This window comes from Sesamum indicum, linkage group LG11 (assembly GCF_000512975.1).
Source record: "Sesamum indicum cultivar Zhongzhi No. 13 linkage group LG11, S_indicum_v1.0, whole genome shotgun sequence".
Classification (NCBI taxonomy): domain Eukaryota; kingdom Viridiplantae; phylum Streptophyta; class Magnoliopsida; order Lamiales; family Pedaliaceae; genus Sesamum; species Sesamum indicum.
The window spans coordinates 12,936,317-13,065,088 of NC_026155.1; the positions used below are offsets into that span (position 1 = coordinate 12,936,317).

The window sequence follows — 128,772 nt, forward strand, 5'->3', positions numbered from 1 at the left end:
AGCGGTGCAAGGGGCTTCAGTCAACCTCAATCCCCATCCCCCTTAACTGAGTTTATCACAAACTCAAAAAATAACTGAAATTAAATATGAATACTCTATACCTAAGTAGATAGAGAGCTTGAGTTCAGAGAAGCCCCACTGAGTTCACATTCTTGTTCAAGTTAAGAAATAATTTTCACTGAGTTAGGTGTCTGGTCACACACAAACTGCAACTGGGATTGCTGACGCTGACATTTCCACTGCTCGCTCTATCGGACTCATCAGGTGCTTCCCATCACCCAAGAAAGGGACGCCTCCACCATCAAAACTTCAGCAAAATGTCATCCCTTTTTCCTTCTTAATTGGCCTTTGTCCTTGTTTTATCTCTCAAGTTTGTATATAATTTGAAGCTAATGCACTGATGTCCCCAATTGCAATCATGAGAGCTCCATCTTTCTACTTTATAGCATGGAAATAGCTGTGATTAGTGCCCCTTAAACTTATATTTACTTAAGCCTAAATAATTAGTTCTCTAATATGTTCAATCATATAAAACTCGAAGTAAATTAAATAAGCTAAAGACCGTCGGACCTGCAATACTTTTTTATAATTATCTAAAATTCTATAGACCTATTATCAACTATTCAAAGAGAAAATATTAAATTATGAGACTCAAATAATTTTAATTTTATTTTTATTTTTTGGTAAAGAGTATATGATCAAATGTGGACAAATGGCCATTTATAATGTTATGAAAAAAAAAAAGGAGGAACAGAGGTGACCTAGTTAGACAAGATGGGCCCATCAGACCCAACTCCACATTGCAACAAAGGCCCACCAAAAGCAAGCCCGATGGAACCCAACCCATTATTCCTCTCAAACTATTAACACATCACCCCGTCTTTTCTTTTTTATTACAGGAACGCCATTTTACTAGAGTCACGGTCACCGTCACAGGAACAAACGCTGTCGTTCGCGCAAAAACGGGAATCGTAGTCGCAGAGCACACAAGAAAAAGAAAAGAATAACGTTGTCCTCTGCTAACCGTTCACCTCCACTTTCTCTTTCTATACATACAATACACAACACACACACACACGCGGGTATCTATTCATATTATATATATATATATATTCTGGCAATATATATATATATATATCGAGAGAGAGAGTTAAGGTGGTGATGGGCATAAGAGCTTTTCAACTTCCTGCCTTTGCAGTTCTTTCTCTCTCTTATTGATTACACATTGTCACTGTTATAGTTGTTGAGCAGCTACAAGATAGAGAAAGTGCTACAAGGAAAAAGACTACAATTGTTTTTAAAATTCAATTTTTTTTTGTGTGTGTGTGTATATATATTCTAGAGAGAGAGAGAGAGTATTTTGTTTTGTAGAAAGAGAGCAAGATATTTGGATGGGGACTTCAGGGCAGGGGCAGAGCAACTACGATCTCTCGTTCAAGATCTTGCTCATCGGAGATTCCGCTGTCGGCAAGAGCAGCCTGCTCGTCAGTTTCATTTCTAACGTAGTTGACGATCTCTCCCCAACGATAGGTACTACTTCTCTGCTTTGTGTCTTTAAGCTGTGAATTGATAGATGGTGTTTGATTCTTAAGCCTGAGCAAAGTTTTGAAATTTGTTCAAGTTGTGATCTTGGGCTTCGAGTTTATTAGTTGGTAGATTTACGAAATGTGTTGGTGGAAGTTACTCTAATTTCCAGCAATCGTGTATGGATTTTGATCCTAGATTTGATTGTTTTTGTGTTTTGCTGCTAGTACAATTTGAGTTTCGGTGGTATGTAGTTGTCATGGAGCTGATTTCTTCCATTCTACTTTGAGTACAAACAGGAATTCAGGTCATTTGTTCTTTTGCTTGTTGTAGATAGTTTGGTCTTGAGGCTATTTTGTTGCGTGCACATTGTGTCTGCTGCTGTTGACATTTTGCTGTGGATTCAAATACTCAAATGTTTGGATCATGCGCTCATATGGCAAGACTTATTCATTTTTTCTTTTTTTATGTGATGCTGATTTATTCTGCTTATTGTATTTCTTTCTATCTTGATTAGGATGTTGAGTAACTATGTCATGTGAGTAATTGCTACTGCTGTTATGTGGTGTTGCGTTTTCTTGAGTTGTTCGTTTCATTTTTGTCCAAGCTTTGACTAAAGTACAACTTACGTCTCAACTCAAGGCAATTACAACTGAAAAGAAATGCTGAAGCTAATCAAATGAAAACTACACATACTGTTGTCTAGGTAGGACATTTGGAATTATGCGCCTGTCAAATAAATGTAGTGAAAGCTATATGACCTTCTAGTTATGCTTTTCTGCTTATGGCCGTTTAAATTACAAAATGTCGCTGACGGGATTATTGGTTTTTTTTTTTAATTAACTCCTGATTTTCTTAGTTAATAGAGCTAATTCAAAGTTAGTGCTTGTTCACCTGTATGGTATATCTTGGAGTTTGAAAAATAAAATTGCAAAAATATACATCTGAAATGAATAATTTTTCCTTGTTTTTATCTTTGTTCTTTCGTTCAATTTCTAGGTGTGGATTTTAAGATCAAGTTTCTCGCAGTTGGTGGGAAGAGATTGAAGCTGACAATTTGGGACACAGGTAAGAACTTTTCGATAATTTTGACTTAATCCGTCGAAGAGGAAACCAGATTGATTTTTTTTATTTTCTTCCTCCCGTTGATATTGATGCCTCCGTTGTTTTTCTTCTTAACAGTGAATTTTGTATGTCTTTTGCAGCTGGACAAGAGAGGTTCAGGACGTTAACCAGCTCATACTATAGAGGTGCACAGGGGATCATTCTTGGTAAGGCATGCATAAGCCAAAATCACTATCTTATCTTGTCATGGTGTAACTGACTGCTCCCTTTATCTTAAATGCTATAAATATATTTGTTATTAACCCTCCTAGAAGATCATTTAGGGTTTCTGATACTGTTGTATCAATGTGAAATAACTGGTGTGTTGCCAAAAAATTCATTTTCCTTGGTACGGAAATTACGGAAGAGACACCTATTTTCCAGAAATTATTGTGATATCTAATGGCAATGGACGCAGTAAATGATTGGTCACTGTTTATACCTAAACACACGAGTTTCATTTTTTGCGAAATTTGAAAATACAATTAGTATATCAAATTCTGGCAATGTCCTGCTATTTCACTTCCTCATTTCATCTGCACGCCCTATTATAACCATTAAAACACTGTAATTGATTATTTGGAGAACTCATTCTGGAAATTGGCACTACTGGAGCAGTGGTGCTATAATTGGAGCATGCAGAAATCTGATTGAGAACAAACAGAGCTCTAACAGAGGTGAAATGAAAAGAGATGAATAGATTAAAAAACAATTGATTACATCTGCACCTATGTTACTATCCTCTATCATTTTGTAGTCTTGTGGACATTGTTATGGTTAGGATTCGTAGTTATAATGTTCTAGTTTTTAACATCTCATGGTGTTCACTGGTCAACTTTCTGTATGGCTTGTAGTTTATGATGTAACAAGGAGAAATTCATTTACAAACTTATCTGATGTATGGGCAAAAGAACTGGAACTGTACTCCACTAATCAGGATTGCATCAAGATGCTCGTTGGAAACAAAGTCGATAGAGTTAGTCCCCTCTTCTCTTGCTTCCTCTTGATCTCCTATCCCATTTCCGTTTCCTTTGATGCTTGCAAAAATTACTCTAAGGCAGCCTGCTGTTGTTACTCGTTCATATCATATCATATGCTGTTTCATCTCTTTGATGTAGCTGGTGTTCATGACTCTGCATTACTTAGCTGTCCAGGGAAATAGACCATAAATAGGAGAATAAAATAACAATCAGGATGTCATTTATCAGACAATAACTGTATTATATACTTCGGTTGGTTGAGTTTATTACTGATTCCCTGTTCAGATGGAGCGCATTCGTGGCACATGTCATTTGGTTTTTTCACTGATTATTAGTTCAGTTGGACTGTTTTCTGCTTAAAACTTTTTGTATTGTGCAGTTTTGTCGTGCTTTTTTCTTGAGATATCAACTATACTGCCATTTCAGGAATCTGAACGAGTTGTCAGTAGGGAAGAGGGGCTGGCCCTGGCAAAAGAGCTTGGATGTCTATTTTATGAATGTAGTGCTAAAACTCGAGAAAATGTGGAGCAATGTTTTGAAGAGCTCGCGCTGAAGGTAGATAAATGCATTAATATCGGTTTTCTATAAAGAATTCAGCTACATCATTGAGTATTTGACAGATATAGTGAAAGACGGTTTTAAAGATGGAGTCCTGTCTTTGGTGAGTGATGTTTATCATGTGATTCGAGCTTGGACAATGAAATATTTTACTTGTTTCATCTTGAGTCTCAAGATGCTTGTTTCAATGTAGTTGCTCGAACTAAGCCCCTGTTTCCTTGAGTCTAAGACGATTCGATCCATTCTCTTGTTATTAACTGAGGTTTCCCTTTTCCTTAGATTATGGAGGTGCCAAGACTACTTGAAGAAGGATCGACAGTTGTTAAGAGGAACATCTTAAAACAGAAGCAAGAACACCAGACCCCTCCCAGCGGTGGTTGTTGCTCGTAGAAAACTGCAGTAGAAGCTCAATGGCAATTGTCAAACAGCGAATCACATGCTCCTCTGATGGCGAATTCTCCTTTAACGTTTCATGTTCAATATGTGTAAATGATGATTTCTTTTGTTTTCTCAATGCTGCTGTCGTGCTGGAGCCGCTCTAGGTGCATGCGTTGCTTTGCTACTGTTATCATTAGTAGCTCGTGTAAAGTTGTTGGCCGGTTTGGTGTTCTGATCTCCATAATTTGCTGAGAATCCACCTAATTTGATGGAAAACAGCACGCTTTATCTGATCTAATATTGGCTTTTACAATGTATTCTCTGCTTCTTGCATCCTCGAAAACCTTAATTCCATCTTTCTATGTCAGTGGTTGAAGTGCCATAATATTTATCTGGAGCTGCGTCTAACTGTGGATGCTGGGATTTTGGTAAAAGCATACTGGGGAATTTCCTTTTGCCCATTGTTGGGTGGGAAAAAAAAATATAAAGAAATCTGAAGGAATTCTTTCTACAAGCATGGTGATGCAGCATAATTTTATGATTTATTTCATTTTGTCCCCAATACGTGATGTAAAGTTTTAACTCGAACTAACATCGAAATTGATTTATTTCCTGTTAGTTTATAGAAGATTGTTTATTTTGTTCCAATTAGAAGAGTGACTAATTCAGCAGCTACATAAAAATTCTATGCATTTAATTTGAATACTGTTTTTTGTTTAATTCAGGATCCCTTAACTATAAATATAGGTCAATCAAAATGCCCTGAAATATATATATGTATTGTTTCCATAAGTAATTTTCTTTATTAATTAATTCATTTAATCATTTTTATTCATATTTTTAAATTTAATTCATTTTATCAATTAATGGGGTATTAAGTTTTATCCTTCTTTTTAATTTAATAAAAAAAAATACAATAAGAATTTAAATAATGTATACGTGTTGAGAGTATTTAGTGGATTGCTTGCGTAAACAGTAAGTACTTGGAAGCTGTAGTGAGTGGGGGCCAGCATCTAGATTCCTAGAACCCACCCACCATAGTTTAGATTTAGACAAGGGGCGTATGTTATTTCGGCCCAGAAATTTACATCTTTGCCCTGATTCAGTAGTTCATCAGCTGCTAGACCACTGGACCAATCAGTACTTAACGGTTGAATAGGTGGAGTGTAGGGTGTTGATCAACAAAATAAAATCAAATGATATTTCGGAGTTCCATTGTCATAATTAGGACATAAATAAATCATTTTTAAACATGAATGCAGCACAAATCCGTCTCAAGTACTCTCCAAGTTTCATAAAAGAGCCAGCAATTTGAATCTTCTATTACAGTTCCGTGTTTGGTGTTATATTTTATAATTAACCATTGCCAAAAAAAGAAATACTAAAAAGTAGAGTTTGGTTGAGACTTAAGACATAATAAAAGGTGTAACATGTATATATATATATGAGAGGTTGTATATCTTTTTTCTGACATGTTGTGAAAGCTAAATGAATGCATGAGAGTTTGGTGCAAAATGAAGACATGCAGATCCAGAGGAGCACTGTCTGAAATCCTACTCTCACCTATATACTGTCATCCAACACACCACACAGGTACCTATTATTACATCAACCACAAATTTACTCAACCCCAACCCCAACCAGCAGCATCCATGAATTCTTAAATACTGCCACTTTATACACCAACCATCAAACATCATAACCATATATATATATATGTCTGGAGGGAGAGGGAGAGAGAGAGAGAGAGCAGGAAGCATGTGCATCTTTCCTTCCTTTTACTTGTGACCACTGCCAAGAACTTGCCAAAGAAATTAGATACACTTAGTTTTACAACCAAAAGAGAGAGGGGGGGTGGGGGGTGATTATAGGCCACGAAACATGGATTGTGTTATTTGTATGGGGTGGGGGTGGGGTTAAACAATTAATGTAAGTATATATATATATATATATATATATATGTGTAACTAACAATCATGTGGAGATGTCATGAAAATACGTACCAATTATATATATAAATAAACATCCATTCTCATTCCCTTTCATTCTACGTGAATGTAATCAATCACATGCTCTCCCAGCCAGCTTTCTCCCACCACTCAAATCGCTACTACCCACCCCAATATACACCATATGTATACATGGTTTCTGATATGATGTAATTATAATATATGTATACATTAATCATATTCAATTAATTATCTTAATATAATCATAAATTATGAAGACCAAATTTTCTAACAAGTCTCGTAAATATTGTGAAAGCTGCGACACCACTTTTTTGATTGAACGCTTGGAATCATTCAATTTTAAATTGAACCCAACAATACGTACGTACTTACCCCAAAAACATCCAATTAACGCCTAATTATATATTCTTCATTAATTAGGAAGGGAAGCATTAATTACGTACTACATCTCTGTCTCATTCCGTTACCCACAGATCAAGTTTAGATTTGATATATACCATGATTAGTTCTCAACAATTAATAAATATATAATATTATATATTCCTTTAATATATATATATATATATATTTATAAAGACATGCATATTCAGCCTTATTTATAATAATAATATTATTAAAATAATAAATGCAAGTCTACCTCAATATATATATAGATTTGCAATTTTACAGTGAGTCCACGTTTACATATATACAGACTGAATAAATTTGGAGTACGTAAGTAAAGGCTCGCGGTCGCATATATATAGTTTCAGTTTGGTGGGCATACTGTGACTTAATAATTAGGTAAAATTGCAGTTTTAGTTATGTAATTTTAGGTTATTAGTATTTTTTATTTTGTAATTTATTTTATTTATATATTTAGTTTTAAATATTTTATATTTGGTCCTTTTTGACAAATTAATTAGTTTTGTACTAATAATTTTGATCATAATCACCCATAATTATAAAATTAAAAATAAGATCTATCACAGTATGAAGGAGATCAAAATTGTCAACACATGATTAAATTTGTCAAAAAAGACCAAATGTGAGATGTTGAGACTAAATTCATTGTGTAAATAAAGTAAGTTAGAGCACTAAAAATGCTAACGAGACCAAGAATATAACTTTGCCTAATAATTAGGTTAAGGAAAGAGATGGTTAACTGGATTTGGGTAGCATATATATAAGTATGGATGTACATTAATTAATTATATATTACGATTGGTTTTCTGTTGCTAATTTACTTAATCAAGCTCATCAATCACATTAAAATTTTCCCAAATTTAATATAAGGCCAAGGACTATATATTACAATTGCAAGTGGTGGGTTCCAACTTAGTGAATCTATAAGGGTATTATATACGTATGTTCTTATAATAATTTCTATTTTTATTTTTATCTTGCACAGTTGAAATATATAGTTATTAGTATTTATATTTGAATGTGGACTATTTTTTTATTAACTAGTTCAACCAATAGTTTACTTTTTATGTATAACTGTTTAGAATTAATTTATTTTATTAATTTTAATCAATTATTTATTTTATTTTTTTCTTTCTACTTTTAATTAAATAAATATAATAAAATTTTTAAATTTGATAAGTGTTGTGTATGCTTCAATTACGAAGTATATATCCATTAATTTCATTTTCATGTTGATGGGAGGCACTAATTATAACCTTTCTTGTGATGGATGAACCAAATTAAAGTAATTATGAATGAACAATCACCTGGAAACACTAATCACTATGATTATATAAAATTAGAAAAGCTCAATATAATTAAAACAAATATAAGCAAATGATCAATTAATCTGGATCATGGGTTCTTTAAATAATTAAATTAAGCATTTGGTGGTACAAAAGAATTATATCTCAGCTGTTTAGTTGAGCTTATGATCAATATGAAAAAAATAATTAGGAACTCAAAATTTTCTTGTTGAGTTCTTCTTGAAAACAAATTAGTTCTAATAATGGCAATCAACCAAAGGAGAGGCGGAAAAGACTATAACTTGTTCTTTTGTTGCTGCAAAAGGAAACTTGGATTCCGCCGCCGCCGGGTGATCAATATCTTCTGGGGCAGGAAGATTAAGATCTAAAGATAATAGATTCCTCGGCCTCTTCATCACTTCTTGGGACTCGCCGTGGCTGCTAGCCGGGATGGGCCTGTGCCGCCGCATGTGGCCGCCCAAGGCCTGCCCGGAACCGAACTCAGCTCCGCATATGGAGCATTCGTGAACCCGAGACTTGTTTGGGGGGCTGCCTAATACACGCTTTGAGATTTGAAGTGAAACAAGTGTCCCATCATCAGGCCGGGGGCCGTCTGGTTGAAGATCTTCTTGGTTCTCTCTCAAGGGCTTTTTCTCCTCTAGGGTTACTGCTGGCTTATTGGGTTTCTTGTGACTTGCACGGTGGCCACCCAGCGCTTGGAATGAAGGGAAACTTTTGTTACACGTCTTGCACTGGTAAACCTCCGCCAGCGGGTGAGATAACTTTTCGCCTTGCCCTTTGGCCAAGAGAATCAAACAGTGGGCCATGTCTTCTTCCTCCTCATCCGTGGTCTGTCTGAGCTGATCACAGCCTGAATTAGAAGGCGAGGGGATTAGAGCAGGGTCAGAAGTCCCGTGGGTTATAACACCGGCACTGAGTTGGGGGACGGTGGATGAGGTAGTGGTGGCGGGCATGGTTAATACAAGCGGCGGGGAGTCTGGACGCGGCCTCTTGCTGCGCTTTCCCTTGATCAGAGTTATTTCTTCTGGATGATCAGCTTGCATAGTGTTGGATTAATGTTGCTTGTTTACTTTATTTTGCATTTGTTTCAAGTAAAAAGAAATAGTATGAGAAAAGGGAATGGAAAGAGATGGGGCTGCCGAAATAATGAAAAAGAGTTTAGGGTCTCTCAATATATATATGTACACAGAGAGAGAGAGAGAGAAGTGAATGAGTTGAGGGAGGCGTTAAAGTAATGGAGTGTGGAAAGACAACCCGTGAAAATGTTCACTTATGCTCTTCTTTTCTTGTACTCCCTACCAACTTGGTAACTTTACATCTACATATATGTACTAATTAATGTATAGGAAACTGTACAATTCACCCTATAATATGTGAATTAAATGATTAAATAAACTTTATGAAAAAAAAATTCTCATTTTTGAATTTAGTCAGTATATATAACAAATATTCCTTAATTACATAAACATGATACAGATTATAATAAAAAGAATATAGGAATGTGAAATTAAAAACAGCAGTAGGTATGTAAAAAAAAGGAGTGAGATAGAGTTGGATTTGAAGCAAAGGAAGTGATTGATTGAACTACTTTATGGGCGGTTGTGGAGAGTTAGAGTGCAAGGCTGGCAGTGACAGTGGCACAAGAATTGCGCTGCCCACCCTCCTCATTCTTAAATTTCCAAAACTTGTTTCAACTGTAGCTGTAGTAGTGTTAAGTGGATTAGACCCCAAATGGCGCCGGCTGCGGCTGTACGTACTGTATGATTAATGAGTTTAATTAGCCAATGATTAGAGTTGGTAAAGTAAGGAATAATGGCACGTTCCCTCTCTCACTTCCAACAATATTATAATATCCTCAATTATTATTTTCATAATTAAACCCAAAACCACTCATTAATTATATCTTTGATAAATTAATTCCAGTGAGAGCTCCCCTCCAACTCATCAATTTTCTTAAACTATCACACCTTTTCTCATTATATTATAATATTTTTTTTTTTAAAAAATAATATTTGAAACTAATTTATTCCACGGTTCAATAGAATATTTTAGTTATTTAGTTTTTTCTCTTTTCTGTTTCTTTGACTTAAGAAATTACATCATTAATTATATAATAATTTTTATTATTAACTAATTACACTCTTTTATAATTAATTGACATTTTAGTAAATCGTATTATCGAGTGAACCTATTATTAATTACTACATATAATAATGGGGTGAAAAAAATAAAATAGCATTCATGGATCCATCATCAAAGCACGACATGTAAAAGATAATATAGGGATACAATAAAAAAAAGCCAAAAATTAATTACAAAAGCACGACTTAGAAACACATTTGGATTTTGGGCGATGATGATTATATGTATATATACATATTCTTGGCGTATGTTAGGAGTATACGTAGAATCTACGAGTATGCGGGGGGCACGTAACTGTGTCTTCTACTCGTTCTCACCCTAGCTATGCATTACATACATATTAGGTCATGTAGTACGTAAAGCATTTATCATTTTATTCTTTCCTTTCTCTAGAAATAAAAAAACAAAAGAATTAAGAAGAAGGTGATGATATATGCTGAGAACGTTGTAGGATTTGTTTATTATATTAGGGTTAATTATACTTAAATTCCCTTTAAAAATATAAAATTATATTTTTGTTTTAAAAAAATTTTGAAATTACACTTGCATTTCCTTCGAAAATTCACTGTTTACACCTGACCCTTTTTCATTACGGTTTAGACAAAAAATGCTAGTGTCATCAAAATAATTATATAAAATTTTAAACTTATCCATCATTTAATATTTTGTGTAATAATTTTGTACTTATAAGAAAAAAATATTTAATAATATTAACCACATTCCATATATAGGTATAAGTACAAGATCATACATGAGAATGTTAAATAAATAATAAAATTAAATTTTTATATAATTTTTTTTGCTAACATCAGTATTTTTCATACATACCATAATGGATGGGGCCAGGGATAACGAAGAATTTTCGAAAGAGGTGTAAGTGTAATTCAAAAATTTTTTAGGAGAAAATGTAATTTCGCATTTTTAAAAAAGGTATACGTACAATTAATTTTTATATGTAACAATAAATTATTTATGAGTTTGCCAGTAAATATATTAGAAAAAGAAATACAAAATGCAAATTAAGATTTATATATGTGATTTTAAAAAAAAATCTCCTATCGTTCATCTAACGCCCGTTTACAGTTGCTCAAAATAAATATTTTTATTTTTTTATGTAATACATAATTAATAACTATGTACCTGTCAATAATTTATAAATTACGATCGACAACATGCATCAGTAGAATCCTATTTTTAGGTAGTTAAATATCTAACAAGAGGTCGTGAGTTCCAATCCTACGCATATAGGTGTTTGTCTATTTTTATAGTAGTATGTGAATGTTGTCTTTTTGTTTCATCTGAAGTCATTGACTAATTTAGAAATATTATTATACTGCATATTGAATGTTGTAATAGTCTATTGATTCTTTTAAAAATATGGCTGTATTTTTTAAAATATATATATATAGTTGTATATGATTAATTTATAATATAGTAATCTGAATGCAGCTGGGTGTGGAAGTATGGAACAAAATTAGGAAGAACATGAAGCAAGCAGGCAAGCATGTCGTCGGTTGAGTATTTTCAATCTTACGTTAGTTTTATAACAATAATATTGTATTCCTTCATCATGTTACTTGTAAACTGCAGCATGCGAGTGCTGGCTTAGAATGGCCGAGAGTCGTGTCTTTAATGCATAACAACCGTTATACACGCGGACATATATGTATGATTTTGAGGTATTTTGAATGTAGGCTTTTATTTTGAAACTGCTAGAAAAGATAGTTCTAAATCAAAAATTAGAAGCGAGGATTAATGATTAAGTACAAGGTTCGTTGCTCCTTGCACTGTACTGCCATCCAACTGGGCCCTGTATATGTTGTAAAGGCCCTCATCTGAATTAAGAATGGGCCAATTGGGAAGCCCAGTTTCATGAACAGACTATGCCTTCTCAAAACCACACTAATCTCGCTTACATTAATAGAATCATGATTTGATATTATAATGTTGAGGAGGTAGGTATTATCCATAATTAACTTAGATGATAATGGAATCTAAAAGCAAGGATAGAGAATCAGACAGCTCAATTTGTGATGAGATATTAAAGGGTTTTGATATGGTTGGGTAGCTGTCTGATGATCCACGACAAATACATATGACTAGATATTCTACGCCTATTTTTCGGACACATATTCTAATTATACGTGTCTATGTATATATCCGTGTATGTATTTTAGAGAAATAATTAAATAAGACACATACAATATATTGAAAATTTTATTAAGTACATCAATAATTTTATAACAAAACATACATAAAAACCACACACTACTACATAAATAGACACATCACAAATATATGTGTAATTTGAACTCAAAACCTTTATCAAACGAAGAGTTTTATGACCTTAACTTTATCACTGAAACATAATACCATTGGCAGAACTCATAATATATATATATTGACGGGAATTATGAGATGTTATTCACAATAATACTCAAGTCAAATTGTAAAGTAATAACATTTTATATTATGGTAATCAAATATTTTTTATTTTTGAGTTAATTATACTTAGACCCCTTTTAAAATGTGAAATTATATTTTTTTTTTCTCAATAAAATTTAAAATTTCCTTTACACCCCTTTTGAAAATTCACCATTTACACCCAACCCCTTCTGTTATATATGGTTTAGATGAAAAAGATTGATGTTAGCAAAAAAAAAATTACATAAAATTTTAATTTTATTCCTTATTAACATCCGTACGTAATAATTTTTTTTATTTTATCCCTTGTTTTACCCTTGTAAATATATAATTATTATATAGAAGTATCATAAGAGATAAAATTAAAAAAATTATATATATATATATATTTTATTAACATCAATATTTTCGTTTAAACCATAATAAAAGGGACATGTGTAAACGACAGTGTTTTTAGAGGGGGTGTAACTATGTAACTATAATTTTAATTTTTTAAAAAATATATGTGTATATATATATATACATATTTTTATATTTTTGACAAGAAGAGGAAAATGAGGAGAAATTTGACAACTATATTGATAGAAATCAATAATAATTTATTTTGTGAATATATATTTTGTTTATTAAATCAGAATATGGTAATATGAAAGTATATAGTTTGAAGTTTGAAGGAAGAGAAGCGATGGAGAATTTCTTTTTTGTGAAAGCAACTAGAACGTGCCTAAACGCAGCTAGGCTGGGCCCCCTTTCGTGTTTGTCCTTTGTGTCCACGCGTACATCAATTTCACCGTATATTTATTGATATTTATAATTATCTAAAATCTACTTAATTCATTTATAAAACCCACCCTATATTAATTAATAATTACGATTTATTTAAAATACCATGTAAACATTAAGATGAGACAAGGCAGAATTTGTGTCTAGACATGGGACATTGGTCAAAATTGTCAGCTTAGGGTAAGTAAATTGTGATAGTGGTAACAAAGATCGATCGTGATTGAAAAATTGTAATGCAGTTTTGATTTTTTGAGAGTGATATTTTGGATACTTTCTCATCTTCACTGTATTTTTAGATTCTTTGAATTTTGATTATGAATAGTGAAGAATGAGGTGCGGTTGTTGAATGATGGAATTTCTTTATGAAAGTGGGAATTTGTACAGGAAATTTCTAGAGGAAAAGGGAAAAAGAAGTGTGAAGAGGAGTGATGAATAATTGGAGATACGTGTGCATGAGACTAAATCCTGTTAAGATAGAGATGAAAATGACAATATATATAGGAATTAGGGAGATGAATTTGTTGGATTTATAATAGTAAAAATTGGACGGAGAAAATGGAATTTGTTGACATTTTCTTACAAAGAATATGGTCCGTCCGATGGTTTTCAGTTGGAGTTGGAGGGTATATGTTTATGGGGTAGCATCACATGGTATACATGTAGAGTACGGAAACAGAGTGCTGTCGAGTGGGACCCACTCCTTGTCAGCAAATCTTGAGACTTTATCCATTTGTTTGTCCAATACGCTGTTCCGACACTTCTAAAATCCACCTACGTAACCTCTCTCATCCTTTACTTTCTCCAAAATATCCCCTTCCCCCAATTAACTCTCTCTCTCTCGTTTTGTTTTCACTTCAAAAATCATATCCTAAGAATAATGTGTTAAAAATTACTCCTTTATCTATATAGTAAAAAATAATGGACTTAGAGACTCGTTTCACGAGTTTATAAACTCTTCAAATTAATATTTTATAAAATATTTTTTAATTTTTAGAATATCGATATAAAATTTAGTAAGTTATTTTTTTAAAAAGAAAATAAAATATTACGATCTTATGATATCACGAAATAAGAAGTTTTTAATACTTTTAAGGTATTTAACTCATTTAAACAGTCTCGCACGATGATTAGGGGTGCTAGGATGCCAATTTTGATTGTTTTAAACTTATTTTTAAATTAAATTATCATTGATGATTTTATAAAATAATTTTTTAAATTGACACTTTTAAAATCAAAATGAAAGAATGAAACGAGGGTTTGTCCCTAGCAAGAGAGAAACCAATAATATGCACTATAAACCACCAACACTCGCCACAACTTTAGATAGATCAAAATATAAGATCGTATATATTAATCCAACAAGAAAATACTTAATCTAACAAAGGCTAATGATTGATTTTAGAAAAAATCGAGATAAAAAACAAAAGAACAAAAAAAAAGAAAGCGATAAGAGAGAAAAGAAAGAAGAAAAGGGGGAGAGAAAAAAAAAGGAGAGAAAATAAACGAAAAGTTGAGGGAATCACTAAATGGGCTTAAATCTTGAATGGTAAGTGCAAATTTAAATTTTACAAAAATAAACTTTGTAACCCGCATCTTTGATAACATATGGAGATTAATTATTATAATATAATTTAAAAAATTAATTATATATTTAACAATACAATGTGGTTTTTTGACAATCTTTTTAAGTTTTAAATTAAAATTAAATCAATAGTGCGGTGCGATTTTACTCTAAATTTAAAATTACAATTTAAAAAATAAATCATAAAAACTAATTTAATTCGATCTTATTTGGGCGATCTGGGTGGTTTTAAAATTTTTTGATCACTCGTAATGATGATCCCAGATCCAACAATTCCCTCTACTGTTAATCATCAAATTGGGAAACACAATTTATGAAAAAAAATATATTTTGATTACATAAATAGTATCCATACTTAATTAAAATATAAGAAACAAGACGGAAACATGTGTACAAATTTTACAAAAATGAAGCTCTCCTAAAAATTTCCACCTTATTGTTATTATTAATTTATATCAATGTAAAGTTGAAATTAATTATATATTGTTTTAGGGAATGAAATATTTAAATGAGATTTTAGTATATTGAGAAGATGAAGGAGTAAGACGACGTTATCCCGTAAGGATCTCCTCTCTCTCTCTCTCTCTCTCTCTCTCTCTCTCTCTCTTCCTAAGTTTTCATATCTAGCAATGGATAATGAACATGGTGAAGGATGACATGTTACCTCATCATGATGCATTTAAATATACCACCATATTACACAGAGGAAAATGGCAGATGCGTCTGCTGGAAAGATGTAAAAAATGAAAGAACATGAAAATCTGGGGGACCCTTGTCTGAATTTCGGGAACATTTCCATTGTTTTCTGCAAAATGCTCTGTTTTGCGATTTAATTGAAGGGCTAATGCCTAATGTGCTTAATTACGGCGCAAGATTTTAACGTATCTGCATCGGTGCACATATGAGGGTCTGATTATTAGATTTTCTTGACATTTATTTTTCTTATATCTGTATCTGTTTTGCTGCTTCCCTTCTGCATAAATGGTTGTGTGCGTGTGAGTGTGTGTTTTTAATTTTTGTTTTGGTTTGTGTTTTGTGAATTTTCAGGAGGAATTCCGGGGCCAAATCTTTATATTTTTGTGCTATAAGTTATTTTTATAAGACAAAATGGAGAACGGTTTGAAGCAACAGAGGATTTCTCATCTGCCTTCAAAAGATGAATGCACGATGGAGATGGGCTCTGATCAGACATACGGGTCTCTCTCTCTCTCTCTCTCTCCAATAATCAAACCGGTTGTTCTTTCATGCTTATGTTTTTCTTTATTTACTTTTAGACTTAAATTTTGTATGTGGTAATAAACTTCAGGTGCTCGCATTATCGGAGGAGATGTAAGATCATAGCGCCCTGTTGCAATGAGATATTTGATTGCAGGCACTGCCACAATGATGCAAAGGTGCATATCTTTTTTCACTATATATATATATATATATATATATATTTGTTCATGTTTCAGCGTACTAGAAACTGTTATTATGAGATTCACCACAGAGCCTAATTCTATTTCATCTAACTCATAATTAAGCAGAATTCAATAGAAGTGGATCCACTCGATCGCCATGATATTCCACGTCACGAATTAAAAAGGGTTAGTTTTATTACATTGTCTGTTATCTCCTTGTTCCTTTGTCCTCTATGACTTTATTTAATTCTTCTACTGTCTGGAAATGACAAGGAATTTTATTGAATCTTCTTCCCATGATGAAGTGGAAATCTGGACACTAATGAACTGTTTGCCTTGAACAGTTTGACAATGTTAAGCTTAGCTTTCAACTTTGTTGTCTATACGTAAAATGATGTTCAAACAAGTGGATAAGTTTCGGGATTCTTCTCGCCGACACGGCTTCTTATGCAGAGACATAGATACTTTTTCATTTGGAAAGATCAAGATTTTCTATGCATCTTCTTGACTTTATTACATGCTCGTGCTTTTCGGACCTTTCACATGAATTTGCATCTTCATTTTCCGGCAATATATGTTCAACGCCGAATTTAATTACCTAATTTTGCTTTCTTTGTGTCTTCAGGTCATCTGCTCATTGTGTAAGACAGAACAAGATGTGAGTTCTTTTTTAACACTTTAAACGTACAGATTCCTTTTGTAAAACTTGCTACAGTTTTATCGATGATCGACTTAATATTCGATGTCTTTGTAGGTTCAACAAATGTGCATAAACTGTGGGGTTTGTCTTGGAAAGTACTATTGCTCGAAATGCAAATTCTTCGACGATGATGTAAGCTTTGATTAGTTTCACAGACAACTCTATAACCACTTGATTTGCTATTACAATATATGCTTATACAACACGAACCTTATTCTTTTTAAGGTTTCCAAGAATCAATATCACTGCGAAAAATGTGGAATATGCAGGTAACAATTATTGCTCTTCTTAAGCCATACATGCCATGAGTAACTAGAAACTTGGTTCTTGCAGCTTGATTTATGACTGATATGTTAAAACCTGGATATTATCAAATTCCAGCCCCACATTATCCTACATACTTCTTTTTGGGCCACACAGTCCTTTACCTCCTTTCTTTACCTTTACTCTTTTACGCAGCTTTGAATCTAACTTTTCTTTGTTCCCTTTGTACTTGTTTTCACTTTTGTTGTAATAGAACTGGCGGCAGAGACAACTTTTTTCACTGTGATAAATGTGGTAAGTTGCACTGCATCCACGAATGAAGGTCATTGGATACTAATTAAAGATGGAAAATTAAGCATTGTGTGGTTTCTGTATCAGAATGCTGCTACTCAAATTTATTGAAGGATTCACATATATGTATAGAGAGAGCGATGCATCACAATTGCCCTGTTTGCTTTGAGGTAAATATGAGTTGGCCATAATAAACATACACAACCGTCTTTTGGACAGGAGCGCTAGTTTTAACGTCTTATTTTTTCGCCTGCTGCAGTATCTTTTTGATACGCCAAGAGATACAACTGTTCTGCCATGCGGGCATACTATACATCTTAACTGTGTTAAGGAGATGGAACGTCACTTCCAGTAAGATTTTCCTCATCCTTACCTTAACTTCATTGCCCTTTTCTTACAAAAACCTGTCTATCAGATGTATAGTTGGCATATTCAACTAATACTTAAGACACGCATGCAGGTATTCTTGCCCAGTTTGCTCAAAATCTTACTGTGATATGACCCGTATCTGGGAAAGGCTCGACCAGGAGGTGCATATGTGCTCTAGTTATAACTCTACCACCGACATTCATATACTGAGCAGCTGCATATTAACTACTTATCTTCTTATTTTGTCCAAATTCCAGGTTGCTTCAATACCTATGCCTCAAATGTATCAAAATAAAATGGTAAGAAAACGATAAGTTAGTCCATCGATGCTGTCTTTTGCTGAAATACAAGACACTTGATGTTGGCTTGATTTAACAGGTCTGGATTCTCTGCAACGACTGTGGAGAGACATCCGAGGTTAATTATCATATCTTGGCTCACAAATGTCTAAATTGCAAGTCGTATAATACAAGGCAGACAAGAGGAGGAGGCGGCCACACATCATGCTCGACCAGAATACTGGAGATGGTTAGGTGATCAGTATGTCTGGCTGATCTGAATCAGACGAAAACTACTAATATGAAATTGGTCGGGTGGATTGGAGTCGTCACGGATGACTTGAATCCATACATCCAATTCTTCCATTATTCTTTTCTGATTGCTTTACGTCGCCTAGCTAGTCTGAAAAACTTATGTAACTTCATCCTTAGATCATCTACTCTTCAAATTAATCTTCTCATTATCCTGAGAAAACACAAGCATGTTTGTGCTTTCTGGGACATGGATCCTATCACAATGTACTTTTGACTTCCATGTTCTTGAATCCAGGTATTCATTCTGGCCTTCGTTTGCTTTCATTTATGGTTGTCCCAGACACAACCAAAAAGTATCATAAATAATATTGTCCTGATTAAAATACACTCTGTATTATAAAATACAAAATCAAACATATTAAAATAAAATTCAAATCAAACATCATTAAAATCTTTAACAGCAACTTCCTGATTCTTTTGTCTATCTTTTTTTATAAAAGAAACTTTTACTTCACTGTAGTAAGGTCATATCCTTTTATTGGTCTCTATCTGTAAACGACTTTACCCGCGTACAGCAGTGTTCAAAGATTGAAAAGTAAACTTTATTTAACACTTAATTTGTGATTAATTACTAAATAATTAATTAAACTCAACTTGTTAAGTATAATAAATCAAATTAAGCATCTTTTTTTTTCCATTCAATAATGTGTCGAACTCGACTGGATTACTTAAAAATAATGCGTGTAAAAAATGGAGTATTCATGTTATCTTCTTGTTTAGTATAATTAAAGATATTCAGCAATTGACTAGTATAATAATCAAATCAAATATAAATATAATTTCAACACCCAATTAAAAAGTTTATGAACAAGGCTAATATCATAAGTCTCATTATTAGCAATTTTGTGAAGTGGTAATCAAATTAATTAACTCTAAGAAAGTGAGTGTCCTCTAATAAATTGGACGAAATCCTCCTCGATTTTATCTTCAAATGCAGTAAATTATATTTGGATTGATAAATTTTAATTTTGAAGGAAGTATTTGAAAAAGGGATTCAAATAATTTAAAATATAATTTATATTTAAGATGATCCAAATAAATTTAAAAAAATTATTATTAAAAAATTAAAATCCATCCATCTAAATAAACTCTAATTTTGTGTTAGAGTGTCTTCCCACATCCCACATCGTCAGGGAACATTCTTTTTTTCTTTTTCTTTCTGGTGCTACAGTATCAGGATGAGGATTGAGGTTCCAAGAGTCTTTAATGTTTGTCAGACGATCACGGGTTACAAAAATCGCTTCATAATTCAATTGGTGACTCTGGCCCGTATAGGGATATGCGGCGACTGTTGAGTGGCTGCAGTGGCCTGGCGTTGTGCTCCGCGTACTGTCACATTATTGGGGAAAAAACAAATAATAAATATTTATATATTCACCAAAAAATTGGTTTTTTATAAAAATTAAAAAAATTGATAACTGTAGTTTATTTAATTAATAATTACTAATTAGGCACTAACTGCAGTGAATTATGAAAATAAAATACTGTTATAAATTTTTACAAGTACTCACATCGTGAACAACTTTTCTCAGCAATTTTACTTGCTCCATCGAAACAGTCTTCACCTAAAATAGTTTAAAAAGAATTAGTCACGAAGAAACAATATTGCTCCGTGGGGCGACTATATTATAAAATTTATTTTATTTATTATATAATTAATAGTTTTTTTTAATTAAATTATATATTAATTAATCAGACTCGATTTGAATTACAACTTTAATAATGAGAAATAAGGAAGTACCTTTTTGTTGATGGTCCAAATAACCCCTTCGGTACAAGGAGGAACAGTAAGTGATCCCATGTATCTGTAATACCTTCTGCTGCATATTTGAACTTCTTTTGGATCAACCGGTCCCAAACTTCTCTGGTCGTCCTTCTTACGTGCCATCGACGTTATATTTGTCGTCAGCTGTCAATAGTCCAAACAATTTTGTCAAAGAAAATATTAACAAAAGGACTAACAAAATAATTAACATGATTTATTATTACAATTTGCTAAATTGCAGAATTGAGAATTATAGTTTTGTGTTCATTAATTACCTTGGAGAGAAATGGATCGGGTTGGCCAGTCTTGTAGAACACTCCAATCACAGCTATCTTATTTTCGACCACCGGGTCTGTGGCTTTGTGCACCAAGTGCAGCTCCAGGGCATATCTGTACATTACAACATATAATTTTTATTACATTATCACAATTCTTGCACAAGCCAAAACAAACACAAACGAAGTAAGACTGTCAAAAAATGTAGCTATGCCTTTTGCCGTTGTAAGTGTGCTCGGAAGGAGAGTGCCAATGTGCGTAACGGAGACAGTATTCGGTCCCATTAATGGATAATGAACCAGCATCATCTAACCACTGAATCTGCATGCGTGGTCATCACCAAACTTTCATTAATTACTCCGAAACATCTTGATTAATCTAATTATCTTACAAGAATGTACGTAATTTTATATATATATATATATAAACACATGCAGTAATGTTTATGAGTTTGATTCGACCATATAGTGATTTAATGATTCTTACTTGTATGTCGTGACCTCTGTTCTTGAGAAGTGCATGCGCAGGTTTGTAATTGGGGGTCTGGGGGTGGGAGATAATCCTCACCATTCTGTCTCCGGAGATATCGATTGGGGATTGCATAATCCCGGTGTTGCATCCACCCCATTCTTCCTTGATCTTCCCCCAATTTATTGGACCCTTTGCACTATTTTGATCGTAATTGAACTCGCTTTCATCATCTGATTCAAACAGAAAGAGATCAAGAAAGAACAAATTAAGATGTAATGACCAATGAAATCATATCGTGCAGGTTATTTGGATTAACATACCTACTTCTTGAGCATTGATTGGTTTTGTCCCAAACAAGACAAAGAAGGCAACGAAGATTGGGGCAAGAATGTAGGTACACTTGCTTTTGCTCATCGTTTCCTCCTTTTGTCTTTGGTTGGGAGGGAAGGGAGTGGTAATGGTAATGGATTCTTGATTTCATTACATTGTTGTCTTTATGGTCTATATATAAGGTGCATAGATGGCAAGTTTAAGTTAAATTCTTATTGATAAAGCCTTTTGAGCTTGTTTTGATAACTTCATATTACAAAATATTTTAAATTTGTTCGTTCTCATTTTAATTGTTTTTGTGAAATATTAATAAATTTTCAATTCTCTTAATATGAAATTATTTAAAAATGATTTTTACAAAATATTTAATCAAAATTCATTAATTCTATATCCATCATAACGCAACATAAGAAAGTTGTTCTAGACGAAGGAATACGGAAAAGTATGTTAATAAAACATATATTTCCTACCAAAAAAATTTTAGAATTATATTTACACTCCCTTTTCATTATCTATACTTGACCCTCTTTCGTTAAAATTTAAACAAAAAATGCTGATGTTAACAAAAAAATTACATAAATTTCTAATTTTACCCCCATGCAATATTTTCATGTAATAAATTTGTACTTATAAGGAGAATATTTAATGATGTTAACCTCACTCCATATATATATATATTATATTTATTTTTTCACAAGTACAAAAATATACATGAAAATGTTAACTGAAACTTAGAATTGAAAATTTTATGTAATATTTAACGTCAGTATTTTCCGTACGAACCTTAATGGAAGTGGGTCAAATGTAAACGGAAAATTTTTGAAAATATAATTTCAAAACTATTTTGTTTTTTTTTTTTAAAAAGTATAATTTTTACATTTTCATAAAAAAAATTAACTGTAACTAACACTAATAGAAAATGAAATTGACTTTCATTGTGGAGTGATCGTTTGTTCCTGGTTTCCAGGTACGCACACATTGTACGTACCTAGTGCAAACCTTCCTACAAAATGAGGCCTGCTTACGAGGCTAAGGTTTATTGTAAGAGGGAAAATCACATTTTTCGTTTCATATATTAAATTTATTTTTAATATAGCACCATTTATTAGATTTTTTTTTTTAGTCTCATTTATTTTAAAAAATTCTCAATATTAATCTCAAGTCACTTTTTTTTTTTTTTCCAATTTTTAACAAAAAAGTTATGTGAATTGGATGGAAAAGTGACTTGTCACTAATATTGAAATTTTTTTAATACGTATGGGACTAAATATAAGAAAAGTCTAATAAATGGGATTAAATTAAAAATAAACCTATTATATAGGATAAAAACATGATTTTTTCCATTATAAGACTACAAGTCAACTTTAGTTTTCACCTCATATCTTCAAACATGCAGAAAACAAGGCCGATAAATAAATTAATTAACGATGTATTGTTTAGATGAAGAATCAGATAGGATTAATTGGTCAAACATGGGTTGCTCTGCTGATTTCGGAAATCAAATAATGAGAACAATATATGTGGAGTGTGGTTCTTTTAAAACACAACAATATAGACTAGGATAAATGTAATATTACTATACTATAATTTATTAACTCCATCTTTTAAGGCCACATTTGAATGAAGGCCTCAAATATTAATTTGTGATTATTTAAAAAATAACTACTTAGTAATTCGTTTACTTATTTCTTTAGAACAATATGACTAATTATAAAAAATGTGTGGTTATTAGATAAGGACAAGTTTGATGGTTATTTAGATTAGATACTGGTATGCCCTAAAATAAGACAAAACAAAATGATATTTGTTTTATCCCTCTCCCATCCTCCATCTGCTGAAGTGGTTTCTGGGTTGTGTTATTTATGATCTACGACGAAGGATGCCGTTTTACGTGGACGATTGTGATATTTTGGCTTCGAAACGGCACAAAATTATAAGTTCACCAATAGGATTCATGCCTTTTTATCGGGTCGGGACCTGATACGCATGGAGGACTCGCATTGGGCCAATCAGACCCCCGGCTTCTCTATATAAATACTCCCAATCAGTGCATTAATGATACATCGTCTTTACCAATTTTTACTTTCAGGTCGCTCCAGCTCGCTAAGCGACCAACTTTCACGACCTCAAAACCAAACACTGACTTAAGCATCGGAGGGTTTTAGTTGGGGACCATTCCAGCAAGCCTAACGATCTGCTTCTTTTCTCATGGCCCAATCACTAATTTGAAAGAGGTAGCGATCTCGAACCACTCGGAGGACCAGCTCGCCCGACCAAGGAGGTCGTGTGGATTTCGACCTGAATCAGATTGTGCCTTCATTCCTTTTTATAATTAATTAATATCTAGACCAAAAGAAGAAAAAAAAATCTCATTTGCAACATAGATATAAGTATATAAGTGCAGCGTAAGCATGACTAGCGAGCAACTTCAAGTGGGGGATCCACTTACAAGGGGCGAGGAGAGGTGGCGTCTTTCAGTTTGAGATAGCAGATATTCATATCTGTTCTTTTACACACTTTGAAAAAAATATCTCATTACCCTCTAAAACAAATGATTTTGTGCTACCTAGCTGCTTAATATTCTTGTGATTACGTGGAAAGCCCACGTTCAGATTTTTCTAACATCTCCACCCACCCATAGTTCCATTATTACATCTCTAATTACTACACACACACAAACACATAAATATATATATATATACTCACATTATATAGTTACTTTGGTAAAAAGTGTATCATGCTACTCATCAAAATACTTACAACACTACTTCTACTGCTGGAGGCAGAAATCTGTTTTGCTATGATCAGTACTCGGAAAGTGGTGAACACCAAAACATGGGAGGAGAGAATCGAGAGCACTGCCTCCGGGGGTGCCCACTTCTATGTAAAGAATCACCACAGGATTCCGAGGGATTCGTGGGATAACAGCCAGAACCAAGACGAGGCGCCGGCCGCTGCAGACGCCCCCGCTGATAACCATGCTTAATTTGGATGCCTGCTGCTTTATATATGATGATGACTCAGCACTTGTCTTTTCTCCTTTTCAGTTATGATTTTTTGTTCAGCCTTTTTGTGGAAAATCAAGTTTTAAAGGGTGTCTAATTAGCAGATAGGACGAATGATAGGTATACAGACTTGAGATAGCTAGGCATAAAAGCTGATATCAGAGGGCCAGAGCAACTGGTGGTAGCTGCCTAATTACTATATCTTGTTATTCCCTCTTCTTTGTAATTTACCACTTCTTATATATGTAATTTAATGTTGTGTTCTGTGTTTTACATGTATAATTATTTATTTAAACTCCAATATTATCAAAAAAAAAATTTATGTTATTTGTCAAAGAATAATTGATAATTTATGAAAATATGCATTATTTTTGTTAAACTAAAATAATTTATGTTAAGTTTAACTATCTTTTATTATTTCTAAATATAAAATCATAATCTCTCCTCTGAATTCAGTTTTGCTATTTCTATTAGATTATTTATGATAATTTAGTGTATCAAATTTTATTTTAAATTTATAAATATATAATATTTTTTTTTGTATTTGATCTTTAGTAGTTTATTTTTATATTTATTTTATTATATTATATATCCTATTAAACTATTAATGTCAAAGAAAAATAATAAAATTAAAAAATATATAAATTATTAAGTATATTAATATTATTTTTAAAATATTAATAACTATTTATGCTGTTACTGATCCAACCACTCTGAATCCAACAATTAAACCAATGACCTATAATCTATTTAATTTTTAAATTCAATAACAATGTGAATTAACATGTGCCTAGGTGCCCCTTGGAAATACCTGCAGGACTGTTGTCTGTTAAAGTGAGTGTAGTGGCCCATTACTGCGCTAAGCCCACTTCTTATAACTGAGGCCCAGTTGTTACATCCTTAATGCGACGTTATGAAGTCGTGTAATCACATTCACAAAGTCGTTAATTTCATATTCGAATTTTTGAACCTCAAAGTCAATTATCCAACCTGTATGTAAAAGTTCACTCCCATCATGTAAATTTGTCGCGTCTGTTTCCCCACAAAATGCACAACCCTTCACCCAAACCCAAAACTTCATTATTAAAAAGGAACTAATTCAATTATCCACCAACTCGTTAGCTTCTAATTTAAAAGTGCTTGTTTTAATAGTTTTAAAAGCATAAGTTAATATTTCAAACACCACAAAATTAATTATCTTTTTACACCCAAAAATTGAAGAGATATATATATATATATATTTAATTCGTGTAAACAGTACCTTAAACTAACATTTATGAGTTACGAGCAACTGCTGGACAAACCCTAGCTAGCTACGAGGCTGAACACTCTAAACCAAGGAAATTATTACAATTTGCTTTGTCATAAAAAAAAAAAAAAGCACGAACCCCACAAGCATGAGGACCTACTCATGCAAGAGAGTCAAAAATGTGGTTGGATGGAAGCCATGTTCTGCCTCAACTGATGAGGCTCCCACCCTATTTTTTAAGTCCATTTTATTGGAAAAAGCAGATATTCTAGTGAAAATTATCCAACCTTTAATCGAGGAACGTTGAAAAACGTAGGAAGAAAAGCGGTATTGATACAAGCATGCAGGGGCATGGATGCATCCCAATTCAAACATAAACGGACCACATTCCACAAGGCCTAAAGTTGAAAAAGCTGCTCCGGACGCCTCAATAGTCAATACATACTGTCAACAAAAACTGAGATGTCATGGGGAGGCTCAGGTGATATGTAGCTAGTAGAGATATAGCTGCCTCATCAAAATTCTAACTCGAATTGAGTTTCATCGAATTTGAACTAATTATATAGTCAGTATAATATACTTATCATGTGATTAATGTACAATTCAAAAAAAATAATTAATTACATAACAAGTGTATTATAGTTGTTGTGCGATTGGCTTGTTCAAACCTAATCTCGATAAGAATTTATCCTCACTATAAACTCACCAATTTTAATTTTCAAACTGGTAATTATGTCCTATGTTGATGGCTGAATATGAAAGTTTGAAAATAATGTAGTGGAGTGACAAGATTACACCTACCATTAATCTTTTTATTATTATTATTATATATATATCTGTGTATAAACTCGAATAGAAGAAACGTTGTATTGAACTTTTATTTTTATGTATTAATTTTTTTTTTTTGGGCCTGAAGACGTTGAAACCAGTCAAGGAAATTCAGAGATGCTCTGGACGATGCTCTATTTATTTATTTATTTATATTTTTCCGTTTACACGACTTATTCTTTTTTGGTCCCAGTAGAAAATGTAGTTAAAGCTTGTGTTCTGGGCCCAATTGTTATGCAGTTAAAGGCGTAAAGAAGTAGAGGAACAAAAGTATGCCACTAATACTTTACGTAGAGGAAAAGAATATGCATATAATATGCACACATTTCAAGGATCTAATTTCAATTTTCTTGTGTTGGTTATACGAATTTGGGAAAAATGAAGGGCCACATTTCATTTTTAGCATATCTGCAGGGGGCTTAAAATAAAAGTTGGGATTACATTGACGCAAGACTAATGCCATATTGATCCCAAAAAGGTTAGAAAATGTGTGCATAAAAAAAGGTATTTGTAGTTTTACGGAATTCTTGATTACAGATGTAAAAGTTATTACCAGATATTGACTCACACATAGTGGCGTTGTTAAGGTAGTTTTGGTGTAAAAATCAAAAGGGAATATGTGTGGCACGACAACAAACTTAAATTGCAAATGCTCTGACTAGGTAGGGTAAATGTTGAAAGCTCCCAATTGGGAGACTGAACATGACCAAAATCCTGGATTGAGAGCAGCTTTCTAAGCACGACTGAGATAATTACGGAGTTAAAAAGAGGGTATAGCAGATGTTTGTGATAGCCATTATATAGAACAACATCATGAAAAGCCGAAAATAGGTTCTGAATCCTCCTAAAAGCAAAAACACAGGATTCTATTCTATTGCCCCATTATATTTATTATTCATACAGTATGAGTATAATATACTTTTTTATTGATGTAGGCCAGAAATCTGGGCCCTAAATTTTGGATAATCTGTGGGGCCCTTGTACATTTTCATTTAATTTCCAATCACACTGATGGAAAAATGGTCAAACCAAATGAAAAAGGCAGCAGCAGCAGCAGCCCAAGTGCTATTCTTGATTGCAAATTAGAACAAATGACCCAAAATTTGATTTGAATTATTGTTATTATTTGGTAATGTTTTTGTTGTAATTCAAAATTGCCTTTAATTTACTTTCTCCTTTTACCCTAACAATGAACCCCAGGAGATTCTGTTACAATGGTTATAAATTATGACTTTGTGATATCAACACACACTGCTGCTGTGAGTGTGAGACGAGTAGAAAGAATAAGCAAAAGTTACAGCCACTCTCTCAGTCTCCACTGACTTCGCTCTAGAGCCCCTCAAAGTGTTGAAATCCTTGAAAATCTAACTTTCACTTCTTATCTTCTCTTTTCTCACTAATGCGCTTAGCCTGAACACAAATGCACCATTCTTGCACCTGATATTGCAGGAGTAGGAGTAGCACATTCTTGAATGGAAATGGTGTGCAGCAGCGGCATTGTGTTTCTGTTGCTTGTGGGCTCATTTTCTCATCTGGGCTGGGCAATGCTCAACCTCACTCTCCCACTCCCCGGTCAGCACCCTAGCCCTGAAGCTGTTGCTCATGAAGTTCACAGGCAAGACAACATAACATGCCTTCTTCTGCTTTTGGTTTTTCCCTCTTCTCTTTGTGTTCTGTTTCAAAGTTTTTGATTTTATGTCTTAAATCTTGAAGGATGCTGTTGCATTTTGAGGTCATGGTAGTATATATATATAGAAATGTATATTGTACATTTGCCTTCAAGATTCAGGGTTTTTCTGTAACTTAAAATTTTCAATTGGTGGAGATAACGGAGGGTTTGCATTGTGGCGTTCTTCATGCCCCTGTTTTTTATGGAACATTGCTTTCTTGCATTTAATGTCTGGTTAACAAGTTAAAACCGACATTTTTCTTTCCATTTTTGTCTCAGATGAGGTGTTTACACGTCCTAACTCCTAACAGGACTCATGTTTTGTCATTTTTCCGTATCTCAAACAATATACTTCACTGGATAGCTTTCATTTTGGAGCGTATCTTGTAAGGCAGTACAATTCGTTCTTGTTAATGCTGAGAACAGTGTTCCACTAATTGTGTTTACCCTTCAATCATGTCTGAGATTTCTTCTTTTTCCTTTTTGTGTGTGTGTGTGTGTGAGAGAGAGAGAGAGAGAGTCATTTCTGATTGCATTAATTTAGCCCTGTGGAGTCATAGCTTTCATGTCTGCTTTTACTCTCTAAGCGTAAGGGTGGCCCTCCAACATCATTTCAGTTCTCTGTTGCCCGCCATAGCATCCTATGCGTATTTCCTTTCGTAAATACATAAACCCAAGTATTTCTACACGTATATTTTCACTTTCATACACAAAACCTGAACAAACACCCTTCCTGACAGAACTCTTTACACATATCCAGCATTTTGATATTCTCAATTTTCCACACATCCAATGCAGAAAAGTGAATGCATCAATTTCAAGAAGAGAAATGCTATCTTACACCACCAACGACCAGTCCAACTGCCTCACTGGCAATCCAATCGACGACTGCTGGCGGTGCGACCCCAACTGGCACCTGAACCGCCAGCGGTTAGCCGACTGCGCCATTGGATTCGGCCAATACGCCCTTGGTGGCAAGGGTGGCCGCTACTACGTCGTAACAGACTCCTCGGACCATGACCCCGTCAACCCTAAACCCGGCACGCTCCGCTATGCAGTCATCCAAACCGAGCCTCTGTGGATCGTGTTTGCCTCCAACATGCTCATTCAGCTCTCCGAGGAGCTAATTTTCAACTCCTATAAGACCCTTGATGGCCGAGGCGCCAACGTGCACATCATCGGGGGCGGCTGCGTAACCTTACAATACATAACCAATGTCATAATCCACAACATCCACATACACCATTGCTACCAAGCTGGGGAGACTAATATACGGTCGAGCCCCACGCACTACGGTTGGCGCACGAAATCAGATGGAGATGGGATCTCAATCTTTGGAGCTAGGGACATTTGGATTGATCATTGTTCGTTGTCGCATTGTAAGGACGGATTGATCGATGTTGTGATGGGCTCAACAGGGATCACAATTTCAAACAACCTTTTTTCGCATCACAACGAGGTGATGCTGTTGGGCCACAGCGACGACTACTTGCCAGACTCGGGGATGCAAGTGACTATAGCTTTTAACCATTTTGGCAAGAAACTTATACAAAGAATGCCAAGGTGTAGAAGAGGGTACATACATGTGGTTAATAACGACTTCACGAGGTGGGAAATGTACGCGATTGGAGGTAGTGGGAATCCGACCATTAACAGCCAGGGAAATCGTTACATCGCCCCATATGATCGCAATGCTAAGGAGGTAATGAAAGCTTGTTTTCCACGCAATACATACATAATTAAGAAACGATGTACATTGATGAAGTTGTTTACAGGTAACAAAAAGAGTGGACACGTCGGAGGATGAATGGAGGGGCTGGAACTGGAGGAGTGAGGGGGATATAATGGTAAATGGAGCGTTCTTCGTGGCATCTGGACAGGGAGTTGAAGTGAAATACGAGAAGGCCTACAGCGTGGAGCCGAAATCTGCAGCCTACATTGACCAAATCACCCTCAACGCTGGTGTTCTTGGCAACAGGTCTTTTTTTACTTTCCTCCTGTTGCTTTTACTTTGTTATCTTTTTCTCCTTTTCCCTCTTTGCTTCAAGTCTTGGACAAAAGAGTAAACATTTCTCACCTGGGCCTAGTGTTGGGCCAGTTCAGAAAGGCTCAGATTTGGACCATTTCTTTGTTTGCTTCCAGGCAACTACTGTACTAATTTGTTTGTAACTCAATTCTGTCGTGGAAGCAGGGGCAACAATTTGGGGAAGTGGACAGCCGGAAACAATGATTCTGGAGCTTATTTGGATGCAAATTCAGGCATATTCGAGGACTACGATGAATATTCAGGGAGCCAGAGGCCTTACACTGATAGTTCCACTCTCACAACTTTTGTAACACTCCTGTTAATCGTTTTGTTTCTAAGTATGAAATGAAGGGAGGAAGTCAGAAAATGTGGTTTGCTTCCTGGAATTTACTTCCCAGTTTACATCAGGAACTTTGATGTCATTGGATTTTCATTAATCTCAGGAAATTTTCTCAGTCCTAGCCCAGAAACTAAACATGAGCATAACTAAGGCTGCCTGATCCAGAAACAAACCTGTCTGCATATGTATGATGTAATTGATCATTCTTTTTAAATTGTACATCAATCATATTAGAACCAGAATTTTTCATTCTGAAAGATATAATCCCTGACGGGTAATTTTTTATCCACTTTCTGTAAGGCAAATTAAGGTAGATTTGGGAGGTACATTTCCAAGAAAGAAAAGAATACTAAGGAGGGTTGATATTTCTTTCAAGTCATGAAACATGGTTTGGACTAGTTCAATTGGTAAAGACTGTTGTCTCCCACCTCATTGCTGTTCGCCAAAAGATGAACATTATCTTGTACTCGGTGAGTACGCATGATCAACAACTTGACATCTGAGGTTAACAAAAGAGCCTAATACAATATTAACTAGTATCACCACTGACTAGTGTCATCCTAATGTGCAATCTAAGCAACATCATCCCACTTCACACGCCTGAATTCCGACCCAAATACCTATTTCCTAGCTAATTATCTACAACTTCTGTCTTTACAAACTGAGATTGCTACCCGTTGAACATTTATCGATGAGGGGAATTCCTTTTCTGATGTTTTAAGTAGCATTTTTGAAAGTCTGTCACTGATTATATACATATAGTAATCGAAATTTTCATTTTCGTAGCAAAATAATATTGCGAGTCAGTAACGCATTACACATCACAAAACAATGTTATTTTCATCATTTGTTAGTAACGTTTTTTGTTTTACACTTCAAACACAATAAATGTGCTATTAATTATCATTACTGATAAACTAAGCACTATAATTCTGTCGTTTATTTATTGATAATGATAACATAATGTTGATCATTATTATTATTAAGTTGGTGAAAGTAATTAGTTGCGATTATGACATCAGAATTATTATCATTTAATATATCTCATTTTTACACAATAATATTTTAACATTTCTCACTAATATTTTATTTATTTTGCGGTGAAAATAGGACAAATATTAGAGAGGGATTGAAATTGGTAAAGTGGTGTAGATGTAATCATGGATGGACATAGTTTAGGGCCGTGTGATAGGGTGCAGAAGTGAAATATGAGAAATGCAGCACATCAGTTCAATCATGGAACTACAATCATCTCACAATGCAAAGTCATGGTGTAATAATATGTCAAAGACTATGTCCATCATCTCAATCAATTCCCAAATCTTGCATTCTATTATACCAACAGTTTCCAGGGTGCAAGTCTCGGTGTGCTTAAGGTTACATCATTATCAATGCAAACTGAAAGGTAACTTCATTAATCTCAGACAACTGAAGCTGCAGACCATCTGCTTGTAATGTTTATGTGCATTAATATACTTTCAACCCAGAAAACTGTCTTCTTTTTAGCTCTTGTACAACAATTAACTACTGAAAGCTCATTCCCCATCCCACAAAGAAAATTCCCATGTACTGTTAGTACTGTAGTCACCATTGATCCATTCTGGAGTGTAAAACTCGTCATAGTATTCTTCTTTAGGTTCCATTTTACGTATATGATCAGGAGGCCAGTTCGACATCCATTCTGTCAATCTCGTCTCATAAGGTGAACGTGTCAAACTTAAAACCTCGAGTGCATCAGATGAATCACCAGACAGTCCGAAAATTTCATCCTTAAACAAGAAGCATGCATGGTCGGTTGAACATGGACTTGCCGTGCCACATTCTGATGTCAGTGAAGTATCACCAGATGTATTATTCATGTTTCTATTCAAACATCCTGTGCATGAAAAGGATTCCTAGTTAACAAGAGTTGTGAAATCGTGTAATACATTGCTTTATAGTGTGTGGAGAAATTGGAAGAAAATTTTACAACTTACCTTTCTCCAGAACTAGATGTTTTCTCTTCAAGTAACTTCTCCAGTAGTTCTTAATCTCATTGTCTGTTCTTCCAGGCAGTCTCCGGGCAATCCTCGACCACCTAAAAAACAAAATAATCTATTCAAATTCAACCAGATATAATTTATTTGTGTGAAGACGGGCAGGTAAATCCAGTACTTATTGCCCCATTTCTCGTGCAGTTCGATGATAACGCGCTCTTCTTCAGCAGAAATGTTGCCATGCTTGAGATTGGGACGTAGATAATTCATCCACCGCAGCCTGCAACTCTTCCCACTCCTCTTCAAACCTGCATAATGAAAGAAGTTTCTTTTATCTTTTTCCCAACTACACCAACTTACAGCTTAATAAAAGCTACTTCAGATTATTATTACAGTAAATACCTGATGCTTTTGCTAATGCATCCCATCTTCTTTCCCCCAAAACAGCTACAGCAGAAGCTAGCTGTTCATCCTCCTCTTCGAGCCAAGGCCCTTTACGCAGCTCGACTTCCTGCATGACTATCCGATGATAATAGTTTATTTGTAGTATTACCAAAAGCGTGAAGCTACCCGAACTTTTTATACTAGCAAAAGATGCCAAACAAGGAAATAGAATGAAAAAGGCAACTGACCAAAACATCTTACATTAGCACAGTAGGTGGAATACACTACAGTATGGGAACTCCACCATTGGCTTACATTATTCCATGATCATAAGCCTTCAAATTAGGTCATGTGAAGATGAACTTTTTGATTAAACAATCCACAAGCAATATTTTTCTATGAATCTATTGCCTCTTTTTAGTCATCTGATACTTTTCTTATCGGTACGTATCACAAGTTTACATATATAGTTTTTGTCCGATCTTGATTATATTAACATCAATAGTGCAGTTATAATATCCATCTAACCTGATATAAAGGTAAGGATGGTGCTCTAATCGGTAGCACGGTTATCAAGACGTATGATCAATCTTTCTTTAATCTTCTGCCAGAATAGTTTTGTCAAAGGGCACTTAACCTTTATCATCATTGTTATTATATTTTTATACTTGGATAAGTATAGAAGTACAATGAACTGATCACCATAATGCAATATGAATATCATGTTTTTTTTTTAACCAAAATTTTTTGGAAATATACTATTAATCGATATCCTTCAAACGTGCATCGGATAATCCCATCAAGTAGCTTCATAGAATTAGGTTTCTACGCACTGTCAAGGGTTTAAATCCTAGTGGCCAGAAACCAGTCTGGTTTTCTAACACCAAGCCACATTTGGGACCTCACATGATGCTTTGGTCATATCTGTTCAATTTGAACCAAAAACACCAAACCATTTATCAATGATCTAAAGCTAAACAGTCCCAAGATTTATGTTGAAAGGTTTCTCCGAGCCTCAGAGGCTTACGGGGAGAAAGAGTGAAAATTTGGATAGAAATCTGAGTCTGGTGCCTCATGGTTATACTTCTTTGTCTAAAGCCGATATGCTTTCTCGTTCTTACAACCTAATGTAGAGAATCAGATTAGGAATAATTCATGTGAACTTTGCAGAAACTCAGTAGCTGCTGTAGTTTAAACACGAGCAATTAGGACACCTGGTTTGAAGTCTAGATGCAAATATAGTACTTTTAAGAGTTCATCTAGAAAAATTTCCATATTGACAGCAAGTAAACTAGTCCTCAACTAGTAAGTCTCGGAAAAGGGAAGACATGTTTGGATATATAACAGAACTTAAGAACAAAAGAACAATGAAGAAAACAGAAATATGACCAAAAGAGAAAGTGAATATCGACTTCAAGGATTAAAATATATCCTCTTAGTGTAATTGCCGTTTGAATTAACTCTTCAATGTACATACTTCCAGATTGTTAAAGCGCAACTTTGGACAGGAAAAATAGAACACATTCAGATGACTAAAACAGAATGTCGTCGCAGTCCATTTCCCAGGAGTCCTCTGCATGTCCTACTGCAGCTCTAGCAGCAGACTTGCGCATTCCAAATATATCGACTAGCGATCAATAAACGATTTGTTCATAAGATCTACAGCTGAATCCATGAACTGCCACCACAAGAACAAGCAACCATACTAGTTAGCAGACGCGACAAATTTCAGATAAAGAGTTATTTACATGGGTACTACATATGTGTCCATCAGTTCAAGAACAGAAGTTTGCATTGCCTCAAAATAAGGAAAATATGGCAGAGGAACTTGACATCAACTAGAGTGGCTTGATCACTCCAAGCAGTCACACATAAGACAAGTTCCCAAAATATGGAACTTAGTCACTTACTCTTCCAATTGATTTCAGTTCCCGCCCAACAGGTTCCATAAACTTCAAGTCCATTTCAATGGGCCATATCTGCACAAAGGATCAGCAAAAGGAGATTTATATATCCTGCCATACACGACCAAAGCAAGATCAAACAATTATCTGGAGTTTGACAAAACATTAATCGACCTAAGAGCTATGAAACTTTGGAGACAAAACTACAAATTTTCAAGAAAAAGGACGAATAGGAAGTAAGTTTGAGGCAAAAATTATAAAAACCTCGTGATATTCTCGTCATATTCAAATTAAATGCAGGAATAAGGGATAGGAGGGAGAAAGTATAACTTAATTCAGACTGCTGGATTCTAGAAAATAGAATCCTGCCTCAGGGATAATCATCCGAAAAAAAAGTAATTCCTGAATAAGAATACTAAGCGTAAAACCACAAACTAATCCCAAATATCTTGGAAAGAAGAAGAGAAAGGTGAAGGAAGCATGGGGCAACAACATAAGAACACACCAATTTACATGCGTCAAGAAAACTGAAAGCCCCTCTTGCACGTGGAATCGTGTTTTCTAACTGATTCAGAAGCTCGTGTCTTTTATCAGATAGAAATCTTCAGGTCAAGATCAAAAAGCACATACCTTGTGCATAAAGAGCACAAGCCATCATCAAATTGCATAAAATTCCAAATTCCTAATTTAGTATCAGTGAGTAGAATTGCTTATTCCAGATGCCTTCCAGGTGATCTTCCCACTACATGAGCAGCTCTGAGGTTCTTAGGGCAACTAAAGCTAGGATTCAAACTGTTTGAAACTTTTTGGGAGTATGGACAAGAGGTCAAATAGCAAGTATGATGGTAGTTCAAATATTTTCTTAATCTACTTATTAACACAGTATCAGGCAGATAAGTGGCTCCTAATCTTGTATTAGTAAGTGCAAACTTCTTGTTCTTAGAACTAGAACATGAGGCATAGACATATCACTACTGTATCATCCATGGATATTGTTTATCTTGACGGGGATCCCTATGTAATTTATACTGGCTGACTAAGAAGCAACCCACATTCACAACCAAATTGTTTCACAAGGTGAACATGTTGAACTTAATGGAAGATTTTCACTCACATTCACGCATAAAACCAGCCATCACTAAAAGATCACAGCAAAACATTATCATTCCATCACCAATCAAGAAGCACAACAAGATAAATATAGGTATAGATGGAAACAAAATACTAAAGTCCCTGAATTAACCAGTTAGTGAGGTAACTGGCTTCTGTTTGCCCTGCTGCAGTTGAATGAGTTTCAATTCCATAATTAAATTTACTTATTTATGCAAAATTAAGAAAAAAGAGATTTAGTTCGTTTTCCAAATAAAAGAGTACATCCTGAAAAATATCCAAAATAATGAGAAACAAAAGAAAAATGCCCTAAACTGAACAATTAAAAGCAGAGGGCGACAAAAGGAACCTTAAGACCAAGTAATTTGATGGGGGCAGTTTGTCCAGGCACAAGGCAGTCTGGCCCAGCAGCTTCAACCACAGCCTCTTTACCTAGCCCACTCCCAATTGGATCTTCATGCTGAAAAATTACCATCCAAAATGCACAAGAAGTTCACTCCCAGAAAAACAGCACATTCAGTCAAACTACCATAACTTCAAAATCGTCGAGGAGAGCAAGATGACTAAGAGATTTTAGTTGCATATTTAGTAATCAGTACTGCAACTCGCATGAACATTATTCTTAACACCCTTCCCACCTCCAATCCCCGGCCTTAAAACACATCAATGCGACCCTCAACTAGGAAAGGTTCTGTCTTTATATTGAAAGAGGAACACTTTAGAAAAATCCATCACCAGAAGACCATAAATTAGAATATCGCGTCAAGAAAACGAAAACCCACATATATAAGAGAGAAATACAAACGTAATCATCAATTATATGGCTGCCGACCTTCATAACGGAGAAGGCGTAATTGGAATAAGGGGTCTGAGGGACGCGAAGAACGGGAGAGTGATGAATTTTCGGAATTGGTTTCGCAGCAGAGGATGCTCTCCAAGGGACATCTTGTGGCAGAGCAGCTCCTCCTTTTCTCGACATTTGCTGTACTATTTTATTACTAATCGACAATTGCTGTAAGATTTTGCACTATCCGTTTAATAACAGCGAACAAAATTAATGCGGGAATGGGACTTTATTTCTTGAGAGTATAAAGTCACGAAGGAGAACAGCTGATGAGTTTTATTCGTTCTTTGCGAAGATAAGAATTTGGATTTTTTGCTGGAGGAGTAGGAGACGACCAGTAGGATTTATGGGAGGATGACGGACTGAAGCGAGTCGATGTCGCACATTGTAGATTGCGTTCAAAATAGCGATTTTGGTTTTAACCTCACACACACGGCTGGTTTTAGGAGTGCTTACTTTGCGATTTCGCTTTTTTAAATTTATTTTAAATTAAATTACCATTGACGTTTTATAAAATGCTTTTTTAAATTATCGCTTTTAAAATCAAAATTAAAAATGCAGTTTTGTGCGGTTTCGAGTGGTTGGGGATGATTTTACGATTTTAATACTTATAACAAAATAAGATGTTAAGACTAATAAAAAAATAAAAAATGAAATAAGTGTTTTATGTAACAACAAAAAAAAATCAATATTATGCACCATCTACCACCAACACTCTTTACAACTTTAAGTAAATCAAAATATAGGATCATATATATTAATTCAATAAGAAAACACTTAATCGAACAAAGACTAATGATCGATTTTTGAAAATAAAGATAAAACGCTAAAAGACAGAACAAAGAAAACAGTAAGAGAAAAAAGAGAGAAGACGAAAAAGGGGAGAAAAAAACATAGAAGAAAAAATGAACGAAAAATTAAGACAATCATCAAATGGGCTTACATCTATATATATTGTATAAAGTCCAAATATAAATTTTACAGAAAATGAACTTTGTAATGTGGATCTTTGATAACAATTGAATTTTGAGATTATGTAATTCGAATATGAAATTCTTTTAAAAAATTAATTATATTTCTTTGAATTATTATATATATAATTTAAAAAATTAATTATACATTTAGTGGTGCGATACAATTTTTAGCGACTTTTGTAAGTTCTAAATTAAAATCAATCCAATAATACGGTGCGATTTTACTCTAAATTTATAATTATAATTTAAAAAATAAATCATGAAAAGCGATTTGATTTGATTTGTTTCATACAATTTTGAACGATTTTTAAATTTTTTTTGCAACCCCAGCTGGTTTACCAAAACTTCAACGACAATAGAAGGCCAATTGAGCTTTACTTGATACGAAGATGGGCTTCTTCCAACTTCACGAGCGATTGTGGGTTTGAAGTCTTCCCAAAATACTCTCTTTTTATATTTATCTCCATTTTCTTGTTTGGAGCATGTCGAGGACTTCGAAAATTTAAGTTTGTAAACAATGAGTTCTTTTGATAGTAATTTACCAAGTCAAGTGCAACATGATAATTTTTAAGATAACATATGTTTGCACGGGTGATCTTCAACATGACAAAAAAAATATATTTTTAAATCAATTTAGGATTGACAGCTAAATCGAGTTAGCTTGCGAATCTCGATTTGAAGTTTGAGTTGACTCCATTCAAACTTGAGCTTCTAACACGCTCGAGCTAGAAATATTTTATTTAGCAGCTTGCGAGTTTTTTTTTTTTCTCTTTTAATTAATATATATATATATATAAATACATTTTAAGATTTTTATATATTTAACTACGTATTCAATATTAATCAACTTCGTATTTAAAATTCATTATATATTACAATTATGGTATCTTTTATTTATATTATCTAATCTCTATATAAAAATATCACATAGATTTATTTAGACAAAAACAGAGTAGCGAACTTGAGCTCAAGTTCAAGTTCAACTCGAGCTTGAACTTGAGTTAGAAGCATAAAATCTCATCAAGCTCAAGCTCGAGCCAACAAAAAATGGTCGAGTTCGATCCGTTTACACCCCTAAACCAAGTCAAGGGCCTGTAGATGAGTTAGATTGAAATATGTGAATCGACTTACTTCCCATAAAACAGTTTAATCTACTCCACATATATGTGCCAATATATTAAATATTAGTGTGCACATAGTCTATTGTTTTATGCGAGATTTATGATATATCCATTATTTTTCAACAAGAACTATTTTCTACAGCGATTTCATACTCAAATTAGATATACTTCCATGATTACTTTAACAAAGGAGCCATTTATCATCTGCATCAGAAACACAAGGGCCCTTTCACTCCGGTTTTTCACCTTGCTGAAACATCCTGCTCCCTGAACTTCTTGTATATATCCCCCTTATAAAACTTTCTTGTTCTGATCACCAAGATGGAAGAGACGAAGCATCCGATCAGCGTAGTTGCCGTGATTATCAGAAACGCCAGCTTATAGCACTGCACGCCAACGCAAGACAGGTCTTCTCCTTCCTTCCGGTTGAGAGCTTTTGCAGCCATTTGTTTCATGGCCTCTCTGTCATATAAATGCCCTGTTATTCTAACATTGAAAATGTAAGCCCCAAGTGGGCTGGCTCCTCCGCCTAAACTGTATAGTGTGGAGTAGTACTTTAAACCGAATATTTCGGAAATGATCGTGAAAATTAACGGCCATTGAGCTCCGAAGCAAAACCCCGTAATCACTGAAGCGACATACAGAGAATTCGGGATGCCAAATGCAATCAGAAGATGGCCGGTGCATGAGAAAAGAAGCACCAAAGTGAGCATGAGAGGACGGGGGAATTTATACTTTGCCAAGAAAATTTCAGAAGCAAAGCCTGCGGCCACTTTGCCGAGATAGTTCCATATGCTCACAAGAGATACAAATGTGGTGATGCTTTTCGGTGGATAGCCTAAGGCCTTGCCGATTTGGCCTAAATTGTCTATAGCAGTTAAAGTTCCCCCACCTTCGACTGTTATCGCAGTGAACAATATGATCATGTCAATGCTGAAAAGGGCCTGTAGTATGTTGTAGTCCTGGCCTCTTTCCGGCGGTTTGAACACATCCCTCCACCACGGAACGGACTTCTCTTGATCTTTTGGCGGCTGAGCCACCATTTGCGGCGGCCGTTCTGGCCCTGGTGCTTCTACTGGCGGCGGATTTTTAGTGGTTACTTTCAAGCGAGAGGTATCATTTGATTCATTTCCCGTTACTTTCTTGCTCTTCCAAATCTTGAACTCTTCTCTAAAAACAATAGCCAGTGGGGCAAAGAGCAGAATCAGGACAATGCTGGTGCTCCCCTCGTACTGTGCTCTGCTAAAAACAAGCTCATTTTGCAAGATAATTAGGATCATGAGGAAACCCGCCAGACCAAGAGATGTATAGAGAAGATCGTAGAAGATTTGAAGTTCATTTTCTTGCCGAATACCTTTCATCAGCCGAACCGTTCTTAGGAAAACGCACGACACGGCAGCCGGAAGCCAGCTGATAAGCAAAATCAAATCCTTGGAATTATGCCCATAGAAGGCATGAAAAAGCTGCGAGATAATCGCACCACTCAAGCCGGTAAACCCCTTAAGCAGACCGATGACAATCCCTCTACTCTCCGGGAAGTTCTTAACACAAGTCACCAGCGCACCAGTGTTTGAAAAAGTCTGAGAGTTTGCGCCAATACATATGTACAAGCACATCTGCCACACAAGGGGTTTAGCTATGCGTCCCGTGACAGCGAGCCATATCATGAAGTAGCCGGAGAAGTTCATGGCGACGCCGATGGCGAGCACCACCCAGGGCGGCATCAATTCGTTGATGATGCCGGACATGACTCCAATGTTGCTGCCGAGGTCCTTGAAGAACCCAATCAGGTTTAAGGTTGTCTGGTCGTAGCCGAGAGAAGTCTTGATGTCGTTGGAGTAGACGCCGAAGATGTAGGTCGCGCCGGACATTGACATAATTAGGAGGCAAGCGAAGACCATGAACCACCGACTTGTCAGCACTTTCAGGCCGAGGCTTAGAGCGGCACCGCCGCTTCGGCTGTGCTCCGCCGTGATCATAGTTTCTAATCTTCTTGGTATATATATTCCGGGAGAGGATTCGCAGTGAGCAGTAGTGTTATAGTAGTACTAGTTTACTGCAATGCTGATGGAAAAAATAAATTTTAACCAAATTAAATCACAAAATAAATATGATATTTTTATATTCAATTAATTATTTAACCAATCACACACAATAAACATATTAGATTTACCACAAAATTGGATATTTGGACGTGGTAGGAGGCATTTTTGGTATTTATCTCTTGTAGATTATAAAAGTAATTTTGTGTTGAAGGTAGGCAAAATAAAATTACGCCACTTTTCCTAATTTTAGCATTGAATTATTGCATTTTACTCGCTTGACAATCTTAGTATATTTAAATTAAATCTATGTGAAATGAAATCAGTAGGAAATTTTTCAATAATAAATATATATGGAAGCATTAAAAATTTCTTAACCCCAAAAGGGAATTTTGCATCTATTTTATACATATATACCAATTTAACACTTTAATTTCTTAATATATATTTTGGAGCTAAACATTCTTATAAAAAAAGATATATTTTTTAATTTATAAAAAAAGATGTGAATATTTGTAAAGCATCTTCCCTTTTACCACTATTTAATCAATTATTTTGGTGATCTATTCTCTATCTACTCGATTATATATATTCTATTATTATGTAATTTTGAAGGTAGACTTGACAAAATTTAAATAATTTTGACTAAATTCAAAATTTTGGAGTTTTTTTTATTAGATTAAAAGAAATTTATTGATTTAACCTACCAAATTTTATTCAGGTAACTTACTTTTATAACATTTCCTTAAATAGTTAGAAATCAGCTTAATTTATAAGGCTATAATTGAAAGTTTGAATTCTTTCATTCATACTAAATATAGATCCAATTTCTTGTCATTAGTATTTAATTTTCGGCCTTTACTTTTTTAATAATTTTTGTTGTTTATGTCAATCGAAGTTTTTTTAATTGATATTCAACAAATTTAAAATTACCATCACAGAATAAATTGTTTTCAATTCTTTTTCGTATGTTTAATGATATTAACTTGAAAAATAACAAAAAAATAGATAACAAAATATCCCCTTCAATTTTCTCAAAAATATATATATGTGTATATATATATATCCCCTTCAATTCATTTCTTTTTTGTTAAGTGAAAATTCGAGTTCTCTTCTATCACACGTCTATATATATTATCATACATAGTCACACTGTATTTGATCATAATTAGATTTATTTTGACTAATTAAAGAAAATAATCATTGGTCAACTAAATTTAATTTGAATTTTAAAAAATATTATCATATATTAGTAAGATAAGAGTTACAATTAGCATAATATAGCCACTTAATTAGTGGAAGAGAGATTAAACAGGGTCCATATATAGCAAGAGTCCTATGCAGTATATATTAGTGTTTCACCATAATTAATCAAATTTGAAAAAATATAATTAATTGAATTTATTACATATATTAATATTATCTAATTTGAATTAAAATTCATAATTTTGAATATGATCATCTTGATTTGAGCTCAATAAATATTTTCAAATTGAATTAATTTCTTTAATATTTACTCATGGAAGCATTAGTTGTTGTCGAGATGAAAAAAAATTTGATAAGTGAATTGTTTTATATATTACTAGTCGTTGTGGCACATCGTTCCTGTGTGTATATAATAATCAAGTCATCTTACAGTATAGAATTAGTTTTGAAGTTATTTGTACTTTTAACTTACTGTTTTATCTCAAAAAATTAATCACATAATTCTTAATTAAAAAAAAAAAGTTTGGTAGTGGTATGCACGAAAATATCTATATACTTTTTATAAATTATTTTTATGCATGGCACGAGACACACGTTAGTTGATACAAAAATGATGGCATGGTCATCATGAATTTATACATACTTAACTTTAAATTAATTTGAAATTGGATCAATACAATCTAAGTAAAACAGGTGTAAATATTGGGTCATTTTTTATATTATAAGTCTGAAATAGCTTTGCCCAAAAAAACAAAAACAAAAAGTATAAACAAAAACAAAAAAAATATAGCCATAAATGAGTGATCGTGTTATATAGTGATGCCTACAGAAAGGTTTCTGATAAAGTACATGTGCTTCAAAAATTGCATTAATCCAATAATAATATTCAAGTTTTATTACAAAATACTTGCAATACATAATTAATAAAGCAAAGACAAAGATCAGCAGAGCAAGAAAGCAACAGAGTGTATTGTTCACGACATCATTAACAACGAGAATGAACAGAAGAGCATCACAACGTCAGACCTGACTGAGGAACGAAGGGAGGAGGAGCTGCTCATAATAGTGGCATGGAAATCCATGTCTATAACTTGGTTGGTTTATAGGAGTACTTAGGTCCTTTCTGAATAGTAGCAAACCGAAACTGATTGTTTGAATCCCAAGTTACGTACGAAAAGTATTGCAATATTTGCAGCCCTACAAAAGTCCTTTCTCTTGAAAGAGAAGAACAAATTTAGGCAAGATATAATTATGTAAGTATCAAAGACTAGTACGTACATGGACATGATCTTTGATACTTTGCTTTCAGCCCTTGTGTGGGCTTTGAATACTGGGATGATTCACACTTGGATCTTAATTAACTTGGCTTCAATTTCAATAGCATGATGAGAACATGGATGTCCAAATTTGTTCGTCCAACTGTTGAACAAAATCTTGTATTGTATATCAACGGACGAATCTTGTAACATCTCATAATATTCCCTCATCCATGTCATTCCATTTCATATGGGCCAAACCGCAGAATCTTAAAGCATTTACAATAAGCCATTTACAGTTTTGGACCATTAATCTCACAATTGACACATAGACAAACTGACATTTTCTTGCAAGGGAGTGGAGGATTGGATGTTTAAGACTTAGCTTGTGAACAGTAAAGAGCTTCCATCACATTTCAATATCACGTATAAATGTAACTGGGACAGAATGTCTTGCAGCGGGTGTGATTGGGCGGTGAGTGGTGGGGTTCGGAGTTGAAACAAGAAACAAGAAATAAAGATTGGTGGTCCTATGGAAGTTCCGTAGCCTATTATAAATGCAATCAGTGGTGAGTCCATTTCCTATCCACATGCATTCTTGTGGGGTCTAAAGATGAAACAAACATGTGTATAACTTGAATGTGTGGATCGTTGAATATTCCAGGTTTCAAGTTTTATCTTGTTTTCAGCTATTCCATGGACATTGTTCTCAGTAAGGGAATGTGTAAATATGCCAATGTTGTAAGAACAACAACTAAAACGTCGCCCATGCAAGCCAAGGATTTTCTTTACTTTATATATATATCACAAGATGCAACTTACACCAGATTAACATAGAATAATAGATTTGGGTGTGTGTTTTATTCAATCTAAGTTATAGAACTATTGTCTACAGCTAACTTATACTTAAATTAGATATAATTCCAAGATTACTTGATCGAAGGAGCAAATGAACTTCTGCATCAGAAACAAAGGACCCTGTCACTCCGGTTTTTCACCTTGCTGAAGTATTTTGCTCTCTGAACTTCTTGTATATATCCCCCTTATAGAACTTCCTTGTTCTGATTACCAAGATGGAAGAGACAAAGAATCCGACCAGCGTGGTTGCCGTGATTATCAGAAATGCCAGCTTGTAGCACTGCGCACCAACGCACGACAGGTCTTCTCCTTCTTTGCGAACGAGGCCTTTCGCAGCCAATTGCTTCATGGCCTCTCTGTCATATAAATGCCCTGTTATTCTGACATTGAGAATGTAAGCTCCAAGTGGACTGGCTCCTCCGCCTAAAGTGTATAGTGTGGAGTAGTACTTTAGACCAAATAATTCTGAAATGATTGCGAAAATTAACGGCCATTGAGCTCCGAAGCAGAATCCCATAATAACCGAAGCAGCATACAGAGAATTTGGGACGCCAAATGCAATCAGAAGATGACCGGTGCATGAGACAAGAAGCACCAAAGTGAGCATGAGAGGACGGGGGAATTTATACTTTGCCAAGAAAATTTCGGAAGCAAAGCCTGCGGCCACTCTGCCGAGATAGTTCCATATGCTCACAAGAGACACAAATGTGGTGATGCTTTTCGATGGATAGCCTAAGGCCTTGCCGATTTGGCCTAAATTGTCGATAGCAGTTAAAGTTCCCCCAACGCCGAATGTTATGGCAGTGAACAATATGATCATGTCAATGCTGAAAAGGGCCTGCAATATGTTGTAGTCCTGGCCTCTTTCCGGCGGTTTGAACACATCCCTCCACCATGGGACGGACGTTTCTTGATCTTTTGGCGGCTGAGCCACCATTTGCTGCGGCGGATTTTCAGTGGTTACTTTCAAGGGAGAGGGATCATTTGATTCATTTCCTGCTACTTGCTTGCTCTTCCAAATCTTGAGCTCTTCTCTAAAAACAATAGCCAGTGGGGCAAAGAGCAGAATGAGGACAACACTGGCGCTCCCTGCGTACTCTGCTCTACTAAAAACAAGCTCATTTTGCAAGATAATTAGGATCATGAGGAAACCCGCCAGACCAAGAGATGCGTAGAGAAGATCGTAGAAGATTTGAAGTTCATTTTCTTGCCGAACAACTTTCATCAGCCGAACCGTTCTCAGAAAGACGCACGACACGGCAGCCGGAAGCCAACTGATGAGCAAAATCAAAGCCTTGGAATTATGCCCATAAAAGGCATGAAAGAGCTGCGTGATAATCGCGCCGCTCAAGCCGGTAAACCCCTTAAGCAGACCGATGACAATCCCTCTACTCTCCGGGAAATTCTTAACACAAGTAACCAACGCACCAGTGTTTGAGAATGTCTGAGAGTTTGCGCCAATACATATGTACAAACACATCTCCCACACACGGGGTTTAGCTATGCGTCCGGTGACAGCAAGCCATATCATGAAGTAGCCGGAGAAGTTCATGGCGACGCCGATGGCGAGCACCACCCAGGGCGGCGTGACTTCGTTGATGACGCCCGACATGACTCCAATGTTGCCGCCGAGGTCCTTGAAGAACCCAATCAGGTTTAAGGTTGTCTGGTCGTAGCCGAGAGAAGTCTTGATGTCGTTGGAGTAGATGCCGAAGATGTAGGTGGCGCCGGACATTGACATGATTAGGAGGCAAGCGAAGACCATGAACCACCGGCTGGTCAGCACTTCAAGGCCGAGGCTTGGAGCAGCGCCGCCGCTTCGGCTGTGCTCCGCCATGACCATGGTTTATAATTTTCTTGGTATGTTCTGGGAGATGTTTCTCCGTGAGTAGTAGTGTTATAGTAGTACTAGTGTAGTGCGATGTGAGGGAAACAGACGTTGCGTTGAATAGAATTTAAAGCTGCAACTCTCTTTGGATATGTGCTGTGCTGAAGATGGACGTTGCAAGAGGCATTTTATCGTATCTATCTCTTCTGTAAATTAGAAAAACTACTCATGTGATGAAGGTCGGTAAGTGAAATTATGCCACTTTTCCTAATTTTACCATTGAATTCTTGCAGCTTTCTAATCCACAACTTTCACCAACACCTAAATTAATTCTATTATATGTATAATACATTTATTATGACGTGATTAATGTATAATTTAATAATAATTAAATTGAATTCCAACAAAACCTAAATCAATTACATAACAAATATAATATATTTATCGTGTAATTAATATACCATTCAAAAAAAATTATTAGTCTAATTTGATTTGACCTAATTTATGTATAATTTAAACTTAATAGAATTCATTTATTTACATCAAACCTATGAGAAAAAAGTACTGACAGAAAAATATAAAAGATTTTTCAAGCTTGAACCCAACTTTTATTTGAAAAAAAAAAACTTGGAACACCATTCATTGAGTTTCAGGCTTTTACTAATTAAAAGTAACCTTTTTCTTTTTCTATTATTAATTTATTATTATATTATAAGAGTACATATTAATATGTTCTATGTATTATTGTCATTATATTATATTCACAACAGTATTATTCATATTATCTGTTATCATTGAAAAGATTATAATATAAAAAATAAATAAGAGTATATCTTTTTCATTTAAAGTAGTCATTTTTATTTTAATTAAGAGCCCTAAGTTACAAGTGAATAATTTGAAACTCCAACTTAAGATGTTGTCAAATTTCTTAACAAAAAAAGGGAATTTTGCATCTACTTTATAATACACACCAAATTAGCTTATATAAGTTTGGAAGTCGGAAATAAACATTCTTATCAAAAAAGAATATATGGGCAAGATTTATTGGTCCTAAAGTTTGTGTGAGTAATATATACACCCTTTTTACACTATTGTTTTATGGTAATATAATTATGTATATGAAAGAAAAAGATGGATATAAGATGATAAAGGGATTGATTAAACTGTAATTAGTGGTGTGGGTTTAGTTGGAGGTGGAGAGAATCAATGTTGCTTTATCCACTCCCAACTTTTTTTTATTTTTAATTTTGGTAATTAGGGCAATAACAAATTAATAATAATTCCCTTGACGACAGGGAGGGAAGGCAGTGAAGTGACCTCCATCGACTCTGTCTAATAATGTTGTCAGTTTCAAGTCAAAAATGGAGGTCGTTTTTGGAAGCCTCAACACTCATCTCTTCACATTAAATGTATTATCCCTTTTGGCTTTCAACTGTTTGGATATATCTTTTTCTTTTTTTGTTTCTTTGTTTGTGTTTGGTTTGGGGTGAATGACCAGAGTATAACAAAAATAAAAATAAATGTATAAAAAATAATTTGGTGTAAAATTCTATGTATATATGAAATTATTTTAGAGTATACTTTTGTTATTATCCAAAATTGAGCAAAAATTGAAAGTATAAGACCAAAAATATAAAAAAGTACAATTTTTATTTCTATCTTCAATTTCCATATATATATATATATATATAATTTTTCTCCAAAGCTAGTTTTTTATACAAACAAATGCACTGATATTTAAACTCGAATTCATTAGTTGAAAACACTGAACTCATATTTTATTTAAACTATTTGATAAATATTATTAATAAGGTTTTAAATTTTTGATATATTAAAATTATATTAGTATAATATAATTTATTTATTTTCTAATACAATAAATAAAGAGAATGGTTATTCTGTAAAATTATAAAAATTAATTTTTTCTTATCAATTTGTTTTCCTAGTATCAAATTAAAAAAATATTTAAAATTCACTTCCCCTCCCAATCATACCAAACAATTTGAATAAAAACTAATATTATTTCCTTTCTCCTCCCCCTTCTACTTTCCTTTTTCTCTCAATTGAATCGAACGAAACCCTAAAATACATTTTATAAATTAAATAAAAAAACAAAACGATGGTGCACAAGCCCACAAAAAAAGATTGCAGTTAGAGTCTCTATAATTAATAAAATATACGTTAATCTTGTTAAATATCTTGGTTAGGAATATGATAACATTTGATCTTACTAAATGATGGTGCTTAGATGCTTTTTAGCTTCATCAATACTATATATATATCCCATCTTAATATGAGAAAAGAGATGAATAAGGCTTCTGACAGTGAATGGATGTAAGTCCAATGTTGTAAGAAGAGAATTTCATCTAAAAATAGATGTCCTAGAAATTATACGTATTCATACCATCATATCAAAGTTCAAATTATTGAATAAGAGATAAGGATGAAATTACACATTTATTACCGTAAAGTATAATAGACTTGAAAGATATGATTGTAAAATTTTTGACCGAAACCTTAACTATAACATTTTTTATTTATTTAAATTAAAATTTATGTTCAAATATATTATGATCAGTTTTGCTGGAAGATGATGAATTCGAACATCACCCTCTTATATCAACTTTTGCAGACATCAGCCTATGGCATCATCTGACCGCCGTAAGCCAAATTGACGTCATAGGTGGATGAGTTCCATTTTGAAAAGTGGTGTTTAAGGATGAATCCGATTCCCGAACCAATAACTAGGACATGTTAATATCATAAAATGGTGCTCTACTCACAACATTCCTGTTATTCCTTTTGTGTTTATCAAATTTAAAAATATCATAATCTCTTATTTGCAATTTGATAATTCAATTTTTTTAATTGGTCATAATATTCCGTTTGAAATTTTAACTTTTAAAACATCATAATCTCACTTATATTCATTCTCAAGAGGTGGTGTAATTCTTAGTGCTTTTGAAACTTCAAAACATCATAATCTCCCATTTACACGCATGTTGTCCCATGCTAATATTAGAAGCACATCTGGTATATGTGTTTAAATTGTTTTTATATAGAAATTAAAATAGTTTTTCATACTAATATAAAAAATTTATGACATTCTTACCTATTAAATTAAGACATCATTAATAACAACTACTCCATTACGCATTATAAATTCTAAGAACCAAAAATTATTAAGTCTTTTGACCTGTGCTTGGGTACATCTGATCTATTCGGAAGCCGGTCTCAATTCACTTGAGTTATGGTAATAAAAAGCTTTACTAAAATTAATCATTTTGTTAGCATTTATCATATATGTTTATGGTGTAATAATAATTGGTTGAAAATGAAAATTTACCATCAATAATTTTGTTAGCACTATATATAGTGTTAGTGCAATAATAATTGGGTCAAAATTAATGTTCTTCATCACTACCCTTAAAATAATGAGGAAAATGCAATTTACCCGCCTATATTATAAAAAATGAGCAATTTATCTTTTTGTAAAAAAAGTTAGCATTTTATCCTTATATATTATTGAAAATAGAGAAAAATACCCCCCATGATGCGTTTCTTGTATCATGCACATTTTTTTATTTATTTTTTATTTTTTAATTTATAATTTAAATAATATTTATATCTTTATTTAATAACCATTGGATTTTGATCGATTTAAAGTCCGAATTTAAATAAATAAAAATAATATATTATATATAATTAAATTTGATTGGCGGTGGCAGTCGGCAGTGGCACGAAGGGAAGGAGGTGGTGGTGCCTGCGGCGAGCGTCCAATGAAATGAAAATGAAGAAAAAATGAAATATTTATATTTATATATATATTATTTTTATATATCAAATATTATTTATATAAATATATATGTATTAATGTATTAGATTAAATATATATAAAATAAAATAATATTTTTATGATTAAAAAAATATTCAAACGTGGAGTGCGTGTAATGCACCGGTAAATTGAAGCGGTATTTTGCTCTATTATTAACAATACAGATGAATAAATCATTGCTTTATATATATATAAGGGTGGTAAATTGCGTTTTCTCTTAAAATAATTATGTATCCGAGGGTCCCAGGCTCCAATCATCCACTTTTTATATTCGTTCATTTCCTTTTTGGTAATTTGAATTGTCAAATGATTGTACTATGTTGCATTATTGCATGTCAAATTTCTGCTCCCATATCGTTGTCCGTGGCCTACACGAGATTTTCTCATACACTTGAAAATCTTTCCAAATTCTATAGTTTTTCAAATTCTGTTCGAAACTCTTGAATTTTATCTTGTAATTTATTACATTAAATCAAATCAAATCCAATGAAAATTATTATAATTTGATTTATCATTATTATCGTGTGTCGAAATGTAGTAAGATTTAAGATACAAAATTCATTTTAGAAAAGCTTCTGAAATGCGTTAGGTCCAAGATTTTAAAATTCAGCCCGATCCGAACAGTCGAAAGTCTGAACCGTCAATCGAATCACAACGGCCTGGTTGAAATTAGAAAATTGGATGAGCTAAAAAACCATTTTTTTCATAAAAATCGTTTGACACAATGGTTCAATCGGTGAAGCGTGTAACCCAGTATTGTGGTTGATTGAATCGATCATATCAACAATTAAGTATGAATACATGATAAAAATTTTAATTTTTCTTCTCAAAAGTGTATTATTTTTGTTGAATACCCTAATTTTATGTTATTTCTGAAATGATAATAGATTGTTTTTTAAAATGTGCATTATTTCTGTTAAATTTGGATAATTTTTGTTAAGTTTAACTATTTTATGTTATTTTTAAATATAAAATCCTAATTTATCTTCTTAGTTCAGTTTTGCTATCTTTGTTAGATTATTTCTGATAATTTAGAGTATCTGATTTTCTGTTAAATTTGAAAATGTATAATATTATTTCTTGTGTTTGATCTTTATAAGTAAGTTTATTTTTAAATTTATTTTATTATATTCTATATCCTATTGAACTATTAATGTCAAAAAAAAAAAAAAACAATGATTCTTTTAAAAAAAATAAAAAATAAAAGATAGGTTGTTGAGTATATTAATATTATTTTTAAAATATTAATAATTATTTCTAATATAAATATGACGTCACTAGTAGGACCATTTACTGTAATTGAAAATAGCCACAAATGCGTGGTCATGTTATATATGTACTGATTGCCTACAGACATCATTCTGGCAAAGCATGTGTTTCAAGAACCCTAATTATTATTCATATTAAGAAAAGAAAAAACCTACCAACATGTTTCTGGTCAAAAGTGTGCCTGCAAACCAATTATCCAAGCATGTGAAACATCCACTCAAGAACACGTGCAATTCAAGACCCGATTTACCCTAAATCGTTTATTAGAGAATTTTTCTGGAGAAATTCTTGTTCACATGCGTCTTGTAAGACTTGAACAATCATACCCCAATTATATGACATATAATTAATTTATAATTTTTTTAAAAAAAATAAGAAATCACGACAAAATAGTTACACTTGCCATTTGATTGGACTGTCAAGAGCCCGTCGCCTGTTTCCCTCACACACATCGTATAGTAGTTGTTGCAGTCTTGTGCAGTTAAGTGCACCGCTATTTGACCTCTGATAGAACCAGGAAGTAAATGAAAGAGTTAGGACAATTTTCAATTCTTACTAAATAAAGGACTTCTACTGCAAATTCCCAATTTTGAGCTAGGATTCAAATAACCTGTTATAGTTGTTTTTGTCTGAATTGGCTTCCTTAATTCTACATTAATGTACAGACAGACACTTTCATGGTTAACAGCCTATTCTAAATAATCTTCCAAACTTTTGGTAATGTAAATGTAGGGTAGTTGGACAATTGCACTTGGCTCCTACCGCCTGACAGCATTATCCATAACTAATGATTCAGATTCCAGTTTCGCATGAATCCAGGCAGAGAGCTGCCAAACTCTATCTTTCAATCCTAAGTACTGTTGTAGAGCAGAATCTTTGGCTATTGCAGAAATAAGAACTCCTGTCTGCTTCCAGGCACAAAGATTCTGCTGCTCCAGAGAAAAACACCCACAAACTTCCAGCTGCTGACTTTTTGGACATTGAATATTCTACATGTACGTAATTAATAAACCACACTGAGCTGAGTTCTTATAGTTTGTAAGTTCAATAACGATCATCATTTTACTCTTATGCATATGATCATGATTTTTTTGTCCCTTTTTATGATGCATAATAATCATTTAAAAATCATAATTGCAAATGAACATATGTGGAGTGTCTATTTACTGATAATATATCGTAATTTCAGATATATAAAATATTTTAATGTATATTATTTAGTTATAGATCTCATTCAATTTGCTATAATGGAGATTCGACGTTTCTTTTGACGGGTTGAAGTTATGTAAAGCTCATGTAGAGTTTATAGTATAAGCATCTTGCTGCCTAACTTATCTTGTTCTATTTCGGCAGTTACTCTTTTGAGTGCACAGCATGTCTGTCGATTTTGTTAAATCTGTACTGTGGATTGAGAAATATGTAATAAGAAATTAAGATATATCTAAATCACCTTTTTTTACTGTCTGCGCAATCCTATGGTTCGGTAAGTACATAGAAACTAATTGTGATTCAGGAACTGACCCTTTACTTGGTTTATGCGCTAATGCAGACAAAATTAACGTGTTTGAAAATTTTCATGAGCTATAAATTGATCCAGATATGGACTTGTTATTGGTCTTTTCTCACAATGGCCCTTGATTTGTCCGGAGTTCAACATCTGCCAGTTATCGAAATATTTTTCTTGCTTCCTGGACCTACTTATTATTCATGTCAGCTCCCAAACATGGCCGGCGTCTGATTTTAGTATTGTCCCTTCTGTATTTTCCTCTCTTATATATAATCAACCTGTTGGGATAACGTCAATAGTATGTATATATGTAAAGTTATCTGCAGGAAAATAGCAAGTGAGGATACAAAGTTTTTGATGGAAGATCCGAGAAAGTTGGAAGAGGGGTTTGGAAATGGTGCACAGCCTGCAAGCAAAGACAAAGATTGTCAGGGAAAGAAAGCAACTGAGAATATTGTTCACAACGCCATTAGCAATGAGACTGAACAAAAGAGCATCACAACCTCGGACCTGCCTGAGGAACGGAGGGAGGAGGAGCCACTAATAAAGCAAAAAACAAAGAGAGTTGCAACCTTAGATGCCTTTAGAGGCCTCACAATAGTGGTATGAAAATCTATGTCTAAAACTTGGTTAATTTATAGTATACAATTGAGCTTTATAGGAGTACTTAAGTCCTTTATAAATAGAAATTACGGCTCTATCTGTTTGCGTGAACTTGCTGATTAGCTCTAATGAGAATAGTACATGCGTAGCTGATGGTACTTGTAGATGATGCTGGAGGGGCATATCCGCGTATTGATCACTCGCCATGGAATGGCTGCACGTTGGCTGATTTTGTGATGCCATTTTTCCTCTTCATTGTGGGAGTGGCTATTGCTCTTGCCCTCAAGGTATATTCTCCATTAGTTCTAACTCCCTATCACACTTCCCTTTTCCTTTACTATGAACACACTAGAAATATACGCTGGACGAGTAAGTGCGCTGAAATAAGTTCAACCTTGATTTGGCAGAAAATTCCAAAGGTCGAGAATGCAATTAGAAAGATAACTTTGAGGACACTGAAGCTCCTTTTTTGGGGAATTCTGCTGCAAGGTATTGATCGATATATTTCTCTTTCTTTGAGTAGTTAACACTATGGCATGCTGAAATCAGGCATCTTATAGTTTTGACTAATGCCACGAATGTGCTTGCAACTTAACAAAGAATATATATAAAAAGGTTACAGATATTGTAGTTAAAACTACATCAGGATCAAAAATACATCAGGCTCTAAGAACCTGTTCAATCTGTGATATTTAGCCATTAATTTGCATATCATAGGAGGATATTCTCATGCTCCCGATGATTTATCTTATGGAGTCGACATGAAGAAAATCCGGTGGTGTGGCATTCTCCAGGTGACGGGCATTTGTCTTTCTGTTGATAGTTTTGTGAATAAACTGTGAAATAAACTAGATTTCTTTTGAGATTTCTCAGTAGAGTTATAAATTGAAGAATTGAACTCTTCTGACTATCTGCTTGATGTCATTGTTTATGGATATACAAACAGAGAATAGCTTTGGTATACTTTGTTGTGGCTTTGATAGAAACTCTGACAACCAAGCTCAGACCAAGCAGTCTAAGTCCTGGCCATTTCTCAATTTTCACTGCCTATAAATGGCAATGGTAAGCCACTCGTCCAATGCATCACTTGCCTTTTATGCCGAAAATTTGAATTTGCTTCTTTTCTCATATAGTGCTTGACTAATATGGACAATAAACTGCTGTTCCCAGGATTGGGGGGATCGCTGCATTTGTAATCTACATGGTTACAACATTCTCTCTGTACGTTCCTGACTGGAGTTTCATGGTGTACGGCCATCATAAACATGACAGATATACTGTAATAAGCAACACCTTTTACTAGAGCAGTACAGTTTGTTAGAATAAGAGACTGAACATTAACTTACAGGTAAAATGTGGGATGCAAGGACATCTAGGACCTGCATGCAATGCAGTTGGTTATGTTGATCGACAAGTCTGGGGTATCAATCATCTCTACAACCAACCAGTTTGGGCACGGTTAAAGGTCGATTGTAGTTGTAATCTTCAATGAGTTAACAAATCCTAATTTTCTCAGCTCGTTCCCCAGAAGACATATGCTCTCGTTTCTTGTCATTCTCATTTCTTGGTTTTGCATCGAGCAATTTGCAGGCTTGCACTCTTAGTTCTCCAGCTTCTGGTCCACTCCGTGAGGATGCACCTATTTGGTGTCAGGCTCCATTTGAGCCCGAAGGCCTGCTGAGGTTTCTATGTTTCACTCCTGCATCTATAATGCTATTTCACGTTATTTGATATCGAGCAAGCTTAACATGGTTTGGATTTTGCATCAGCTCAATTTCAGCCATCATTTCTGGAACCATTGGAATTCACTATGGCCATGTATTGATTCATTTCAAGGTAAAATTACAAGATGAGTGGAGCATGATCGTTTAAATTCGGCATTATTTACGGGAAAAATGTCTGTGTTTTAGGGTCATGCTGAAAGGTTGAAGCAGTGGGTGTCTATGGCACTCATTTTACTAATAGTAGCGGTAATTCTTCATTTCACAGATGGTGAGTCCTGCTCTGATGTGGCTACAATGCTAGTTATTTGCAATTGAGACAATCACATTGAAGAATTAATAAGCATGTTTACTGTGTTTCAGCTATTCCCATCAACAAGCAGCTTTACAGTTTCAGCTACGTTTGCTTCACTGCCGGTGCAGCTGGCATTGTATTCTCCGGTTTCTACATACTGGTAATGAAAAACCACTCACTATGTCACTATCCTCTCTTACACACAGCAGCATCTGAGGAGAAAATCAAGTATATATGCATTTGTTGCATGTGCAGATTGATGTCTGGGGAATGCGCACACCATTCTTGTTCCTGGAATGGATAGGGATGAATGCAATGCTCGTTTTCGTTATGGCGGCTCAGGGAATATTCGCAGCATTTATAAATGGATGGTATTTCAAGAATCCAGACAACAATCTGGTAAGAACTCCCAAGACATTTCACTATATATCTGATTATTCTGACGTAGCATGCTCAAAGATTTTATTGATGTTATTTCCAGGTGAACTGGATTCAGAAGCATGTTTTCATTGATGTATGGAAATCAGAGAGAGTGGGGACTCTCTTGTATGTGCTATTTGCTGAAATCACATTCTGGGCAGTGGTTTCTGGCATATTGCACAAACTTGGCATCTACTGGAAATTGTAATAGGCAAAACTGCAGGATGGCACACGAAAAACCAAGCAAATACAGTTTATAGGAAGGTTAAACTTATAACCAATATGAATTACTTAGGATGTTGTCTATTTGCACTGCGAGTTGTGTATTGCAATAGTCATTCAAACTCAACAACTTTGTTGTATAGTTTGGTTGCGTATGTGTTAGCCATACAAATTTTACCGGGCCTTAATGTGTTGACGTGCATTAAATGTTGTACCTTCTGGCAGCCTCATGACCCATGCCGTGCCTACAGCGTTTACATAAACAATCATACAAACAACCTCGGCTGGACATCAAGATAGATGCCATGAAAAGAATGCAAGATATTTTTCCGACAGGATATATTAAGGTTTTTGACACCTAAACCGAGGGTGCAAAAGAAAACACTTGTCAGTAAAATTGTGAACACATATCTATTAGATATTACGGCCATCAGCAAAATATCATCAACAAAGTCATAATTATCGTGATTCTCCGTCAGTTCATCTGAAACATCTAGTTTTCCCATCTCTATGACAAGATTTTTCAGTAAAAGAATAGACACAGGTGTAACTGAAAACATGTCGTTTAGACGGAAGGCCCCAAAAGGATGCGTCCTAGATGCATCAATTTACAAGCCGAGGGACTGGTATTTTATTTGACTGCCATTTCAAGGGTAACGCTGCGCCAAGGATTAATATATCTTCATAACCTCATTACACTGTCGCTCTTTTGGAACTGTAAGGTACAGAAGCTAAATAAGACCTATAATGTACATAAACATAGTGAAAATATGTACATATTATAGCAGCTGATGTAGAGTGAAGAACGCAGGCGTTGAACATCCCAGCAGAGTATGACGTCCCAAACTTATTACTCCCAACTCATTAACATCTTCCATACAGTCTCCTCAATCTTTTGCTTTGAAACAGAGCTACCATCCCCTTCATCGAGTAAAACCCTGTAAACTTCCCACTCCCGATCCCCAATCATGTACCTTCCGATTTCAGCCTGAAAGTAGCAAAGTTAGACCAAAAATGTTGAACTCAAGAGTCATAAGGGATTCTTATAAAATTCTGAAGATTATCGAGTTATATACTACTCTTTCATAGATTTATGGACGTACGGGTTCTGTTGGTGAAGGGAACTATAGGCTTCGATAACTAAAACCAACATTGTTTTAAGTTTAAACCATTGAAGAAGAACAAACCTACAGATACTACTTAACTGAGTAGATACCATAGGCAACTTCTGGAAATCATACTCTGTGGTGTAACAGTTTCTACCTCTTGAAAATGCATCCACACACATGTAAAAGGACATAAAGCTCATTCGAAATACACTTCAAACTGAAAAAATATAGAGGAAAGAGACTTGAGAAGTACCGAAAAGATTGGTCTATCGAGCATCTTGAGAGCGAGGGTTATGTCATAGAAAACCAGGGGACGGCCGTTGCCAGTTATCTCAACGGGATTTGCAACTAGCAGCTCGCTATCGGGGCCACGGCTGATCAATGCTACTCTGAGAGGACGACTTAGTTCCATTTGAAGGCGAGAACGCAGCGAACTCTGTTTGCTTGGGTCAATAATCTTCTTACCATCCGCTTGCATGATAAATAAATCCATCTCACATTCTGACTTCCCTTTCGTGGTGAACCGTCCATAAGAAATCTGGTCAACCATGAGGCTGACAGTTAGCTGCTAGGAAATCAGGTCGAACAAATTTTGACACCAGTAGAATCAAGTACCTGGATGTTATAATCCTTCAAAGTTCGCATAACATCATATAAGAGACCTTTATGATCCTCGCAAACAATTTGGACAAGAGTGTGAGAAGGACTCAACGAGTTATCCATTGTGATGGATGGGGGTTTAAAGGCAACACAGTCATCTGGGGATTCATCGCTTGTTGCTATATTGAACATGTCTTCAGTAATTGCATCTGAAAGAAATGAAGGACCTTGAGAGCAGGCGGCAATTTCAGGTCCCACCATTTCTATGTCACAGCAGATCATGGCGTCCCCAAGAACAGCTTTTAAATGGTCATATGTGTCATCCTGTCTGTTCTTTGTATGTAGAAGTTCCCTGATAAGGCAATTGAGGGCAACATTAGTTCTTGAACTAATACATGATGAAATTCCACAGATATTCAGGGCAAAACTAAGGGAGCTAACAACTGAGGTTCTCCAACAAGAATAACAATAGCTTTCATTCTTAATGTCAACTAGGCTGGTTAATTATTTACTTAGAACTCTTTTTGGCAGGATTTTAGTGCTTAACTTGCTTATAATACTTTAGCATTATCTATTACACCTTTCTCTAAAGAAATGAAGAATCAGAGATCATGATTCGTTAGGTTGACAGATACAAAGTGCTTCATCTTACCACACACTGGTTATATCTCACTAAAAAGAAAAAGAATCATTTGGATCACCCATCATTTTTATTCCAATGCTTCACAAAATGGTAGTTAAACCAAACAGAGAAGCATCTGCAAGATGTTATTCGAAAAGAATGGAGTACCCTAATATGACAAGGATGATTGGCAAAATTCAACTCGATAACTGATTTCAAAGGCGCAACCCTAAAATACTTTCAAAAGCTATTCAAACTCGGAGCAAAGGAATGAGACAAGCACAAAACATGTGTTACTATCTACAAAACTGTAGATGTAAAACCTTGTGTCAGTTATGAAGAAGAGATCCATCACTTTCCCATCTGGAGTTGTCGATACCTTTACTCTTTTTATTGTTAGCTCAAGCTCGCAGAGGACCTCCGTCACATCTGCCAAAAAGATTCTGCAAATTTTAACTAATGGATCCGAAGAAAAAGAAAATCTTCTTGGACTAGATGATTTCAACAGCAGCAAAATTGCGAAGTGGATGTTTATCGAATTCCTAATAGCAAATACTGAAGTGAAAAATGACAGAATGAGGAAGAAAGTTCAAGTTTTTGCAGGATATAGAATTTACCATGCAAAAGGCCTCTTCGGTCATGGCAACAGAACTTCAAGAGGAAGACATCAGGAGGTCTCGGGGGTTGCAGTTCAGGCCTGTAATACGAAATTCCAGAGCAAGAAGGGCATGCCCCCATCAATCTCTTCTTAAGCAAACTCCATCGAGTACTCGGTTTGCCTACAACCCAGAACACTATGTAGCACCATTTGCCATCCGTTGATACATCTTCAACCACACCATATGGAAAGGACACAAGAAATAAAAAATTTAGAAAAGTCACCATCTATCACATTACAAGAAGTTTGAGAGAGGAGAACTTCAAATCCATGTCTGATTTCAATTCCCAGAAACATTTCTGATGCACAACATTCTTGTATTGTTGAAAATCATGGGGTAGTATTCGTATAATTTGGAATGTATCAATATCATACGGGGTAGAAACTAGAAACAGAGAGATATTCTTGTCATACTTCTGCTCAAATGTTTGAGCCCCTTGCATATTCAGAATTTGACACAAACACACTCTACCGACGACTAACTTCATGCACACAAAAGAATACGAGACATACCAGTTCTGACAACAGTGAGTCCAAAGAAGAGAATTATGCGACAAAGATCAGAACCCAGACCAGTCTTGTCAGGACAATTCACAGTGATAACACTAGGCTCCCCTTCTTTCTCTGACTGCCTAATTATCACCGCATCATCAAACAGTATCCCCATCTCTTCCACCTCTTTTTCCTCAAATTTCAACCAAAAAGACCAAATCTTTACTCAGGATACACAACAAGAAAGCAAATCCCAACCCAAAAACCAAATGGGCTTCTCAGTTTTCAAGGAGCAGAAACATTTCTCACACTTATCTCTGCTACATATATGTGTAGAGCAAGAGAGGAGGTTAGGCGATAGAAAGTAATTGTCAGTGGCAAATATGTGTTGAAAGTGAAACTGTGATTAGACACAGCTGTTGTGCCAAAGCTGGTATCACTTGTGAATCACTTGTGCTTTTTTGTTGAATACTTTTGGTTGGTGAAAGGCCCAGAACCCGCGGGGTACACGGTATCGGTATCCGTATCGGTATCACCATACGTAGGTCTAGTTGGCGAGTTGCTGTTTCATTGTCTATTTTATGATGATCGTGACCCTTCATCACAACCCTCATATCTTCACGCTTTACCAAGATTTTTGCATACCTTTTTCAGTATTTAAAGGAACTACTTTTCTTGTTTTAATTCTTTTAACTTTTTATTTTTATAATTTCAAATTATAATAAATATATTTTGTTGTTTAAACTATTTTCGATTTTATATTTTATCATTTAATTTTTTTTAAATATCCACGTATCATTTTAACTTTTCAAAATTTATAATTTGTCATATATCATGATTTTTCAGTCGATAGAAAGAACATCAAATGCACTACATATTACATAGTAATATTTACGGTGTATGATCTCAACTTATGAACATGTATAAAAAATATGAAGAAAAATTATGTAGTTTAAAAGATTCTTCTTCGCTCAAGATCGATGTCAAATGAATTACATATAAAAGTTATCAATCAATTATTTATATTATGGTATTTATAATATTGGGACAAACTTCATATTCCATCATCATTTACAAAAAAATGATGAAATTATCTGTATAAAGCCACGTATATTATCATACAAATGTATAAATATTATTTTTAACCTTTAGGATTATGTTTGAAATATTAAAATATTAGTATTCTATTGCTTTTTTTAAAAAAAAAATAGCGATATTTATATACCAACCAATGTGTAATTTTTACAGTATTGGGCATGTAGTACATTAATAATTTTAAATTAATCAACAATACAATTAAAAACAAACAAAATAACAATAGTTTAGTGTTCTATACACTGAGTTGTTTTCTAGACTTTATCAAAATTCCAATTTCCTAATTGAATAAAATTTTCAAAATCAGAGGAAGTAATATCTTGTCTGCGGAGAATTTGGAAGTATAGTATCTATCTATACTAATATAAAAAAGAAAGGGCCTTCATACTCACAAATAACGGTTAGTAATACCACTACACCAATTCTTTATAAAGTCAAAAATGTCCTTTAACTAATAGGATAACTAACTTATTCAACTTTTCAAATTATACATGAACTGATGAATTAGTTTTTTCTTTTTAAATAATGTATTGATTTGTATTATTTACTCTTATATATAAATTTAAAGTATAAAAGATTATTCATCATATGCACGCCGTGCCACAACCACTAATATTATTATAAAAAAAGGGGTTTATAAACTCAAAGCAATAGTTTTGATACCACTACATCAAAATTTTTAAATGCCAAAAATGCCCTTTCATTAATAGAACCTATTTAGCTTCTCAATTCATACTCAATTAACTATTGAATCACCTCCCTTAAGAAAATTAATTTCAAACAATTACTACACTCACAAATTTAATTTACTCATTTTTGTTTAGTTTTATTGTAGATTAAATTAAAAATAATATATTAATATTTATTTTGTATGTAAATATAATCATCGCTACTGACATAATATATATTTATACAGAGTTTCAATTTTTAATTTAATATCAAACGAAATATGTATAATGTATTAATAATGAATGCATTAAAAAAATTACCACACCAATTTTTGTTTAAGACAAATTAGAGTTTAAAAAAAACAAAATATTAATAAAATTACACGAGTACGTGTTGCGTCCCACATTATCTGGTATATAAAAAATCAATCCTCTTCACATGAGGAAAAATCCAAGAAGGTGAGTAACACGAGGCATCTATCTTACTGTGTGGACTGAGTGTAGCATGACTGGCTGGGGATCAGTCCACACTGTAAGAATAACACTCTTACTCACCCCATCACGTGCCTCATTTTAACGTTGCACCCGCACGTGACTCACGTGCTTACCTTCTATCATCAATTGCTAATGTAATTAATAATTATACTTAAGTCCTTTAATTAATCTAATTGCCCGCCTATCATTTTTATGTATAATAATCCTGAAATCGAGCGTGCATCAATTCTATATATGTAAATACCATAAATTATACCATAATCGTACTATGTTGGTCGGACTGCTAATATTTTTTTATATCTTATTTTTATAAAAATTTATCTTGACATATTATGTTATATTATATGGTGTGTATAAATTATTATTATTATTAATAATAATAATAATTGTGTAAAGCAAAGATAAGAATGAGGTAAGATTTTTATAATGCCACTAGTCACAAAACACTAGCTTTTGTCCCCACCAATCATTCTACTTTTCTTAACTTAGGTAATGGGAAGAATGGGATCTTTAATGTTTGGATAGAGTTGGGATTGGAATATTCAACTTGTAGTTAGAGCCATCTCTCACTACTTTTTTAATAACATGGTGTCCAATTAGGCATTAGCACCAACCACCCTTTCCTACATATTAAAATTAGTTTTTTTTGAATAAATTAAAGATTATAAATTTAAAATATTCGATTTGTACGTTTTTATCTCACTTAATATAGTGAATTTATTGTAAATATCAAATTAATTATATTTTATTATAAATTTACTGTCAAGTCGATATATTTGTCAGTTTATTAATATTGATATAATATGTAATCTCAATTTCTATAAGAAAAAAAAAAAGATAATAACAAGCATTAGGGTTTTCTTTGTTTTCTACGCCTATTAATGTGAATAAAACGTGCTATAGTTTTCAAGACAATATTTTAATATACTCAAGTTGGAATTATAAAAAAGAGAGGTGTAAGTGGGCTATATAGTGATATATTCGATTTTTAGGTTCAACTTTGAGGATTCATCTCTTGACTCTTGTTCTGTCGTCTTGGAAGCCTTTTTGTGAAAGATGCTGTTTTCCTGTAGTAGATAATTATATGTTGAGAAAGACAATTTGGGTTGATATTGTAAAATACAATCCATACACAACACACTCAATGTAATGTTCTTATTGATAAGTTGGTTACTAATCATAGGATGATGGCTTGCAAAAGTACGTGTTCTAGTAAATTCATTTAAAAAACGTTGAAATCATTAATACGACTAAATTTTATTGAAGGGAATGAATGAGTTAAAGGGTAAATTTAAATATTTAAAAATAGTACAATAATAAATTTTTTTTAAATAATATTTTATTTAATATACGCGACATGTATATAGTATAGAGTAGTTTCTTGGCACATTTGATGATGGGGCTCTGCAGTTCTGGTGATAGTGAAGCCTTAATTATGCAAAATGGTACTGGAAAGAGATCCACAAGAAATGGTTCCAAATTAGTAATATAAAATGATTGATTAAGACCTTAACAATCAGCACTTTCATTTGAAAACAAAAAACTAAGCCAACATTTTGCACTTTAGTACTATTAAAACTTGATAAAGAAAAAATCTTGCCCTAATCACATATTTGATATTTTCAGGCACATCCCTATTGGGAAATATAGATTATGATACACCTCTTATTATTATTACTATTTTGTTTTTTAAATGCATGGATTTGCATCCAATCATCATTGCAGTTCGAAAAAGTTTCAAGAACTGTTAATTGCTTGTATGAATACTTATAAGTGATCCATCGATGCAGCATTCACATTCGAAGGAGGGATGCAAACAGATAATTTTCAAAATGTTGTGTTTGAATTGATGGATTTGAATCTAAGAATTTTAAATTCATTAAATTTGTTTGGATAAATTCACGCCACAAATAATTTCTAATCTTTGAACTGTATTCTGTGCCTTTATGACAGATTTCAAATCCATTGAACGTGGTGTTATTTCAAATTCTCTCCCAAATTTTTTAAAGGTCATTAATTAGTATTTGCCCACTGTACCCATTATATATATGTATTCCTGATTTAAAATTTTAACGTATTTAATAAATTTTGATTCTCGAAAATATTTACTTCATTTGCCATACTATTTACTCAAACTTATGTCTATTTAGTAACTTGAAGCGTGTTTATGAAAATTTCATAATAATTTTAATATTACAAACTTAATCTCAAACCCGTTAATTTAATCAATATTATTTTAATATTTTTTAAATAATATACATTTGTTACTACTACACAAGAAAAAAGATTTAAAATCATATGATTACTGTTAACTCATCCATAAATAATATCCAAATTAATCAACATAACAGCAATCATTGAAGTCTTGAACAGTTTGCCAAGTAAAATACTGCAAGATTATAAATGAAATGGTAATTTTTTCTTGGGAGTTGCTTTCAACCGAGAAGACCCCAAAACCCAGGTGAGAGAGAGAGAGAGCGAGGTAAAGGTTAAATTATTACACCAAAAAAGGCACAGGCATGTCTTAGAAAAGTGCAGCAGCCGTAACAGTATTGGTTCCACGTACAACATCAAATGTTGATTTTTCAGAAGAACAAGTCAATCAGAGTATTATGATGAAAGGATGCTGACTCGAACGCAATACGCACCACCACATAAGAGAGAGAGAGAGAGAGAGAGAGCGAGAGGGAATTCTTGTGTTGTAAATTGCAGTTAGTGATGCCCACTTTTTGTCCACTTACATAAAGAGACCAAACGACTGCGACAACACCCCCTCCCTCCACCAGATTTCTCCAACGTTGTTTCATTTTCTCTCCCTACCCTTGAATATTCCAAGTTTTAATTCCAACTTAGTTCTATCAATTATATGATAAATATAATATATTTATTATATAATTGATGTATAATTTAGAAAAAAAGTTATCCACTACACGACAAGTGTAATATATTTACTATGCGATTGGTTTGATTCGACCATATCTAATTTGAATAAGAATTTTTCTGAAATATATTATTATGATGCTTCAACAAAATTTTTTGGTTGGTGCGATGCTATCTATGGTGCAATTTTTTTTCACTTGGACTGCGTAAGGATTTGAAATTCCATGGCGACTTAAAATTTTATGGTTCTAATTAATATTATAATGATTTAATTGTGCTCGTACAGAGTTTAATAAGTACTTGATTATTGTATTTATGCGATCTATTTATAATAGAGTTTATTATAATTTTATCAGGACGTCCAAAATTCTCAACACCTATTTAAAGAGCTATTCTCATTAAAAATTGGTTCTTAGTATTCTTACAGTCGTGCACACGTAATTAATGTAATAATCTCTAACCTCTCATCATAGCAACACAGCATAAAACAAACTAATCTCAAAATACATCAACACCAATTAACATAGCTATAGTAGGAGTCAAAACCTAAACACGCGGAATCATGATGGGGGTTGTTTGGGGTAACATAAATCTGAATTGTACTCTTTGAATCAATCACCAGGATCTCAAGTGAAGGACGAAAGCCCCTTCATTAATAACCCACATTTGAACCTTAAATACTTAAACATTAATTTACGAGTCCCAACAGAAGAGCAGGCGAAGACGACGCGCACCCGCTCCATCCAAACTAGTCCCAACAGACATATAAAAATAATGTAGTACATTATAAGTAATTCACAATATTAATTATAGTGGTGAGTTAGGAATTGTTAATTTAAGTGAAAGCACGTGTTTATTGGATACATTTCCTTGTCGGTCGGCGTAATTAGACACGTCTGTCCGATGTTGATGGATATCTTAATCTTAAAAACTATGACCAATTTTTGCTGTGGTCTTTCTTTTTTTCTTTTATTTTTTGTTTTCATGCTCCCATTTGATTGTGCTCTTTAAATACATTGCATCATCTATTCAACTTTCTTAGGTACAATGAGAATTTTGGATGCAAACTCATTTTATCGACAAAATTTTTAAAACGATATAATTAAGGGTAGTTTGGTTGAAAACCTGTTAAATTAATCGTAATAGAGATGAATTTTTATTTATTTTTTTATTAATATCAATAAATTCGATAAATTGATTAATGAAGAAATTTATCTGTAAGACAAAAACAAAAATGTCATAAATATTAAATATAATTTTTTTTAATTATAAGAAGTTTACGTATACTCAAATCAGATTTCGGAGAAAGATGATATAATTATCCCAATAATATTTAATGAGATTAAGGAGTGGATATTATTGGAATACGGGAAGCTGAGAAAATAGTGAACAGTGGGACTTTAAAGGAGTCCTAAAGAATGAATAAGTGGTAAAGAGGGGCGGGTGGTGAGGAAGTGGTGCTTAGTCACCTCCTAACAAGCACGCTTACACCAACACCGTAAAGATGATATCATAAATGTTAGGTGGTGTGCTGATGTCCGAAGCTTTTTGTTTGCTTCTCCAATTTCAGCTATTTCGACACGGATGCTAACTGCATTTTGCTCTCACTTTAGTGCTCGTTTTCAGAAATTCAAATGGAAATTACACTCTCAGACACCAATGAAGTACAAGCTGCATCAAGTTTATTTCTAACCCCCACACAACATAGCCAATCAACACCTAAAATGCTGTCCGGCTGTTGTTATGCTTTATGTCAATCATTTTTATTTTGGATAATTACACTTTCATCCCTAAAGTTTTGGATAATTATACGTAAATTTTATGTGGTTTGAAAAATTAACACTCGTGAATTTGCTTTCATCTAATTAATAAGTTACTTCTTAGTTAAAATTTGCCAAATTTATGGTATTAATAAAAAAAAATTATATTAATCCCTAATTAGCTTATTGCAGGTCAAATACTTTTTTTATGGCCAAATTACCCCCGTATGACTTCACGTGTTAATGCATGTGAGGAGACATATCTTCACGGATAAAGGGTAGTTTAGTACAAAAAAATTATTTGATATGCAATAAGTCAATAATACGTTAATCGATGGTAAATATCAATTTTCATTCAATTTTTTGATTAATTTTAATAAATTTAGTGAATTTTGATTAACGAAGGGACTTATTTGTTAGACGGAAGCAAACCTCAAAAGTGATACATGAAACTTCTCAAACTACATAAAGCCTATATATTATTACACTAAATTTCAGGAGAGATGAGTGTAATTATTGCTTTTAAAAAACTTATGTGTGTTAATTTTTTATGAGATGAGACTTTGCGGTATAACAGGTGACATGGGCTTCTCATGGGCCCTATCTAGTCAAATTGGGCCTATGAGTTTGGTACGATGGAAGATATTGAGTTTGGGTTGGGCTTTCTGCCCATTGGTTCATGCTTATTTTTTAATAATTTGGGTTTGGTAATGACTTTTTGGAAATATAAGGGCCTTTTTATTATATCAACCAAATGTATGGGGAGGGTTCTGCAATTTACGGAATTCCTGAAATATATCAATCGCCCTTTTGGCGCTTGGGTGCAATATTCTTCCCTCCCTTCTCGGTTTTAAGCTTGGGTTCAAAAACCGAACGTCGTCTCTACCAAAATCCTTGAATTCAATTCCTCAACCCCTAAAACCCAAAAGCCTCCTTGCTCAACATGTGGGATCCCGATTATATGAACTATTTGGAACAGCATGTTGTCGACCCGCCCTCAGATCCCGATGACGACGATTACGATGATGACGATGACGAAGAAGAGGAGGAGGATAATGACGATGGTGTTGACGCGGATGGTCGGTCTGGGACGACGTTGCGTCAGGTGTTGTACGGTAATCACAGGAACGATATGAATTCTGTCACTGCTACGGTGTCGAATCAAGAAGTTGTGGATGTTGACAGTCAGGTTTCAGAGAATGACGATGATGCGATAGTGGAGGGTGGACGTGAAAGCAGCAGCCAGGCAACAGATAACACCGGGAGTAAAGGGGGTGGAACGGCGTTGAAGGGTGGCAATGATGGAGGTAATGAAGGAGAGTTGAATATGGGTGACATTGATGGACTGTTTTGCTCCATCTGCTTTGAAGCTTGGTCTTCTGGTGGTGACCACCATGTCTGGTATGCATTTTCTTTTGTCTAACTTTTCCTATCTGGAAGTGTCGCCAACTTTTGTCCCATTTGCGTTTGCTAGTCCTAGATAGTTAATTTAGTTTCCTTTTCGTCTCTTTTTTGGACTCTTTAGTTGTTTGCCATGTGGTCATATATATGGGTTGGCTTGTATCAAGAAATGGTTGCGACGCCAAGGCTCAAGCAAGGTAATTTTAGTTTTTGCTTTACTGAATATATTGTGCATTAGGTCTATTTCATGTGTCTTGTCTCGGGAATTTATTGTGGATTTACTTATTTCAGCTATTTTATGTTCTGATCAATTTTTGCTTATTTTATTGATTTTTTCTATGTTCTAGTGCCCGCAATGTAAAAAGAAATGTGGGATAAAGGACATCCGGCTACTTTATGCGAGTCGAATTGTTGCCATTGACGGAGAGCTTCAAAAGGTGTATTTGCTAGATTGCTAAGAAACTCTGAAGTATTTTATCTTGGTTGATTGATTTGGATTTGACTTTTTCTTTTGGAGTTGTAATTTTGCAGAAAGTACAATCACTTGAAGCTAAATGCTCGTCTCTTGAGAAAAAGGTGAAAGAAATGCAGGAATCTACAGTAATTTAACTTTGTTTCATGTTGAATTGATTGTTTTCTGGATACATTTTGTATACAATATTAAGACGACAGTAGTGCCTGTCCAACTTGATTTTTGCTTTCAAAGAGAGAATCAACACATAGACTTTGCTTCCCGCTTTATATGGCTTCTTTAACTTCCTGCTTTCTTATACAATAATTATGTCTTCTTGCTTTTCCTCAACATTTAGCAGAAGGCTGAATGGTCAAAGAAGGAAGTAGAATGGAAGAAGAGAGAAGCTAGTTTGCGCAGGCAAGTGCAAGACCTCGAACAGGTGTCCATGTTTTTGTTGCTCACATCTCTTTTCATCTATTTCTCTGTTGCTTGATTGTTTTTCCTTTAGATTTTGTGGGAGTTCTTAATTATTTCTAATTTGATGTCTTTGGACCTCTTCCATCTGTTTCACAGATAATAATATCAGCCAATGAATTTGTACTGCAAAACTTCAACTATTTCTACTACTTTCTATTTTCTAGTGTTGCATATACCGTCAAATAGCTATGTTGAAATTATGAACAACTGATATCAGAAATTGCTGCTTACTTGCAATTCTGGTCTTATTTTGAAATTATGAACAACTGATGTCAGAAATTGTAGCTTACTTGCAATTCTGGTCTTATAGAGGAATCATGACTTGGCGGATCTTTTAGAAGATACAGAGCGCACGGCATCGGGGTTATCTGCATCCGGTTGCAATTCTCGTGGAGAATCTATCTTAGGTAATTACTCACCAAATAAACTTTGGTAGTGTGTGGGAGTAATCTGTTTGTTTTAGGTTTCTTGTCCCTTTATTGATTATCTCTTCACACTTGACATGAAGGATTTGATGCTAACGCTCAGTTCAACATGCGAGGATGTTCGAATAAATTTATTATGCAGGTTTGGATTCTTCCACAACTTTTTCTTATTACAATATTGAACCAAGTGTAAATGGTAAAGGGTATAGGAAAAATTTAAATCCTGAAATAATGAAGTTCAAATTGTTCAATCATGTTTCACATGCATAATTTAACCTTCTTTTGGGTAGCAAGTGAAATGATTGACAGAATGTCCTATCACTTTATGCTTGTGATCCAATAGTAAACATTAACATCTTTTCCATTTGTTGTGCAAAAGTAGGCTTAAAATTCTTGTGAGTTTATTTAATTTTCTAAATACAAATGTTAGATTTTGATTCGTCTTGCAAGTAATTGTAAAGAAACAGAGTTGTAATATTTGTGAAATAGGAAAATTAAATGCTTTATGGTTTGGAGATGGATTGTGTAAGAAGTGCTGATCATTACATTACTCCTTTCCCGATAATTTTTAACTTGATTTTATAAAATTTATATCCATTGATTGGCAATGCATTTTAAGAAAAAAATGCCTTTCGCAGTGACATTTTGTGTGTTTTGAAGGAGAAGCCACAAAGTTTCAGCAAAAGGAATTCATTTGAAAGTCCACTTGATTTTCTTGAATTTTTTCTTTGAAGTGGAAGTGAAGGGTAGTTTAATGGTGTGATAAATGATGTTTAGATAATTTGAGTTATTCAAACCATTTTACGATTCCAAACTTGGAACCTTCTGATATATTCATTCAACTCCTGGAAACTTTATTCCTCCTGCGGGCACAAAAAAGCAAAGTATGTCTTCATGGGGCATATTCCTCTTAACAATTTAGTACCATTTACACTGGGTACCAGGAAAAATTCAACATTAGAAAAATTGATGAAGAAAATCCATAGTTAGATATCAAGTCTTCAAAGGTTATATTTGAAGCAACAGAGTTCGTTAAGGCTCATCCCTAATTTGATGGATGGTGCCCCTTGGTTATAATGAACATGAGATACGTAGTATGACTACTTACCTTCTGAAACAGGGATAATTACACTCCCTTTCGCTGAGGTTTGATGTAATTGCACATAGATATCCTATTGTTTAGAAAATTACATTTAGTACCCTTAAGGTTTGTTTCCGTCTAACAAATAAGTCTACCTATTAGTTAAATTCACCGAATTTCATGATATTAATAAAAAAATCGGTAAGAATCCATATTTACACCAAATTTATTTATTATTGAGTTATTGTTAGTCAAATATATATATATTTTTTTACCAAATTACCGTTATATGTCTCACACTAGTGACGAGGTATATCTTCACCGTATAAGGTTAGTTCAATCACAAAAGATTTGTTTGATCAGTAATAAGTCAATTGACAATAAATATAAATTTTTATTTAGTTTTTTTGTTAATATCAATAAATTTAGTGAATTTTAACTAATGAAGGGATTTATTTGTTAGACGGGAGCAAACTTTAGGAATACTAGATGTAATTTTTCAAACCACAGGGGGTCTACGTATAATTACACCAAACCTCATAAGAGGTGAGTGTAATTATCCCTTTGAAATATGAAGTCATCGAGCTGGAACTTCTGTTTGTGCTCAATCAACCTTTGAAGAGCATTATGTGCTCTCTATTCATCTTTTTCATTATTTAATCTTCCATGATCTTTTGGGAGTATGATCTTGTTTACCTTTTCTATGGAGCATTATCAATGAGCTTTATTAGGTTTTGAACTAATCTCTATTATTACTTTGACAGAAAGACTTTCAGGTAGATGGTGCCCGTCTTTTTGATATTGATTCTTCCGGCCAAATTTTTGTAATTGCTCGAAGGCTCTCAGGAATGGGAGGAGCACATGTGCTAACCAAAGTAAGGTTTTTCATGGTTCGTTGGAAAATGAAATTGTTCCTTGTAAGATATATTTGGTTCTTGACAATTTAGCGCATTACTTTCCAATATGACCATCTCTTAAAGGGACAATTTGGAGTTTCCCATGCCATTATCTTGATTGGGTTTATTGGTCACCCGCGCATCATGTGAATACATATAAATTATTTCTGGATTTTATAGGTAAGCTTATTATCTAACAACGACAAGGAGGATATTTGGCTTCCTGAGAACACAAAAGCTGTCAAGGATCTACAAATTTCTCCTCATGCTAGACTTGTGCTGTTGGCTTCCTTAGGAAAGAAACTATCCGTTCTTAGGTATGGCATTCTCTGTCTCACCAAATAAACTGATAATTTAAGTAATTCTGCAGTTTTCATCGCTGAATTTTGTTTTGTTTTTGGTGTTCCAGCACAGAAAGCAACAATGCCGTTCTTACTTATGAATTGCCGGTAATGATTTTGTCTTGATTATGCTATCAGATTATTAGCTGTTCATGCTTTTGCATGTAAGACATTACATTAGATAACTTCTTAGATTACATATGTTGAGGCTTGAACATGTTTCTTTGTTTTTCTATTAGTTTATTTTAGCTGCTAACTGCTTGCTTTAACATAACCTTGTTATAATGTCAAGGTTATGTTAAATCATCAAGACTAAATATATAGAATTGTATACCCACTGTGGCTGGAGAAGCATGTATATTTCTCTGAATTGTTTTTATCTAAGCTCCGGAATGTTTAGAGCAGTAATGTGCTAGGAATTATTCAATTTGAAGAATTTCCTTGGATAGGGAACTCTTTGCAAATAGTAGCATTGGATCATCGTCTCCTTAGTACTTGGCTTGATATAAAGAAAAATGATTTTGGATTCTTGAACTAGAGATTGAGGGTAGAGATAGAATGTTGGTAAATTGTTCAGTAGCAGTGTGGTGGTAAGACAGATTTTCAGAGGAAAAAGCTGGAATTTCTCAAAGTCCTAAGCATAGAATTTGGACGCAGGCTTACATTGCAAATGCACATGAAGCAATAACATATCTATATGAGAAGAAGGAAGACAAATATTATACTGTAGAGAAATGGTGGTATAGGTGCTTAAAACTTTAGGTTCTGATTTTAACCCATCTTAACAATAGCTGATCCTGTTTGGAAATATTGTAGTATAGTATATACCAAAGTTTATAGACATCCTCCATCTGGTGTGTTTGGTGGATAAGTATTTTCGTACGAGAAGGCACAGGGCATAGGCGGTATGTCAAGAGTTATGATAGTGGATTAAGTGCATTAATCTTCGTGACCTGGAAGAGGTTCAGCATTCTATGAATGAGCTTTCGCGGAGAAACAAATGGAAAATTAAGCACTGATTGGATCTAGGATTTGACAATGGAATACAAAAAGAAAATGGGTTAAAGTATTTTTTCCTTTTATTTTCTTCTCTCAAATAAGTAATTAATTTTGTAAATTTAGTTGAATTTGGTTAGAATAAAATTTATGAATGAACAACTATCTTTGTATGTACTTTACTAGCTTTTCGTTGTATTTTCTTTAGTATCATGCTGAAAAAATACTCAATGTTATTCTCATCCAAATCTAAGATATAAACAGAGCATTAGAGATTAAGACTTCCTTGGAGCGTAGATAGCTTCTGCTCAGCATTTTGAATTTTAGAAGCATGTATTCAGTATCTTTGAAACTAGACAAGCTCTAGAAAAGATCCAAATAAAATGGAAGAATAATTCACCTTAGCATGTTCTATTTTTACTAGAATCTTCCTCTGTTTTTAGTATAACTGGTTGGTCATTATTTTCATTTGAAGAACAGTACAGTTAAGTTATGTCCTGAAGTGAATAGAGGATCATGGAAATGGTGGGGATTATATTATATTATTTCCATATTTTCTAACATATGCAAGTTTAAGGTCTATTTGATTTTGAATTTTCAGGCTGCAGCCTGGTCATGTTCATGGGATATTAGCAGTTCACATTATGCATATGCGGGTTTGCAGGTTCTGACGTCTTGCATCTGGCTTAATCTGTTATGTAGCTCTCCTGCATTCATCTGATTTATTTATTAAATTCATGCAGAATGGCACAGTTTTGCAGTTTGATATGCGTTACACAATGAGACATGTGCAATCTTTTTCCGGGTTGACATGCAACCCAATTCATACATTGTATTCTCTTTTGCCCAAGTCATCTCTTAGTTCTGGTGTCAGAAGTGTTCTCTCTGCATCTTCACTTGGCTTATGCCAATGGAACTTTGGTGGCAGTGAAGACAGGTATTTTTGTTCGCTTTTCCCTGGTCTAGCTATTCTTTTATTCTGTATATCTGAAGTCCCATCTGCTAATTATGGCATTTTGCAAGCAGGAAAATTAGGGAGAGAAGGAATTTCTTCTGTAGAATACTCGAGAAGTTAGAGATGAGTGATAATGATTATTCCCTTTGATTACTCAATGCTCATTTTATGGGTGGTTGCATTATAGATATATAGAAGCATGTTAGACTCACTGAATAAAGCAACTTTTTCTTGTGTATACTTGACGTGCGTTTCCCATTGTCAAGTTTTCAAAATTGGCTGAGATGAAGGAAAGAGAGATATGAGAGGGTCAATTACTCTTTCTAGAATCATTCCTATTGCGTAATATATTCATAGAGCATTATCATGCAATACAAACATGGTATTCTGAGCTTTCTTGCTGCCTTGTTATCCTCACTTGTTCCTTTTGAGCAGTTTCTCGTGGTGGTTGGTGGTTTTTTCTTGTTGCAGCAATTAGAATATTTAACAGCTCAACTGTGCATTGTATTTATGCCATATAATATCTTAATCTCTTCATAGTTAACTTGCTCTTCCTTTTTACCTCCTAGCCAGCAGCCATTGTTTTGTTTCTCATTGCCCCTTTGTGTTATGATTGCAAGATTTATCAGACAGTTCTCTTTTCATTTTGAAACACAGATACAATGTAATTTCTGAACATACTTATTTGATTGGATCCTGTAACTTTATTTCTCAATGTAATTGTAGGCCATATTTAATTCCTGAATCTGATGAGCACGGAGTTTGTATATCTCTTGCTTTCTGTAAATCCAGTGATGATATTGTTGCTTCATATCGTCCTAAAATTGAGATATCTGGTGATCTGGATTTTTGTCAACCAACACTTACTGCACCCGGGCAAAGGACAAGGGGAAGTCACGTCCTTTACAGAAAAATGGGTTGCACATATAAAAAATTAGGAGCAACTTGCGCCAATGTGAGTGATATCCGACTGCCAAAATCTACAATTATAGATGGGGTATATCGGAACCCTGTGTTTGCTTCTTCAGATGAATTGACATCTGAACTTGTGTTGCAAGAGTTACCATCTTTGATGGTTGTTGAGCATCTTAAACCTAAAAAATATCCCATTCGTGACGTCAAGTACCACCGTCAATTAAGTTCGGGACTACTTAGCTGTTTGACTGAGGATTCCTTGCAGCTATTCACAGCCAAGCCCTTGTGAAGGTAAACTATCATTAGAGCTATTATTATCTTTCCTGACTCTGTTTTATGCATTTTTGGACTATTATTCTCCATATACTACTAATTTGGTTGGAAAATTTTTTCTTCATTTCAAAGCCAAGGTCTTTTTACCTATATTGTACATGCACAATATGGTCGCTTGCTGGCTGAAATCACAATTGCAATCGCAGGTTGTAGTTGTTCATCCTTTTGGCGAGATTGTATATATCTGCCTCCCATGGCTCGAATGTGTGGAGTGTCTATAGCTTTGTCCTTAGATTGGTGTTGGTGGAGATATATCTAGATGCAAGTGGGTACATTACGAGCAATATCCTTATGAGGTACAGGGTCAACCTGTTCTCATACCTATTTAACAGATCAATTGAAAAGGATAAGAAATGCATGAGTTGCCCCCTTAGACCAACATCAACTCATTCCAGTTTTATGTCAATTCAGAGCAACTATGGTGTGGTTGATGGACTGGTCAATGATCATCTACTGAAATGACCCTAGAGAAGTACCACTTACATATATATTTTTTCAGATAGGATATGTTTTGGTGTCAAGTGCATAAGGTTTAATGAGAAAGGAAAATTCCAGGTATTAAGTTTGTCAGTTGACTATGCTAGGTATTAATAAGAAGTTAAATCCGCACACTGACTATGATCTTGGTACAGATGTCTCTGGAAATGCTTTAGAAACTCCAACGTGCATGGAATGGAGAAAAGGCATTTCAATATCATCCTAGATTCTTTTGTCCTCCGATATTTAAGTCTCTTTTAACTGCCTCATCCTTAATTATTGCTTCCTTGGCAACGGATCATCTGTCTTTTTTTGGCACTTCTCTTATACTGAGTATAGAAGTACGATGGTAAAAACACACAATTTATGCTTTCCTGTAGCCCTCTAAGTTGCCAACTATTTATGTTGAACCTTCTTAGACTTGTTTAAGAATTTGATGCTATATTCAGTTAATTTATACTGAAAAATTGTGTTAGAATGTTTCTAAAGTTTGTGCCTCTTGACTGAGTTTTATATAGCATTGTCTTTTACATGATTTCGTTGCAGATGGCGTCACAGTGACTGACCAAGTAAACATATGCAGTGCACGGAGCTGTGCTAGTAAAATTTTGTTGCTGTATATACCATCCTGATCTATGTGAAGTTAGGAAGCTGTCTATGATTCTATACTCTTGCTTTTGCTTCAGAGATGCAGCGTTTCCCATGCTATAGGTGGTCTTGGAAGATATCTGTACCATAATGTTCATTTACCAGGAAGTACTATTTATGTTCCATGCAAGCATGTAGAAGAGATTGCAAAGCATGCATTTATTGTGAATGAAAAATTTGTATCATTGGTCCTATCTTTTCATCCGCCAAGGGGTTCATGTGTAAAGGAAAATTTGTATTATTGATCCATCAATTTATCTGGAATTGTGTTTACTTTCTTCTATTTCCTTGAGTGGAACTATTATTAGTTCATTAGCATATCTTCTTTGGAGGAGAGCCCAACTCTAAAGAGAATTGAATCCCATGTCTGGAGGAAGATCGTCCACTCAGCCTTGTGAACCAGTGGAGACCTAAATCTTATGAAGATCTGATATTCATGGATGCTGAAACTCATTATTTCTCTGCCGTACAAGGAGGCATATATGTGTTGGTTTGTACATGTACATGAAGTTCCTTGTCTTCAAACTTAGACGTTGGAAACACCTGCTGTTGGTAATTATACTGTGTTGTATGTGGTACTTATTTTCAGTTCATTCGAGAACCATGTGCATTCATCCATGTTCGGACTGACTGCCCGCGTGCTGCGCGTTGGAATTACACTTATTTCCATCAATGGCTTGATCCTGAAGTTCTTCGAATTTGACTTGTAGATGATTGGTGATTCTCCCATAAGCTTAGAAACAGACTGTACTTGTGATACGAGAAGTATTTTCAATTTGTGATTCAAGTTTAAGGCAAAGGGCCAGAGGTCTTAGTTATTGTATTTTTCTAATCTGTAGGAGACATACATGTCGTAATCGTGAAGATTATGATGTATTTTATTGTATATAAATAAATATGGCCGAAGATTAAGTGGTGGGGATGGCTACTTTTGCTTCAATAATCGCATCAGCTAGTTGGGACTGCATACTGTTGCTGCTTTGATAGTGATTGAAAGACTACAAAGGGTAGACCACCTATTCTGTTGTAGTATTTTATATTATAATTGGGGCTTCATGATTTGGTTGTTGACATAATATGAAAACATCATATTTGTAGCCGTCCACCTATCTCTGCATATATTGCATGGGGTGTGGGGTATGCGCTGAGTGATTTAAAAAAACAATGGACTTAACAATTCATGACGGCACCATTATGAAGACAGAAAATATGTCTTCTCGATGCATACATATACTCTGCAAAATAAGAAAATTTAATTATTTCTCATTTTTTGTGTTGTCTTTTCTTTTCATTTGGGCACTTCTGAGCTTGGTTTTTGACTCACTCCCAGTTTGTTTTGTAGTAATTGAAGCAATGACATGGAAGACCTCGAAATCTGTTGGTGGTTTTATTTGTAAGAAAAACAAAATAAACAAAAAAACAAAAATTATAACTCGATGCCATGTTACTATCTGACAGCAGACTCATTCAGAAAACTGGAAAATAAAAAGAAAAAACAAAAAAAGGAAAGAGCAGAAGAAAACAAAGAATAGAATATGAAAGAGGAGAGAATGGAAACTGGAGTTTGTCGAGTTCAATAGGGCTTAGATATGCACTTGTCGTGGGTATTGCTCTGATCACTACTCTGATGTGTGTCTGATCTGATGTGGCATGGGATCATCCATGTTTTATAATAACTGAACTGATTATTGAGTGACAACACATTCGTTCCTTACTTTTTCAGAAAATGCCATCTTCCTAACTTCACTTCAATGCCCTCCTGTTCTAATCGAATCCTCACAAGAATCTAACAACAGCATGAAATAATGCAAGAGAATTGGACTGGTACAGGACGGAGCAATCAATTTGTTTTGGAAATATTCTGTGTTTCCATTTGCATATATAGTAATAATATTAGGATGATAGTGCTGCCCACCATCAACCACCCCCACTTCCCTTTTTCCTGTTTTGTCGTGGCTCATAGTCATAGCATTATGATGGATAGGGACCAAACAATATGCTTGAATAACACACACACACACACACACACACACACGTCTGTAGGATTGAGCCAATATACAGCAGAGCCCAAGTCCTCAAACTTCACCAAAATTGGTATAACTCTTGTAATTCTTTTCACGCATGACACAAACAGCTTGCTAGTTGTCGGGAAAACTGAAAAGTGTTGCCACTTTAAGAATGCTGTTTCCTAAGATTTAACTAAGTTAATCATTACAACTTCCTTTCTACAATATGATATGTGCAACGTAGGAATCTCTATATGTGTTTGCAAGAATTTTGAAATAGCTAGCTAGCCTAGCTTCAATGTTTCTTGACAGCTAGGCTCTCAGATTTTCAGACTAATGAAAAGTATTTTGATTCCGTCGGTGGGTTGAAAATTGAAATTATTAATTCTAGTAAAAAAATTAGTACAGACACCTCAGTCATATTAATGTTTCATGTATGTTCCCACTCCCTTCTTCCGTATAATGCCATGGCGTTGTTTTCACCCTCAGCCTAATAATCTTATATGTGTGCTCAATACATCAAATAGTTAGATGATTGTTATATATTTTATTTTTAAAAATAAAATAAATATCTTTAACCAGTTAGTATTTATCCTATCTGTCTAATATAGGAGCTACCCACATGCATCGTAAAATAGAATAAAAGCTTCTTAATTACTGTTTAATATAAAAAAAATTGGCCCAAACTTTGTGCCACTTCTATTTCGCCGTCTCAAATCCACTTGAATCTGAGTATGTATGAACACATGATGATTGCATAATTATTTATTTATTAATAACTATATAATTGTGTAATTCGGGCACAGTTGTAAATACTAGTTATCCATACACCAAATACCGAACTTAAATATCGAAAGGCAATATAATCATGACCTTCTCGATGATCATGCAAATAGATTCAAAGACGGATAAATTGTAATTTACCCTCCTATCATATGTTAGCCAAAAATGGCAAAGCACCCCCATGTGAAAAACAAATCAGCAATTTACCCCCCTCAAAGTATAAAAATAAAAGGCAAAATATCGAAAGTTTATAATCAAAGTCTTCTTGATAATCGTGCAAATAAATTTAAAAAGTGACCTAAATATAAAAAAGATAAATTTATATAATATGTTATTAAGTTTTCAAATTTGGACAAGAGACAAACCCCTTATGCAATTTATGGTCATCATCAAGACATCAACCATTCTCTTGATGATATAAAGTTGTTGAATATGAAATACATTAATCCAAAGTTAAATAAGGCCGGTTTGGACTATGATTGATAAATACAAATTAAAGAAAAAGGGAACTTCTCCCCTTGCCAACAAATATCGCAAAGCTTTTCTAGCATTATTGGATTCGTGAAGTCATATGTAAATTTCGTTAAAATTTCCAAAGCGAGATCCGTCGCTAGAAACGTCCTTTTATTGTTGTCCTAATAATACAATTAGGTCATGGATTTTTTGTTTGCATTGTTGTCTCATCGTCAGTTTTGCCGTCCTAATTATCTTTCCAAAACGCTGTCCCTTCAATAATTACTACAAAGGGGGCCTACAAATAATTGTTGTTATCATAAACATCACTCCACTTAATTAGTCTTTATTAATTCATCAAAACCACCACATTTTCTTTTGTAAGTAATTATAATTACATTATAAATTTCAAACATCAACAATTCATATATATAAATTATCAATACCAAATATATATAAGGCTTAAAGGCAATTTTCGTCCCCTAACTTCAGGCCATTCTCGTTTCAGTCCCCTAAGTTATTAGGGCTCCATTTTGGTCCCGTAAAACTGAAAAAAATCTCAATTTTGATACAAATTTAGTCGGAAAGTTGAGTTACTCGCCGGAAAAAGCCACATGCCAGGCATGTGACTTTTTAATTGGGGCTTGCATTGTGATTGGTTGAAAAAGATGATGTGGTGAAGACATGACCTGAAGTTAGGGGACGAAAATTGCCTTTAAGCCTTTTATTTTCAGCCAATCACAATGCAAGCCCAAATTTGAAAAAACTGTGCACATAATAATTCAATTTGGAATTAGTAAAAAGGAAGAAAATTGCACCATAATAAAAATTCTCTCTCTATATATAAATAATAAATAATGGAAAACTTATTGAATTAGGCATCTGGTACACACCAACTACCAGTGGTTAGGACTTTACTATTGGTGCTGGTTGTTGTGGCATGCCCAAATTCGCATAATTATTTCCCCGACCATGTTAATCAAAATTATTTATTTTGGTAAAATTGGTCTAATAGACCCACTCCCAAATCAACCTCAACTCAGCTTTGTAGTACTGTTTCAAATGACCAAACAATCAATCTTGTTGTGTACTTAATCATACAATTTGATCATATTTATTAATATACTTCACTTATAATTTTTGATATTCACACTATTTCTTATGATGACTAACTTAAATATAAATATAGAGGGACTATAATTCCTATGTTTTTACCAACTTCTTTCTTGCAGACACATAAACGGATCTAAAGACTTATCCAAGCAGTTTGTAGGCTTCCATGTACGGATTCAACCCCCGAATTCAAATCCACAACAGACGGAATATTGGAACAACTCCAACGACAAATAGACAACTCAAAACCTTGCACCAGGGGCAGTATCGTCATTCCACAAAAATTGAATAGTAGAATACCTATTATAATAAGACTACAAATGCATTTGGCCCCTCCAACTCATCAAATTACAACATAGAAATTCAGACACGCATGTTGCTAACCAACCTTCAATAGTCAAATCTTGATTTATATTTCACTCAGAAAAAGATAAAAGAGAAATTAAATAAAGACATGAAAGCAAATAGCCATACAGAAAAGATTGACATTTCAGCCTTAACATATGCAGTAGCAAACAAACATGAAATGAACCAAAAATCTCTTGCTTTATTGACAAATTGACAAGTGAATATACTCTCTCTCTCTCTTTCAAACTAAAAATACACTCTCACTCTTTCTCTCTCCTTATTCATCAACCCTCACTCACTCTCCTGTCCGGTCCTTTTTCTTTTTTCCTTAATGAATTAAAGAAAAAAAAAAACCCATTGAAAAACATAATATACAAATTAAGACAAATTCAAAGAAGAAAATGCAAATTTTCAATTTTTGGTAGCTTGGATGCTCAACTTCTACTCTTGCACTTTGTTGTTGGCAAGAGGGACCCATCTCAAGGAAACCCTTTTTCCTTTTTTTTTTTTTTTTTTTGGGAATTGTGGTAGCAATTTAAGATTGAAATACATCATATATTTCGGGCTTGACTGTAAGAATCTTAATTTCAACTAGCGCCAACATTCTGGAGTAAGTGAATGGTCCCTTTTATAGTCCCTGCAATAATCATATACCATATAGTGACTTTGTACCCATTGCATAGCCCTGGTTTGTTGCCCAGTGAGGCGACCGGAGCGGTAGGGCGAGGCGGAGACAGGGTGGCACCATGCCGGAGCATATGCGGTGCAACCACTCGCCTTGAAGTTGGTGAATTTTCCGACGAAGGGTTGGTAACGATAATCGGCCTTGTATTTACCATCCTCGGTTGCCCATGACGATGCATCCCATATTGATCCATACACCCACATTGGTCTTAAGGGAAATGTTGTCGCACTCTTTCTTGGATACCTTCTTATTGGCACATCGTCCACAAAGAATCTTGTAATAAATAAAAAAATAAATAAGATCAAATAAATACAAAGTGGAAAGGAACAAATTAGATGATCACATCACCCAATTGTGGAAATGAAATGCAATGAATGTTGTTGATTTCTAGATCTCAATTATTACTAGGGTACGTTTAGCAATCAAGATTTTGGCTTGGATCTTGTGATGGTATGGGATAGAATACTTTCGGTGGAAATGCTTTTTGGTGTTTCATCTAAGTTAAATAAATTGTTGTGGGCTAGCATTTATTCTTGAAGGGATGTTTTAGGTGGAGGTACCAAAAATATAGTGTAGTATGTAAAATTCTTATTTTAAATTAAATTTAGTTGAATTAAATTAATTATGAAGTAAATGTGATATATTTGTCATGTGCTTGATTATTTTTCAGATAATATAATATAAAATTTTTTTAATCCAAATCAAATTTGATCGAATCAAATTAACCAGTTACAAAGTAAGTGTGATATACTTAATTACCAAGTATTTGGTTACTTTTCTTGAATTATATATACATCAATCTCATAACAAATGTATCATACTTGTCATATAATTAGTTTAGGCAGACCAAAATCGATTTGAGTTAGCATTTCTTGTAGAATAAGAATAAAAAATAGTAACATATGTTACTCTTTTATCGAATAGGAGAAGAAAAAGAGAATAGAGGACAAAAAAAACCATTGCAAAAGAAGAAAAATTAGAGAAGGACTACACGAGTTTAGTTAATTGAGGGGTAAAAGTGAATTTTACACCCTCTATGAAATGCTGGGAGTAGTATAAATAGACCTTCAAGTTATTGTAAGGAAGACTTTGGGCTAAATAGAAGAGGAAAGTTGATAGTTTGAGAACTGTCACATATTTGAAGTGTGTTTAAATTACTTGTCGTTTGTTTATTTCCCATTACTGATTTATTAATTTGATCATATAATTGATTGGGTCATTTCTAGAGTTTGAGTTTATGACATTTCTTACATGATCTCCTTGGGACTCCACAGTATGGCGTAATGATGAAAATCTTGTGTGGGATCGAACCATAAATGAAATTTCATCTCTCTCCCAATAATTCTTCCATCCCCACTTCCTCGTACATACACATTTGTCTGAAGTGTATATGGCTTCCCAAATGTCGTCCCAAGAAACTCGATATCCACCTCATCGTGGAACCCTGGATGAGCTTCATTGTTTGAAAGCTGTGGAAACAAATAAAAAGTTTATCATAATACTTGAATTATTATATCAAGATTAATTCAACCTCACTCAGTAAAATTTTCAAAAAAGGACAAAAAAGAAAAAGGGAAAAAAGACAAAGTAATTAATTACTATGTAGGTTTTGACGTTGATGTAGACGTTATTTACTTAACATTTTTGGTATGTACCAACTTGGTACTTACGTGTAATATAAAGTAAAAACGTCATCATTATCACAAAATCTTACATAGAAAGCGGTAATAACTCCAGCAGTATAGCCCGGTTGGAGCTTAACGGATGCTCCGAAGTACCCGGATCGAAATGGTTTCACCGACTTGAACCCACTTCCTGTTATACCCAAAAACAATAAGATTCAAGACCGAAATATGCTGAAGAATCAAAATCAAGAAATGGATAAAAATGGACCAGAGTTTCTGTCAAGCCAAATGGTGATTCCATTGTTATCGACGCTCTGATGACCCGGACCCCAGAGGTTTCTGTACCCCTGATAGAAGCTCATGGAGCGGAACCGGGTACTCGGGTAGTAACCCGGTAAGGGTGGCCATTGACCCGCATTGGCGGCTAATGGGGCAATGAGGAGGATAATGAGTGGAAGAAGTTGAAAAGCCATGAAGATAGAGCTTGCGAGGGGAGAGAGTGATGATATGTAGAGTGAGTGAGTGAGAGTGAGAGAGAGATGGTGATGTAGTAGTGAATGCAGGTTGAGACAAGAGAGTGTTGGATGTAAATGTGTAGATGGGAGAGGGAGTATGGCTGTGGCACTACACTTTGCTATAAATAATGGGATTGGTAGGTCCATCTTTACCTATATTTTGAGGTCTTCCTCGCCCCACTTCTCATCTATTTCATTTGTATAAGTTATTTTACACTTTATCATAATTATAATTATTTTTTTTATTATTTAAAAAATTATAATTATTTTTAAATACTAACGATAATTTAATAAGTAATTCCTTGTGACAATTCATTGTCAGGCGTATTTATTAGACATATCATAGTTAATTCTAGAAGAGTGTTTGTAATTTTTCATACAACAAGAAGATATTTGAAATTAAAAAAATATCAGAAAAGCCTGTTGTCATTTACCCTTTACAGTTACTAGCTTCTAGTTAAAATTTTGATGAACTCTTGTTATTCATATTTTATACGTTTCATTATTATTTTATTTAATAATACAATAAATTTTAAAAATATTTGATAAGATGTTTTCAGGCCATCTACCGGTCAATTGATTCAAATTGATCCCGACAAGATTGCTCTCAAAATCTTTGACGTAGTTCAAGGGATCTCACACATAATCAGCAAAGGCGTCTGGTTTCAATTCCTCGCTACTATAGCGAGCGTGATACGAAATAAATAAGACGGAGGAAAGATTATGGCAAGTCGGCAGCAGAACAGCAACCGGTTTATAATAGTTTCTGTAAATGGGAAAAACTACAAGCTGTAACATTCGTTGACAACGCTTTATCATCCAAAAAGAACATTTGGATTCATTATCATATTTTCATACTTGTCAATAGAATTATGTTGCTGCACAGTAGTAGTTATACTAATGGTGGAAAGTCCACTTTACCTCTCCCACTGCTGAAAGCAACATTTATGTCTAGCTGTCTCATCCTTTGAAGCTAAGAATTTCAGATTACACACACACAGACACCCCCCACCCAACTGATTCTTGTGTAATTTTTACCTCTCCTTTTATGAGTAGTTTTTCAATGTATTGGATTCTGGGCATGCAGTAGGCTGTCATGGACCCAATCACTTTGTGGGGTCTGAAAATCAAGCTTCTGATTAATGGTGTTTTCATTTCTTGTGAACTTTGCGTATTCTTTTCTTTAATGGAGTAGGGTCACCAGGTATCTAAGCATTGAGTTCCATGGATTCGATTTGATTTCCTGCCATAACATACACAACATTCATAAACTAGCTAATACATCTATTTAGACATTTGTTGATGGTGATTTTTTGATAAGTTTGCTCTTCATGCTTAATTATCAGGTGATTTATGAGTTAACCTGAACTAATTGTATAGCAAGTGCAATACACTTATGGTGTGATTGGTGTGCAAGTGTATAGTTTGGAAAAGTGACTAATTGGCAAGTGTATATATAGATCGCACTTGCTCAATGATTGTTTGGTTCGACCAATCGAATTTGGGTAATTGAGTTTATGTACTTGTTTATATTTTAGCGAAATTCTAGATAGTGATTTTACGACAAACTTAGGGAGTGTCTGCGAAAACGTCTACTTTTTTAAAAAAATATTTTTAGTTTGTAGAAAAAATTAAAAGTTATAGTAAAATTAAAAGTCGGTAGTGTTTGCAAAAAAGGTTAAAAGCAGATAAAAACTAAATTGAGTAGTGTTTGAGAAAAATACTTCTAAAACATGCTTAATTGATTAAAGACGATTCTGTCCCCGTGTGTCAAAATGATATTATTTTAACATTTGTACTTGTCTTTTGTTGATAGTAAAACAATAAAGTTTATTCCAATTAGTGTATCTCATATTTAATTTTTATAAACATTTATTGTTTATATTATTAAAATATTAAATACTACAAAAAGAGTTGAATGTTTCATTCAATAATGCTTCCACTAAGTCATATAATTATTCATTCACAGTCAATAAATAAACTTGTATGATTGCCCAAAAAGCATATTTTTTTATTAATCAATCATAATAATTTAATTTATAATTTTATGTGATATAAAAATAATATCAAATAATATAGAAAGTAAAATATAAGTATTCTAGAATATTAAATATTTGAAAATATAAATTTTGTTAGTGTTAAACTATTTAAATTAATTGAAAATTCTAACATCACTTTAAAAGAGAAATTTTGAAAATAAATTAAAAAGGATAAACTCAAATTAAAATTTTTATAATGAGGGCTAAGTAGTCTAAAAGAAAATTAAATTTATTTATCAAAAAATTAAAGCAGCTATAGCACTTTAAAAATACCATAAGGTGAAAAATATTTTTTGAAAGTTCTTGTAAACACTCTCTTAGTCCTTGGGTGCAATTTTCATCTATATATATATATATATATATTTATGGTTCTTCATATACTATATTTTCGTTTTCAATGATATGATTTGATAGGATTAGGGGCTGACAATTTGATGGAATTGAGAATTTAGCTTCTTTTGCTTATATTATGATAATGTGTTTGAATGAAAGAGTTGCTAATATTTACAAAGAAATATTAATTCAGAAAAATTTACAAAGAACATCTCAGTGTGTAAAAGTTACAATTCTTGATATTTTCTCGAATTATACCTAATTAATGTTGTTATTTAAGCATCTTATTTCTACTTTAATTATCATTTTCTTATCTCTCTAAATAAATTAATCTTTTCAGTCTAAAAATTGTCAAATACATCCGTCAATGACCCGTTTTCATCCTTCTTAATTCAGAAAAACCCGTTTTGCCATTTGATGTTCTTTCATTCTCCATCACATATTTTTAGAAAAATAAAATAAAAGTTGAAAACTAGTAGTAGTTCTGATGATGTATAGTTCTTTAGAATTAGCCAAATCAAGGAACCCTACCAGCCCAACATAAAAAACCAACACCTCCATTTGGGGCACGATCAAAAAATAGATTATGAGTTTGCGCCATATAAAAAAAGTTAGAACATCGATTATTATTTTACATTTATTAATAAAAAAAGGTAAATTATAATCACCTTCCTCAAGATCTGATATAATTGAAAGTATGTATTTATTATTTGAAAAATTATAACTAGTCCTCTTTTTTTCACGTCCATCAATTAACTAGTTATTTCGATACATCCATTAGATTTCTATTTAATTTTTATAGGTGAAGCAATCAATGCCCTTTTGTATTGCGAACCGTAATTAATTTTTAGGAACTAATGAGTTTTATGGATAATTTACTTTATTCGTCCTCAATTTTTTTTTGTTATATTTTTGAAAGATTTTAAAAGAGAAAGCTGTATTAGAGAGAGAGAGAGAGAGGTTTAGGTCGACGATCGATTTGGTGGTGTGAAAGAGCAATAAGAAAGAGGGGAGTGGGTGTTGTCTGAGGTGCATTGGGCATCAGTCATCAACATCACCGCTATTCTAAGCCTTTTTCTTCATTTGACAGATTTAATGAACGTATCATCAGAGGGACCGCCACCTCTTTCTTCCTTCATCTCTTCACTTCCATTTTCAATATCTTTTTTTCAAATATATATATATTTTACTTAGTTACGTTTAATTGGTCATTAATCTGTTGTGTCGGCCATAGACAAAACGGTGAGGGGGGGAGATTAATGTGGGTCCGGGTTGGGGGATTAAGAAAATCAAATTTTCAGCATCAGATTCCTGATCAGATATTTTGAATAGAAATCTATAGAATCTTCCTCATATTTCATGCATAGCTTGCTAAATTAAAGAATATATATATATAGAAAAAAACATGGTATTTTATAGCTCATTTTGTTTGGGTGAAAAGCGAATATATAAAAAAATTAAAAAAGTACAAAGAAATGCATAAAATAAAGATTTATATTTGGTTAGCGGGAATAAGTGGAAAGGAAGTAAAATTGAAATTTTTTCGATATTCGATTTTATTTTTGTTCAACATTCAATGAAAAACATTGAAAAAATAGTGCATTTGAAATTGTATTAGATCCAACTGAATACTTGAAAATGAAAATATATATATATATATAGCAGGGACAAACACGTCCCACTAAACCTATTAATTTAGGATATCAAAGGCTGCTAAGGGACAGTCGTAACAACATTAATGCACCCAAAGACGTCCCTTTCATTGTAACTACTATTATGTGTGTCTCATGCCCCTAATTTGTTAACAACAAACATTTTGTCTTTATGAGCTTTCTCATTCCTTGATAAACTCAAAGGACAGTGTCCCACGATACACACCTAATTAACACCACTATTTCTCTTTGTTTACTAATTAACACTAAATTAACCCACCAATTCTTTATTCATTTTTCCCATTCCCAAATGCTTCAATTTGGTCAAAACCCCATTCATTTTTTTTTACAAAAATCACCCTAATTATCTATACAATAATCACACACACACACACACATATATATATATATATCGCTAGAAGAAATACAAATCTTCATTATGATTAATTATTATATTTAAAAATTAAAAGTTATATGAACACTAATTAATCATGATTGTTGAATAGTTATTTGCTGTAGTTTCTGAAAGTTAAGTGAAAACATTAGCTATATCTAAAAATTATAGCAAATATTTTGGTCATAGGTAAATAATAACATATATTGATTAACAGTGTTCAAAATTTTAAATTTTCACATCGATTATATTTAATCATAGAAGATAATATTGATCGATCATAGTTTTAAACTGTATTGAATCATAATGTGGAGAATATTCCAATTTCTTAATTTCTTGTGTATATATTTTTACGCAACAAATTAAATGCATATCTTATAAATTGAACATTACGGTAAACTACAACAAATTTTCATAACGTTTGACATAATTACGAATATGTCCTTATTGTTTGAAAAATCATAAATACCCTCTCCCTGATATTTTATGAAATTATGTAATTGTTGGATGGATGGACGCAATTGTTAACTTTTCCTTATTGTATATTTTTTTAAAAAAATAATAAAAAAAATCGGACGAGTTGGATGAAAAATTTTAAAAAATATAATTCATAGTCCACAAGGGCGTAAAAATAATTCATGTTCATTCAAGGTTGAATTTTGACAAATTTGATTAATGTGATATATACTATTTCTTGGCAAGGGTGTAATAACTCAAGCAAGTACAGAGGGATCCTAAGAATTAAATGATGTCTGCCGACAATGTTAGGTTTCGGTGTGTACTGTTTAAGCAGTAGTTTATCACTTCATTATCAATTGGTGCAATTATTTGAATTGAAGAATTTTTCATATTTTATTAATGTACGAAATCGACACCATTGTTTTTAAATAATTAAGAAAGCTATTTTTATGATTTTTCTTTTTAATTTCAGAGCATCAAAATTATAGAAGCTGAAAGATTTGTGATTCCATCCACCATTCTAACAAAGTTCCAAATTTTTGCAGGTAGCTCGTTTGTGGTATGCCGCGACGGTGAGGGACACCGTTAGGGAGAGGCAATTATTGTACTCGTGTTTTGGCTATGTTCGAATACGAATAATTTGATAATCATGTTTTTTAAAACCTGTTCAAATCTTTCATATTTCAGAAAAGAATATGTGTTGTGGTCCGACGAGGAGGATCAAAACTTGTTGATCAATTCTTTTTTGAGAATTCGAACCCGTAATATATATCTTTCACATGAATAAGGTGTCGTTATTGAACCACTTGATCGTCTCCATAATGTGATTGGATGATGACGATGTTCTTGGAACTTCAAAAGGTATACATATAGAAAGCCAAGAATTTGGGTAAAAGAGAAGCTTTTGAAAGCCAAAAATATCGGTGAAGTGAAGGAAGTAAAAAGGGTGAATGTTTCTTGTCTCATGTTACAACTATTGTGATGCAAATCTAATAGTTACTTCAAGGGCGTTTTTGGGTTTTTACTATAGTTTTTGTAGGGTGGTTTGGAGAATTCGTACTCTCAACATAAATAACAGTCTTGAGTAGACATACGAAGGGAATCAATTACAAAATACCATAATGTCCTAGCATTATTGACAAGCCTTCGTACCATATACGAGCAAAGTTGTAACTAAACACACTAAAAGTTGATTTATGAATGTTGCCCAATGTTTCCCTATTTGACTAAATTTTCTCACACTCTCTAACTCTCAAGTCTGACTTTTCTTTTTATGATCTCTTACATGTAAAGTTTGACATTAGAAATACCCTTTTCAGTAATTTTAAGCATAACATTAAATTCTTGTACTCGTATGAGTTCATAATTCGCTTGTTAAATAAGACAAAAGGAATTAAATGAAAGTGTCTATAATATAATTCAGTCGTGTTCTCAATCTCAACGTCATGTAAAATAAACAACATCTTTATTTGTTGTCGTGCATTTGTTATGATCTAAAAGATCATGTATTAGACTACGGCAAGGCAAGGACAAGTGGTAGTCCAACAAGGTCTAGTAAAAATAACGCAATTTTGAGAATAAATAAATTGCTAGAAACCAAAGGGCCAATGATATTGAGAAATGCATAAGGTGGGCAATGTATAGATTTGGTGAAAGCATTTTATTTTTATTTTTTATGGTATAGTTGTTTAAGGTATGTTTGTTTAGGCATTTTGGAACTGGGCTTCTGCATATGCTGGGCCATGGGCTTGCTTGATTTGGCGATCCTTTGAAGTTGTGTACATAATGGGCAATTCTATGTTCCCACTGGATCTTGGATTTTGGACTGATATAGTGCATGATAAACGAAACTTTTTTGGCGTTTAAGTGGATATCATTTTGGTTAATTTATCCCAAATAAAGGGCAGAAAAATCCTAAAGATAGGATCTTTGTATATTGATGAGCCTTGCAAGTTTTTGGCTTCAGCCTCTCTGGACAAGGTAAGGTAATATTTCACTCTGAGGCCTAAAACCCCCAGCTCAACTTCATATCAAAACTTCTCCTTCCAACGTACAGATTTTGACCCTTTTGTCTGTTTTTCTCAAGCAGAATGTGAAATTGCATTGTTAAACCCTTAAAAGATGATCTCTTGTTTTGTTTTCTATTTTCATTTCATATGAAGATTGAGTTGATGTGTGTGACTATTGCTTTGGTTGCATAATACTTTTTTCTGTTTTCTTTTTGTGATGATTCATAGGAGCCCGTTTGTTTTTATCTTAGTGACATGCTGGATTGTATAGTTATCTGTGGAATCTTTCATGAATTCTCAGAAACACTCATCTTTTATGTTGATGTTGTTTCATGGATAATTTTCTTTCTTGAGTTCCATCAGATCCTTTGATAGCAAATTTGAACAAGTTCTTGATTATTGTGTGTTTGCCATTTATTTTGAAATCGAAGATGCTGTTCTTGATGGATTTTGTACTTACTGGTATTGACGTTCAGTGGCAGCACAGTTACATTGTTTATTTTGGCAGCATATATATATATATATACGAGAATAATTTAAATAAATTGTTTAAGAATGTGAAAATATGAATGAATGACAATAAATTTTATTAATATTTAGTTATTTATGTTATTTTATAGGAATATTGTTATTTTTTTGTTACATAATTTATATGTAATTAATAAGAATATTATTCTTCTAATACATAAGTATAACTTTTTCGAAAGTCTAATTATGATTCAAATTTATGTGCTCAAATACATTTATACTTATTTTGATTTTTCAATATCATTTATTATACTTTGTTTTTTGTTTTCTAACCTTAGTTCCGAAGTGCACAAAATTATTACATATAATAATACAAGAAATACATATTCATATAAAATCCTCTAACATTTACATTTCTAGAGTATTTTTTGGCCCTGTTCGTCGATCTTTCTTTGATAAATAACTTTTTTACAAATGATTTGTATATATTTTCTAGGTGTAGTGACGTATCTTTACAATTGATAATTAACAGTTTGAAGAGAATAATATGCTTATAAACATGTTATATATTGTGAATCACTTGGCCAATTCATTAATAATGAAATCTTATTCTATTAGCATGCATAGAAATATTATAAAAGTGAATTTACTAATAATTTAAACTTTTCGAATAATATCGTTGCAATACAGTTGTGTTTGATTATATCAATATAGGGTTAATTTAGTTAAAACTGCAACAATTCATACTTTTTACATATAGAAAAAGAATACTTAGATGGATAGACAGAATAGAATAATTATAATCACACATCAAGTTCATCGTTTTCATAAATTATTTACAAGGATCTCACGAATCAAGATGTGCTCCGCTTTTAAGTTGGAACACCCATAGTCAATTTATATATATACGTATGGTGCTTCTGGAGTTGCTGCTATACCAATAAAACAAAACAAAAAAGCCCCAACAATAGCATTTTGTTCAACATGAAACAACTTTTAGTATATAGTTGATTAATTCGGAAATCATGGAATTCAACATAAGAGTTACTCAAGGTGATCCCATACAGCTGAGCTGCTACAGAAAAATAGAATATCACAACAACTTCGCTAAAACCAAAATGAACCCAAAAAGAAACATGCATTCAACAAATACTCCAGTCTCCTCGTATCCCTAACAAGAGAGCAAAAAATAGTATTGATCCCACGTCACGGAGTCCTGAAAAATAGCAGTAACCGTAGTCCAGAAATCAAGCTTTAGGCTTGAGGATCTTGGCAGTCTCCCAAGTGAAGTCGGGATCATCACGGCCAAAGTGACCATAAGCAGCAGTCTTCTGGTACCTGAAGTTGCCTCCTCTCTTCAAGTCCAGGTTGATGGCAATCATTCCTGGCCTAAAGTCAAAGTTCTCCTTGATAAGAGCCAGAATATCCTTGTCAGGGATCTTACCTGTCTTGTAGGAATCAACGAACACAGACAGTGGTTCTGCTACCCCAATAGCATATGAAACTTGCACAATGCATCGGCGAGCAAGTCCTGAAGCCACCACACTCTTGGCCGCTTGTCTAACAATATATGCACCACTCCTGTCCACCTTGGTTGGGTCCTTGCCAGAGAAAGCACCCCCACCATGGGCACCCCAGCCACCATAGGTGTCAATGATGATTTTTCTACCAGTAAGACCTGCATCTCCATGTGGGCCACCAATGACAAATCGGCCAGATGGGTTGAGGTGGAAGATTGTCTTGTCATCAAGGTACTGGGCTGGAATCACAGGCTTGATAACATGCTCTTTTAAGTCCTTTGCAATCTGCTCGTTGGTAACAGTTTCATCATGCTGGGTTGAGATAAGGACTGTGTGAACTCTAATAGGAACCATGGCGCCACCATCATTTCTGTACTCAACAGTAACTTGTGTCTTACCATCAGGTCTCAACCATGGGCAAGTTTTGTTCTTCCTAACTTCAGTCAGTCTGGCCCCGAGCTTGGTGGCAAGGACATGAGTAAGAGGCATCAGCTCTGGTGTTTCATCAGTTGCATAGCCAAACATGTGTCCTTGGTCACCAGCTCCGATTTCTTCAGGTTTCTTAGTTAAATGACCATGAACTCCCTGGGCAATGTCGGGGCTCTGTTGTTCAATGTTGACAAGGACCTTGCAGTTGTCAGCATCTAGGCCAACATCTGGTGATGTGAACCCAATGCCTCTGCATGTATCCCGAACTATCTTCTCATAGTTAATGTTAGCCTTGGTCGTGATCTCACCAAAGACCATAACCATATTAGTCTTTGTGCATGTTTCGCATGCAACTTTGCTCTCTGGATCCTGCTCTAGGCAAGCATCAAGAATGGCATCTGAGACTTGGTCGCAAAGCTTGTCAGGGTGTCCTTCATTGACGGACTCTGATGTGAACAAGAAGGATTCCATATTGTTTCTGGAAACATTGCCAGGGATGAGTTAGTTCGAAGGACATATGCTAAACATTCAGCAATTGGAATAGTAATGAAGTAGGACTTCGTCCTTGTTAAAGTTACTCTGTTTTAGCTCAAAACATATATCAAGCACAAGTAGTTAGGTAGTTATTGCATCTTCTTGTAACTTGAAAGCAACCAATATTCCGAGTCTAGCAGTTTTACATTCTGAACAAAGGCAGAATCTAGAATTACACACTTATGCTGGACACGGAATGCTGCACAGCTCAAACAATTAGAAACTATAAGAGACTCGGGGATCAACTTAATTAAGTAGAATGGTACCACTTCACATGGATTTTTATAGTTGATTTATGACTCATCTCCCAGGCATCTAATCCACATTTACACCTCTTCAAAGCAGATATTATAAAGAAAACCATGCAACTTCCTTAGTGATGAAACAAAGTATTAAATTAGCTACAGGCATGATGAAACAATGTATTAAATTAGCTACAGGCATGTAAGAAACAAATATTTCCTGCGAAAATTTGTTTTATATAAACTTTGAACATCTTCATATATGAAACAAGAGGAAGCGAAAATTCACCATCTAAGTATACTACCTAATGCTGTCCAAATCTTTCACACAACCTAATTTATAGGTAGGAAGAATGCAGAAACATCTTAAAGGCAGATGCAGTACAGATCTAGAAAGACTATAATCAAATAGTGCCACATATGTTAATGGTAATCTATATCTTAGGATTATGCACCCAATAAGGCACTGGACCACCAAACTCGTAAAGCAAAATTCAGATCCTCAACAGAAAACCATAACATTCCTTCTATTAGCACATTTCTCCCTAAAAATCAATGAAAATATGAAACATGGTTTATTTACATCCACCAATTATAAGCTAAGGATTTCATCCCGTAGAAAACATCAGATCCATCAGCATTCGATTCGCAACAGCCAAAAAAATCAATTCGTACGCAGAACAAAGAGATGTGCAAATATACACAAAGAAGAACGAAAATGCTTACGGATCTAAACAAGAACAAAAGCACCATTACCAGATCTACTACAGTAAACAACAACTCAGCTCTTATGCTAACCTTTTACGTAGAATAAGATCCTCAGATCTGCAGACTATAATGGAGGAGGAGGAGGAAGAGAAAGCAAGAGCGCAAAGCAGAATGATTTTTTTGGAATGAAAACGCGGGCTATATATACAGGCGGATCCAAATGACTCGCTCTGTATAGTTTCCGTTGGGAAACCAAAAACCACCCTAGTCGGGGCCCACCTGGCGAGCTCCTACGTGGTGGGCCTAGGTAAATAAGATATTGCCAAGTGGGTGTTGAATGGTGATCGACGGTGGGGTTTTACTTTTCTATAGGGTTGGTGGTAACCGGTAAACGGTAATTGTCGAAACACGTTCTTGCTGGTAAGGAGTTGTACTCGGCGCTTCAGGAAATGTACCTGGGTTGGTAAAATGGAGAATTCGGCTCAACTCCAAGTTCAATGAATTTAGCCTATATTTTTTGTGCAGTTGTTTTCATAATTTCATCAGCTGCCAAAATTTTATATCAAGAAAAATGTTACATTACAATAATTATATTACATCTGCACTGAAATTTATATTGTATTTAATGTATCCTATTAATAAAATAGGGGGAGAGGAGTATTTACATATTATTTTATTAAAATATCTTTTCGAATTTATTCATGTTCATTGGTTCTTGAACCTGTGAAAATAACAAATTTTCTCTTTGTCTATTTCTCAATTTGAGAATTAATATTTTAGACGTTATACATAGAACCTAATAAAGATTTTAACATAGATTTGTTTTGTCAATGCCAAAAAAAAAAACAACAAATAAAAGACGTGGAGATCACTTTCTGTGTGTTTCTCCAGTTTTCTAACACAAGTTGACGTAGAAATGTGAATTGTGAAGTATGAATGAAGCAAAGGGAAAGTGGTGAATTCGTGGTGTTTGGGGGTGTAAACAATTCCCGAATGCATGTAAGTTATGGCGATGTGCGGTGCGGGTCCAATTAGCCACATGATAACCGGCCATTCTTTCAATTGAGTGTACGCATTATTCGTTGCATGTGAAAAACTTTGCCATTTAATACGACTTCATTTCGTCGTTATTTCTTTCTAAAATACCACAATACTACTATTATTATAAACATACTCAATTTTACGCAACATGAATGTGTTTGAAAAACCCACCCCAAGAATGGAATGTAAATATTGGAATATTGTTGCCAACAATTTCTGTATGTGATCATTAATTTTAAGTGAATCTTGTAAAAAAAAAAAAAAAAAAGTTACGAAAGTATATTTTAGTCTATTATGGAGATCTAATGAGTTATTACATAGTAATAACAAATCGTGGATAATGTTTATTCAAATAATTGGAAAAATGCAGGCGTTGAAAAAGATATGGTAAAATTTATTGGAGCTGATGTTCATGTATAATAAGGAGGATCGATCATTTGTTAGCAAGAATTTTTGTTTTGGACTTAGAAAATAATAGGTAAAGATATTCATACTATGCAAGTTATAATCTATATCTCAAGAGTGTAAGCTATAGCGATAATGCCAAAAAATGAGTCTTACTAACAAATATTTCTTATGGTTTTTGTCTTAGATATTAGTAACTCAATCCTAGTTGAAGTCCTAGGGCTGCATGAATGAGGAACAACGTCATAATGCCACTGCCCAAGATTCCATGAGCGTTTCGCAATCCAGGATTCCCCTATACAAAGAAATGTCAGAATCAAACTTGTACGACGGAAAGATGGATTAACAGAAATACTCGGATTTTTGGAGGATTGTATTAAGCTCACCTCAAATAGTGATGGTAATATAGTCTGAATTGTTAAAAGAGCAAGCCCGATGAAGCCTGTTACAGCATGAGGACTGCAAGACAAGGGTGGGAAGGAGGTGATTTGATATGCAAAATTATTGATTTGTAGTGATTTGTGTTTCAGGGAAGGACAAGGTACCTTTCAAAGATGGGCTTGTCTGAAGTGAGAAGAGATGTAATTCCACCAGTAGCTCCAAGAGCAAAGAAGAAAAACATTCCTCCAAGAAGCTTAGGGTGCAAATCTTTGGCCTTGGCCTTCTCCTCCTGGGATCATATCACAAGTACTTTTGAGAAGATCAGTAGGAACGAACAGAAATTAAATGTTAATCAACAAATTTAGACTCCCTGCACGTAAATAATTCTCGTCTTAGCCTTACCACATCATCTGAGAGACGAATGCGAAACCCCAAATAAGTTCCATAACCACCCATGGCAAATAGCACAACAGCCTACAAAAGGATGAGAAGTTTATCTTCTGTATAAAGAGAGTAATAAAAAGATAGATGGTTACATCATTTTTCATGAAGATTGCTGAAAAAGATGCCTTTGGGAACTAGTAGGGAACAAGTCTTACCATGTTCCCAGGATGGCCCCAGTGGACAAGCCAATCAGGGAGGTTCCATGCCTTTACGAGCTCAACGAAAGGGCCGAACAGAGATCTCACAGTTGTAGCTGAATTACATGACCAAATCAATGTATTACAAACACGGAAAGAAATAAGAGATTATTATTATATTGGTCAAAATGAAGCATATGTATAACATAATGTACTCCAGTAGCCAGAACGTCGGATAGATGGGAATCGGATAACATATTATTCTAACAAACATGAGAAGATCAAGTAAGATAAGTCTTTTATGCTGGAAACTCAGCAGCTACTGTCTCATGGTGAATGCAAGATATAATATGTCAACCCTGTATTCAGGCTACGGTTCTTATTTTCAAAGTCCACGTATGAGTAATCTTTTTCTTTTCTAGTTGCAAACAGAGGCCCCAATTCTAAAGCAAGAGTCCTTCATAAGAAGAAGTATTAGCTAATTCAGATCAAAGTCAAATATGCTTAGAATATCTATGTGTTCTGCTGTCCTACTCCAGACTCTTCCAAGAAGTAAGTTACCTGTAGATTGGCTAAAAACAGATTAGCCCAAAGCCATCTAATCAAATCCAAGAATGGATCAAAGTAAGACTATTTGCCAAAAATGCCAGTTTGAGAGTACAAAATGAAATATCTTTTCTGGGCACCAACATTTTCATATATTGCACTATCAACCAGAGATTTTCATTGCTTCAGAAAAAATCTACTGCAACACAAGACACAGAATTGCAAGAATATCTAAATTGTAGGACACACCCAAACTTGTGAAGTCCCACTTCACTTCCCCGAAGGAAAGAATTTAGTGTTGTTTTCATGACATATTGGCATTGAATTCATCAACCTCAATAACATGTAATGAGTAGATCTCCTTGACCCACATTGCGAAGGGAAAAATCTAATTTGGGTTCAGCTAGTTCCTTGTAAAGTACCTATCCCAGAATCCATCCAACACCACAATCGTTGGAATAAACCTAAGAGGCTCATCTGTCCTTCAGTCTCCATTTTTGAGATACTACTCAATAGATTACCACGTCACTAGAATACCAGAAACTTAGAATTAGTTGGCAGGTTATTCAACAATCTTGACCCAACAATAAAATATCAATAGCAATGCATATATGAAATTGTTCAACCCAAAAGCCAGTATTACTACCAGAAGAAATTCACTCAAAAAGTTTTAGGAGGTCAACAAAATATTGAAAATCATTTCTAGTAAAATAAAGCCACACGCTAATCAACTCATCATCACACAACTGGGATGCAGAATCAAATTTCAAGTGGCATTACCTCCAGGAAGAGCACCCAAAAGTAGCAAACTCAAAGGAGAGAATGAATACAAGAGTGTCTCAGATGATTCTTCCAATACTTGATCATTTTCCTCGTCAATTACATCGACACTCTCATAAATCTCGCTGCTTTTGACAGCAAATGTGGATTCAAAAAGACCCCTTCTTCTCTTAGTAGCGGCTAATGCAATCGCTAGTGGTGTACAAGGAATTGGTGAGGAATGTGTTGATGGGAAGTGGGAGGCATGTGAAGTGGAAGGTAGAAGAGAAGGAGATGAGTGTGGTGTGAAAGCAGCCAAAGATGCATTTACCACAGCCATTAAGGGGTTTGAGCTATGTAATTCTGGAGTTTGCTGCTCTCTGTCTTCTACCTGTGGAGTGAGAGAGTGAGTGATATGATATCATATAGAAAAAGGAAGTTTGGAGATAGATAGGGAGGAGAGGTTAGGAAAGGCAAGGAAAGAGACACGACTCCGTAGTCTTTTTTTCAAAATTGAGCAGAATGAACCTTTACGCGTGGCGTCAACACACCTTCTTCCCCGCCTTTTCTTTTTAGTTTATCATCTCTCAATTAGTTTAACTACACCTGAAATCCTTTGGTTTATATATAACGCCCCATGTCGGCCCACGTCCCACATTATGTTACTGATAAGTAATTTCAGTTGTTTATAACTCTTAAATGCATTTTCAATAAAAGTTATTGAGACTAAATTACAACAGATTATTATTCGTGCACGCCACATCATATAAAATTTGTCATTTTAATTGATCTATTTATAAAAAATATTCTATTTATGTATATTTTAAATTCATAAAAACTATTTAAAAAAATATCAACTATGATTAATTATATATTTCTTTTTACATAATTAAATTTAAATTATAGCTAACAAATGAACTCAATTGCAATTATCAACTTATAGTTGTGAACTTCGAGCAGTTGCAAAAATCAATTTTTTGTTGTTGAATTGCATGGAAATTGTTTTATGTGTGGCTTAGGCGGAGTCAATTGTACAACGTATGACCTTATATAAGGTCAGCCATCGCCTGGAAGTGTAGTTTAAGACCAAGTTTTGAGTTGAGGCAATTCTCAGGCAGGAAAGAGAAATCGTTCAGAAAACTTCAGAGGGCAGTGTCATTGACTAATCAAGTTGAAAAACAATCTCATACCCTCACTTTCATACAATTGTATTACCAATCAAATGGCAATTGACTGTGATTTTCCATCAGTTCTAGACAGCAGTGTCAAGGGCTGACAGCAAAATGGTAATCAGAATCTAATGCGGTCTTCTTCTTGTGGATCTCAATCATGTCCATAGCATCACTTGATCAGCTGAGCACAAGAAGCAAGAAAGTTAAAGATGCTCTTAACCGGGAACTTTAACCATACTCCTACATACCTTGTGATTCTGTACAAGATCAGGATATAGCTCACGTGCAAGCACAAATCATCTATCTACTCGAAGAATGTTGTTATGTACAGTATTCCGGGAAATCGACTCCCTTTGAGGATCAATTCTCCAAACACCATCAACAACAAACTTTATCTGCGAGCAAAGAAGGTATTTAGGTTACAAGAGAACTAATAAAATAGTAGCTTGTATCCTGTATAAAGATTTAAAATAGATGAAACTGCAAAGTTGTTCCAGTATGTTTTTTGAAGCAGCAGCCTTTATGCCCTGTGTATTTCTATACACGACATAGCCAAGGATGGGAAGCATTGCATATTGTTCTGAAAGATAACCCAATCAACTCCTGCATCTTTACCAAGAACGAAAACCGCCCTTCCCGAATACGAAATTTGGATATATATTTTTTCTTGATTTTACAAAGTGAGTATACATGTTGAGTCTGTGTAGGGATTACAGCTCAAAGTTTTGAAAATTTTACAACATGCAATTGATTGTAGCTTCCGCACCTCGTAAACCCCAGGATACAGCCACAACACTGCTCGCCAAAGTTGAGATGTCCTGACAAATTTTGCTAGGACAGTTAACTTGTGATTCCCATTGGACTTCAAGAACAAAATGGTGTGAACACCAAGATCATTTTCTCAAGGGTTCAAGAAAAATTTGCAAGTGTATCAAAGTAACGAGCATTCGTCAACATTGAAGGGAGCAAAGAAGCATGGTCAAAGACAAAAGAGGATATATTATTTGTAGAAACCTCCAATTTAAACTAATGGTTAAAAATGTAATCACATGTAAGATATGAAGAGAAGTTGAGCAATAAAGAGAAAAAGAACATGAAACCTCGATCCAGTAGAATCAGTGATACTTGATGATGGCTGTAGATCCATTTTAATCCTTTGCTGCCAGCCATTGAAGCTACCAGCTAGCTCCACAGTTTCCCCATCCCCCGAGTATTGGATGTCAACCTAACAACGAAACCCCTTCACTTAAGTCAGAAAATACTACCTCTGGATTCTAACAGAAAACAAGTCGAATACTGGCAGGCAGGTTGGCAGTTATACCTGCAGCATATATTCTGTAACCGAAATATCAAATAAATGGCTTAAATTGTTATGATTCTCAATGTCTTCAATATGTACCATTATATTCAATAGAAGCTTTATTAAGATATATAGCTGAATAAAATGAAAAATTGTTTCTTGAATATTATGATTATTATCAATTGTCCAAACTTCAGAGCATAGCAAGTTTAGATTTGTGCAAGTTGTGATTGGAGTGAGCAAGCTAAATCTTATTTGGTTTATCAGGATGTTAGCGTCCAGTGTCTTCATTTTCAATCGCAACATATTAAAAATTAAAGAAAATGCGACATACCTCCTTTAGCCCATATAGGGTTTCCTCTGCAGCATGCAGTTCAATCTCTTTCTCAGAAATAAGCTTCTGTGCTTTGCTTATTTCTGTTTCTGCTTTACTTTGCAAAACCGATAAGGCAAGCTGAAAGATAGAAATAAAAAGGAAATCATACATGACCTTTCTGTGGTTGATTTCTTAGAAAAGTTGGCTCTTCTAATGCATGAAATCCATGGGATCAGATTAATAGATAACACATAAATGAGATGATTTTTTATAAAATTTCACAAGACCAAAATAAGATAAATATCAATGCGCGTATTTAAAAAAAAATTAAAAGGAAAAAACACACAAAAAACATAATCATTGTTAAAGCAATTCATTTGATCCTAGCTATCTTTAACACCAATAGCATGCATATCACTTTAACTGCTTAACACCACAACAATGCCCTTGCCACAGAGCAAACACTAAGAAGCCTATATCAGGCAATTTCAGGCTTTTAGTTTATGCTTTCTGGAAAAAATTAACTTGGATCTATGTTTTGCTCACAATGCAAAAATACACTCGTTCTGTTGCTGAATAATCAGCTTTACTCCATTTTCACTCTGTTGTTTAATCAGAGTTTTTCATTTGTTGCTTCACTGAAGAATGTCTCACATACAAAAACACAGTCTCACCTAAACAAACTAACAAAGCCACTTGAAAAACATTTACACTTCACGCACCTATGATATAATCACATTATTCCTGAACACTATATTCCTGAGAACTACAGAATTATCCTGCCACTTCCCTTCCTTTAGATTATTAGCAGAACAGAATACAGTTAAGATACCATAAAATATTTGATAAGACGTGGGGACATGTCGAGGGATAACTCTCAGTTCATCCTCTCAGGGTTCTTGAAGTATGAGTCCTTTTAAAATAGGCCCAGTTTCAGCAATTACTGTGAACACACTATTGTAGAAGTGCGGCAACAGATGATTGCTACTCTAGAAACATATCCAGCCATGCATACCATGAAGAAACCCAGACATATACACTCAGACACATAGAGAGAGGGAGAACAGAACAAAGGATGTCTTTTACTACAGTCCAGTAGAAATTTGCATAAGAAAAGAAATATATGTTGCTCTGAACTATTTACAAAAGAGAGAGTACTTCTCTTTCTTGGGAGATGTAAAGAAGTATCATGTCATGTTGTAATGGTTAAATTAGTTACCTTTTCTTTTTCTATCTGCTGCTTCAGTTGGGTGAGCTCCAATTCCTTCTGATGCTAAGCACAGACAATAACAGCTCATTTAGTTATTAATTAACAAAAATCTACAACACTGGATAAAAAGCAGAGGGTTATCCTCAATTTGTACCAGCAAGAATTTGAGACGCTTAATTTCAGCTTGATTCTCCACTTTCTGTTCTTCCATTCAGGCAGAACTCAGAAATAAATCATAGCAAACATAGATATATTAAGGAAAAATTTGTAAAAAGAATAGAGAAGTCCTGGAAAATCTGTAACAAATTATCAACCAGCTCCAACTGACCAATTATACCATAAACTAACCTCGTCATTTACATCTTGGCCACGACCATTACTTCTTTGTTCTTCAGTTGAAATATAACTGTTCCTTCAAAGTAACCCATATGCAGAAATACAGATAAATAAGAAACAAGTTTGAGAAAGTAAGTGAATTGACATAACTTCTTCAACTATGATACATGGATAGTGAAGTGGGAAGCATAATGCTGTAAAAAAATGGAAAGTAACAAAAAAAAATTTAAAAAGTTCGTGCAATCTCATAGTAACCGTAATACATCTCAAGTGCTCCAATTAGGCTCGGGAAGGCAGGACAAAAGAAAATAAAAATGTATGGTGCCAATCAAGTCTGATGCTGGCATGATAAACACCAAATTACCAACCTGCTTATTGGTCAGAAAGCTAGCCGAACTGACCTGGAGATTCTGTTTTCCAATGCGGGATCTTCGACCTTCTGGACTGATGAAGGAAAATTTCCATTTAAGGTTTCAGCACCACTGGTACTACATAGCATAAGATTTTTCTGTTCATGATAACTGGATCCATATTCTGGTTCATGAGAATCTTCTGATTCAATGTTCCTCTCTGCTTCCTCAGCCTGTTTTTCATTCGTAACTCCAGAGCCAGTATCTGAGAATCAAGATGATACTTCATCTCATATACATGAGGCAACAGCATTTTCTGATAAATGCAAACTATTTGATGCCAGAATCCATGAAAATTTTGACGAAAGTATGGCATAGCTGATGAAAAGGATGGAACATGATTTAACTTTACAATAGGATGGCAAAATTACTGCTTCAACTGCATATCTCACAGTCTCAGAGGAAACCATTAAACTCAGAATGTTACTAACTTAGATGTTACGAAGTCATCGATTTTCATATAGTTTCTTACTGTTATAAGAGCCATTAGAAGTCATAGGATAAAAAAATCCATCCAAAAGCAAGAGAGAAAGATAATAGGACAAGAAGGAAAGAACCAAGTTGTTGAGAGCTAAGCAAAGAATGTTCTAACAGTCAAAGTAGAAAAACTATGCAATCCACAACTTACCTTCAATTTTATCCAATTCCCCATGCTGAATAAATCTAGCCACCTTTTCCTGCAAGGATAAAGTTCTTGACCCTGCAGCAACAGAGCTTTGTTCATCTGGCTTGAACTGTTCATCTGTTTCTGTGCAACCACGGAATTCTTCACCTTGGACGTTCTCATTTGACAATACATCATCATATAAAACTTTCAGCTTATCATTCTGACCTTTTCAGACAACAAACGACTATCAAGCAAATATTTAAAATGCACAAGCTTCACAAATGTGAGAAATACACAAATTTAAGTTGTCCAGGACTCACCTCCAGATCCACCAGCACCTCCATCAATCCAGTCTGACCCGTGTCAATACTGGATCCAGTGAATTTTTCCATGGATGAGGTTGCAAGAAGCTCTTTAATAAATTTGTATCCTCTACGCCTGACTACATTTGCAAGATCTTGCCTACAAATTTCTGGAATTAATAGAATCCTAGAGAAACTACAATTATAAGATGTCCCTCACAATAGGTACATTACATTGGACACAGTTGTAGATGCCACACAACATATAAGCAACCTAACTCTTCAATTCCCATATAATCTCTAAGATTGTCTGTACACTGTTAAAGTACAGCAGGGAATTATATAAATCACACTTTTCACACCACTTGCTTTGGAATCCGTAATGTTCTTGTTAATGCATGAGAGATAAAAGAGACAACCATGGAATTATATTTCCTCCTTCGATCTAGCTCTGATATGGAAATCTGAAACTACAATTTCCTAAACTCCTTTCTGAAAATACCATTTGACAACTATCTTCAATTGTTCTATTAGGTTTAAACTCTGTATGTGTGAGAGAGGGTCAGAGTTAGTTAGTCAGGTAGTTCTTCTTCTCTCAGTTGATATTGGGAATTCTACATGTTGTGATGGTCAATGTTATTCAAACCCCTGCAGCACTAACTCTAGTTCGATTTTTACCCCAAAACCCTTAAAGCTTTTCTAGACTTCCCATTCTGGCACCTTAATTCAATTGTTCCTCAGTGTTACTAAAGGGCCTGCATTCAGCTAGTTGATAACGCAAAGTGGCTTATGCTCGCATTGGGGACACATACATAGCCATAAAATTACATAGAATAGATGAAAAAAATCAAGCAATTCCGATCAGAGCCAGCTATAGTAATCAGAAAATTAGAACCCAAATTCGATAACATCCGCTACAAGAATTTGGTAAAACGAAAATTGAAATGGATTGCAAAGCCATATAACTCAAACCTTCCATGGTGTAAGAGCTCCTTCATGGTGGGCACATGATTTTCTGGAAGACCAACAGAGGATAAGAATTCTCTAATATCATTGTAAAGATCTGCATCGCTCTTCACCTTCCTACTAGCTCTGAAAACAACTCGAGGAGAAACCAAGATACTCAAAATGTCAGAAAATACAAGCAACACCAGAAACCTTTACAGCAAAATAACGACAGAAACACCACAAAACACCCCAACTCTAATGCAAATACATCTTACATGCACGAAAACAAAGGATAAAGAGACGAAAACCTGGGAGATTTCTTGATTGAAGAAGCAAAAACCGTAGAGTAACGGCAGTTTTGGCGGTTGCTAATGTGGGAGTTGGGCAATGGAAGATGAAAAGAAAAGGAACGTCTACGGGAAGAGAGAGGGTGCGAAACGGGGAAATGAAAAAGCGTCGCCATGAGAGAGCAGAGAGCAGCACTCAGGGGTTTAAGTCTCAATTCTGAAGAATCTTTTCCGTTGTATAGTTGAAACTTGAGATCTCCCTCTTCGCCACAAATTTATGAAATGCGCGAATGCCTCTTCTTTATCAGAATTTCAGGGGTACTGGGCCAAGAACATTTTCCATATTGGGCTTAATTTTTATGTTGGGCCCATAAAAGTTTATGGGCTTCATAGCTAGTGGGTTAATGAGCTTTGATGGGCCTACGATGCTTCACGTCAGTTTATTTTTATTTTATTTTAAATTACATTATTCTACTTGTTAGACACCTCAACAGTATATAACACGCGAATTAAAATTCACATTGTTTATTAACTTAGAAATAATATTTTTAATTATTTAAATACAAAATCATAGTTAATAAAAAGAGAGTTCAAATTCTGAAATAAAGAGGAAAAAAAATACACCAAAACAACATCAAATATTAAAAAATATTCCAATTATTGAAACTAAATTTAATTTATTTTGAATGTTAAAAAAATAGGGTAAATTGCAACGATCTCCCCTAAAATTTAGCATAATTATGATTATTCCATCGTCATTTGAAAAATTAATAATACCCTTAATTTCAATGATTATCTAACAATCAGCTCAAGAAATATAAGTGTTCCATTTTTATTAATTTAGACTAACATGTATTGCATTTCTCTGCCCCAAAAATAAATAAATAAATAAATAAAAGGGTGTACTGCATTTCTCTTGTTTTTATAGAGTATAGTCTTTATTTATCTTTTCGTGAGTTTTCAATTTTTCATTTAAAAATGTAATTCACATGGTGGGACCGCCCAGTGACGCAATCCATGACGTTAACTCCCTCTTTTATTTTTTCTCTTTTCCATTTTTCATTCTCAAGAAGAAATTGGAGATGAACCCACCACTTCTTTTGGTTCAGTAATTAAAGTCAAACACTGCAAATACGGCTTTGAATTCTTACATAAAATCTAAATGTATGTCTTAATTCTCATATAATTAAATTTTATTTTTATTAGTAACATGTTAGTTATAGGCCCCTGATTGGATATATGAAGCAAACACCATCCTCCTTACCTAATAGGTTTGCACTTCCATGTATATTTTCTCATTTTTGTAATAAAGAAAGAACTGTGTTGATAGATTATATATTTAAGGACACATTATAAATTATAATTTATAATTCAAATGAGTATTTTGATCAGTTTATCACAAAAATTGAATGAAAACTTGACGAAATTGGCTCGTTGTTAGATGGACGTTAAAATCAAGGATGTATTTGTAATTATGTTAAATGTTAGGGGAGGTAGTTGTAATTTATCCTATATTTAAATTTTAAAAAATATATGAATTTTTTTTGTCTATTTAATAAAATGGTTAATAAACTATTAATTATTTTAATATAGGCATATATATGTATATGTATATGTATATTACTAGCAACAAACAACATTAACATCAAGACTTGACATTTTCTTGACTAATATCTTTTTCTTGTGGCTTACTGAATTAGGCGGCAATAATGAGGTCTGGTTGATGTCAATCTCATACGTTGATTTTCAATTTTCTTGAAAAATATATATAATCAGACAGCATAAATCTAGTGATGTGTTTGTAATTTAGCTAAACATCAATGGATTTTAATTTTATTCAATATATGAAAATTCGTCTCATTTTTATATGAGTTTATTATTTCTTGTAATTTTATAATTTTTAATTATATTAAAATTTTAATTGAATCGATGTATTATTCAACTACTCAATTTTATTCAAACATTAATATATGTAACTATGATTTTTATCTCAAAAAGAAGCAAAATAATCACATTTTGATATAACCTAATTAATGATGAATTCATGATTTTGTAAATTATATGATCTCTTATGGTTTTTACATTTGAACTTCTAGTTATAGAGTGTTATGTATGGAAATTATTTTTCAAAAAAAAATTAAAATTTAGAAAAATATCATATCATTAAGTGATAATTTTATATTTACAAAGTCATTTATTTTTTAAAGAAAAATATTGGACTTTCATTTTATCAAATTCGCTAAAAGTCCCAATTAGTTGTTCCCATGACGACGGGAAATTCAACCAAATCGGCTGAAAAGTCCTAAAATCGCCACTATTTTTCAAATTATAGAATTAAAATTCGAATTTTAATTTGAATAGAACCAAATTGCTACCCATAATTTATAGGAGTAAGGGAATGTTTGTAAAAACTTCTACTTTTAAGTGATTTTTGTAGAAAAAGTTGAAAATTATAAAAGAATTATAAGATTATTTTGATCCTCATTTGTTAAAAGGATACTATTTAGCTAATTATATTATCATTTGTTGTTTGTCAATAATAATTATTTTTTCATATTAAATAATAAATTTCATTATGATTAGTATGTTTCATATTTAATTTTTATAAAATATTAATAGAAAAGTGAATGTTTAATTTAATAATGCTCATATAAACTAATATAATTGTTGATTCGTACACAATAATTAAACTTGTATGAATGCAAAAAATTAATCATAGCCATTTAATTAACTAATATAATTATTGATTCATACACAATAAATTAAACTTGCAAGAATACAAAAAAAATATTATTTCTTAATTAATCCTAATTATTGAATTTATATTTTAAATATAAAAAATAAAATTATTATATAATATATATAGCAAATAAAATATAAAAAAAATATTAAATATCAAATATGTGAAATGTAAATTTGATTATTGTTAAATTATTAAAATTATTTAAAAATTTCAATATCAACTTTAAATATGAAATTCTAAAAAGCATGAACAAGAACTCAACATTAAAAAATTGCATTTTTCCGAAAGACTTTTAAACTACCCCTTCGCCTGTCATTATGTTTTTAATTAATTATATATAGTTACCCCTTAATTAAGCTTATCATCACAAGTCCTGCAACTTCCAAAATTTTAATTCCATCTCAGTCCCGACGATCCAGAATTAAATTATTAATCTAATTTAATTATAAATGCAAGTAAGCTGTTTGCATCACAGCCAAACAAAATGAAAGGTGATTGACTTTTATTCTCATAAGTTTATAATATATTATATAATATAATTAACAATAATTAACGTAATTGTCATCCAAAAACCATATTGAATTGGTTGGACCACTTACGTTAATAATTAATGTAGCTCTGAACTGTCCCCAACTTCATATGATTCACGACACAAATTGGAGTGTTTCAGATTCAAAATGAGTTTTTCAAATTAAGCCAAGAAAATTTTAGCTTAGATTGAATATCAATTTGATCCAATCTTGAACAATTATACGGAAAATATAATATATTTATTGTTAATGGATGTATAATTTAAAAAAAAGAATGATTAATCAGATGACAAATATATTACATTTATTTTATAATTAATTTTTTATTCAATCAAACTTGATTTGAGTAAAAAAAAAAGTTCGTTGACCGCTGAATCGCCAAATCATGAAGGGAATTAGAGTTAATTGAGGAAATGAGATTAATTACACTAAATTGAAATTAGAGTGTATGTAGTTTGACTTGTGTTTGTATGACTAGTGATGACTCATCTCAAAATTATAATAATTATATGTATGTATATAATAAGACCGCATCACATGTTGTCTAAAGAAACAATAAGTGTTAATAATAAACCTGCAGCTACGTAACTCTCAGAAGCATCAATCAAGACTTTTCTAGAGAGATGGGAAGAGCTCCATGCTGCGACAAGGCTAATGTGAAGAGAGGGCCATGGTCGCCTGAAGAAGACGCACACCTCAAGGAATACATAGAGAAGCATGGCACTGGTGGCAATTGGATTGCTCTCCCAAGCAAAGCTGGTATGTATATATATATATATATACGGTGATCCATGTTGGTGCTTATAATTCATCATCGTCATTGTCGTCGGCTGTCTCTGTTTGAAGAATTATTACATATGCATCATTTGCAGGTCTGAGGAGATGCGGGAAAAGCTGCAGGCTGAGATGGCTCAACTATCTCAGACCTAACATCAAGCATGGTGAGTTTTCAGATGAAGAAGATAGAATCATTTGCAGTCTTTTTGCTCGCATCGGAAGCAGGTAATTAACATTCATCATCACTTCTAAATACTTCAATTTTTTAGTTGTTTAATTGGGTGTTGATCAGTTTTTGAATGGAAAATGTAGATGGTCAATAATAGCAGGCCAGCTACCGGGCAGAACTGACAACGATATCAAGAACTACTGGAACACCAAACTCAAGAAGAAACTCCTTGGGAAAACTGCTCCTCAACGACCTCAAATCAGCTCTTCATTACCAATATCTAACTATTCACTTCCAGACAAGTCACAATTTTCATCAGCATATGATCAATGTTCTGCCAAAACCAGCAATCTCATGACCAATACCCCTTTCAGGGTTTTCTCCAGAGCATATCATCATCAGGACCCCATATCTTCAGATTTTAATCTCCATCTCCAAGTACAAGATGGATCATGTGTGGGCCCCATCAGTGGTGGTAATTACTATGATCAAGTGATCAAAGATGGTAATAGCAGCAATCTCCTAGTGTTTGGAGGGGAAGCCAGCTGCAGTTCATCTGATGGGAGTTGCAACACCACCACCCAAATTACCATTGGATATCCCACTCCTGCTGCTGATCATGGCAGATTCTTGATCACTACTAATAACACTTGTGCTGCTGATGGGAGAGCAGGAAACGGGTGCTTTAGTGAAAATCCACTTGATTACAGCATTGACGATATTAAGCAGCTGATTAGCACTAACAATATCTGCAACAACATCAACCCGTTCATGGAAACAGCTCATGAGATCAAGACCGAAGACAAAGAGTTAATAATGTACTACTGATGTTTGATGCTGATCGTTGAGGTTCAAATCACAAGATTTCTAGAGTAAGGTGTTGTCATCTGTCCTTGCAGATTTCTATAAATAGGATTAGACTCCGATCATCACTTCATTGGAAAATGGGCTCCTTTTTTTTGGTTTCAATTCTGACAGTACATAATCTCGTCCTTTTGCATTTATTTTTGAAACAATGATGTCTTGAAGAACTCATGTCTGTAGAATTTGATGGAAACTAGAGATTATAACATCCTCCAGCTGAAATCAAGAAATCAGAATTCAATCAATGCTGAGAGATGCCGCCGCCTCATACCCGACTATTTAAATTCAAGCCCTCTGATCATCTGTTATACTAATTAAGTAATTATAAAAGTGGATTTGTATACATGATTAAGAACCTGTATATATGTGTACAGGGGCTACGTTCTTCATATTTTGAATATTTGTTTTTTTTTGTTAGCTTTTCTGACATATATATTTCGTGTATTTACGACCAGCTGTATTAATTGTTTAATAATTGAGATGCCATGAATCTTAAAATATTATCTTGTCCTTGTCAAGGATCAATGCAAGATTTTGTCCCTTGTTAATTTTCACGTTTATTACAAGCCTTGTCATTAATATATATATTAAATAAAACCATTTTGCATATTGCTTCAAAATTTAATCTTTGGCAGAGAATTAATTAATAACTTGTCCAATGTATTTTTAGAAATATATAGATGTGCATCTGATAAACAAATGAACAGATTCTTACGGGTAGCAGTCCAAAAAGCTCCAGAGAAAAAGGTTACCCTCAGTAGATAATGCCTTAGTTAATTATTGGCTAGCTAGCTGGGTTGGGTTTCTGCAATGTTTGGACAACAACTAATAGTTTTTAAATTTCTTCACGAAACAAGATTAACAAAACTAACCAACTGCAACTTTTAATTGTATATATAAAAGCATTGACCTCTTCACCTGTTTGTCTGAGAACCAAGTCATAAATTATTGCAAGTGCCAGCTATTAATTTGAAGCCTGAACAGTAAGACCATGGTGAGGGTTAGAACCAGGTTAAGAACATGCTACACTTGATGTTTTCGGTGCACTGAGTGTATGAATTATATACATATATCAATTGTTCACCTCATAATTGGTGTATTGTGCATCGGATGCATATAGGTACAACATGTAAAAATTTTTTATGCAAATTGATCGAACCTAACTAACTAATCACACAAAAAAATATAATATACTTGTTGTGACCAATCTCATAATAAATATATCGTATTTAATTCAGATTTAGTCACATCTGCTGAATATTTGAGCAAGGATGTCAAAACAGTATAATCCCAGTTTTCCACAAAGCAAAAACCGAGGTTGTCAAAAAAGCAGTAGCTGAAACTCAAGAAGAGGTACTCTAAAGAAAGTACAAAAATGATGATATTCCGCGCCTCTCTTTGTAAAAGTACAGCAAACTTTTGAAACAACACCATACTTTCTTTTAAAGTCAAGTCACTACTAATAATTAACTATTTAATTGAGATAGGATTATCATGCGAGCTGTCAACTACATAGTAAGCAAATAATTCCACTGCTACGTAGAGAAACATTGGTCTTATGTTGCATTTTGCATTATACTTGGTACATGCACGTTGAGAATATATAAAAGATATTTTCTCAAGTATAAATTAAATAATTAATATAAATTTTATACACGTAGCGTAGATATACCAAGTGTAGTACGTGGTGCAATAACGATCTGCAATATTGAAATTTAAATCAGTGTAAAATAGACGGAGGACCCAAAGACACAAATAGTCATGATAGCATCTCACATTTTCCACAGTTTTGATTACAATTTCAGAGGTAAGAAGAAAGTCTCACGGATGGCACAAAACAATAGAACCATTGGATCATCCACTATTGCCACTACGTATAGATGTTGAACCTTTGTCAATGTTAGGTACTGGTTTGAATCTGGAAAGACTTTTTGGTTCAAGAATAATGTGTCTTAGGTTTACAATGAATTTGTATTGAATAATCTGACCGTCCCATCAGACAAATTTATAATGTAATTAATACAGAGAGGAATGGAGAAAAGATAGTTGTAAGGTGATTAATCCTGCTAACGAACATCTGATAAGAGATTATTGCAGCATAACAAGTTAACATACTAACATAGTACAGTACTGAATTGTTCCGAGTATCCCCAGACAGGTACAAGAATGGTTAACTGAGTAGTATTAATATTAACAAGCATGTATACATAAAATTAATTACATTTTGCAGATTTTGTACATAATAGACGACATTAATATTATTTACAGAAGCACCAACGATGGTTGAAGGTAATGAATATGTTATTTACAGGAAATCCCATTGCCAATAGACCTTGTCCACAATCCCACCTCCACTCCTAACTGCAACGTGAAGAGTTTCGGACGCTGGAGGGACTCCCCATAGTAATGGCACTGCAACAGTCATAGTTAGTTTTTCGTGCAGCCCGCCCTTGCTTGCCTTTTCTGCTGCCACAACCTGGTTTCAAAGAGAGACTCCAATGAGGTGCATTTCAGAAATTAGATGAAGAACAAGATGATAACCGATGATAACAATCTCACTTTATAACTGAAAATCAATATTAATAGTAAGACTAGTAAAAATGAAACAGTTACAGCTGATGAATGAGCATCGATATCAAAATTCCAGCAGCTCGAATTACTACACTACAGTGGCAGCCATAAAACTCAAGGTACTTAAAAAAGAATGGCTGCAGCATAATTATTTAACCTCTACATATACCAAGCATGAGGTACAGTTGCTTCTTTGCTTATTCCAATTCCATTTGTCTATAGATTCTCAGGATTCCACATGATTATACGATGCAAATTCCATGAACAGCGAGCTTTGCAATCAAAACAGAAGGATGGAAAATGGAATATCCACTTTTCTTTTGTTCGCTTTCGTTCCTCAAAGATAAAATGGTGAGAAATCCATGACTAAGAATGAAAAAGAAACGAAAACAGTTTGATATTAGTACAATGATAAGAACAATTAGAGTTCATCTCGAAAGGAATGCTATATACAATAATTGACAAAAGAAAGTGACCACCCAAAGCCCATAAACTTCACTGCCCCACAACCACATCGACTTCTCACTAAGGGAGCAATTGGTATATGCATGAATGGATTTGGGAGGGAATGAGATGAACTCGGGAATGGTATAAATGTAGGAAATGAATGATTTTAGTATGTCATTCGTATGTTTGGTATAGTAAAGGAATAAGAAAATGAATTGAATAAAAAATTTTCAAATCACTCATTTATATATTTGGTAAATAGTGATGAAATTAAAAGAAAAATATTTGCATAAGTATGTTACATAAGAAACATTATTTTGCTATTAAATAAATTATAAATTTATGATATATATCTTTTTGGACGTTTTCATATGTATAGATATCTTATAAATACATATTGTTTACAGAAAGAAGTATCATATAGTATTGACGATATAGAATAAATATTATCACATAGTATATATTGTTATATAATTTATACTTACAGTAAATGTTGATAATTAAATATAAGCATGTAACTGACTTAATATCATATTTAATAAAGATACTTAAAATTTTAAATTATTCATACCATATACTTGTAATAGATATTTAAACATTTTTTTGATAGTTTTTATATTTAATGTTATTTAAAATAATCTAAAATTTTTGTGACTACAAATCTTGTAAATATAAATTTTATTAATGGTTATTTTAGCAATTCAAAAAAAGAAAAAATATTCCCAATTCATTGAGAATAGCTAAAATCATGGGTGAATAAGGAATGGGTAATTCTATAGTGCACATTCCATTCCTCACTCATTTCTATATACCAAATTACAATCATGCCCATGTCTGATATGATGAGTGTCGCTACAGTTTTCTAAGCACCAATTGGAGGTCCAACAATCATTGAGATTTAGTAGTTTTTGAAGATATATTGCCCAAACAAATAAACTATGAAGAGATCAAACCACTTATCCAGCAAAAATTTTCTTTGTATCCTAATCTATGGGCCTCCTGTAGAGCAATAGCAGGATGACAGACAAGTGTATTACAAGATATCAACCCAGGCTGCGAGATAAACAAGCTTTTGTTGATACACAACCATAAACATTCAAAATATAAAAAATGGACGAATATAAAATACGTGCCTCTCCTCCATGCTCCAAGACTGTGTCTTCCACGACATCGCAAAGCATCTCAATGGAGCGACAGAAGCCAAAAATACAAAGGCGTCTACCCATGTCAAGTCCCTAGAATGGAGAGATTTAAACAAGATCTTAGAAACTCATTGATGTGGCAGATTTTATTTAAAGGGCAGGATTTTACATTTGTTGCTGCAATATCAAACAGTGCACCCAGACACAGGCTTTGGTTTGGATCCATGTAGTTGCTCTCTTGAAACCGTTGAGATCTTTGAGATATTTTTGCCTTCCCTTGTTTCTTCTGCATGGTGTAAGTTTGAAGTATATTAGCTAATATATTTATTTAATAGTATAGGATCAAGAGGCAGTGTTGAAAAAAATGTAAAACAAGATTCTGAGAACTAGAAGAGAATGCAGATGTGTACAAATAGTTCTAGATAGTATAAAAAAATTATTATGTCTTAACGCAAGTGCATTATAAGTTACACTCGTGCAACGATGCACCAGAATACCAAATGTTTTATATAAGTTCTGTTTATGATAAAAGTAGATGATACCATTCGACCAGAAGGAAGAAAGGAAATCAAATTTTATTGACTAAAATGTGCTGAATAAAATCATTCTCAGTTTTAAAAAGTAAATCCCAACTACAACTCGGGTAGCATTCTAAACAGAGCAAAAGTATAACACAGGAAGACATCGTATGATATTTGATACATGCATGCAGTTTGGCACTTCAAATGCAGTAATGATGACTGATTACTAACATAACCAAAAGGACATTCTTAACTTCTAACAAAGTAATTCTTGCCGACATAATTCCAGAAGCACTTTGCATTGCCCATGGGACTACCTACCAAATAGCATCCATCTTTAGCTTGAAAAAAGTAATTCTAAATTCCCAAGTTTATCCAACACATTTAAATTGGATGCACTGATAAATTATCCTACCGCATTTAGAAATCTTGAAAAGGAATTGTGTTTGGGGTCATGAGTCCTCCAGAAACTTCACTATCAAATACCCATCAGAATCAAATTTACAAGAAAAAAAGAGGAAAGACATACATCAGAAGAAGAAGAAGAAACACGCCGAGGAATAAGGTTTCCCCCAATTTGGATCAGTCCATCAGAAGTAAACAATGTCACTTTCTCCTCCGAAATCCACTGTATTGCTACAACAAAGCAGGAAAAAGAAAAATAAAGATTGAAAAAGATCAAAATTGAACTCCGACGAAGGGTTTTGGTCAAACCCAATTCAAGTAACGTCATACCCAGCTCCACAATAATCTTACATAGTTCAAAATTAATACATAAGTACTTCAAATCTAGTCATCTCAAAGAATAAACACATGGTGAAGTTGCGAAAATACAGGATTCAGCAGCGTCGGGATTCTCCCAGGGGTAAAATCCGTAAGCATCATCGCCGAGGAAATGGGCCGAACCAGATGATCTGACGGTGAACCTGAGGGATCGCGATCGGCGACGGTGGAATTGGGAAGAGAGTCTTCGGGGATGAAAAGAAGTTGAGGGAGAAGAAATGGGATCCTTTGAGAAAGGAATAGAAGAAGAAAAGGTGGAGAAGCAGAGGGCAGAGGCGGTTTCAGCCATTGATTTCTTTTCTGTATTCTTGCGGGAAGAAAAGAACAAAGAGAGGAATTTGAGGGTCGGACGAGAATCTGAGTGAGAGAGGATGGAATTACAATTACAATTACAATTGCAAGGCGAGAAATGAAAATCTTGTCTTGAAATTATATGAAGAATTGTATGGAAAAGGAGCAGAGGTCGAAGGCCACATGTTTAGGGGCGACCACGTGAACCGGTTTATTACATCCAGTGGAGGAGGAGAACCGGGTCCAAAACGGTTGGTCGGTTACATTTCTATGTCTCTTGTCTGAGTTGTCTCCCTCATCAATTTTGGTCATATGGGCTTGGGCCTTGGGGATTTTATTTAAAATATTACAATGGATTCTTACGGATTTCGGAAATAATTATTAACAATATGGGCCGAATGGGCAATAGAAGGCCTACTTTAAGTTGATATCCAGAACAATTAATAGGCTGATATTGGGCTAATGAGCCCTGGAAAATATATCCAGTTTTGGTCTGATCAGCTCTCTCCTAATCTGTTAAAATATTTATTGATCATAATCGTCAGCGGACCATCTTGAAAAGGTATACTCTTTATATAACACGGCCCTAAGCTTTATCGACATTTTGTGTTAAAAGGAAAAAGGTAAATTACAGCTACCTCCTATGAAATTTGTCATGATCAATAATGTCCTCTCGTTATTTAAAAAATTATAAATTAAAAATAATTATATAGGTTTTAGATAGTGACGTAAAAATTATTATTTTACTGTTATTGATTTTTTTTATAAAAAAATTGAAAAATATAAAAAAATCTTAGAGTTGGTAAAGTATACTCATTGAAAATATTATTTTATAAAATTCAAAAAAGTATATAAAAAAATTATAATTTATAATTTAAAAGGGCATTTTTGATATTTTATTATAAAATTTGGATGAAAACTAATAGAATTGGTTCGTTGTTACACGAATATTAAAAATCAAAGCGATTTTTATAATTTTTTAAATTTATAATGAAGTATTTGTAATTATATCAAATCTCATTGGAGGGGTTATAATTTACCCTTATTTTTAAGATTCAATTATAACACAGTACAGAGGTAGAACCACATGAGCTTGCTTATGAGATGTATTTCATCTCATCTCATCCGACCAAATCAAGTAGTGTTTGGTTGCAGGAATAATTTTTTCATTCTAAAAATATTTCGGACACATTTTACTACTATCAAGAAAAATCATACAATATCACCTATAATCATTACATTTTCTGTCTTACCTAACACCTTTTACACATCATATCAACTATCGCTATCACAATTTTATCTCATCTCTCATCACGTACTTAAAGAAAAAATCTCATTTCAATCAGACTTATTGCATTTACATTTCTTTTTTTCCCATTAAGATGAAATCATAGACAATTATCATAATATTTCTTACATCTATGATCTATTCACCTTTGGTCCATTCTCTAAACAATAGTAGTCACATCATCAATTGAAAATGGAAACATCAAAGTTGCTGTCATCAGGGCATCATTTTCTTGACAAATTAAGACTTATCAAAATCAAACCTGCCATTACCAAATCCATGGTCCAGTGGATTGGAAGTCTATAATAGCTGCAGTAGCACATGAACAAGACATCATCGCTTTATTACAATCCGTATGTCACTTTTCAAAGCTGATGCAACAAATGCCTAATTCTTCTTTTAACTTTTAGAGGAATGTGAGAAAGGAGTTAAACTGTACATGGGTTGTCTCAATTTTATCTTAGGTTGTTAGGCATCCGAGGACAAGCGCTAGCTTTACTTCATAAAGGACTTCTTGGTGGCTGCTTCAAACTCAATAGGATTGGAGTTGAATAACTATGCAGGATCAGTTTGAACTTCCTCTATACCACAAAACTTTCAAATCTTTGAATTTTTATTTTGAACTGTATTCTATGAAATCATTTGAAATTATTCCCTCAAATTATCTAAAATGCGTATAAAAGTTTAATTCAATTGAAAATTTTTGTTGGCCAAATCCCTACAAAACCCAAAAAAAAAAAAAAAAGAAAAAAAAGGAGAAGAAGAAAGGAAAAATGTGTCAGAAATTGGTATTGCGATAGCCTACTGGGCTGCAGATACATCTTGTTGGGCCATGAGAGGTTGATAAGATACTGGACGCGAGTAGGCCCAACGTGGCCTATCTGCAGCAACTCGGAATATCCATCCCTACTCATATAATAAATGCATAAAATGTCTTTATCAGTAAGTAAAAAAAAAAAAACAAAAAACAGGTGAATTAATTTTTAGTGATAATTACATTGATACACCTTACCTATGATTTATTTACACAAATCACTCATATCTTTAGAAGAATTACACATACACTTGCCAAAAACATAAATTACACAAATAACCTCTGATTTTTGAAAAAAAAAATACACATACACCCCAAAAATACTATAATATTACACAAATTATCCATACTTTTATTTGTCAGGGATAATTTTTATAATTACACAAAAAGATATGAATAATTGATGTAAATATGATAGAGACTCTGGGAGCTATAAATCGAGGTTTAGTACAATAATGTTTGTTATGTGGTACGTAAGTGGGGACTCCAATAATTATTAATTAACGTAGGAATTAATGAAAAAATGGGAACACGAAAAACACTAACAATAAGTGAACAATTAATAGAAGAAAATGAGTGTTAAAAATCTCATGTCAAAGACTTCAACCAGACCAGCCTGCTGCCCCACTCTACGACTCTCTCTCTCTCTCTCTGTCCGTACAATCAAAGTTGGGCTGTTTGACAAAACCAAAACTGGCCCATCATATTTCAGTATTATTATTATTATATAAAAAAAAAAAGGGTGAAGAGAATTATTGAACAAGTAAAAAAAAAAAAAGGGAGAAAAAGGGGTGCGATGGAGGATGAGAAAAAGGGGGCAGAAATGCAATTAATGAAGATTTTGAGTTGACGCATGGATACAGATACCAACTCCCCACTAAGCTAATGGAATATTAATATTTATTTTTTGAAAAAGAAAAAGATTTAATTATTATTTATTAAATGAAGAATAGAGGTAGATGGCATAGTGTTTTTGTCATTTGGTTGAAAAGGTCAACTTTCATTAAATTGATAACTCGACTACACACATCACCATCACAATCACACCCACCACTACTACCCTACCAATTCACTATAATAACCCACATTTTTATTACATTACCTTTTCCTTTCAAACTAACTCTTATTTTATGATTATACACACTGGGTGGTAAATAACTATTTTTAATTATAATTAAACAAAATTTTATTTATTTATCATGAAAAATATTTTAACTACACTTGTTAGTGACATATATGTGTATAAGAGTATGTACTATATATATATATATGAGTGAGTGTGTGCGTATGAATACATACAAGTAGAAGTAAGTCCATATATATATGTATATATTGAATTGCATGTGAGTTGTCGAAAAGATGCCTGAACGCATGTGCAATGTGTATAAATTAATAATGGTTGAATGAGGAAACCCCAACGCCCATTTGCCCCACTGTGGAAGCTACCTTAGAACAGCACCAAAATCCACTTACATATATATATATATATTTATAAAAAAGATTAGTTTCATTAATTGCAGGTTTGCTCCCCTTAAGGATTCCTTCTAATTAAATAAACCACAACCCTTTTTCTGATTCTTCTCTCTAAAGGAATCCCACTAACCATGCACCCACAAATAGAATCAACTCTACATTAATATATATTCTTTCCCACTTTACTACTTTTTCACTATTTTAATTCCTTTTTCCTATAAAAATTCTTTATTACATCATAATTTGAAAACAATAACTAACATCAAATTAATAAAACTATGTACTAATTTCTGTCTTCAATTAAAACCAAATCTTTCAAATGAGCTGGAGTATGTATTTGGTTTTGGGCTATAACTTTTTGAGGGTAGAAGATGCTTCAAGAATCTGAGTTGATTAATTGTAATGAGTTGGTAATAATGTGGGTATGATGGTAGCCTGCATATATATTTTGTTCAGCATTATTAATGTGGATGGTATGATATGATATGGTGGGAATACAGCCAACTAAAAAAAAAGTGTGAGGAGGGTTCTTTCTGGAAAGAGCAGGTGGAATTTATGGAGACAGCTGACCTGCTGCCAAAACATTAAGGAAATATTGGTAAGAATTAATTTGACAAACCATTGACTTATTGCTAAGAAATTAGCCTACACTACTGTCTTCATTTCATAGGCAGATCAATGAGGATATATAGCAGTAGTTGTCTTGATACACAAAAATCATGTTTGCTTAGGACTTGAGAGTATGTCCTAGGTAGGAACATGCTATATCCATTGAGGATATCCAAATCTGCATTTTTGTGTAATTTGATTGGAGTATCCGTAATTGGATTACCAACTTTGTTTTAGGCGGTAAAAAGCTAAGCAATCAAAGTATCCAACACGTTTGTCGATGGAAAAAAAAAGAGCTCCGTTAGCTGTATTTCAGAATTCATAACTGCAACTTAGCAGAATTTAAGACTGTCTCAGAGAATTTGCAGTGACAGCTCTCATTTCAACCTCGCTTCTGCCTTCTTACAAACAAAGCTGACTAACCCGTACTCGGGTTTTTCTACTTTACAGAAATCCATATGAAGCGCCTGCCCGGAGCAACTCATCACGTTGCGTGCCACCTCACATTTCTATCTTAATTTTTTTAATTAATAATTAATATACATTATTAAGTATCAATATTTATTATATAGAACTAAAACTAATAATTAATATTAAATAAATTAACACGGACACTTTAATGTGACTTGAATCCATGGTCAAAGTTTCGATTTCGTCAATTAAATTATAAATTTTTTTGACAAAATTCACAATCTTTCAAAATTACGACTATGTAGTTAGTTAGGCTTCTCTTTCAATGTGCCATTATACTTTTTTTTCATAGTCCACGCCACATATATTGCTACAAAAGAAATTAGTAAAATCGAGACACAAATTATTAAATAATATTTGTATTTAATAATATGGTCCATTATTTTATTAATGAGGTTAATTATGAAAGGTGTAATATATAGAGAGGGTAAAGTATAAATGTATTATAATTCCACTAATTATTGTGGGAGAGAAAAAGAGGGGAGTAGGATCCAATCAAGTGCCCACTAAATTTTGTCCTCAACGCTTCATCTTCAAGCTCTAATTTGTCAGGTAATACACCACATACTTCCACCAAAAACCAATGCATGCATCCCTAAAATTAAATAAAGTTTCAGGACAAGTACATTACAGCACCTGGATAATCAATAATTTTGTCAGAAAATCATCATATTATCTCAAGATTCCTCATTATATTTATTCAATCACCTCCTTAGGGAATCATTCAAAAATGACAGCCAATTTCGGTATTATAATTCTTGTAAATTTGTGAATATAATCAATTAATTTAAATAAAATTCAGAATATATATTTTGTATAAAACAACAAGTATATGATCATATCTTAACAAATAAAATAATATAATATTTTTTATTTTTAATAAATTAGGACAAATATCCACATATATATATATATATATGATAGAATCTCGAATTAGAACATTTGAAAATTGCCCAAAATGAGCAATAAATTAAGAAGAGAAAAAAAATATAAAAGAAAAAGAAAGAGGGGTGACTGTGGAGTATAAAATAATAAGAAAAGACTGCCGGATTTATCGGAGATAGACAATGAGGAATGGTTTGAACATGGACTTTCTTACCATAGGCAGAGGCATAGGCATAGGCCCCCACCCCCCAACCCCCCGCGAGTTTTAACTTGGACTGGAAGCCACAGCTTCTCCATCATTTATAATGTATTCTTCAAGTCAAAAACAGTAAGGTAATTAATTATGAGTTTAAAAACAATTGGTGGGGGGAAGAGGGACATTTAAGCAAATACTAGGTATAGGTGAATACATACATGGTATGAGTTTAGTTATTACATTATTATTTTTTTGGTATGAATACGTATGTTTTGATTGTGCTCCATACATCATGGGAATCTGTCTTTGGTCAAAAACCCAATCTGAAGTTTACACACAGTATTCTTTGTCGGGTGCCTTTCTCTCTTTCTCACCCATCATTCCGCTTCTCTCTCTAGCCTTGCCCTTGGCCCTCACTCTCCCATCATCTGTCAATTTTCTGTCACTTGTGCGTGTGTGTGTGTGTCCCTGTTTTTTACGGATGCAGCTAAAGCAATCATGTCCCTGTTGTAAAAAGAAAGAAAAGAAAAGAGAAGAATAAATAACTTATGAATAAAGTAAACAAGAAAAGAGTAATTAATCAAGCTTCACAAAGCAGTTTCTTTCTAATCTAGCAGTAATTAGTATGAACATTCTTGGCCGTTGAAGGAGGAGGAAACCAGATTTAAATTATAGTAAGATAAGACAAGGAGAGAGAAAAATGAAATCTTGGAAATAAAACTGAGAGAAATATTAGGTAGTGTGGAAAGACAACGTAAAGGGTTGATTTTTGGTAATTGTAATTGTACAGATAATTTAAAAAGACAGGGAAAAAAAAAAAAAAAAGGAAAAATGATAGAACAGGATATTGAGGAGATAAAGACGGTAGAGCAGTGGAGATGGTCTGAAATGCAAGGGCTTGAGCTTGTTGTGTCAGCTCACTCTGAGAACTCAGCTGCTGACAGCAACAACCCTCCTTCTATTAAAGCCCACAACCGCATTAATACTAACACTATACCATCCACTGCTGTTTCAACTGAACCTACCGCACAAATAGTCAAACAGGGAGAAGGGCCCTCCCAAGATTCTGTGGAGAGGAGAGAAACAGCGGCAGTGATGGAGGTTTCAACCACTGACGGCAAGAAAGATGGGGGTGGTGAGCCGGAGAAGCCCGGTTCGCCGCCGCCTGTTGGGCTCAGTGAGCTGTTCCGGTTTGCGGATGGGCTGGACTATGTTCTAATGGCAATTGGTTCTGTGGGTGCGATTGTTCATGGCAGCTCATTGCCTCTGTTCCTTAGATTCTTTGCTGATCTTGTTAATTCTTTTGGCTCCAATGCGAACGATGTTGATAAGATGACACAGGAAGTATTGAAGGTAAGTTGTTTGAATAACAGTGCCTGGATTGTTTGTTTTCCTTGGAAAAATTGGAGAAAAGGGAAGCAATGTAATCTCTCTCTTTGTGCTGATGGTTATTTGCAGTATGCACTTTATTTTCTTGTTGTGGGAGCTGCGATATGGGCATCTTCATGGGCAGGTAAGTTCGGGAAAAAGGACATAAAAATGCATTCTTTGGGTCATTTAAGCAATGGTTCTGGAGATTTTGTTCAAGTTTCTTGATTGATATATTGGGATGATTTGATTGGGTGCAGAAATATCGTGCTGGATGTGGACTGGAGAGAGGCAGTCAACAAAGATGAGGATCAAGTACTTAGAGGCTGCTTTGAACCAAGATATTCAGTACTTTGATACAGAGGTCCGGACATCTGATGTAGTTTTCGCCATTAACACTGATGCAGTGATGGTCCAAGATGCCATTAGTGAAAAGGTGAAGAAGAAATAGGGAAAACCCAACAAGTGGTCTTTTCTTGATTTTTCGTTTGTAAAATGTGTAAAAGTCCTGCGATTTTGGTTTCTGATTAGGCCCTTTTTCTTATTTTGGTTCTTTTCAGTTGGGTAATTTCTTGCACTACATGGCCACATTTGTGTCTGGGTTTGTGGTGGGTTTCACTGCAGTATGGCAACTGGCCCTGGTCACTCTTGCTGTAGTTCCACTGATAGCTGTAATTGGGGGTATCCACACGGCCATGTTAGCGAAGTTCTCCAGCAAGAGCCAAGAAGCTCTGTCACAAGCAGGAAACATTGTGGAACAGGTGAAAAATATGAATAGTTCTTGAAATGATCTTAGCTTAACAAAACAAATGCTCTTTTCTTCATTGTGTATATCTGAATTGATATCAATTTTGCAGACGGTAGCCCAAATTCGGACGGTGTTGGCATTTGTAGGCGAGTCAAGAGCATTACAGTCCTATTCTGCAGCTCTGAGAGTTGCCCAAAAGATTGGGTACAGAATTGGATTTGCCAAAGGAATGGGACTTGGAGCTACTTATTTTACTGTTTTTTGCTGTTATGCCCTTCTTCTTTGGTATGGAGGATACCTGGTTAGGCACCATTTCACCAATGGAGGTCTTGCCATTGCAACAATGTTTGCTGTCATGATTGGTGGGCTGTAAGTTATTAGTCCATTCTGATGAACTTTTTGCAGCAAAACTTGATGTTCTATTTGTATTTCTTTTACTTAATGAATCCAATTAAATTGATAGGGCGTTGGGGCAGTCTGCTCCAAGTATGGCTGCATTTGCAAAGGCAAGAGTTGCAGCTGCCAAAATCTTCCGCATTATCGATCACAAACCAGAAGTCGACAGAAACAGTGAATCAGGTTTGGAGTTGGAATCCATTACAGGACAGTTGGAGCTTAAAAATGTGGACTTCTCCTACCCCTCAAGGCCAGAAACTCAAATACTCAACAATTTCTCCTTGACTGTTCCGGCTGGGAAGACAATAGCCTTGGTTGGAAGCAGCGGCTCCGGAAAAAGCACAATCGTATCCCTAATTGAGAGATTTTATGATCCTACTTCAGGTGATGATCCATTTTTAATAAATCTTGTCTTATTCTCGTTCATTATTGTTTCAATCTTACGGTGGAGAACTCCATTACATGTCTGGCAGTTTTTGGTTCTTAGTTCTTCTAATCCTTGTGCACAGTGGAGATAGTGGTTCTTAGGGGGTAAAAAGCTTCTCTTGCTAAGCACTTGCAACTTCGCAGGGCAAGTTCTGCTAGATGGACATGACATAAAAATACTGAAGTTGAGATGGCTGAGGCAGCAAATTGGGCTGGTAAGCCAAGAACCTGCACTGTTTGCCACCACCATCAAAGAAAACATACTATTGGGTCGACCTGATGCGACTCTTATTGAAATTGAAGAGGCTGCCAGAGTCGCTAATGCGCATTCATTTATTGTCAAGCTCCCAGATGGCTATGATACTCAGGTTAGTTAGTTCATTATGGAAAGCATTTAAAGCTCAAAATAACACTTCAATTATGATTTCATCTGATATATCAACTCACATGGTAGGATTGATCCATGAGCCCATTCTAGACTGATGGATAGAGATCCAAAATTTATTTGCAATATTGAAACATCTTCTTGGCCACACATTTTAGACATTTCCGGATCGAGATATGATTCATTGCCTAAGATGTGAATTTGGTCATGGATCCCACACTGGGCATTGGGGAATGTGGTTTGCTCTTGATATTTTATTGCATCAGGGTCTGAATGGGTTATTTGGTCAACAAACCAACCTAACATTGTTTATTAAGTCAAAAGTGTGGCAGTGTTTGGTCATGCATTTAAAAAAAAGGTAACATGGTTTCAGTCAATAATGCATGTGCGGTTGTATGGTCGGTTCGTATTCACTCGTGTAGAAACCAGAAGCTTCTTAATCCTGGGATGAGAATGAAAGCAGAAGGGAGAAAATAATGCTAGCATAATAAGACTATAGTATGTTTGGATTCCACCTCGGGACATATAATAATTGTAAAAAATAACTGCTAAGATTTTACAGGCTTGGAGGAAATATTCGGATTATTTTGCACCAATACGGGTTTGTCAAAACAATCAGTTTCTGAAAGCCTAATACCAGAAAGTGTCATGTTTATTTCCTTGGTTTGAGTGAAAATTGTGAGCTAAAATGTGATTCAGGAATTTATTCGTGCATCAAGCATTGGTCAGGGAGAAACATAGACCTGGTAACCTCACACTTGTATTAAGTAGAAAATAGGCTCAGGCCTTATTTACTTTAAAGTAGTCATTAAATGGAACAGAATTTCACTTGTTGGACGTCTCTTTTGAAAGCATCAACAAAATATTAATTCGACAATGGCAGGTTGGAGACAGGGGGTTGCAACTCTCAGGTGGACAGAAGCAGAGAATAGCTATAGCAAGGGCAATGCTAAAGAACCCAGCCATCCTACTCTTGGATGAAGCAACTAGTGCATTAGATTCTGAATCAGAAAAGCTGGTCCAAGAAGCACTAGACCGTTTCATGATTGGAAGGACCACTCTAGTGATTGCCCATCGCCTCTCGACCATTCGGAAAGCTGACCTTGTTGCCGTCTTGCAGCAAGGTAGCGTGTCTGAGATCGGGACACACGATGACCTTATTGCTAGAGGAGAAAACAGTGTCTATGCCAAGCTCATCAAAATGCAAGAAGCAGCTCATGAAGCTGCTCTCAGCAATGCCAGAAAAAGTAGTGCAAGGTACACTTAAAATGATCCCACCTTCTTGATATCCCGAATAAAATGTTTCCAAACTTTCTAAGTTGATAGCATATTTAGTGATGTGATTGTTATTGTGCAGGCCTTCTAGTGCGAGGAACTCAGTAAGCTCACCAATAATTACGAGAAATTCTTCCTACGGCAGATCGCCTTACTCGAGAAGATTGTCCGACTTCTCTACCTCTGACTTCAGCCTCTCCCTGGATGCTGCATATCCTAATTATCGGATTGAAAAGCTTCCATTTAAGGAGCAAGCAAGCTCGTTCTTGCGCCTTGCAAAGATGAATTCTCCTGAATGGGCTTATGCTTTGGTTGGTTCCATAGGCTCTGTCGTTTGTGGTTCTCTCAGTGCGTTCTTTGCATATGTGCTGAGTGCTGTTCTCAGCGTCTACTACAATCCGGATCATGCTTATATGATTAGGGAAATTGCAAAATACTGCTACCTATTAATCGGTGTGTCATCAGCCGCCCTCATATTCAACACATTGCAGCACTATTTCTGGGATACGGTGGGAGAGAACTTAACAAAACGTGTGAGGGAAAAAATGTTTGCCGCGGTGCTAAAAAATGAAATGGCATGGTTTGATCAGGAAGAGAATGAAAGCTCTAGAGTTTCGGCAAGGCTGGCTCTTGATGCAAATAATGTCAGATCAGCAATTGGGGACCGGATTTCTGTTATAATGCAGAATTCTGCTCTTATGCTTGTTGCCTGCACTGCCGGATTCGTATTGCAATGGCGTCTCGCCCTCGTACTCATTGCAGTCTTTCCTGTTGTCGTGGCAGCAACTGTCTTACAGGTTAGCTAATTTTCACATCTTAGTTCACTACAAACAACAATGTGGCAAATTTACCAGTTCACTTTATGAGAAGTTGGCGCAGTTGATCATAAATGACTAAACTCTAGAAAATACTCATTGACTATCAATTCGCTTTGAACAGAAAATGTTCATGAATGGATTCTCTGGTGATCTAGAGGCTGCACATGCTAAGGCGACGCAGCTGGCAGGGGAATCCGTGGCTAACATAAGAACAGTTGCTGCTTTCAACTCAGAAGCCAAAATTGTTGGTCTTTTCACCTCCAGCCTTCAGACTCCTCTACGCCGTTGCTTCTGGAAAGGACAGATAGCCGGGAGCGGTTATGGGATCGCGCAATTCTTGCTCTATGCTTCCTATGCGCTCGGGCTATGGTACGCCTCTTGGCTTGTCAAGCATGGAATCTCTGACTTCTCAAAGACGATCCGTGTTTTCATGGTCCTCATGGTCTCTGCTAATGGTGCTGCTGAAACACTGACCCTCGCCCCCGATTTCATCAAGGGTGGTCGTGCAATGCGCTCGGTCTTCGACCTCCTTGACCGTAAGACTGAAATTGAGCCTGATGATCCAGATGCCACTGCCGTCCCAGACCGGTTACGTGGCGAAGTAGAATTCAAGCATGTGGACTTCTCATACCCCACACGGCCTGACATTTCAGTCTTCCGTGATCTAAATCTTCGTGCTCGAGCAGGGAAAACTCTTGCTCTAGTGGGACCTAGTGGCTGTGGTAAGAGTTCAGTCATTGCACTTGTACAGAGATTCTACGAACCATCGTCTGGACGGGTTATGATTGATGGAAAGGATATCAGAAAATACAATCTCAAGTCACTGAGACGCCACATTGCCATAGTGCCACAAGAACCGTGCCTCTTTGCCACAACAATCTACGAAAATATAGCTTATGGTAACGAGTCAGCCACAGAAGCAGAGATAATCGAGGCAGCAACCTTGGCAAACGCCCATAAATTCATATCCTCATTGCATGATGGATACAAAACGTTTGCCGGGGAAAGAGGAGTGCAGCTGTCCGGAGGACAGAAGCAAAGGATAGCCATTGCTCGAGCCTTCCTGAGGAAACCAGATATAATGTTGCTTGATGAAGCCACCAGCGCCCTTGATGCCGAGTCAGAAAGGTGCATACAAGAAGCACTAGACCGTGCTTGTGCTGGAAAGACAACAATTGTGGTTGCACACAGACTATCAACAATCAGAAACGCCCACGTCATTGCGGTCCTTGATGATGGGAAAGTGGCAGAACAAGGTTCCCATTCCCATCTGTTGAAAAACTATCCTGATGGCATATATGGACGGATGATACAATTACAACGGTTCACGCATGGCCAAGCTGTGAATATGGTGGCATCAAGTTCGAATTCCTCTGCACGGACTGGTGAAAATCAGGGTCGAGACGGTCAATGAGGCTAAGGAAAAACACAACTAGAATGACGTACATCTCAAACACCTAGCTCCCAAGTGATTTTTTGGCTCCCTTGTATTGTCTATATCTTGATATAGTATAGCATCTGGATTATCTAATTACAGCCTCAAATCTATTTATAACTCGACTTTTTGACTAATGGATCTTTGACTACGAACAAGCATAACAACAAACCGACGTGCATAGATAAATGTATGATACTTTACTCACAAGTTGCCAAGTAATGAATTGTAAGGCCATATATCCATGGGCAGGTTATGCTTTTCAGGTCTGAAACTCGCCCGGTCCGTCACCTAATATATGGATCATATGTGGAAACATGTCATGTTCCAAGTTTTCGTCACTCACAAGTACAGCAATGAATATAATATCCGTGTGAACTTTGATCATCTCAAGTCTATACAAGATGAAACATCCAAGAAAACCGCACGTGACAGATCAAAATCTTGGAGATCATACGTGACTGAGCATCTTCTATGTCTATTACGACAGTGATTGAGAACAACATAAAGAAGAAGGCAGAAAACCATTATTGCCCAACTTCACG

At 34.3% G+C, this 128,772-nt stretch overlaps 19 protein-coding genes across 28 annotated transcripts; 7 read left to right on the forward strand and 12 right to left on the reverse strand.

Moving 5' to 3' along the window:
• On the forward strand, nt 1,012-4,941 carry LOC105174248 (ras-related protein RABC2a-like). 2 transcript variants are annotated; one of them, XR_002287973.1, is made up of 6 exons: nt 1,012-1,530; nt 2,524-2,592; nt 2,730-2,795; nt 3,483-3,604; nt 4,035-4,269; nt 4,446-4,941. XR_002287973.1 is itself a non-coding variant. In XM_011096282.2 (6 exons), exons 1-6 carry the CDS (start codon nt 1,392-1,394, stop codon nt 4,554-4,556), a joined length of 636 nt encoding a protein of 211 aa, XP_011094584.1. In that variant the 5' UTR covers nt 1,019-1,391; the 3' UTR covers nt 4,557-4,941. The 2 variants fall into 2 exon arrangements, 1 of the variants encoding a protein (XP_011094584.1); XM_011096282.2 differs by having other exon boundaries at nt 1,019-1,530; nt 4,035-4,163.
• LOC105174249 (zinc finger protein ZAT5-like) lies at nt 8,298-9,472 on the reverse strand. Its single transcript, XM_011096283.2, has one exon. It carries the CDS (start codon nt 9,267-9,269, stop codon nt 8,463-8,465), a length of 807 nt encoding a protein of 268 aa, XP_011094585.1. The 5' UTR covers nt 9,270-9,472; the 3' UTR covers nt 8,298-8,462.
• On the forward strand, nt 15,596-19,024 carry LOC105174250 (E3 ubiquitin-protein ligase MIEL1-like). Of its 2 annotated transcripts, none has more exons than XM_011096285.2 (13): nt 15,596-15,715; nt 16,205-16,353; nt 16,464-16,551; nt 16,684-16,743; nt 17,183-17,215; nt 17,312-17,389; nt 17,483-17,526; nt 17,775-17,815; nt 17,900-17,982; nt 18,072-18,163; nt 18,273-18,342; nt 18,439-18,480; nt 18,560-19,024. In XM_011096285.2, the coding sequence occupies exons 2-13, from the start codon at nt 16,265-16,267 to the stop codon at nt 18,716-18,718; spliced, it is 879 nt and encodes a 292-aa protein (XP_011094587.1). In that variant the 5' UTR covers nt 15,596-15,715; nt 16,205-16,264; the 3' UTR covers nt 18,719-19,024. The 2 variants fall into 2 exon arrangements, with proteins under 2 accessions (XP_011094587.1, XP_011094586.1); XM_011096284.2 differs by lacking the exon at nt 15,596-15,715 and adding an exon at nt 15,725-16,064.
• LOC105174251 (alpha carbonic anhydrase 7) lies at nt 19,862-21,742 on the reverse strand. Its single transcript, XM_011096286.2, has 7 exons — nt 21,607-21,742; nt 21,302-21,516; nt 21,030-21,136; nt 20,815-20,929; nt 20,516-20,683; nt 20,286-20,339; nt 19,862-20,103 (listed from the first exon to the last, which is right to left on the reverse strand). Exons 1-7 carry the CDS (start codon nt 21,698-21,700, stop codon nt 20,017-20,019), a joined length of 840 nt encoding a protein of 279 aa, XP_011094588.1. The 5' UTR covers nt 21,701-21,742; the 3' UTR covers nt 19,862-20,016.
• LOC105174252 (probable pectate lyase 12) lies at nt 27,867-30,854 on the forward strand. Its single transcript, XM_011096287.2, has 4 exons — nt 27,867-28,313; nt 29,166-30,069; nt 30,143-30,345; nt 30,559-30,854. The coding sequence occupies exons 1-4, from the start codon at nt 28,171-28,173 to the stop codon at nt 30,740-30,742; spliced, it is 1,434 nt and encodes a 477-aa protein (XP_011094589.1). The 5' UTR covers nt 27,867-28,170; the 3' UTR covers nt 30,743-30,854.
• On the reverse strand, nt 32,054-33,229 carry LOC105174350 (transcription factor MYB27). Its single transcript, XM_011096428.2, has 4 exons — nt 33,112-33,229; nt 32,888-33,017; nt 32,710-32,810; nt 32,054-32,609 (listed from the first exon to the last, which is right to left on the reverse strand). Exons 1-4 carry the CDS (start codon nt 33,224-33,226, stop codon nt 32,269-32,271), a joined length of 687 nt encoding a protein of 228 aa, XP_011094730.1. The 5' UTR covers nt 33,227-33,229; the 3' UTR covers nt 32,054-32,268.
• LOC105174254 lies at nt 34,479-37,318 on the reverse strand. Its single transcript, XM_011096288.2, has 4 exons — nt 36,940-37,318; nt 36,457-36,567; nt 35,004-35,072; nt 34,479-34,771 (listed from the first exon to the last, which is right to left on the reverse strand). The coding sequence occupies exons 1-4, from the start codon at nt 37,084-37,086 to the stop codon at nt 34,721-34,723; spliced, it is 378 nt and encodes a 125-aa protein (XP_011094590.1). The 5' UTR covers nt 37,087-37,318; the 3' UTR covers nt 34,479-34,720.
• LOC105174351 lies at nt 39,289-41,025 on the reverse strand. The gene has a single exon (XM_011096429.1). It carries the CDS (start codon nt 41,023-41,025, stop codon nt 39,289-39,291), a length of 1,737 nt encoding a protein of 578 aa, XP_011094731.1.
• LOC105174255 lies at nt 44,313-46,507 on the reverse strand. The gene has a single exon (XM_011096289.2). The coding sequence runs from the start codon at nt 46,249-46,251 to the stop codon at nt 44,545-44,547; it is 1,707 nt and encodes a 568-aa protein (XP_011094591.1). The 5' UTR covers nt 46,252-46,507; the 3' UTR covers nt 44,313-44,544.
• On the forward strand, nt 53,056-56,111 carry LOC105174352 (heparan-alpha-glucosaminide N-acetyltransferase-like). Its single transcript, XM_020697814.1, has 13 exons — nt 53,056-53,450; nt 53,600-53,737; nt 53,858-53,939; nt 54,168-54,244; nt 54,397-54,512; nt 54,621-54,729; nt 54,799-54,915; nt 55,041-55,132; nt 55,220-55,286; nt 55,361-55,442; nt 55,535-55,626; nt 55,722-55,865; nt 55,948-56,111. Exons 1-13 carry the CDS (start codon nt 53,148-53,150, stop codon nt 56,092-56,094), a joined length of 1,566 nt encoding a protein of 521 aa, XP_020553473.1. The 5' UTR covers nt 53,056-53,147; the 3' UTR covers nt 56,095-56,111.
• Nucleotides 56,548-60,039, reverse strand: LOC105174256 (ACT domain-containing protein ACR10). The gene is made up of 6 exons (XM_011096290.2): nt 59,611-60,039; nt 59,057-59,266; nt 58,763-58,868; nt 57,833-58,169; nt 57,471-57,755; nt 56,548-57,096 (listed from the first exon to the last, which is right to left on the reverse strand). Exons 1-6 carry the CDS (start codon nt 59,762-59,764, stop codon nt 56,959-56,961), a joined length of 1,230 nt encoding a protein of 409 aa, XP_011094592.1. The 5' UTR covers nt 59,765-60,039; the 3' UTR covers nt 56,548-56,958.
• Nucleotides 67,264-76,150, forward strand: LOC105174257 (E3 ubiquitin-protein ligase RFWD3). 2 transcript variants are annotated; one of them, XM_011096292.2, is made up of 14 exons: nt 67,264-67,888; nt 68,013-68,085; nt 68,236-68,325; nt 68,420-68,464; nt 68,698-68,781; nt 69,130-69,226; nt 69,328-69,386; nt 71,090-71,200; nt 71,402-71,538; nt 71,631-71,670; nt 73,160-73,222; nt 73,302-73,495; nt 74,240-74,719; nt 75,785-76,150. In XM_011096292.2, the coding sequence occupies exons 1-13, from the start codon at nt 67,431-67,433 to the stop codon at nt 74,715-74,717; spliced, it is 1,929 nt and encodes a 642-aa protein (XP_011094594.1). In that variant the 5' UTR covers nt 67,264-67,430; the 3' UTR covers nt 74,718-74,719; nt 75,785-76,150. The 2 variants fall into 2 exon arrangements, with proteins under 2 accessions (XP_011094594.1, XP_011094596.1); XM_011096294.2 differs by having other exon boundaries at nt 68,701-68,781.
• On the reverse strand, nt 80,764-83,515 carry LOC105174258 (probable xyloglucan endotransglucosylase/hydrolase protein 32). The gene is made up of 4 exons (XM_011096295.2): nt 83,168-83,515; nt 82,989-83,089; nt 82,526-82,743; nt 80,764-81,547 (listed from the first exon to the last, which is right to left on the reverse strand). Exons 1-4 carry the CDS (start codon nt 83,370-83,372, stop codon nt 81,181-81,183), a joined length of 891 nt encoding a protein of 296 aa, XP_011094597.1. The 5' UTR covers nt 83,373-83,515; the 3' UTR covers nt 80,764-81,180.
• LOC105174259 (S-adenosylmethionine synthase 3) lies at nt 91,742-94,447 on the reverse strand. The gene is made up of 2 exons (XM_011096296.2): nt 94,292-94,447; nt 91,742-93,195 (listed from the first exon to the last, which is right to left on the reverse strand). The coding sequence occupies exon 2, from the start codon at nt 93,186-93,188 to the stop codon at nt 92,016-92,018; it is 1,173 nt and encodes a 390-aa protein (XP_011094598.1). The 5' UTR covers nt 93,189-93,195; nt 94,292-94,447; the 3' UTR covers nt 91,742-92,015.
• LOC105174260 lies at nt 95,715-98,423 on the reverse strand. The gene is made up of 6 exons (XM_011096297.2): nt 97,936-98,423; nt 96,628-96,725; nt 96,431-96,502; nt 96,193-96,317; nt 96,034-96,106; nt 95,715-95,942 (listed from the first exon to the last, which is right to left on the reverse strand). The coding sequence occupies exons 1-6, from the start codon at nt 98,252-98,254 to the stop codon at nt 95,838-95,840; spliced, it is 792 nt and encodes a 263-aa protein (XP_011094599.1). The 5' UTR covers nt 98,255-98,423; the 3' UTR covers nt 95,715-95,837.
• On the reverse strand, nt 99,006-105,067 carry LOC105174261. Of its 6 annotated transcripts, none has more exons than XM_011096300.2 (13): nt 104,824-105,067; nt 104,540-104,659; nt 103,586-103,727; nt 103,287-103,440; nt 102,650-102,863; nt 102,261-102,324; nt 102,067-102,111; nt 101,922-101,975; nt 100,721-100,840; nt 100,187-100,311; nt 99,853-99,904; nt 99,335-99,481; nt 99,006-99,267 (listed from the first exon to the last, which is right to left on the reverse strand). In XM_011096300.2, exons 1-12 carry the CDS (start codon nt 104,976-104,978, stop codon nt 99,383-99,385), a joined length of 1,344 nt encoding a protein of 447 aa, XP_011094602.1. In that variant the 5' UTR covers nt 104,979-105,067; the 3' UTR covers nt 99,006-99,267; nt 99,335-99,382. The 6 variants fall into 6 exon arrangements, with proteins under 6 accessions (XP_011094602.1, XP_020553287.1, XP_011094601.1 ...); XM_020697628.1 differs by having other exon boundaries at nt 101,922-101,969; nt 102,261-102,318; nt 103,287-103,485; XM_011096299.2 differs by having other exon boundaries at nt 102,261-102,318; nt 103,287-103,485.
• On the forward strand, nt 108,622-110,383 carry LOC105174354 (transcription factor RAX2). The gene is made up of 3 exons (XM_011096431.2): nt 108,622-108,834; nt 108,948-109,077; nt 109,165-110,383. The coding sequence occupies exons 1-3, from the start codon at nt 108,699-108,701 to the stop codon at nt 109,847-109,849; spliced, it is 951 nt and encodes a 316-aa protein (XP_011094733.1). The 5' UTR covers nt 108,622-108,698; the 3' UTR covers nt 109,850-110,383.
• Nucleotides 112,045-115,815, reverse strand: LOC105174263. 2 transcript variants are annotated; one of them, XM_011096306.2, is made up of 5 exons: nt 115,401-115,807; nt 115,096-115,202; nt 114,215-114,331; nt 114,037-114,138; nt 112,045-112,361 (listed from the first exon to the last, which is right to left on the reverse strand). In XM_011096306.2, the coding sequence occupies exons 1-5, from the start codon at nt 115,636-115,638 to the stop codon at nt 112,191-112,193; spliced, it is 735 nt and encodes a 244-aa protein (XP_011094608.1). In that variant the 5' UTR covers nt 115,639-115,807; the 3' UTR covers nt 112,045-112,190. The 2 variants fall into 2 exon arrangements, with proteins under 2 accessions (XP_011094608.1, XP_020553278.1); XM_020697619.1 differs by lacking the exon at nt 112,045-112,361 and adding an exon at nt 113,574-113,956 and having other exon boundaries at nt 115,401-115,815.
• LOC105174264 (ABC transporter B family member 1) lies at nt 121,786-128,364 on the forward strand. Its single transcript, XM_011096307.2, has 10 exons — nt 121,786-122,729; nt 122,835-122,889; nt 123,005-123,180; nt 123,305-123,505; nt 123,602-123,861; nt 123,956-124,272; nt 124,459-124,682; nt 125,583-125,956; nt 126,057-126,771; nt 126,914-128,364. Exons 1-10 carry the CDS (start codon nt 122,208-122,210, stop codon nt 128,204-128,206), a joined length of 4,137 nt encoding a protein of 1,378 aa, XP_011094609.1. The 5' UTR covers nt 121,786-122,207; the 3' UTR covers nt 128,207-128,364.

Excerpts from the sequence above, each read along its gene's own strand:
- LOC105174248 (XM_011096282.2), top strand. The coding sequence starts at position 1,392 with ATGGGGACTTCAGGGCAGGGGCAGAGCAACTACGATCTCTCGTTCAAG. Across the intron at positions 1,531-2,523 it reads CGATCTCTCCCCAACGATAG|GTGTGGATTTTAAGATCAAG; the intron begins GTACTACTTCTC and ends TTCAATTTCTAG. Across the intron at positions 2,593-2,729 it reads GCTGACAATTTGGGACACAG|CTGGACAAGAGAGGTTCAGG; the intron begins GTAAGAACTTTT and ends TGTCTTTTGCAG.
- LOC105174249 (XM_011096283.2), bottom strand. The coding sequence starts at position 9,269 with ATGCAAGCTGATCATCCAGAAGAAATAACTCTGATCAAGGGAAAGCGC.
- LOC105174250 (XM_011096285.2), top strand. The coding sequence starts at position 16,265 with ATGGAGAACGGTTTGAAGCAACAGAGGATTTCTCATCTGCCTTCAAAA. Across the intron at positions 17,816-17,899 it reads TTTTCACTGTGATAAATGTG|AATGCTGCTACTCAAATTTA; the intron begins GTAAGTTGCACT and ends TTTCTGTATCAG. Across the intron at positions 18,481-18,559 it reads AAATGTATCAAAATAAAATG|GTCTGGATTCTCTGCAACGA; the intron begins GTAAGAAAACGA and ends TTGATTTAACAG.
- LOC105174251 (XM_011096286.2), bottom strand. The coding sequence starts at position 21,700 with ATGAGCAAAAGCAAGTGTACCTACATTCTTGCCCCAATCTTCGTTGCC. Across the intron at positions 20,930-21,029 it reads CACACTTACAACGGCAAAAG|ATATGCCCTGGAGCTGCACT; the intron begins GCATAGCTACAT and ends TGTAATGTACAG. Across the intron at positions 20,340-20,515 it reads TTTGGACCATCAACAAAAAG|GTGAAGACTGTTTCGATGGA; the intron begins GTACTTCCTTAT and ends AAACTATTTTAG.
- LOC105174252 (XM_011096287.2), top strand. The coding sequence starts at position 28,171 with ATGGAAATGGTGTGCAGCAGCGGCATTGTGTTTCTGTTGCTTGTGGGC. Across the intron at positions 30,070-30,142 it reads ATGATCGCAATGCTAAGGAG|GTAACAAAAAGAGTGGACAC; the intron begins GTAATGAAAGCT and ends AGTTGTTTACAG. Across the intron at positions 30,346-30,558 it reads GCTGGTGTTCTTGGCAACAG|GGGCAACAATTTGGGGAAGT; the intron begins GTCTTTTTTTAC and ends TCGTGGAAGCAG.
- LOC105174350 (XM_011096428.2), bottom strand. The coding sequence starts at position 33,226 with ATGCAGGAAGTCGAGCTGCGTAAAGGGCCTTGGCTCGAAGAGGAGGAT. Across the intron at positions 33,018-33,111 it reads TGCATTAGCAAAAGCATCAG|GTTTGAAGAGGAGTGGGAAG; the intron begins GTATTTACTGTA and ends TTCATTATGCAG. Across the intron at positions 32,811-32,887 it reads CACGAGAAATGGGGCAATAA|GTGGTCGAGGATTGCCCGGA; the intron begins GTACTGGATTTA and ends TTTGTTTTTTAG.
- LOC105174254 (XM_011096288.2), bottom strand. The coding sequence starts at position 37,086 with ATGTCGAGAAAAGGAGGAGCTGCTCTGCCACAAGATGTCCCTTGGAGA. Across the intron at positions 35,073-36,456 it reads TCAAATTACTTGGTCTTAAG|ATATGGCCCATTGAAATGGA; the intron begins GTTCCTTTTGTC and ends TCCTTTGTGCAG. Across the intron at positions 34,772-35,003 it reads AACTGAAATCAATTGGAAGA|TTCATGGATTCAGCTGTAGA; the intron begins GTAAGTGACTAA and ends TTGTGGTGGCAG.
- LOC105174351 (XM_011096429.1), bottom strand. The coding sequence starts at position 41,025 with ATGATCACGGCGGAGCACAGCCGAAGCGGCGGTGCCGCTCTAAGCCTC.
- LOC105174255 (XM_011096289.2), bottom strand. The coding sequence starts at position 46,251 with ATGGTCATGGCGGAGCACAGCCGAAGCGGCGGCGCTGCTCCAAGCCTC.
- LOC105174352 (XM_020697814.1), top strand. The coding sequence starts at position 53,148 with ATGTATATATGTAAAGTTATCTGCAGGAAAATAGCAAGTGAGGATACA. Across the intron at positions 55,627-55,721 it reads TCTCCGGTTTCTACATACTG|ATTGATGTCTGGGGAATGCG; the intron begins GTAATGAAAAAC and ends TTGCATGTGCAG. Across the intron at positions 55,866-55,947 it reads AGAATCCAGACAACAATCTG|GTGAACTGGATTCAGAAGCA; the intron begins GTAAGAACTCCC and ends TGTTATTTCCAG.
- LOC105174256 (XM_011096290.2), bottom strand. The coding sequence starts at position 59,764 with ATGGGGATACTGTTTGATGATGCGGTGATAATTAGGCAGTCAGAGAAA. Across the intron at positions 58,869-59,056 it reads CCGAAGAGGCCTTTTGCATG|ATGTGACGGAGGTCCTCTGC; the intron begins GTAAATTCTATA and ends TCTTTTTGGCAG. Across the intron at positions 57,097-57,470 it reads TCGATAGACCAATCTTTTCG|GCTGAAATCGGAAGGTACAT; the intron begins GTACTTCTCAAG and ends TGCTACTTTCAG.
- LOC105174257 (XM_011096292.2), top strand. The coding sequence starts at position 67,431 with ATGTGGGATCCCGATTATATGAACTATTTGGAACAGCATGTTGTCGAC. Across the intron at positions 68,086-68,235 it reads GACGCCAAGGCTCAAGCAAG|TGCCCGCAATGTAAAAAGAA; the intron begins GTAATTTTAGTT and ends TCTATGTTCTAG. Across the intron at positions 71,671-73,159 it reads TTCTTACTTATGAATTGCCG|GCTGCAGCCTGGTCATGTTC; the intron begins GTAATGATTTTG and ends TTGAATTTTCAG.
- LOC105174258 (XM_011096295.2), bottom strand. The coding sequence starts at position 83,372 with ATGGCTTTTCAACTTCTTCCACTCATTATCCTCCTCATTGCCCCATTA. Across the intron at positions 83,090-83,167 it reads TTGGCTTGACAGAAACTCTG|GAAGTGGGTTCAAGTCGGTG; the intron begins GTCCATTTTTAT and ends TGGGTATAACAG. Across the intron at positions 81,548-82,525 it reads TGGAGTCCCAAGGAGATCAT|ATTCTTTGTGGACGATGTGC; the intron begins GTAAGAAATGTC and ends ATTTATTACAAG.
- LOC105174259 (XM_011096296.2), bottom strand. The coding sequence starts at position 93,188 with ATGGAATCCTTCTTGTTCACATCAGAGTCCGTCAATGAAGGACACCCT.
- LOC105174260 (XM_011096297.2), bottom strand. The coding sequence starts at position 98,254 with ATGGCTGTGGTAAATGCATCTTTGGCTGCTTTCACACCACACTCATCT. Across the intron at positions 96,726-97,935 it reads TTTGGGTGCTCTTCCTGGAG|CTACAACTGTGAGATCTCTG; the intron begins GTAATGCCACTT and ends CATGTAATTCAG. Across the intron at positions 96,107-96,192 it reads GACAAGCCCATCTTTGAAAG|TCCTCATGCTGTAACAGGCT; the intron begins GTACCTTGTCCT and ends CTTGTCTTGCAG.
- LOC105174261 (XM_011096298.2), bottom strand. The coding sequence starts at position 104,978 with ATGGCGACGCTTTTTCATTTCCCCGTTTCGCACCCTCTCTCTTCCCGT. Across the intron at positions 102,325-102,649 it reads TTGGAAAACAGAATCTCCAG|GAACAGTTATATTTCAACTG; the intron begins GTCAGTTCGGCT and ends GTTACTTTGAAG. Across the intron at positions 100,312-100,720 it reads CCCTATATGGGCTAAAGGAG|GTTGACATCCAATACTCGGG; the intron begins GTATGTCGCATT and ends TTTCGTTGTTAG.
- LOC105174354 (XM_011096431.2), top strand. The coding sequence starts at position 108,699 with ATGGGAAGAGCTCCATGCTGCGACAAGGCTAATGTGAAGAGAGGGCCA. Across the intron at positions 108,835-108,947 it reads TGCTCTCCCAAGCAAAGCTG|GTCTGAGGAGATGCGGGAAA; the intron begins GTATGTATATAT and ends CATCATTTGCAG. Across the intron at positions 109,078-109,164 it reads TTTGCTCGCATCGGAAGCAG|ATGGTCAATAATAGCAGGCC; the intron begins GTAATTAACATT and ends TGGAAAATGTAG.
- LOC105174263 (XM_011096306.2), bottom strand. The coding sequence starts at position 115,638 with ATGGCTGAAACCGCCTCTGCCCTCTGCTTCTCCACCTTTTCTTCTTCT. Across the intron at positions 114,139-114,214 it reads TTGATATTGCAGCAACAAAT|GGACTTGACATGGGTAGACG; the intron begins GTAAAATCCTGC and ends TCTCCATTCTAG. Across the intron at positions 112,362-114,036 it reads TCTTGGAGCATGGAGGAGAG|GTTGTGGCAGCAGAAAAGGC; the intron begins GCACGTATTTTA and ends CTTTGAAACCAG.
- LOC105174264 (XM_011096307.2), top strand. The coding sequence starts at position 122,208 with ATGATAGAACAGGATATTGAGGAGATAAAGACGGTAGAGCAGTGGAGA. Across the intron at positions 123,181-123,304 it reads AAGATGCCATTAGTGAAAAG|TTGGGTAATTTCTTGCACTA; the intron begins GTGAAGAAGAAA and ends GGTTCTTTTCAG. Across the intron at positions 123,862-123,955 it reads GCTGTCATGATTGGTGGGCT|GGCGTTGGGGCAGTCTGCTC; the intron begins GTAAGTTATTAG and ends TTAAATTGATAG.